Source organism: Cyclopterus lumpus, chromosome 8 (assembly GCF_009769545.1).
Source record: "Cyclopterus lumpus isolate fCycLum1 chromosome 8, fCycLum1.pri, whole genome shotgun sequence".
Lineage (NCBI taxonomy): Eukaryota > Metazoa > Chordata > Actinopteri > Perciformes > Cyclopteridae > Cyclopterus > Cyclopterus lumpus.
This window is the reverse complement of record NC_046973.1, coordinates 9,597,287-9,728,392: the sequence shown is the minus strand read 5'-3', so window position 1 is coordinate 9,728,392 and position 131,106 is coordinate 9,597,287. Positions and strand designations below refer to the sequence as shown.

The 131,106-nt window shown below is 42.4% G+C and overlaps 2 protein-coding genes across 11 annotated transcripts; one reads left to right on the top strand and one right to left on the bottom strand.

The window, feature by feature from the left end:
- The first annotated feature begins 10,204 nt into the window (after positions 1-10,204).
- sept12 (septin 12) lies at positions 10,205-76,757 on the top strand. 9 transcript variants are annotated; one of them, XM_034540432.1, is made up of 13 exons: positions 51,791-51,855; positions 52,627-52,718; positions 54,360-54,420; positions 54,602-54,750; positions 59,375-59,746; positions 60,832-60,960; positions 66,891-66,972; positions 68,316-68,453; positions 69,785-69,902; positions 70,078-70,173; positions 70,470-70,566; positions 72,000-72,051; positions 75,092-76,757. In XM_034540432.1, exons 4-13 carry the CDS (start codon positions 54,741-54,743, stop codon positions 75,243-75,245), a joined length of 1,248 nt encoding a protein of 415 aa, XP_034396323.1. In that variant the 5' UTR covers positions 51,791-51,855; positions 52,627-52,718; positions 54,360-54,420; positions 54,602-54,740; the 3' UTR covers positions 75,246-76,757. The 9 variants fall into 9 exon arrangements, with proteins under 9 accessions (XP_034396318.1, XP_034396321.1, XP_034396322.1 ...); XM_034540433.1 differs by having other exon boundaries at positions 51,808-51,855; positions 52,611-52,718; XM_034540431.1 differs by lacking the exon at positions 52,627-52,718 and having other exon boundaries at positions 51,752-51,855.
- A 12,207-nt stretch (positions 76,758-88,964) lies between these two features.
- Positions 88,965-99,830, bottom strand: fbxl16 (F-box and leucine-rich repeat protein 16). 2 transcript variants are annotated; one of them, XM_034539909.1, is made up of 7 exons: positions 99,546-99,821; positions 99,123-99,473; positions 93,975-94,217; positions 92,442-92,707; positions 91,946-92,030; positions 90,141-90,204; positions 88,965-89,113 (listed from the first exon to the last, which is right to left on the bottom strand). In XM_034539909.1, the coding sequence occupies exons 1-7, from the start codon at positions 99,819-99,821 to the stop codon at positions 88,965-88,967; spliced, it is 1,434 nt and encodes a 477-aa protein (XP_034395800.1). The 2 variants fall into 2 exon arrangements, with proteins under 2 accessions (XP_034395800.1, XP_034395798.1); XM_034539907.1 differs by having other exon boundaries at positions 99,123-99,830.
- Between the last annotated feature and the right edge of the window lie 31,276 nt (positions 99,831-131,106).

Sequence of the window (131,106 nt, the reverse complement as noted above, 5' to 3'; positions counted from 1 at the left end):
AAGGGTAGAATAGAATCCCACTTATACCATTTTGAGCCCCTGATGAATAAGTAGTTAAACCTTTTTGAGAGAAGAGAGGAATGGAGGAATGCAGAGGAGGAGACCATGGAGGAATGGAGCGAATGCAGAGAGAGGAGACCATGGAGAAGATGAGCATGCAGAGAGAGGAGACCATGGAGAAGATGAGAGTGCAGAGAAAGAAGATGCACATAGACATATGCACAGATAGACACATATCTGATCACAACACTCCTAGACTTTAGTTACTTTGCAGAGCAGGGTCAAAAGGAGGGAGTGATATTGTTTTTCTTCCACAGGTATTGATAATAAAGATTGTATTACAGTGATGTTTACAGTGCGGTGAAATAAAATCCAATACAAGTTGTTTATACTATGGAATAGTATAAAAGGAGGGACTGTTAGGTTGTAGTGGATTTTATATATATTTGCACATGTAGATAAAAGAAGTTTATGTTTTAAATTAATACATAAAGAAAGATATGATAATTAATTTGGGATATTATGAGGAATATTCTGGAGGAATGTATTATGAAACATAAGAGAGGATCACTGTTTTATTATTCTGTTTTAATGACAAATGTAATGATTAACTGTATGATGCATGAGAATGAATGAATGTTTTATTGTTTAGACAATAGTTAAAATGGATGCCGATTGAAACCTAATGTGTTGCTTTTATTCGGAAGGCAGGATAATAGGCTTTTATTGTGAAGGGGAACTTCCTGTCCTTGACCGGAAGAGTGAGCTTTGACCTCGCCTGTTTACTAATTGGCGTAGCGAGTAGAACTGCTGCATCCTTTGAACTGACCAATGGAACTAACCTTTAGGTGTGAATTCATTTGCATGACCATACTAACGACCGAGCATTTGTTCTGGGGAGACATGGTTCTACTGGTCTGGAGACTCGAGACAGCCCCGGTCTGTGGCTCCCTGGGAGCTGCACTCCGTCTGTGGAGAGTTCCTCCTTTCTGGCCCCACGATCGTGAACGCTACATGAGTATTATCTTTGCCATTAAATATTGTTAAACTTTAACTCGAATCCTGAATTTCCTGCGGCCACGGGACCCGGAGCTTTGAACACGAATCTTACACAACCCAGCCATTACTTGAAACTGAAAAATGTCCTGTTCATCTTCAAAAGAAGTTGGTTTTCAAAATTGCGAGAATTCAGTCTCACTCTTTTTGGGCTGAAGACTAGTCCTGCGATGCTAAATAGCGTTTCACAGGCCGTTGAGGCAGGTAGAGGTGTGTTCAGCTTCACAGACAGCTTGCGCATTATGACGCGGTTCAAATCGTAATGCAGGGCTCTTACGGCTCCTGTCAATCCTATGGTATGGTGGCTAGCTAACGTTAAGTTAGCTAACGTTAGCCAACTAGCGGTGCAATGATTATAGTTAAGATGACTCAAATCAACAAAATCTCACAACTGTTAACACTTCCTCAGCTCACTAACTCGCTAGCGGCCTGTCTACTGCACTAATTGTCTCATTTGATTTACGGTAGCTAGCGAACGTTAGCCTAACATACACCATGTATAGTAGCTTTGGGAAAGCATAAGAGGCACTTCATCCGGTACAAAGAATCTTTCACTCCAACAGAAGAAAACATTTATCGTAAATATGGTCATGAGTGTTGGTCTTCGTCACCACCATCGTTTGTTGCGGGAGTAGCAGGTGCTTCCATTTCTGCTTCCATCATGAAATCAGTCATCTACTCATATAGTCGCTCGCTAGCTAAGCTAGCATGCTGGGTATCACTGGAAATCAAAAGAACGCGGCTTTGACAGCACTTTTTTGCAATTGCGCATTAATGTTTTTAACCAATGATTTAACTTGCAAGAACTCAGTGTATCCTAAAATGGGCCCAAGCAGCCTACAAGACTATTTTATTATTAAACCTTTATTTAACCAGGTGAATCCCATTGAGATTAAAAATCTCTTTTTCGAGAGTGACCTGGCCAAGAAAAGGCAGCAACATAAGAAACACATAGTTACAAACAAAAAAACACTGAACAAGACAAGTTAAAAGAAACTAAAAGTTAAGAGACAGTGACATAACCAAGTTAATTTAAGAAACATTGACATTTTTGGGAACCTGCCTCCATTTCTTTAGTTTTATTTTACTATAGCAGCATATCTAGATGCTGGACCAGGGCAAACCTGAGCCAGCCCTAACTATAAGCGCTATTAAAGAGGAAAGTCTACTCTTAAATGTGGTGACTATGTCTGCCTCCCGGACTGAAAGTGGAAGCTGGTTTCATAAAAGAGGAGCTTGATAACGGAAGGGCCAGAGTGCAGGGGATAAAGCGCGCCGTATGGTGGTTTACAACCTTTTGGAAAATTGTGACATACTGTGTATACAAGAGACATTCTTAACAAAGCAAGACTTGGAAAAACTAAACTCAATGATGACTTTCATGGGACTGGAGAGTCTACAACTGACCTCGGCATGGGAATAGTCAGAGGTAGGATACCAGGGTGTGTGGCTATCTTATGGAATAAGAGGCTTGACTCATTGATAAATGTGGTCAGGCTTGGTGTTGACTGGTGTATTGCAATAAAGTTTACTGACGCTGATAAGGAATTCATTATCCTAAATGTCTATACACGCTTTGAGTGTCATCGCAATGAGGATGAATATCTAAACAGGCTTGCCTTTATCAATTCCTATATTCAAGATAATACTTCCTCTAGTATATATGTCATTGGGGATATTAATGCAGATATCTCAGACAACTGCTCATTATTTGCCAATCACATGGCTCAATTCTGTAAAGATAATCATTTGATACTCTCAAGCAAAGTGCTTCTGTCTACAGACAGCTATACATACATCAATGAGGCCTGACACACTACGTCATGGCTGGATCATTTTATTAGTACGGCTGATGCACATGCTTCATTAGGGTGTATGGGCATTCTTTATGGGGCAGCAACAACTGATCATACCTTTTACTATGTCGATAAATCTCCCAGCTTTAACTAGCAATGGAATAAGTGTCAACACATAAAAACTCAACTGTTCAACTCTTACAAAGAAGGAATTCTTAGCTTTTTATGCTCCTACAGACAAATCGCTAAGTAATATTCATCTACCTAGAGATGCAACGTTGTGTACTGATTTTAACTGTGGATGTGGAGCATAGGAGAGATCTCTTCTCCATGTATAATTATATAGTGAGTGCTCTGTATGAAGGCAGTAAGACCCATAACATCAGACCTGGTTGGAACGAGTATGTAGCTGAGTGCCGCGCTGAAGCCTTTGAAGCTTTTAAATCATGGGCTATCGCAGGGAGACCCAGACAAGGGCCTGTGCTCGAGTACAAGAAGCTCACTAATGCAAGATATAAGTATGCCATTTGATTCATTTGTAAAAATGAGCAAGCCATGATGAAGTTGAAAAATAACATTGTTGTTGATTTCTGGAAAGAAGTGAGAGTTCTTAACAACTATAGAACATCTTTTCCATGTAGTGTTGATGGAATCTCAGGAACAGACAATATTGCTGAGTTATGGCGACAGCATTATAGTACCTTATTCAATTGTATCAAAAGTGACTTATATAAGGTGGACGATATTGAGAGTAATGTGCTAATGACGATTATGTCACATGAGGTGTACCAAGCTATAAATAAGCTGGCTGATGGTAAAGCAAGTGGTTTAGACCATATTACTGCTGAACAATCTTAAATATGTTAGTCCGAGGATAGCTCCTCTTCTTGCCATTTGTTTTACCGGCTTTGTGACACATGGCTTGTTACCAGACTCAATGCTGTATGTTCTGTTAGTGCCCATCATTAAAAACAGAGCTGGTAAAGTAGGGAGCATAGATAATTACAGGCCCATTGCTTTGGCCAGCATCCTGTCAAAAGTCCTAGAAAGAATCCTGTTTGACAGAATAAATGAGTTTATTCACTCCTCAGATAAGCAGTTTGGCTTCAAAGCCAAACATGCCACACTGACTTGTGTATATATGCCTTAAAAGAAATTGTCAACAAATATAGAGGTCAAAACTCATCTGTTCTCATGTGTTTTATTGATGACTCCAAAGCTTTTGACCGTGTTAATCATGGCAAGCTGTTTGTGAAATTGAGTCAAAGAGGTGTCCCCAAACACATTGTGAGAATTCTGGCTTACTGGTATGCCCACCAGACTATGCAAGTTAAATGGGGCCAGAGTTTTCAGCCCCATTTGGGGTCAGCAATGGGGCCCGACAAGGGGGGATCTTGTCCCCAGTTCTTTTTAATCTATATATTGATGATCTGTCCAAGCAGTTGAAAGCCTGTAATACTGGGTGCATGATTGACAATACTTTAGTTAATCATATTATGTATTCAGATGATCTTGTGATTCTTAGCCCATGTAGTGCTGGTCTACATCAGCTCCTTACTGTATGTACTGTATATGGTGTGGAACATGACATCAAATACAATGCCATAAGAGTGCTATCCTGATCTGTAGAACCAATGAGGACATTAGTGTAAAATTCCATGACTTCAAATTGTCTGACAATTACCTCAGTGTCTGTGATAAGGTAAAATATCTTGGACATTTTATTACAGCACAGATGACTGATGATGCAATCTCGGATGATGTATGCACAAGCAAATATTCTCTCACGCAGGTTTAGTATGTGCAGATGGAGTGAAGATGTCTCCGTTCAGAGCATATTGTAAACCTCTCTACACTGCACACTTGTGGTCTAATTACAAAAAATCAAGCTTACAGAAACTTCAAGTAGCTTATAATGATGCCATGCGAATATTATTGAAGAGACCGAGATGGAGTAGTGCCAGTGAAATGTTTGTGGCTGCAGAAGTTAATACTTTCCAAGCTGTTTTAAGAAATCTAATGTATAAATTTATCTGCCGGGTGAATGAATCCGAAAATGTAATAATCATGGTTTTATAAAACATAAAGTTTAGTTACCAGTTACGCGCTACCAGTCCCAGCTGCTATTTTTAAGGCATTCATAGTTCTATGTATTTTACTTGTGATTTTGTATGTATTTTATTCTATTTAATGTTTTGTAATATCTGGACCTTGAGTCTGAAATAACATTTTGATTGATTGATTGATTGATTCATTCATTCATTGAAGGCTCGGCCTCCCATCCTACTTTTTAAGACTCTATGAACCACGAGTAGCTCGGCATTTAGTGAGCTCAGCTCTCTAGTGGGGTAATAAGGTACTACAAGCTCCTTAAGATTTGATGGTGCATAAACCAATCATGGCTTTGTCGGTGAGGAGAATAATTTTAAATGTGATTCTTGATTTTACAGAGAGCCAGTGCAGAGAAGCTAATATTGGAGTAATGTGATCTCTTTTCTTAGTTTTTGTGAGTACACAAGCTGCAGATTCTGGATCAACTGGATAGATTTAAGAGACTTATTAGAGCAGCCTTATAATAAGGAATTGCAGTAATCTAGTCTAGAAGTAACAAACGCGTGAACCAGTTTTTCTCCATCTTTTTGAGACAAGATGTGCCTGATTTTTGAAATGTTACGTAGATGAAAAAATGCAATCCTTGAGATTTATTTAAGTGGAAGTTAAAGGACAAGTCCCGATCAAAGATAACGCCTAGATTCTTTACAGTGGTGTTGGATGCCAGGGCAATGCCATCTACAGAAACCACATCACCAGATAATTGATCTCTAAAGGTGTTCAGGGCCCAGTAAAATAACTTTAGTTTTGTCTGAGTTTAACATCAGGAAGTTGCAGGTCATTCAAGTTTTCATGTCTTTAAAAGACATGCTTGAAGTTTAGCGAGCTGGTTGGTCCCCTTTGGTTTGATCAATAGATATAATTGAGTATCATCTGCATAACAATGAAAGTGTATGGAGTGTTTCCTGCTAATATTGCCCAAAGGAAGCATATATGAGGTGTAAGAGCGATTTTTTTTTTTTTTTTTTTTTTTTAACCTCCCACCACTAGGGGGCACAGGGCCACTGTCAATTAGGACCCAATATAATCAGGAGGAGCACGATGGCCAGTTGTTGCTAGACTGACAGGAGCACACAGTTGTTGACTGTGTGAGAACAGGTGACAATGTGTGACAACGAATGTTTTGATTTTTAAAATTTTTTGGAACCGACAAATGGGTTTTGACAGGGAACGTATCTTTTGGTTTGTGTTGGAAAATGTACATCAGCAATAAATTACCTTTCATGTTAGAAACTGGATATTGCATCTGTTTATCGCAACGGGGTCACTACATAAGGTAAATAAAATTGGTCCAAGGACAGAACTTTGTGGAACTCTGTGATTAACCTTGGTGGTCATCGAGGCTTCATCGTTTACAAATTGAGATCGATCTGATGAATAGGATTTAAACCAACTTAGTGCGGTACCTGAAATGCCAATGAACTGATCCAGTCTCTGTAATAGGATGTCATGGTCAATGGTGTCGAATGCAGGACTAAGGTCTAACAAAACAAGTACAGAGATGAGTCCTTTATCAGCACTAAGGTCTAACAAGACTAGTACAGAGATGAGTCCTTTATCAGCACTAAGGTCTAACAAAAAAAGTACAGAGATGAGTCCTTTATCTGATGCAATTAGGAGGTAATTTGTCATTTTCATTTTTTTTTTACATATGCACCATCTGGAACTCTCAAGCATATCACAGAAAGCTGGGCAATTAAGCAGCAGAGAGAGAGAGAGAAGGGAGGGAGAGTCAAGACCATGTGACTAAATTCCCCACAGCCACCACAACATTCACACAGTCTCATTCTGACTGGGGGGTTGTGGGGCTTTCATTAGCCCCGTGGGTCTGAACCAGGGAGGATTAATGCCACAGTGGCTTTTCATCATCTGCACAGAGGTTGGTGTGTGTGTGTGTGTGTGTGTGTGTGTGTGTGTGTGTGTGTCTGTCTGTCTGTCTGTCTTTCCTTCAATTGAGGTTTAGTAGGCTAACTGAATGCAAAACCACTAGGACGACCCCCCAGATAAGCTGGGAAGCTGCTTTGAGTCCAGTTGTTGATTCAGGTTGAAATACAGCATGTCACCAACATACTTTAGCTTTGTTAATTTATGTTACCGGGAATCACATCACTTTCACTTTGCATATTTATTTGTAGGTGATTATCATTCAACAGTTGGCTCATTGGCGACAACCTTAACAGTTGAGACACTGAAATACAGACATATAGAAACTAAATCAATAAATAAAACAAATAAGAGCGAACACGTGTCTGTACTGTAACCGTAAAGTATTTTTATGATCTGCAGTGCTCCATCATGTGAACTCGCATGAATCCTATGCTTTAAATGCTCCTGTAATTTCCCCACTGAGGGACTAATAAAGGATTATCTTATCTTATCTTATCTTATCTTAAATCTGTATTGTGGAGTGTAGTCACATATACACAGTGATACTCTCTAGCATTAGTTACTTTGACACGATATGATTGTGCAGGTCAGTGTGGAGAACATACCTACAGGTAGACAGTTAGGAAGTAAGACAGACAGACGCTAGGTAGACAGACAGCAGGATTCTCTTGGGTTAATTCTCACCCATACGCCCATAGGTTTGAATGTGTCTCTATGGTTATATCCACACTAATTCGTCCACACGAGTGTTTCAGCATAATTTTTGAAATGATCTCCATCCACACTGCAACCTTTGAAAACGTGTCTCACATGACCATTCACGTACGCATGTGCATGACGGTGTAAACAGGAAGCAGATTTTCTACACACTGCAGTTGGTTTAGTTGCAGAAAATACTGCGGAGGAAGAACGCCGATGGTGGGACCAGAGAATTCTTTGCTTGGACCGACAACGAGGTTGAACTGTTGCTCAGTCATGTGATAGGAGCACGACGAATCAGGGAAGGACACGTCGGGACTGCTAAGACCCAATCAAGTAGCGAACGTGGGCATCTACGTCATTGTTTCCAAACTTCTCCATTTGCGCCCGTACACACTAGAACGTAACACGGAATTTTCTAACTTTTAACTAACTAAGCGTTTCCAAACACTGTTTTTGGTGCTCTAAAACTCTTTTAAAATGGAGTCGTAGTACTGTGGACATGGCCTACGTGTCAGCCCTGTGATAGCCCGGAGAACTGTCCAGCCCTTCGGCTCCATCCCCTGAAGAGGACAAGCGGTTATGCACAAAGGATGTGAATCTACAGCGGGAGGCTGTCTGAACGCTGCGGAGTGAAGGCCTCTCGCCTGTCGTGTCTGCTTCGTTCTGCTCAAAGATACGTAGCTGATGATGTTGTACATAGAAATATTTGAAGTGTCTCAACAGAAAAATACGACTTCAGTTCAGGTGTGTGTGTATATATATATATATATATATATATATATATATATATATAGGTTTGACACAAATATCGGTCCTTCTTCTTGTGTTAGGGTCGGCACCAACCCGTTTTAGGTTTTAAATGCATAAAAGAACCACATTAATTTCGTTTATTGCATCAAAGCTTTTTGACTTTGTCAGGAACCTCTATTTCAACAAAATAAAACAAAAACTTTTTTTCCACTAAATTAATTCTCTGGTTGAAATTATGACCTTTGTTGTTAGGGTCGGTTTCGACCCAGTTATAAAAATTAGATTAGAAAGCAAATAATTAGAGCCAAAACTGAAATCATAATTGAAGACAACACACTGACAGCCAGCTCCTCTCCCAATCATGTGAGCTTTAGGGGATTCTCATTTTGCCTCGTTATCAAGTAAACCGCCACAAAAACAAAACAAACAAAGACGAGCATATCCCCAGACACGTGAGGTCAATTCAGTATAGAGCTGGTGACTATACTGATTTTCAGTGAGACAAGTTCTGGATCATATTTTTGGTGAAAATAAGGGAGAGGACATAGAGCAGCATAGCGATACAGATGAGCAGGTTTCTGAGGAGGAAGACAATGTGGAGTAACATCCAGAAGACACAGACATATCTGATGAGTCCGATGAGGTGAAGCTGCTCCCGCTGAAAGATTCAAGTCCAGAAATGGTAAGATCTGTTGGAGCTCAGTACCTCATGATGTACATGGCAGGGCAGCTGCTGCAAATGTCATCAAAATGACCCCTGGAATCACAAGGTTTGCTGTGACGAGAGTCAGTGACATCAAGACATTTTTTTTAAGCCATTTATGCCTTTGTCATTAAAAAGAGTCATCATTGCTATGACAAACCTTGAAGGAAAAAAAGTCCATGGCGACATGTGGAAAGACATCAATGAGGAATACCTGGATGCTTATATTGGTGTTCTTTTTATTGCTGGAGTGTACATATCCTGCAATGAGGCCACTGATAGTCTCTGGGACGCAGGCAGAAATATTTCCGGGGCAACAATGTCACTTCAGACCTTTCAAATGACATCAAGAGTCCTCAGATTTGACAACAGAGATACCAGAGCAAGATCTTGCCCCCATCACCATTCTCCCTGAGAAAAACCAAGGAAAACATGTGGTCCTCGATATGACTACTGGACTGCAGGGTCACAGTATCACTTGTGACCATTTTTTTTACCAGCTATTACTGTGGACAAGAACTTCTCAGGAGGAAACTTACCGTAGTGGGCACATGGCAGACACCACCACATATTGTCCACAAAAAAAACGGAATGTGCTACTTATTCTACTCTTCACAAAGATGCAGCTGTGTCATCAGGAAGTGACAAAAAGCCCACAATTATTCGCGACTATAACAAAAACAAAGGAGTGGACAACCTTGACAAGGATTGGAGTTCCATTCATACATTGTCATATTCATGTAATGTGTTTATGTAACTCTGTTTGCTGTTCATTCTGTACACATGACATCTATTGCATCTGTCCATCCGGGGAGAGAGATCTTCCTCTGTTGCTCTCCGATGTGAGGTCCTGGGACAGGGATGTCGTATGTGTACAGATTGTAAAGCCCTTGTAATTTGCGATATTGGGCTATACAAAATAAACTGAATTGAAAATGTATCGGTCCATCTGACACCTATGACAGGGGGAGGAGGACAGACTGAACCTTTATCGGTCCATCTGACGCCTTTGGCAAGAGGAGGGGGACAGACCGCGGGGACAAGGGAGGATTCCATTCCAGGTGTTGCATGCGGCTCCGCCCACTACCCCCACCCCGCTCCCAGACCGGATTCGGACACCCAGCACACACGCAGAGTACAGCAGGGGCGCAGCAACAGCAGCTCGGTCGGTCGCTGCTCATTCACGCACGATTGTCCCTCTTCTCGATCGGGAGCCCGTGTTTCTTCAGAGGTCGGCTTCGTTTCTGACGCGGGCAGGATGTCGGAACTTTCCGTCAATGACCACCTCGAAGGGATTCTGTCCGACTTTGAAGGTACGTGGGATGTGCGGTTGAATCCTGTGGAGGAGCTCTTCAAAGTACAACTCTTTTCTGACAGGTGAACCCAGTGCAACACAGTACAGATCCGGTTCTCTGGGCTGTTGTCCGGTGACACCAGAGCCGTTCACATCGCAGTTGATCAGCACATGTGAATATGTGCGTCTCCCCTGGCCTCCATGGGCGGAAAAGCAGTATCCGGAGGGGTCCGGACTGGGAATGGTCCTTTGTACACGTCACCTCTGGACTTAATATAGCTGGATTGATTGATTGGTAATCAGGATCACGCGACTCAGCTGCGCATCACTCTAATGTTCTGATCAGAGAAGAACTGTGTTGTGTTTGTTTATAGCACGCGGTCACTTGATCATGTTTGAAAGTCCAGTGTGATTACTGCAGGTGAGAGAGCGGCACTGATTGCATAGTGGAAGCCTCTCTCTCTTGCTGTGTGTGAGTGTGTGTGCATGTGTGTGTGTGTGCGTGCGTGTGCATGCATGCGTGTGAGAGAGTGTGAGAGAGAGAGTGATGCGCTGTATTTTTTTTAGCGTTCAACATAAATGTATATTCAACATTCTCGTAATGTATGAATACTTCTATAAAGGGTCCACATTTTAGAAAGTGAACAGACAATAACTTATCCATACAAAAACAACAAAACAGATATTAGGGGGGGGGGGGGGGGAGTTTTACATTTAAATGAATGAGTTTATGAACAAAAGAGGCGTAAGGAAGACTATACACACTTTATAACCCTTTTTTAAATTATAAAATATGTATGCACCTGTAGCAACTGAAGTGGTGTTTTTTTCCCCCAGCTGAGCGAGTCAGCAAGCACACTGTTGCCATCATCATCATCATCATCATCATGTCTGCTTGTTGCATGTTCTCTTGGCATAATCAGTGGAGAATGGAAGAACAGCAGAACCCGAGTTCTACGACAGTAGAGTTTCAGTTTAAATAGTGATGACCGTGTTAACTGGTCAGCATTAGGCTGATAGGTCACTAGTTAACACGGTCCCTCGTTAAACCAAAACACTGGTGGCGGCGATCAAACGGGTCGACGACCGCAGGGTCGATCCAAAATGCTGGTGTTTGAAGCGGCCATTTTAAAAGTCAAAGTGTATTTCCTGCTGTTTGACGTTCTGTACATGAGCTCACTAGTGACTTGTAGCTCGTAACAGCTTTCTGGTGTGAGGTCACAATTAGTACTGGATTGTTGAAGCCAGTACCAAAATGAATATTTTATAGTTAAAACAATCAAAATGTAATCATACACACACGTAACGTGTGCAGAACATTCGCCAGTGTACAAGCAGCATGTGTGGGCCACCAACATATCTTTATCACAGGAGACAATATTCAGTTAAATATAATTTATATGGATGTTATTCTAGTCTCAGCTCTCTGATCATGTTACATTGTAAACGTAATGGAACCGACACTCTTATATCTGCAGTGAGGGAGCATTTTGGATATAAAATGACCAGAGAGTCCTCAGATTATTATTAGGCAGCCCGACCGTAATATTCTCAGACCGCCCAGACACAGCTCTCTGAACATGCTTCTCAAAGTGAGCACCGTGAAGGCCTGGTCGGGATCAACCTTTCACCAGCACAGTCGCCCGCTTGAGTCTGACTCTCGGTCGTCTCCCCATGACCGAGACGACCCTTCCAACCAAACCACAGGGTGCGGCGCCGTCGGCGATGTTCCTGATGTTTTTCTGGGCCTATTTGAGACGCTATAAATCAGGCAATTATTGAGAAAAGATAAAAGAAGAACAGCTTCAATGACTATGGGTATCTTCAGAGTGAGGACGGCGAAGGAGGAATGAACAGACCTGGCTCTTCCTCATGGTGATCCATCAGGTCATGGGACCCTGCAGGGACAGTACAACAAAAGTTGCCCCCCCCCGCCCCCCTGCACCCCTCCTGCCTTCATTCTGTCTTACTTTCCACATTCTTCTGTTTAGACAGGTGCTGATCTGAGCCTCTAAACAAATTAGTGTAGCCTTTGGCCAAAGGCAGCCAATGTTGTTGCATTTCTAACTACATCTGCAACTGTTGTCTGTCTGACACTTAAACCGCTCAAACCTGACTGTCAGTGCCTCAAGAAATGGAAGTAAGGATTTGAACAAAGATTAGTTTTGTAATATTCCTTTTCTGGAAAATTTGGGGAGGTCAGCTTGGAAATCCTTGATCTTCATTCACTCCGTCCTCTACAATGACAGAGAGGGAAACTCTTCTTGTCTGACCTGACGTGTGTTACTTCCCAGAGTTTACCCTCTCTTGTGAACCCGGTTCCTCCGGCAGCTGGGTTTGAGCCCCCCGGGGAAGAAGACCCTCCCTCGCATGTGACAGATCTAAATCCGATGTTAACAGGGGGAGCGATTGTTGAGGCCGGTGTGGCCTGCCAGCTGTGGAATGCTGGGTGAGAGGTGGTCCCTCATCTCCAGCGCCCACTTGTGTTTGAAGCAGATGGATGGGAGCCTAAAGGCTTGACGGAAGGGGAACAAGATCCATTCCATTTAGTAAATGTGAACCGTGACATAATTACTGGCATTCAAAACCTTCGGGGGTTTGGAAGACCCGTCCAACAAATGTTCTGTTCGAGGAACGGAACACACCCACTGAAGTGAATGTCGCGAGTCAGAGCCTTGAGTTTTATTCATGATCAAATATGGTGACTCTTACTGCGTGTGAACTGCCCACTTAAAGGTGCAAGCTCCCAGATTGGGAGCATTTTGATTGCCTCTCAACATTTGATTGCCTCCCCCAGGGAAACACTGTGAGCACTGTTAGAGCGCTAACAGTGTTTACCTGGGGGGGAACTGGGGGTCAGCTGTAGCCGCCGCGTGAGAGCAGTGCAGAGTGGAGGCTGTGTGCTAAACCAGGGGGCACATTCACGTGCACCCACATGCACTAAAAGGCACGCGGTCGGCCAGCTATGTGAACAAAGAGAGCAGAAGCTTGTATGACAACAAACACAGAAGGAAAGACACTTCATTCTCTGGTAAAGGGAGACATTGCTCCTTTTTTCATCAGTCAATATTTAAATAGAAATACAATCATTTATATTATATTTATTTGAGTGAATAACCACTATATACCGACTTTGAGTGTATTCTATTTCACCCAACAATTTGCAATTGATCAGGAATTGAAAAAAAGAATTGGATCAATAAGAGGAACAGGTATTGGAATCGGTATCGATTAAAATTGTATGGTTTGGCCAATGTGACGACCGACATTCCAATATTTGCTGTGTTGAAAACATGGACATGCAATCAGTTCTTAAAACTTTGTGTGAGCACTGACTTGCTAAATGAGGCTATTTTGAGTAGACCAACTTACCCTGCAATTAACACTAAATTGCATTTGTGTGTAAAGGTTCATTCTTCTGTCGTCTGGAGTCGAGTTGGGATTCCATCTTCAGAGGGGAGGACACACCTTGTGTGAATCAGCAGAGTGAGAGAAGGCAGTGGGAGGTGTGTACTAGATTGGAGGGAGAGTCAGGAGAGGGCCTTTGGGTGACATGGGAGATTAGAGGAGGTCAGGGGGCTAAGAGTTGCCCCTCCCAGCCCTGTCACATCCTGGTACTGCAGTCCAGCAGGGCGCAAAGCTCAGAGCGGTCCCATGACTTACTGACCCAGTGACTACACGCACACACGCACACACACACACACACACACACACTTGCACACAGACACAATCATGCACACACACAAACGCACACACACACTCAGTTATATGCAGGTCTGATATGGACAGACCAGTCTTTCCCTGTGAGCATGATGCATGTGCGTGCGTGCGTGCCCAAAAATAAAAAGACACTGTCCAGTCATGGCTGATGAGTGAAAGCTTTCGCTGAATACATACAGGTTGTAATGCACATTAACAGGCATTATACACACTGTGAAAAGTGTTTCCACCTAATTAGCCCAAATCCAACTCTGCCCTGAGCCCATGAACACACACACACACACACACACACACACTCACACTCACACTCACACTCACACTCACACTCACACTCACACTCACACACAGGTAGTACTTGAGTTGTCTTGCTGCCAAGCCATTCTTCCATAATAGATCAGAATATGGCAGGACATCAGTGCAGGCTCTCCTGACGTGCCTGGAGCTGTCAGGCCCTGAAGACACTGGATCCGTTCCAATGAACCGCGGAGCCAAAACCATTACAGAGAAAGTATGAAGGAAAATAAATCTGAAAGGTCTAAATGCAGTCCTGATCTAAGATTGTTATTCCTTGGGCATCTGAGTTTACAGATTTTTATCTTTTAAATATTCCCCAAATATATCTGGTTCTGAAGAAAAAAAGTCTGCCATCTCCGATTTGAAAATGTGAATGAGTTCTACTTTAGTAACGCCAGTTACTCCTCATGCAATGGTCTGTAGGCTGTCCTGCCAAAGAATACATTTTCAAATTTTTCTCAAATTCACCTGCAGCAACACCAGTGAAATAAGTGTGTTTGTTTTGTAAACTAACTGTTCCGTAACTCACATAGCCAAGTACGTAAATTACGTAAATAATGTAAGTACAACTTTTGGTTTCAAATGGAACACGAACATTGGTGTCTTGAGTGACGGTCCTCCCTACGCAGACTTTGTGGCTCTCCTTACGACGTCACCCGACTTCCTTCGAGGCAGCCCTGCACGTCCCGGCCTCACAAGCATGGGGGTTATTTACAGATGTAGGATTCAGCATCAACAGTGAGTGAGACAGCTTCTCAAAATATCGCATTTGTACAAGTTGATGAAGCTGCCTGACTTTTAACTGGTGGATGGTTCTTAGAAGAAGAAAAATATATTTCTCGATTAAATTCATCCTCGACCACATTAACAATTAGACAAAAAGGTGCAACGATACCAGTGGACCAAACCATGAAATCATCTGTTAAATAAGATGTGTGTGTATATAGATGTATATATATATATTAACAGTAAGTGCTCTCTTTTGTCTTCATAGTTTGTCCGAGTGCAGAATTCACAGGCTGCCAACCATCTAAATCTTACTCTATAACATGGGCATTCAATTATAATCCCTCTTGATGCAGAGGTGTGGAACATTATACTAATGTTTAACTTATATAATAGCTATAATATTTAATATACTGTATAGTAGCCTAGCAGTTGAATCACCGTCTGTATACTCAACAACTGACTGAAAATTCAATTGAATAATATCTCAACAATATTTATTGTCAAATTTTAAATTGAACTGGATGAATTATAAATAATGCATAAAAGAAAAAGAAGGGCTGGATTAAAAAATATAATACATAACAGAAAGCTTTTTGAAAGATGTGACTCGTAAAATAAAGTACTTAATTTTACAAAAATGTATTTAACTGAATTGTCTTTGCACTGATGGTTTACATTCAGTTCATCAAAGTGTGAAGTGATGTAATCCATAAAAGCCATGATAATATATTAAATTCATCTTCTAAAAAGATACATTTGTGTGCATGGACTCTGTGGGTATTAAACCACTTGTTTCAGCTCTATTCTCCTCTCTGTTGACATCATTGTTGGACAGTGAATGAATGTGTTGTGATTCTGATCATATTGTGCCCTTAGATTTATTTTCTGTGCCTTCATTTCAGATGTGAGTGGGTACGTTTGTCTCGTAGTGGAGCTACAGGTTACATTATGAACTTATTAGAGTCTCCATTCTGGGTTCAAGGCTCTGGAGCCGCTGTTCAATTGTGAAATCACTTCTTCTATTCGGTCTCTGGTCTTTCTCCCATGTGTGTAAATCTCACTTGAGCCAGAAAGCTTATCTGAATACATTGATATTTGATTGGCAGAGTAGCATCATGTGATGTCATGTACAATGCATGTAATTGGTCAGTGTGTTTGCTGGACCACTGAACGAAAGGCTGTGTCGGTCAAATAGAAGCGCTCCGGTTTTAGGTCTGTGTTCAACAGCGTCTAGGTCCGACCCTGGACCGTGGTCTCCCTATTAGTGACCTCTGCTCTAGATGTTCAATAAAGGAACAATGCTGCATTAATTACATCTAGTTTCTTAGCTGCTTGTCTTGAAGTTGGACCGAGACAGTGAACAGCATTTTAGTGAGTGAGTCCACCTTCTGAGTGATGGAGAACAGGGAGCACCACTGACCAAAGAGCAGACGAATGTTTGGAGATGCCAGCTGGATTCAGTGTGTTGTTTTACTGCAGAGGAGTGCAATGGATCATAAAACCTACGGCTCGGATCGGATAGCTAACTTTTAGAGATCAACGATCACGTCTTTTTGTCGCCAATACTAATATATAATCATTGGTGATCCATATTGTCAGACACATATCTTTATGTTGTTTTGTTGTGGCAGCTAGTCTTCAAGGCTGAAGAGAATCTTTGTTTTTTTCACTGTCCCCAAAATTTGTTTAACCGCTCTGAAGTCGGTAAACCATCAGAAATTCTAAATGTTATACTTTGAATTTTAGTTACAGTAAGCTATAGTGTTTTTAAAAGGATTAGGACATAAATATGGTATTTTTCATGGATTAAAACCAATCTTGTCAACAGAAGTAATTATGTATTTGACCTGCGTAGAGCTAGTGTAAACAGCTCATAATTCATCTATTTATGTTGTTGTGAAAACGTCTTCAAACTACTGGATTTATTCAAGTTTCTCACCAACACTATATTTTATGAGATTACATGATCTTACACATCATTATGAAGTTATAATTTACCTTTGCAAAACTAGCAATAATGAACAGATGGCACCAACTTTGACGATGCACATCCTTGTTTCTCCAGCAATACATCCGCCAAGCGTAAAGTAAGTGTTTCATATGGTATACTGGTTATAATTCCCCTTATGATATTCATTTTCAAATACTGCCATCCTGGATAATGGTTGTGGAGAGCCTTATGGCCAATAATATAAGCGCATTAATTAATTAATAACCCACAACAGCTTTAAAAGTAGGAAACACCATGGCACACATGTGACACGTAAGCAATTTGTCAACCTAATGAGTGTTCAATTATGAAATGACACCGCCAAACGGCATGCCGGGTAGTGTTATAGCTGACATCTATTTGCATAACAGTCAGTTAACAGTTTGGAAAGGCTCTGTCCCCACTGCACATTCCTACGTTCTTTTGGTTATGGTTATGGTTATGGTTCCGGCATAGCCACTGTTGTTGCTAGTTGTGCTGACATCAGCGCCGTCCGTCCCCTCAGCACAAAACATGTTGGAAGACGAAGAGTGTGATTACAGTCGTTGGGTTCGAGGCCGTCAGTGAAACGGCAAAGTCAAAGGTCAAACATTGGCCTGAGGCACTGCATGACAGGAAAAGCAGCGGTGGAGGGACATTAGAGACGCAACTAATCCACCTGTGAAGGACACGGTCGAGAAGATCCGGGATTAAAACACTGGATTCAAGGGAACAATTATCTTGCCGGGGCAATAATACCACTACAATAAAAATACTTCTAACTGCTATCCCGACATACCAACAACGCCGACGTTCAGACGCCCACTTTTCTACTACAACAGACCTGTGGTCAGTTTATAGTGCTCGTCCAACTATATTCAATTCAGTTTATTTTGTATAGCCCAAAATCACAGGCAAAAAAGTGAAGAAACCTTCAGGAGAGCAACAGAGGAGGATCCCTCTCCCTGGATGGACAGAAGCAATAGATGTCATGAGTACAGATGAACAGCATTACAGTATTGAGTATTACATATTCGATGAATATGACAGAAATGTATGAATAATTAGTAGTAGGCATGGACCACGATCCAGATTTCCACAATCCATGAAACAATCTCTTTTTACTTTAATGCCAAAAAAGCAACGTTGAATTGCATTTGTGGCATATCTAACTCGTTTATTTTTAAGTTCTTTTTTTAAATTTCTTTTTTACTCTTTTCCACAATAAACTTTGGTGTGAATGGTTGTCTTTCTATATAAGCCCTGCGATAGACTGGTGACCTGTCCAGGGTCAACCCTGCCTTGTCCCAATGTCAGCTGGGATCGGCTCCAGTGCCCCGCAACCCTAAATAAGATAAGCGGTTCGGATAATACAAATAAATGTACTCCAGACTGTAGAATACCGACCATACATCTATGTAAAAGGCCCAGTCATGCAAAAAACAATATAATATACCATGAAACTACCAGAAAGAAAAAAAACGGAATACTGGTTGTCCCGCTGCACTGTTCTTTCCCCTTAAAAATTTATTAAGTACTGTCAGTAAAATTTGGGATGCACTGTCCCTTTTAATAGACTCCAGCTTCTAATGTTTTTCAGGCAACAGGTGCTTATGGTAGCCAACTCCTGCTGTGTGTGTGTGTGTTTATACGTCCTCAGGCGCTGTGTGATTTTCAGTGTAAGACATTGCAAGTGTCTGCTTGGAATGTGTCTTCCAGATGTGCTTTTAGTAAGTGGAAGTTGTTAATGGGTTTGTTCGTGTGTGTGTGTGTGTGTGGTTGTGTTTGTGTGTGAGAGTGTCTGCACGGTGTTGTGGTTGCGGTTGGTTGGAATATGCATTTTACTTATCATAACTCTTTGTGGGTTTGCATGTGTGTGTTCACACATGTCAATGCACATGGCGTCTCGTCTGTCAGAGAGCTCTGTGGAATGTGCAGGCAAGGGGGGTTTGGACATGCCCAGACTCAGCATCCCCTCACTGTGTGTCCACAGGACAGCCTCCAGTGCTCCTTGCGCTTACAGATCAGCCCATCTCACTGGCCTGTAGGTGGTTAATCATCAGAGGGGTTTGCTTTGTAAAGGAGGAGGGAGTACTGCTACAACATCACCTTACACATGAGTATGCTGTGTGACTTACCCCATATGTCGAGAAAAACCTTTGTTTAAATCATTTAATACTGTTCATTTAATATATGAATTTCTTTAGTGGCCTGCGATGGCATTTCCAACACTTGGTGACGCTGCTCTGCTGCAAGCATATAAAAGTGGACATAGTCATCATGATTTCACCCATTGGTTTATTGATATCTATTTGTTTTTGGATAGCTGTTTGTTGACAGATAGCTGTTTGTTTATGGATATCTATTTGTTTATGGATTGCTGTTTGTTGATAGATAGACGTTTGTTTATGAATAGCCATTGGTATATGGATAGCCATTGGTTTATAGATAGCTATTGGTTTATAGATAGCCATTTGACTGTTGGAGAAAGGAAAGAAAATGGGGGAAAAACTGCCCTCCACATATTTTATAATATTTGGAAAGAGGCAATGAATAACTATCAAAAGGCAGTTAAAGAATCAAAAACCTCTTTCTTCTCCAATTTAATTCTAAACAATCATTCAAACCCCAGAGTCTTATTCAAGGTCATAGACAAGGTCATAAACCCATCCCCTTGTCATTTTATTGATGCCTCACAAGAGATGTGTGAGAAGTTTTTACATTATTTTAATAATAAGGTAAATTAAATAAGACAACAAATTACCCCCCCAACCCAAGTTTTACATGCCAGTAGGGACATTCAAAACTATTTTTCATTTTCAGCCTGTATCATTGCCCTTTTTATCCCAACTTATATCACACATTACATTACATGTCATTGAGCTGACGCTTTTATCCAAAGCGACTTACAATAAGTGCATTAAACCATGAGTCCAGACTCAGAACAACAAGAAAGTACAATTTCTTCAATTTCTTAAACTACAGAGTACTATCCGTAAGTGCCATTTAAGTGCTACTAAAGTGCTAAACTACAAAGTGCTAACGGTAAGGGACATTTAAGTGCTACTAGAGTGCTACTACGGCTCTACCTTCCCTATTCAAGGTATAGTCGAAAAAGATGTGTTTTTAGTTTGCGACGGAAGATGTAGAGACTTTCTGCTGTCCTGATGTCAATGGGAAGCTCGTTCCACCAATGAGGAGCCAGCACAGCAAACAGTCGTGATTTTGTTGAGTGTTTAGCTCGAAGTGAAGGAGCTACAAGCCGATTGACAGAAGCCGAGCGAAGTGAACGAGCTGGGATGTACGGTTTACCAATGTTTTGAAGCGGATGCGGGCGGCCACCGGTAACCAGTGAAGGTCGCGGAGTAGTGTGGGTAAATTTCGGGAGGTTGAAGACCAGTCGAGTAGCTGCATTCTGGATGAGCTGTAGAGGTCGAATGGCATTAGCAGGTAGACCTGCCAGGAGGGAGTTGCAATAGTCTAGCCGTGAGATGACCAGAGCCTGGACCAGAACCTGTGCCGCCTTCTGAGTGAGAAGAGGTTGTATTCTCCTGATGTTGTACAGCATGTACCTACAGGAGCGTGTTATTGCGGTAATGTTGGCAGTCAGGGAGAGTTGACTGTCGAGTGTCACACCGAGGTTCCTGGCAGTCAGAGTCGGAGCCAGCACTGAGTTGTTGAAGTTAATAGTCAGGTCGTGGGTGGGAGAGCCTTTTCCTGGAAGGAGGAGAAGTTCAGTCTTGTCCGGGTTAATTTTCAGGTGGTGTGCGGACATCCACTGAGAGATGTCGGTCAGACAGGCAGAGATTCGTGCTGCTACCTGTGTTTCGGATTGGGGAAACGAGAGGATCAGTTGGGTGTTGTCAGCATAGCTGTGGTAGGTGAAGCCATGCGAGCGAATGACAGAGCCAAGAGAGTTGGTGTACAGAGAGAAGAGAAGAGGACCAAGGACTGAGCCCTGAGGGACCCCAATAGTCAGAGGACAAGGCTCAGACACAGATCCTCTCCAGGTTACCCGGTAAGAGCGGTCGGTGATGAGGATGAGAAGAGTGAGAGTGCGGTGCCTGAGATACCCAGGTCCTGGAGGGAGGACATGAGGATCTGGTGGTTCACTGTGTCAAAGGCAGCGGAAAGGTCTAGAAGGATAAGGACAGAGGAGAGAGAGGCTGCTCTAGCAGTGTGAAGCTGCTCAGAGACAGCAAGGAGGGCAGTCTCTGTTGAGTGGCCTGCCTTGAATCCAGACTGGTGGGGGTCTAGAAGGTTGTTACTGTGGAGAAAGGAGGAGACTTGGTTAAAGATAGCTCGCTCTAGAGTTTTGGAAAGGAAGGGGAGGAGAGAGACAGGTCTGTAGTTATTGACTTCAGATGGGTCGAGAGTGGGTTTCTTCAGGAGAGGGTTGACTCTTGCCTCCTTCAGAGAGTTAGGGAAACAGCCGGTTGAGAGGGAGGTGTTAATAAGATGGGTGAGAAAGGGAAGAAGGTAAGGAGCAATAGACTGGAGAATGTGAGACGGGATGGGGTCAAGGGGGCAGGTGGTTGGGTGGGCAGAGGTTACCAAGGTAAGAACTTGATTAGGACACATGAAATCAGCCACATGCAGCCTTGATTTTATTCCTACTAAATTTCTCAAAGAGGTCATTGGCACTCTAGGGCCCAGTATTTTATTAATTATAAATAGCTCCTTAGCAAATGGTACTTTCCCATTGATTTTTAAACATGCAATCGTACAACCTCTTTTAAAGAAACCTAAGCTTGATCCTTCTGTTGTTTCCAATTTTAGGCCAATTTCAAAACTTCCATTTTTATCAAAAGATTTAGAAAAATTGGTTTCAACACAACTCCTAGCTTTTATGAATCATAATAATATATTTGAGAAATTTCAGTCTTCTTTTAGAGCACCTTGAGGAGCAAAGAAACTGCCCTCCTCAAGGTAACCAGAGTTCAGATCAGGAAGCAGAAGCAGAGTTGTAGTCTTCCACCCTTCTCTGCACTTCCATCCGAGCAGTTACCCACCCTTAACTGTAACTCTATAGAGACTGTGTCTGTCCCACGGCCACTTAAATTAATTAAATCAAAAGTAACCAGAAGAGGAGTCATACAAAATAACCTCATACAGGTTAACAAAACTACTGCAACAGTGCAACAAAACAGGATAATTAAATGTGGACTCCTAAATATTAGATCTCTGTCATCTAAAGCGACTGTGGGTCAGTGGTTAGCAGTTCCGTCTTTCAATCAGGGGGTTTGTGGTTCAATCCCCGCCCTAGTCGATGTGTCCTTGAGCAAGACACTTAACCCTGAATTGTTCCCTGTAGCTGTGTCTACAGTGTATGAATGTAACATGATTGTAAGTCGCTTTGGATAAAAGCGTCAGCTAAATGAAATGTATTATGTATAAAGCTGTATTAGTAAATGATTTAATATCAGACAATCATATTGATCTATTGTGTCTTACTGAAACCTGGCTGAGTCATGAAGAATATGTCAGCCTAAATGAATCAACTCCTCCAAGTCATATTAATACTCACATTCCTCGAGGCACCGGCCGAGGAGGTGGAGTAGCAGCCATCTTTGACACAAGCCTATTAATGAATCCTAAACCTAAATTAAACTACAACTCATTTGAAAGCCTTTTTCTTAGTCTTTCACATCCAACCTGGAAAACATTACAGCCAATTCTATTTGTTATACTGTACCGGCCACCAGGTCCATATTCAGAATTTATATCTGAATTTTCAGAGTTTTTATCAAGTTTAGTCCTTAAAACTGATAAGGTTATTATTGTAGGAGATTTTAATATTCATGTGGATATTGATAATGATTGCCTTAGTACTGCATTTATCTCATTGTTGGACTCGATTGGCTTTTGTCAGAGAGTACAGAAACCCACTCATTGCTTTGGCCACACCCTCGACCTTGTTCTTGCATATGGCATTGACATTGAGCATTTGGAGGTCTTCCCACAGAACCCTCTTCTGTCAGACCATTACCTCATAACTTTTGAGTTCATACTCCCAGAGTGTACACCGTTAGTCAAAAGTTTCTACACCAGATGTCTAACTGACAGTGCTGTAGCTAAATTTAAAGAAGCGATTCCCTCTGCATTTGATTCAATACCACGTCTCAATGTGACAGAGGACTCCTGTGCTAACTTTAGTCCTTCCCAGATTGATCATATTGTCGATAGTGCTACAGGCTCACTGAGAATGACACTAGACTCGATAGCCCCACTGAAGAAAAGGACAGTGAGGCAAAGGAGGTTTGCTCCCTGGTATAACCCTCAGACCTGCGAACTAAAGCAAACTTCACGAAAGCATATGGCGTTCCACCAATCTGGAAGAATCACGCTTAGTTTGGCGAGATAGCCTTAAAACATAAAAAAGGCTCTCCGTAATGCCAGAGCAGCCTATTACTCATCAGTAATAGAGAAAAATAAGAACAACCCCAGGGTTCTCTTTAGCACTGTAGCCAGGCTGACAGAGAGTCACAGCTCTGTGGAGCAGTGTATTCCAATAGACCTCAGTAGTAATGACTTCATGAACTTCTTCAATGAAAAGATTTTAACTATTCGAGGCAAGATTGATGATCTCTTGCCCTCAACCACTGCCGATCTGTCATCAAGAGGAGTGACCTTGGAAACGGCTGTATGCCCTGGTGTATATTTGGATAGCTTTTCTCCCATTAACCTAGACCAATTGTCCTCAACGGTTTCTACTTCTAAACCGTCTACCTGTCTCTTAGACCCCATCCCAACGAGGCTGCTTAAAGATGTGTTGCCTTTAATTGGCACCTCTCTGCTGGATATTGTTAATGTGTCTTTGCTAACAGGCCATGTACCACATTCCTTCAAAGTAGCTATAATTAAACCTCTCCTGAAAAAGCCCACTCTTAATCCAGAGGTGTTGGCTAACTACAGACCGATCTCTAACCTTCCCTTCCTCTCTAAGATCCTTGAGAAAGTAGTCGCAAATCAGTTGTGCGACTTTCTACATCAGAATAGTTTATTTGAGGAGTTTCAGTCAGGATTTAGAAAACACCACAGCACAGAGACAGCACTGGTGAAAATTACAAATGACCTCCTAATTGCATCAGATAAGGGGACTCATCTCTGTACTGGCCTTGTTAGACCTTAGTGCTGCGATCACATTACTCCTGTATCAGCTGCTCGGCACTGCATCCCTGTAAAATCAAGAATCACATTTAAAATTCTTCTCCTCACCTACAAAGCCTTGATTGGTGATGCACCATTATATCTTAAGGAGCTTGTAGTAACATATTGCCCCACTAGAGAGCTGCGCTCACTAAATGCGGGGCTACTTGTGGTTCCTAGAGTCCTAAAAAGTAGGATGGGAGCAAGAGCCTTCAGTTATCATGCGTGTCTTTTATGGAACCAGCTTCCACTTTCAGTCCGGGAGGCAGACACAGTCACCTCATTTAAGAACAGACTTAAGACTTTCCTCTTTAATAGTGCTTATAGTTAGGGCTGAATCAGGTTTGCCCTGGTCGAGCCCCTTGATATGCTGCTATAGGCTTATAGGCTGCTGTGGGATGTTTTAGGATACACTGAGCACCTATCTCCTACGTCTCTCCATTGCACCTTATTAACTCTGCTTCCTCCCCAGAGTCTTTGTGACTTCACGTCTCATAGGGTCCATTGATGCCTGGTGAGCCGGCCTCCTGCCATGGCCCCTGCTGATGCACCGCGCTGCCCCTCCTCTCTACCTCCTTCTGTTTCATGGATTGGAGTTCCATTCATACATTGTCATATTCATGTAATGTGTTTATGTAACTTTGTAATGCTGTTCATTCTGTACACATGACATCTATTGCATCTGTCCATCTGGGGAGAGGGATCCTCCTCTGTTGCTCTCCTGAAGGTTTCTTCCCTTTTTTCCCTTTGAAAGGTTATTTTGGGGGAGTTTTTCCTGATCCGATGTGAGGTCCTGGGACAGGGATGTCTTATGTGTACAGATTGTAAAGCCCTCTGACGCAAATTTGTAATTTGTAATATTGGGCTATACAAAATAAACTGAATTGAATTGAACTAATGACCTCCTTTTAGCAGCCGACAGAAGCGAGAGCGCCGTTTTAATTCTTTTAGACCTTAGTGCAGCTTTTGATACTGTAGATCACGCCATTTTAATCGATCGCCTCAAAACCTGGGTTGGTATCAAGGACACTGCACTTGGCTGGTTTTATTCTTACCTTTTAGAAAGATCGTACTCAATCACCATAGGTAATCACTCGTCTTCCACGACACACATTACCTGTGGTGTACCACAAGGTTCAATCTTAGGTCCACTTTTATTTTCTATCTACATGTGCTTCCACTCGGCCAAATCCTCCAACGACACAACATATCTTTTCATTGCTATGCAGACGACGCACAGATATACCTTCCGCTGAGACCTGGTGACCCAGAGAGCCTGGCTGCTGTCTTAGATTGTCTCTCTGACGTTAACTGCTGGATGGCTCAACATTTTCTTCAGCTCAATAACTCCAAATCAGAAGTCATATTATTCAGTTCCCCAAACAATAACACCAGTCTCATCAAGAGTCAACTTGCTCCCCTGGCTGCTTATTTAAAACCTGTTGCCAGAAATTTGGGTGTGATGTTTGACTCTCAATTAAATTTTGAATCAAAAATATTGTCCAGTCCTGCTTCTTTCAATTAAGAATAATTTCAAAAATCAAACCCATATTGTCATGCTCAGATCTGGAAAAAGTCATTCATGCACTCATTTTCTCTCGACTACTGCAACTCCCTCCTTTCCGGCATAAATCAAAAATCCATTTCCCGCCTCCAACTAGTCCAGAATGCAGCAGCTCGGCTTCTGACTGGTTCCAACAGACGGCATCACATTACTCCAGTCCTGGCCTTTCTCCACTGGCTCCCTGTTAGTTTTAGAATTGATTTTAAGATTTTGCTGATCACTTTTAAAGCGTCTGGCCCCAAGCTACATCATTGAAATGTTAGCCCCATATGAGCCAGCTCGCAACCTTAGATCCTCTGGTGGGGTCCTTCTGGCCGTTCCAAAGTCAAGGCTTAAATCCAAAGGGTGACCGTGCTTTTGCCATCAGAGCCTCTCGACTTTGGAACGACCTACCTGAGGGGATAAGGCAAGCAGAATCAGTAGCTTCTTTTAAATCACTTCTTAAAACCCATTTTTATAGAACTGCTTTTAAGTGAGAACATGCAAACTCCACACAGAAGGACCGCTCCGACCGGGAATTGAACCCGCGGCCCTCTTGCTGTGAGGCGACAGTGCTAGCCACTACACCTCTGGGCTCTCCGGCTTCCTCCCACAGTCCAAAGACATGCTGCAGGTTAATTGATCTCTAAATTGCCCATAGATGTGAATGTGAGAGTGAATGGTTGTATGTCCCTACATGTGCCCTCGATGGACTGGCGGCCTGTCCAGGGTGTCCCCTGCCTTCGCCCTATGTCAGCTGGGATAGGCTCCAGCGCCCCCGCGACCCTAATGAGGATAAGCGGTATTGAAAATGGATGGATGGATGGATGCTTTTAAGTGATGTCGTCCTTTTATGCAGTTTCCCCTTGTTTCCCCTATTTTAGTTTGTCTGTTCTGCTTTATTTTGTATTTGTAACTTTCTATTGTGTATAGATAGCCATTGGTTTTTAGATAGCCATTGGTTTTTAGATAGCAATTGGTTTATAAATAGCCATTGGTTTATGTATAGCCATTGGTTTATAAATATCCATTGGTTTATGGATAGCCATTGGTTTATAAATAGCCATTGGTTTATGGAGAGCTATTGGTTTATGGATAGCCATTGGTTTATAGATAGCTATTGGTTTATAGATAGCCATTGGTTTATAGATAGCCGTTGGTTTATAGATAGCCGTTGGTTTATGGCTGGCCGTTTGTTTATAGATAGACATTTAATTATGGATAGCTATAATTCTGCATCCTGCTCCTGGCCTGGCCTCCTTGCTCATTGACCCTGCCTCCTCCTTTGTGCCTCCTGCCTCAAGGGCCTGGCCTTATGCCTCATTGGCCCCGCCTCCTGCCATGGCCATGGCCATGCTGATGCTCTCTGCCTCCTCCTGTTTACATGGATTGTGGAAATCTGGATCGTGGTCCATGCCTACTACTACTTATTCATACATTTCAGTCATATTCATTGAATGTGTTGTATCTCTGTAACGCTGTTCATCTGTACACATGACATCTATTGCTTCTGTCCATCCGGGGAGAGGGATCCTCCTCTGTTGCTCTCCTGAAGTTTTTTTTTTGTTGGGCTATACAAAATAAACGTTTCTTTATGGATAGCCATTTGTTTATAGAACACAACTGAGGAGGACTGTGGGAGACTGTGGAAAGGTTCAGACTTCAAGCGTTGACATAAACTGCACAGGAATATTTATATTTGACCTCCAATGCTTGTAAGTGGAATCAGTAGAAGAGTATTTTCTAATGTAGTAAGTATATTTGGCCAGGACGTACATTAACACACAAACACACACACACACACACACACACACACACACACACACACACACACACACACACACACACACACACACACACACACACACACACACAGCATTGATTTCCTCCTGGACGCTGTGTGATTCTGACAAGCTGAACTGGAGGCCAGTTCCATGTTTTCTTTCTTCTGGGGTTCTGGCCTTTTGCCAAAAGCTCCTACAACTGCAGCCCTTCACTTGCCAGTGTTTACAGACTTCCGAGCAAGAAGACGCATGAGCCCCTTGCACACGTGTCACATGAAGGCCACAGGAACGTAGAGGCACCATGAGGTGGTCACTTTGCCTGTCTGGTTCAGTTTTTGAAAATAATGTTTCACCTCATCATCTCTTCTGCACAAAGAAAATAACCTGTTTAATCGAAACCCAGGAAACTCTGTGAGTGAGCTGGATTGTAGTTGCTGAGGAAAGAAAATGCAACCAGGCAGAAGAGGTTGAACAAATGGTACTGAATGTGAGCAGCACTTCCTCTCTGTAGTGGGAGCCTTTGAATCAACATACACTGATGATATGACCATGACTGTCTTAGTGCATGTGAAGTAACTAAAACACAACGTTCACAGATCTAGAGAATAGAGCCTTTGTTTCTTTAATACATTGATAATAAACACGGCTAATCACAAAAGAAGCATAATGAAAGTAGAGAAGCACAAAGCATGAGCATGACATGCAAGTCAGCTTCTACAGGAAGCAAGCTCTCATAACACACGCACACACACGCACGCACACGCACGCACACACACCTACCTTTCCCAGTGAACTGATTACACATCAGCAAAACACACTCTCCCAGAAACCCTGACATAGCTGAGAGTTATTCAGCACGGTGTGAGAGAGAGTTTGAGCATCTCTCTTTATCAGATTGTGTAAGAGGAGAGGATTAGTGAGACCAGAGGGAGTGGGGCCAAATGTAGACTGCACACACACACACACACACACACACACACACACACACACACACACACACACACACACACACACAGGTGGAACAGAGCAGAGACTGAGTGCACCACTGCCACCGTAATTATTTCCCCACTGTTTGACAGGTTGCCAGCAATTACCCTGATACCAGGGCTCCTTATCTTTTGTATGGAGGGCAGGTTCACACTTGTAGCCTCAGCAAACCCAGCCGAGTCCACACAACCCTACCCCCAACACACACCCCTCCCCAGCCTGCCTGGAGCCTTCACAGGCTGTAAGCCATTAACTGCTCCGGTAGGACCTGAGACAATTGAGGTATGTGAAATAAGGCTATTTTCAATTAAAGTAGCAAGAAATAAGTTGTTTGTCTTTACCGTATCAAGGCAATGTCCTTTGTTCAGGGTAATGGCCGCAGAATAAGGACACCTTCTGTGTTTGGACTGGTTCCCTGTGAGCCTTGGTATCGCTGTGCAGTTCGGTCTGATCTCCAAAGCCAGGTTAAAAATTCAAAATTAATTTTGTTGACATATTAAAGTCAACGGTGTGTACTGAGGGAATCTTTGATAGTTATTTCTATCACACATGAAATCAGAAAATACTGTCCATAAAAACAAATTGCCATGCTTTTAGGAATACAATGTGTAAATCAGGCTATGAATGAAATATAAACAATCCCCTCTGTAAAACCCTTATGTAGATAGGATATGATCTAGATAGTTATGAAATGTTCGGTTTAAGATAGATATGTTTTGTAAAATTACACGTGAATAGGGTCAAAAACATGTGAACTAGCCAACAATTTTTTTCTTCTGAAAGGTCATTTTTTAATATGCAAATGAGACATTATCTCAAGCTAACTTTTGGTGAATTTTGGATAAATCTCAAAGAAACAAAGTATTAACAAAGTATTAACAAAAGGGACAAATAACGGGTCACAATGCAGCCGAAATATAGAAGAAATGTTAACATGTGAAAAACGTCTTGCCACAGCAAATAGCTCTGTGTCTGTGTGTGTGTGTGTGTGTGTGTGTCTGACTGAGAGGTCATTGGTCTGGTCATACAACAACGAGCGACCGTGTTTAAGTCTTAATGACATGAGAGGAGTCCTGTAATTACAGCGTTGCTCTCCAAGCTGAGCAGCATGAATGCTCACTCTCACTCGCTCCTCATCTTCACAAGAGGGAAGGCCCTGCCTTGTGTGGAGAAGTGCTGCTCACCTTCTCTGTAGTTTCTTTGTCTATTTGTATTTTTTTCGTTTGCATGACTTGGCTTTCACGATATAAATTGCCATATTTTACTGTTGGGAGTACATAGAATAAAACCACATTTTGTCATCATGTATAAACTGAAGGCTTTGATTAGTATGGACCAGGGGTCACCATGCGTTTTGAGAGCGAGCTACCTGAAGGGTAGAGTAATATGTTAGGCTACTTTTTTGATGTAATCTTCCGAATAATTCATTAGAGTTACACCTAAATAATATTTTGCATTTAATAATCTACATGTAGGAGGAGACTGTCTGTCTATGTTCATTGATTACTCTCAAGGATTTTTCACAATGAGTATCAATAATGTTAAAAGTGATTTCTCTTTTCATCTCAACAATGAATCTCTTACACTATAGTTGTCATATTTGTCACGTTTTTTGCACAACGTTGTGTTTGACTCCCAGCTGGAAGCGCTTGAGAGGTGCCGCACTTTTTCAGAGAAGAGCTACGGAATATCCTTAGAAATGAAAATCTAGGCACAAGGTAGAGGACTTGCTGAAAGGGAAGGCTGAAGGAGGACATAATCTCTGGTCCATGTGGGTTCATGAGATTTAGTCGGCGAGGAAACATTTCAGCGAGCAGGCCTGAAGTTGGACTGAGCCCGATTCAAAGTGTGGACTACTTTTATGTGGTACCACCCATTCTCCACTGTGATTTGACGGCCAGAAAAAAACAGCAAACGTGCTGCGCTCAGCGCAGAGTAGACGCTCAGCTCGTCCCGCTGCTGGTGTTTGTAGTATAGTGTCAAAATGAGGAGCTCCCACTGCAAAGACTTTAAAAAACGCTTTGACGGAACAACTCTACCGGTGACTCGTGGTTCTTAGAACGAGCCAGGCGCTAACAGGCACTATGTTGGCCTCCTCCGCTGTGGGGTTGTCTGGGCCCCACACCATTATTTAACATATGAAGGAATCAGAACCAGTTGCGGCTGGTGGAATTTTTTTTTGGTAGGGCCACTCAATAAATTTCAGCAAACATCCCAGTATGATTCAATGCAACACGCTTTTCTACTTTGCAGTTAAATATTTAACATTTATTTATTTTTAACAACACTGACATAATAAAAAAATCTTATTCATACAATTCAGTATTTTAATATATATTATATAATACTATTCAGTATAATATGATATATAAATTCCATATAATATAAATATCATAAATATATTATAATAAAATATAAATATTGTATAATATAAATTACATATATATATATATACATATATATATAAAATCTAATAGAAGATGTTTATATATTAAGATGCCCCTATGAACGTTAGGGTTAAAGTGTGCCCGTTTTTATCCAGCTCCTCATTGTGTTTCTTCACCTCAATCCTGTGTCCGTCATCCAGCTGGTAGTGACGTTCACTTTGCCCAATATGGCTGCTTGAGGAGTTATCCATGTGTGTCCTGGTGTTCTCATGTTTTCTTAATCCTTCCAACAAGTGCTTCATGTCCCTTACTCCAGTAACTGTCCATGCTGGATCTGTCCCCGTTGATTTATAAAGTAAAATACATTAGCACAACAGCATCAAGCTAACCAAACCTTCTGGGTCTACCGGTCCCTACAGAAGCTTCCTGTGCTGCTTCCCTTTCATTCAGTCTGTTGTCTTCTTAAGTCTGATTCATCCGGGCCCAGTTGTTTTACATGTAGATTCTCTCCCAAAGTTCTTCTCTCAAACGGGTCTTGTAGGAGAGATTTTACCGGGTCGGGTCTTCTTGGAAGTGCTCGTGCTCGCGCTGGTCGTTGTCATGTCGTTAAAAAAGTACCTGACGAGAACACGCAACTTTGGGCCAAACGACTTTAGGATGCTGATTGGCTAAATTGTATGTCACTCATTTATATCTTTAATCAGTAATAGGCTAAACTACTTCTTAGACCCGCCTCTTTTGGGCAAAATCGATTTGGCCCCAGCGCAGCTGAGACATGCAGACAGGTGGAGAGGACCTGCAGGAAGTGCAGGAAAAGCATATATTTTGCGCAGATATCCTATTTTACAAATATTACTGGGTATATTCCATATTTCCAAAACACAAATATTGACAATTTGTATAATTAATTATTATCATTATTATAATTTTTGTATACTTTTTAAAAAAAATTTTGGCTCAAGGTGGGGCCAGGCCCCTTGGCCCTCTATTGGCCAGCCGCCACTGATCAGAACGCATGAACGGTTGGCAGAATGTCAAATAATAGGTAAAGAAAGTTTACTTATTTAAAACTTTATTGCTTCTCTTTTAAAAACGAATAGTGTAAGACCGTTGAGTAAACACTAACTGACCACAGATCTGCTGTTGTAGAAAGGACTGTAGCTCCACTTCCAGCTTGCTTCGGTGTTGTTGGTATAATGTTGGGAAAGACTATATCCCTCAAATCCAGAGTTTTGATCATTCATCCACCCCCGACTGTAGCGGGACCTTCATAGGTAGATTGTTATTACCTTTATAATGTCCCACAACATGTTTTGTGCTGAGGGGACAGAGTAAGTTGCTAGTGTTAGCACCACTGGTGGCTACGTTGGATTTTTTTAAACCCCAAAACGTCCAGACAGCAGACAGCTCCTGTCCTGGGCTCTTCAGAGTTCTTCTGCATCTCCGGTTTCTCTTTCTTCTGTTCAGGAATGCGCAGTAGTGACGGAGCCTCTCCCAGCTGTTAACAGACTGTTAAGCTAATAGCTAGCAGATGTAACGTTACCCAGCGTACCATTGGTGGTGTACATTTGTAATGTACAATTTGTAATGTTACAAATGGTGTATGCTGTGTGTTAGTCGTGGGTTATGGTGTAAAGGGTATGCAGTTGACCTACACAGAGAGCTCTTCGCAGCTTGTGAAGAAGTTATCTTATAATTGATGTGCTCATGGTAATGAATGTAAACTATTTATGCAAATCAACACAAATGCTCGTCACTGTGTTTTATTTCTCTGATGTAACTGTTTAAAAGCTGTTAAAACTGCTGTTCTCGTATCCCACTCTGTGAACTTTGTCAGTTCAAGTACTTCATGAACTTCAGCAAAACTGTCCAATCAGTGACAGTTACCGGTAATGTGGACTCCTATTGGTACGTTAAAAGCCAGTGTGAACAGGAACCGGACCAGAACTAAAATGCAACAATGCATCAGGTTTTTCTCTGGTCTATAGGTGAGAAAGCAGCCTAAGTTTTGATAATATTGCACTCATCAAGTAAATTGCTGAGATCTTGTAACACAGTGGTATCACTAAATTTAGATCAAACAGTTTGTTAATACTATTAAGATTCTACAGATGGATAACCAAGTGTGCTCTCAAAAAGTTGTTTTATTGTTTCCTTTCAGAGGTTTTTTAGCCCTGATTTACAACTATAATGAGGCACCAAATGTAAAAACAATATATATTATTCTTCAGTTTTGCCAACTGTGATGAATTGGTATCAAAGAAGTGCAATTTTCACAGTCAGCAGTTGATGACATCTCAGCTTTCTCTTACAAACTATAATTATATCCCCTTCTGTTAACCACTCACCCTCATGGTATGTTACGTTGCAGTGGTTGGTTTTTGTAACAAAACACCCCACTGGATGCCCTGACTCCAGCTCCAACCTCAATCCACCCTTTGTGTGTGTGCGTGTGCGTGTGCGTGTGTGTGTGTGTGTGTGTGTGTGTTAAACAAAGGAAGGGGACACTGTGCCCATACACAGGCAGCTGGCTAGGAACCAAAAGAGAGAGAGAGATTTTATATGATCTTCTAAGGAGAGACACACGTTCACGTACTTTAGAGCATACGTGTGTACACACGCGCGCACACACACACACACACACACACACACACACACACACACACACACACACACACACACACACACACACACACACACACACACACAGCATTCCTGAGCTGCATCAGGAAGTACATCCTCTGCTGAGCCTTTTTCCTGATGGTGTCTCTGTTGCAGACCTGTGTTTGTCCCCTTTGGGCCATTGCATCTTCTTCAGGAGTTTAACAGATGTGTCTCTTGTGGGATGAGTGGTAGAGTGGGTCATTCTGAAGTCTCCTGAAGAAACCCACTCTCGACCCATCTGAAGTCAATAACTACAGACCTGTCTCTCTCCTCCCCTTCTTTTCCAAAACTCTAGAGCGAGCTATCTTTAACCAAGTCTCCTCCTTTCTCCACAGCAACAACCTTCTAGACCCCCACCAGTCTGGATTCAAGGCAGACCACTCAACAAAGACTGCCCTCCTTGCTGTCTCTGAGCAGCTTCACACTGCTAGAGCAGCCTCTCTCTCCTCTGTCCTTATCCTTCTAGACCTTTCCGCTGCCTTTCACACAGTGAACCACCAGATCCTTATTTTTTCCCTCCAGGACCTGGGTATCTCAGGCACCGCACTCTCACTCTTAGTAGTGTTCAAGTGGTTTGAGTGGTCGGAAGGGTACAAGTAATCTGTTGAAGAGCTATGTGATAATGGCGGCCAGCTGATCAGCACAGACTTTCAGACCTCAGGGAGACAGGGAGACAGTCTGGGCCTGGTCCTGTCAACTTAAGCATATGGTCAAAAAAATGTTTTTTATGTCCATCATATCCTTACATGATATGTACTAAGCATGTGCACGGTTATTCAACTAGTGGATTCAACGTTGTCACCCTTGCTAAATGTACACATTTGAATGAAACATTGACTTATGCTGTCTCAGCTGTTACTCTGGGGAGAGCCGCCACTGCAGGAGTAGTTCGCATCATCAGCGGCCTCTGACGAGCTTCCATCCTGTCATGTTCTCCCAGCCCCCACCTCCCACTACTGCCTTTTTCCGAAATAGCGGCTGGTTTCTGGTCAGTCTGGTTCTCTCCTGGATTAGCCAGCAGCACATTCACACTAGCTAGCACGTAAGCTAGAGACCAGAATTGGCGATCTCACATGCTATGAATCAATGAAGCGGACCAGAGCCATGTGGCTCAATGAATCAAACTTACATGCTAAGATATTCATGATATAAGTGATGCCAAACCATGATTTTTCATAGACCACAGTCCCTGCTGGTGTTCAAACTGTACACATGAGATATATTCTGTCCATCCTGGGAGAGGGATCCTCCTCTGTTGCTCTCCTGAAGGTTTCTTCCCTTTTTTCCCCATGAAAGGGTTTTTTCTATTTCTTGGGAGCTTTTCCTGATCCGATGTGAGGTCCTGGGACAGGGATGTCGTATGTGTACAGATTGTAAAGCCCTCTGAGGCAAATTCATAATTTATGATATTGGGCAATATAAAATATACTGAATTGAATTGAATTGAATAAAATATTACAACACACACCAGGTTCCTAAGGCAAATTGTGGTCCGTTTTTACTTCTTTTTCATTTACTGTTTTCTTGCTTTCTTACTTCCATTTAAACGTCAAGGAAATTAGTTGTTATAAACATCCCTAACATATACCCTTCTATTTCAACAAATGGACAGTGTGAGTCCACACTGACTCTAATATGTATGTCAAGACTCACTGATTAGATATTAGTTGGACATTCTATTAACAACTCGTATATTTTTTCTTCCCACCTGCAGCTCTGAAGAGATCCTTCGACATTGAAGAGGATGACGTACCATCTTTCTCCTCAGCTTCACCCATCTCCACCCCTGTTTCTCCCTCTTCTTCCCATTTCTTCCTCCACCACAACAAAGCCAGTGAGGAGCTGGGAGGAGGTTGCCAGTCCCCTTCATTAGCCTTCAACAACAACAACAACAACAGCCTTGGCTCGACAGCCCATCACTCCCGCATCAGCCTCAGTACCATTCCCAGCCCAGTGCTCAAGTCCCGTGGTGTAGTCAGCAGCCGGTCCTTCAATCGAGGAACCATGAACAAGTCATCCATCCACAACAACGGCTCCACCGTGACCAGAGCTGCATCCTTCCAAAGCAGGTTAAACCCCAACGGTTACTCCATTTTGTCTGGGCCAGGCAGTGACAACGACAGCCTTCACAGCTCTACGTCCAGCCTGGAGTACTCTGGGGGAGGTGGGAGTGCGCTGCCTCTTACTAAGCTGGGGTCATATCTCAGCTCTCCAACTCAGGGAGAGTACCACCGAACCCAGCCCCATCTCCCACAACTGCACCGAGAGGGAGGTACCAACTTGGGAAACAACCCTAACATGAAGAAGTTTTCCTCCCATGGGAGTGTGTTCCACTCTGAGATGGACCAGGGGCCAGGGATGAAGCTGGGTGTACCAGAGCATCAGGGGGGGAACCATGGCTCCATGTCCAGCCTAGACCTCCAAAGTTGTGATAGAGGTGGAGGAATGGTCAGTATGCAAAGAGGCGGAGGTGGAGGCAGGATGTCTCCAGGGTTAAGGTATGCCAATGCTAATGCAAACTGGAGTAGTCGTCTTCATAATGCCAGTTCCTTTGGGGTGGAGGGCTACTGTGGCCCCCAAAACTACTACCAACCCTTAGGTACCCAGGTCCTCAAGGCTCCCCAGCACAAGGCCAAAGAGATTTCACGTCTCAACAAGTTTCCCTTGGATCTGGACAGCTTGGTGAGCAGCCCCTCAACCACTTCTCCCACCAAGACTCAAAGAGGATTCATAAACCCCAACCCTCCCAAGCCTCCACCAAGGAGCACAGGAGGCCTCCAACACCCCACCAGTTCAACATCCACCTCGGCCAGCCCTTCAGCCTCTCTAAGTAGCCTGGACGGTGCCTCTGACACCCCTCCCCCCTCCCTCCACCATCCTTTTTTGCCTTTCTCCCCACGTTCTGTAACTCTTTTGCAGGGCTCCATCCCTGTCCCAGAGATAATTTGCTCCACAGTGCCCCTTTCTCCTGCTCGTTGCCCCAAGCAGAAGATTTTCTCAGGGCCCCAAGTTGTTCAAGTGGTCCCCAACCGGCCTAACCCTTCCAACCCCTCCAGCCCCAGAGGCATTTGGTCTGTGGAGGATGGCCCAGGTGATGCTAGAGATAGTGTCGGCTCAATCTTACAGAGGATTGCTTCCTTCTCCCAGCATGCTGTTACTGATACCACCCCGCCAGCTGTGACCCAGTCCCCTACAGTCCAAAGCATTGGTGGGTTGTCATCTGAACTTGGGTGTTCAACTGAGACTATGCCCACATGGAAAGAGGAGAAGAACAAACAAAAAGGTAAGTGCTTAAATTACGCTATCATTTATAACCATGAATATTTGCTTCAGTGGTGGCTAAATATCAACACAGTGAAATAGGATCAGGGGCAATCAACAGTCATCTGTGTAAACAACAAAGACACAACATCTTTGTTGTTTAGTCTGTATTTGGTTGTAAACCTTGCAACATGCAACATCTGTTCCATTTGTACAACCACAGACAAAGACCACAACATGCATTGAAACACTGATTACATTCATACAAGCTGCCATCATATTAACCAGATTAGAGTGAAATCAGTACTGTTCATGGTTCACTTTAGTCTGTTCATTGTGGGCAACTCTTGTCGGCAGCAATCAGTGTGCTGTATCTTTCTTAAGTCGTTAAGTCATTAAACAATCCAGCAGGCATTGCTGAAAATATTACCTACACCAATGTAAATGCATAACCTTGTCTCCTAGGAACCATGGGTATATACAACTAATACTGTAAAAACAGAAAACATAATGGTCACTGGATTATGTCTTCTTAGAACGTAATGAGGAAATATTCTGAATCAATGGATGTGGCCAAATGTTGATACTGGATACAATGTTGACTGACAACATATTTAAATTTGTTTTTGGCTAATATATTTGGTCTTGCAATACACTACATGTTCGTAGTGACTCCAGCATTTGAAAACATAGTTTTATGGTTGAGGCCCTCAGTTAAAGGTTAGGAAAAGACCATGGTCCTGTTTTAATACAGTGTGTATGAACATTTAAGGGATACCACAATCTTGCCAAAACCTAACCACCACCACTAACGGGATGTGAACCATGGTCTCCGGTGTGAGAGTCCTGCAGTTTGTACTGTGCACCGTATAGATATATTATTTAAACGTTGATTGTTGCATCTGAATATAATCCAGGCATTGAGTCAATTTTGCCTTTCTGACGTAATCGTGAAAAAAGTTTGGTAATATATAGATTATTTTGGAGGAGACAGGGTTGAATACGCACTACAGAGGATGCTAGAAGCTCATCTCAGTCCCTGTTCACATGGAATCAACATGCATCTGGGGTGATCTGAAGTGGACAGCTCGAAGTACAGCTGTGAAGGCAGCCAAGACACATTGAGGTCTGACCACTCAGATCACATTCAGAGGTGGTCTGAGCAGCATATGGCCTCATTCCTTTAGCAGTGGAGTTCTAGCACCCGGTGTGAATGGACGGATTAGAGCCGATCATCGGATCACTCAAGACGCATGTTTATGCCAGTGCGAACAGGACCCTTGTGGTAATTATCAAATGTTTACACTATTCATACTGAGATTGTGTGTGTGTGTGTGTGTGTGTGTGGTTGTGTGTGTGTGGTTGTGTGTGTGTGTGTGTGTGTGTGTGTGCACACAAAGGTCTGTTTGACAAATGATGACAGGGAACTTCTGTAGGAAAACAAGTCAAGGTTAGCAGATGAGCCTAGCAGCCATACCTATTGATATGGTTTCCTGTTGTATTGAGCTTCATCACACACACACACACACTATGCGTTGTGTGTGTTTGTGTTAGAAGCCGCTCTGACTTTTTGAACAAGCTATCTATAGTCCGCCTCCACTCAGCCTTTGGCTCTTGCTTCCTCTGATAACAAAGTCCACTTTTCTGTGTCTCAGCGCCACTTTGACAGAAAACATGTCACAATGAATGCCGTTATATTTGGAGGTCAAAATCCTCCCAAATCCTTGGTATTTGTGTTTTATTGGACAGCTTGTAGGTGGCAGTGATGGGGGAAGCTGGGAGGTCAGAGGTCAGAGGATGATCAATGTAATTTGTCAAACCAGCAGTGAACACAGTAGACAATGTTGTCAACTAAACTACAACACTTGTTAGTTTGTGACTAAGGACTTACGTCACGAAGCGTAAAAAAGGCTGATTTGAATGAATACATATTTAACTTGTCCTTTGACTAATCGCGTGTGGCAACTATGGGTCAGTGGTTAGCGGGTTCGTCTTTCAATCAGGGGGTTGGTGGTTCAATCCCCGCCCTAGTCGATGTGTCCTTGAGCAAGACACTTAACCCTGCATTGTTCCCTGTAGCTGTGTCTACAGTGTATGATTGTAAATCGCTTTGGATAAAAGCGTCAGCTAAATGACATGTAATCTGTAATCTAATCATAGGGTTGGTGGTTCCATCCCCAGCTCCTCCTGTCCACATTTCTTTGGACAAGACACTGAACCCCAAATTATTCCCCCAAAGGCCTGTTGTTGTACAGCTCGTGAACTATTTAATGCCTTGACTTCCATTCAAATCATGTGTGCTTTTCCAACATGAATGGATGTGATCTGCCTCGTTCCAATCCCACTGAAGTCTGATGAGGCATCTGGATGTGTACCAGAGAATCTTGTCCCGTTCAGATTCAACCTCTCGGTTTACAAACAGGAGACATCTGTTTCAAGGTGCCTGGTGGGTTTCCCCTCACCTCCTTTACCTCTCATGAGAGAATTAGTGAACGGCAGCAACAGAAAGATCTCTGATCCAGCGGGACACAATGAGAATACGCCTTGTTTTCCTGCTTTCTGCCACTTTGAATTGAATCCAAACTTTTGAATCCTCTTGAACCTTCAGCGTGACGGGGCAGCTCTCGCTCTGTCCTCTCAGGTTGGACTGAGGACAGAATGGAGGCAACAGTGACTCACTATCGCCTCTCCAGGTACAAGTGGTACACAACAGGGCTAGCTGGTTCATATCAGTAGATAACTGTCAAACTGTCAAATCTCCACAATCTGTGGATCATCTTAAGATCATTTGTTGAATGTTATAAACAATTCTGTCCAGCTCGGCACCATTAAGATCATAACGCAATACTAGACTAGATTAGAGATGGGTCTTCACTCCATTCATCTGCTGCTGTCAATACATGGGGAAATACAACCTCCAATTTTTAAAATATATTCCAATGAATATACTGTATGCTGCATATATTTGGGCCAGTTTGAGTGCTCAGTGAGATGCAATGTGCCCTCTGAATCCGTAGCTTGAGGACAAGATGCAACAACTTCCTCCAAGCACACGCGAACCTCCCTGCTGTCGTCAGGGTTTCCGCTGTAAACACCAGGTAACGGCCGTTCACATTGAAATAATTGTTTTGCTCTATCTAACGCTTTACTTAGATTACTTGTTTCCCACAAGCAAATGACCTGGGGGGCCTTTTCCTCGACTCTCTTCCTCTGTTCTCAGAGAAACACACGGGGGGTAAAGTCTATTCAGACTTTACCCAGAACAACAAACAGAAAGGAAGAAGGTCCTGTGTTTGAGCTAAGCAGTCAGCTGTGACAGGCCTCATCACGCATCATGCAGTGGACGCTGTTCATCATGGTGTTCTTCCCCCATGGATTATCTCCATGTTCATATCTCCAGTTCTGCATTCCTCCCCCCATCCCTAAGCAGTCCTCCCTTTCTTTTACAGGTTGTCCATTGGCCGCCATGATAAACAAGCATGATGGTGTCAAACAGCCCGCCTCTTTATCTCATTCTATTCCATTGGACCTGGTTCAGTCCGTCCTCTCGGCTTCCTTCTTCTCTGACCTCCTCTCTGTCTGCAGCCATCATGTCCAGGCGTGTCCCCCCATCCGTCTCGGTCTCTGATTTAAGCCTTAAAGATAGTGATTTAGGGAATGAATTCCTCCCCAGCAGATGTCTTAGCCCCCATCCTGTTTCACGCTCCTTCCATCATCCTCTCTGTCTAAAGGACTTTTAATAATAATAATAATGCATTTTATTCAAAAAGAATCTCAGAGTGCTACAGAGCCAGGGTCTGGGTTCCCCTCACGTGGTCTGGGAGACTGTCCCGTAAGCAAAAGGCCGGTCTTAAAGAGTCCAGGGTTTCTCTGCATCTGACAGGGTTAAAGTGGCCGGAGTTTGGAGATTGTTTTTGAGATGATAAAAGGAGGTATTGCACAGGTATTTTATATGGTCATTAAAGGTCAGGTTTTATTCTTGCAATCCTTTGCAACTATTTATGAAAAACAACAACAAAAATAACATTACATTGTGATTCATTTAGCATTCAAATCCTACACACTCAAATCCTACGCCTCCTCTCTACTCGTCTCCTCTGCAGTCTGTTCTCTCCTTGTCTCCTCTGCAGCCTCCTATCTCCTCGTCTCCTCTGCAGTCTCTTCTCTTCTCGTCTCCTCTGCATACTGCTCTCTCCTCGTCTCCTCTTTAGCCTCCTTGTTCCCTCTTTAGCCTCCTTGTCCCCTCTTTAGCCTCCTGTCTCCTCTGCAGTCTCTTCTCTCCGCGTCTCCTCTGCAGCCTCCTCAGCATCCTCCTCTCTACTCGTCTCCTCTGCAGCCTCCTATCTCCTCGTCTCCTCTGTAGTCTCTTCTCTCCTTGTCTCCTCTGCATACTCCCGTCTCCTCGTCTCCTTGGCATCCTCCTCTCTACTCGTCTCCTCTGCATCCTCCTCTCTACTAGTCTCCTCTGCATTGTCCTCTCTACTCGTCTCCTCTGCAGCCTCCTGTCTCCTCTGTAGTCTCTTCTCTACTCATCTCCTCTGCAGTCTCCTCGTCTCCTATGCAGCCACCTCTCTACTCATCTCCTCTGCAGCCTCCTCTCTCATCATCTCCTCTGCAGCCTCCTCTCTACCCAGGGAAGAAAGTGTGTGTCTTTCCTTTGTAGGGAAACTGATCTCTTAGTCATTTAGCTCTTCAGACGTCGTCCTGAGGCCGCGTGCCGACCTGCAGCCGCCACAGCTGATCTTGTAAAGTATTTTTCTAGTGATACCTATATTTAGTTTTTTATCAGCCTTAGCTTTTGCCTGTTGTCCTATTATCATATTTCCTGGGCAACAGGAAGCATATCCTGTGAATCCTGTGAACAGTTGTCTTTAGGAGATCTGAAGTGTTCAGTGGTTTATGACTTGCAGTGTTTGGTTGGTTTTCACCTACATCAGTGAAAGGGTGAGAGCCAATGAATGAACAAGCCCAGCTGTCTGTCCACATGTCTTCAATAGGCCACCTCCCTTCTACCAGCACTGATGGAAACACCCAACCGGGGCTCCATGCTCCTTTGACTTAGTTCCTTTTGTTGTTGTTCAATCCACTTTATGAATCCATGACATACAAACAGATCAAAGATCCAACCAATGGGATCCTTTCATCAGGGAACCTCCTCTCGGCTGCTGTTTGTTGCTGTTTCAGCCGGCTCGTTCTCCTTCCCTTCAGCCCTTTAGATTGGAGCCCCGCTTCCTGTCCACTTGTTTGGTTCAAGGCCCTGAAATGTGTTTCCTGCGCCGAATAAGATTAGCTCACCACACACACACGCACGCACGCACACACACACACGTCAGCTGTTCTACGGCTCCCTGTAAAGCCGATGTTTGAAGGGGGGGTAGCACTGCAAATGAGAACAGAACCAACAGATTTGACCAAGTCGTTAATAATCAATAACAATTCAGTGGTCCAATTCCAATGGTCGTGGCAAGACTCACTTATTCTGCACAGTTCATAGTTTGTATGAAAGCCCAACATGCACATTCTAAACTTCACATCTTCTGTCTTCTGAAAAACAAACAAAGGATTGTGCAACCTCGAGGGAGCTATTTCCTGTGTGTGTGTGTGTGTGTGTGTGTGTGTGTGTGTGTGTGTGTGTGTGTGTGTGTGTGTGTGTGTGTGTGTGTGTGTGCGCCTGTGTGTGTGTGTGTGTGTGTACTTCACATCAACAGGAAACTGTAAAGCTTCAAGGGGCACTCTGAGCACAGCTTTGGAGCCTGACTCATCTTTAATAGACCCCTCCATCCTTGGAAGTCACTTGTTTGTGAAACAACCTCTTTGGTATAATAATGGCTGTTTTTAAGTTCACTTTGTACAGAGACATCTACAGGACAAACGGGCTCCGCTCACAGCAAACTTAAAGTTGTAATATATGACATTCAGATCATTAATATCTCATCAAACCACCATCAGCTGTGTAAAGATCTAGAGGAACATCTCCACGGTTAGCTCATGGCTGTAGGGTAATAGTGGAGTGCCATCCTGGGAGGACGCAGAAGCAGCACCAGGACTCTGTTAGGGACTAAAGGCAGGATATCGTGGCCTCTGCTGTTCGTTTCTTTTGTTTCTGTATGGAAGCAATACTCAATTGAAAAGTACACTTTTGAGCCCTTTTTCTTATTTTCTCTTTCCAAAACTGTATATGACATAAGATGACATTTTATCCTGAGGGAAATAGCTGTGTGCAGATATTAAAGGTCTAAAATAATACATTGATTAAAAAACATAAAAATGCAGTATACACAATGCCAAATGCTGATGAACAGTGTGGATGAACAAGTTCATGGCATGTATCAATCAGTCTATTGATATAAAGATACAAGTAGTGTAATGCAACTACTGCTTTCGTCTAGAGATTTAAGCTCCTGCATATTTTTAAAAGCAGACAGTATATTGACACACGAGGTAGCTGTCCACATGAAGGTCTCCACGCTGATTGGACGGTTCTGATGATTGTCATCCTGCATCAGCTGGACCCAGAGGCTTATGCAGTAATTTAATACTGCTATTGTCTTTTCATTTACTTTTACACATTGTTTAATGAACAGACATCGTACAAGAAGTGCAGTGTAACAGCTTTTGACCTACTAAGCAAGGAAAACACCCAGTCTGACGTGCATTACCAAAAGATTTGCATAAGTAGGTTATATATATGGCCTTATACAGATCGTTATCAGGTCACTTTCTGAACAGATTTCATGAGCAGCAGATGGATTTATTATTATTGTTTGAAATCATGCTGAAATCTCATGTCTGCGATCATAAAATGGTTGTCTGCCCCTCTCAGTCCTGGTTCTGGTTCTCCCGTGCCCCCCTTCATTCCAGTGGGTCCAGCAATACGTCCTGGGTCTCCAACAGCAGGTCTGAGGCTGCAGGTGAAGCTGGATCTGGGTCTGTCGACTGTGGACTGGTCTCTGCTGGATCTGGGTCTGTCCACGTGGACTGGTCTCTGCTGGGCTGAGCTGAAGGCGGTTCTGGTGAAACTGCATGATGTCATCTGGTTTCACCAGAATCCGACCCGCTAGCTCCGATGACGAGCTTTAAGAATAACTATAAATAAATAGAAATAAGTAGAACCAGACCATCTTCTCTCTGATGGTCTGTTTACTGATGGAGGTCTGTAGAGGACCAGGACTACACGGACTGGTTCAGGACCAGTTTAAAGTTCCTCACAGTAACATTTCCCTCTTGTCTCGTTAAATAGTGTAAAAACACTAGTATTTGTGAATGTGTGTGTGTGTTTGGGTTCAAACTGTGGTAAATTGAGAGCTGGGACAGTTTCATTGAAGAAACTTGGTCATAGAACAATGTGCGCACACACACACACACACACTCTCTCTCTCCTAGTTTGTATAGGTGTGTATGCTTCCACTGGATGAAAAAAGAAAGAAGGATGAGGAGGCAGAAAATAATAGAGAGGTGGAAAGGCAGATGGTTGTGTTTCCTCTCGGCCTCTACAGTCGTAACCCTCCTCCTGTCCATGTGGAAATACCCGAGATAAAAGCTTTGTGTTTTGGTGCTGTGTGCTTGTAGTTCAGCAGTGAGGTGCATGTGTGCACACTGCTCTGTATCTGCAGCATTCTGGGTGTGTCTGTTTGCAGTGTGTGTGTGTGTGCGTTCCTCCACAGCCACATCAACTCCCTGACCTTCACAATCCCGCTGTCAATGCTTCTGCACTTTTTATACATTTGTGAACATGAAACAAGCACCTATTCTTCCTTTCGCTGTGAGGTTGTCCACTGCGTGTCTATCTGGGATACCCTTTTGTTTTGTTCGTGGACTTTGGTTTTGAAGACTCAAGTTCTGCGTTTTGGACGTGGCCATCATGGATTATGGCCATGGCCATCTGGGCGGCGGTGGCTCACAAGTGGAGCAGGTAATCTCGGTGGTGCAATCCTTCGGTCCAGTCATTCCTCCCGAAGTGCCATCAGTGTGTGAATCGGTGTGGATGACATGTTGTGTTAATGCGCGTTCTGTCGTTGGAAGACGAGAAAGGTGCTGCACAAACAGAGCTTAATTTACCATCTACAACCGGTGAACTGAAGTGACCATATATGGACTGTGGAGGAGTAGAGAGACCTGTCAATACATTTGTAGCCCCACCCTAAAGCATACCCTGCTTTATGGTCTTTCACTCAAAATGGACCATCATTTACTAAATCAACATCATGCTGTATTGAAGAAGACTTGAAACTAGAGATTGAGACCACAAACTCATGTTTACAATGTTTACCGAGGGAATAAATCAAGAGAGAAGTAGTCATTTTATATAGACAACCAGGAGTCGCCCCCTGGTGGTCAGTAGAGAGAATGTAGCTTTAACACATGAAGCATAGACTTCTATACAACCAGAGGAGGTGCCCCCTGGTGGTCAGTAGAGAGAATGCAGCTTTAACACATGAAGCATAGACTTCTATATAACCAGAGGAGTCACCCCCTGGTGGTCAGGAGAGAGAATGCAGCTTTAATGTGAGGGTTCGGTTGAGCCGGACCCAAGCGCAGACACGGAGAGGCAAGGTTGGGTAGAGGTAAACAGTTTATTCGTACAGAACCGGGAGAGTGTAGATGGAGTGGTGAGGTGGCGTGAGCGGCGGCGGCTGAGTGGAAATGCAGGTACGGGATTCCTGGGCATAGGGAATAGGGGTTAGTAGAAAATCACCAGGAACAAAACAAAGTACGTCTCTTAGTGAAGCCGAGAGTCTAGGTACCACTGTAGATGGTGCAATAATCTGGCAACTGGAGAGAGGGAAGCCAGGGTGTTTTAACAGGGAGGACTTGATGATGTGAGACAGGTGCCGGAGATGACGTGCAAGTGTGCAGATGATTGCCAGTTGACGGAAGCCACGCCCACGAGACACACACGTAACAGGGGACAAACAAGGAAAAGAGAGAAAGGGACGAGAGTCACGGCCAAGCCGTGACATTTAACACATGAAGCATATACTTATATACAACTAGTAGAGTCTCCATTGCCATAAGCCTACACATACAACCACAAACATACTCTTTGTGATCATATTAATATGCTACAGTGTAGTTCAATGTACATTGGTACTCGGCAGGTGGATATTGCTGTGGTAGTAAGTACGGTACATAACTATACATGGATGTTAGATTTCAGTGTGCATTGTTGAATGAATATATAATACACATTATAACTTATATTATGTAATTTGTTGTATTATATCATTCATATAAGCCTATGTTTATTTACATTATGTTATATATTTTTGATATTAATAGCATTCACTTGAAATTAAGTTGGTTCAATAAAAAAAATAACTACGGTGTAGTCAGTGTAGTGAAGCTTAATGTTTAGCAAGTCGTAGCTTAACTCACTACATTTTCCAAGTAGCTTGCCCAACACAGGGACATCCTGCACAAACCCACCACCTGCAGAACTACACAGCCCAATAGGACAAAGTGCAGACCTTCCTCTGTGACTCCTGAGGAAGAGATTGAGTGATTACCCCCTTGAAGATGGTGTCGGGGCAGTGTAGCGTGATCGCATTGGAAAACCCAAACCTGGAGCAGAGCCGTAACATGCAATACAGGAGTAATGTGATCTCTTTTCTTAGTTTTTGTGAGTAGACGAGCTGCAGCATTCTGGGAGAAGTTTAACGTGACTAATCTTGATTAACGTTGGTGGTCATTGAGGCTCATCGTTTACAATTACAAATTGAGATCGATCTGATAAATAGGATTTAAACCAACTTAGTGCGGTACCAGAAATGCCAATCGACTGATCCAATCTCTGTAATAGGATGTCATGATCAATGGTGTCGAACGCAGCACTAAGGTCTAACAAACAAAGTACCGAGATGAGTCCTTTATCTGATGCAATTAGGAGGTCATTTGTAATTTTCACCAGTGCTGTCTCTGTGCTGTGGTGTTTTCTAAATCCTGACTGAAACTCCTCAAATAAACTATTCTGATGTAGAAAGTCGCACAACTGATTTGCGACTACTTTCTCAAGGATCTTAGAGAGGAAGGGAAGGTTAGAGATCGGTCTGTAGTTAGCCAACACCTCTGGATTAAGAGTGGGCTTTTTCAGGAGAGGTTTAATTACAGCTACTTTGAAGGAATGTGATACATGGCCTGTTAGCAAAGACACATTAACAATATCCAGCAGAGAGGTGCCAATTAAAGGCAACACATCTTTAAGCAGCCTCGTTGGGATGGGGTCTAAGAGACAGGTAGACGGTTTAGAAGTAGAAACCGTTGAGGACAATTGGTCTAGGTTAATGGGAGAAAAGCTATCAAAATATACACCAGGGCATACAGCCGTTTCCAAGGTCACTCCTCTTGATGACAGATCGGCAGTGGTTGAGGGCAAGAGATCATCAATCTTGCCTCGAATAGTTAAAATCTTTTCATTGAAGAAGTTCATGAAGTCATTACTACTGAGGTCTATAGGAATACACGTCTCCACAGAGCTGTGACTCTCTGTCAGCCTGGCTACAGTGCTAAAGAGAACCCTGGGGTTGTTCTTATTGTTCTCTATTACTGATGAGTAATAGGCTGCTCTGGCATTATGGAGAGCCTTTTTATATGTTTTAAGACTATCTCGCCAAACTAAGCGTGATTCTTCCAGATTGGTGGAACGCCATATGCTTTCGAGCTTTCGTGAAGTTTGCTTTAGTTCGCGGGTCTGAGGGTTATACCAGGGAGCAAACCTCCTTTGCCTCACTGTCTTTTTCTTCAGTGGGGCTATCGAGTCTAGTGTCATTCTCAGTGAGCCTGTAGCACTATCGACAATATGATCAATCTGGGACAAACTAAAATTAGCACAGGAGTCCTCTGTCACATTGAGACGTGGTATTGAATCAAATGCAGAGGGAATCGCTTCTTTAAATTTAGCTACAGCACTGTCAGTTAGACATCTGGTGTAGAAACTTTTGACTAACGGTGTACACTCTGGGAGTATGAACTCAAAAGCTATGAGGTAATGGTCTGACAGAAGAGGGTTCTGTGGGAAGACCTCCAAATGCTCAATGTCAATGCCATATGCAAGAACAAGGTTGAGGGTGTGGCCAAAGCAATGAGTGGGTTTCTGTACTCTGACAGAAGCCAATCGAGTCCAACAATGAGATAAATGCAGTACTAAGGCAATCATTATCAATATCCACATGAATATTAAAATCTCCTACAATAATAACCTTATCAGTTTTAAGGACTAAACTTGATAAAAACTCTGAAAATTCAGATATAAATTCTGAATATGGAACTGGAGCAGTATAACAAATAGAATTGGCTGTAATGTTTTCCAGGTTGGATGTGAAAGACTAAGAACAAGGCTTTCAAATGAGTTGTAGTTTAATTTAGGTTTAGGATTTATTAATAGGCTTAAGTCAAAGATGGCTGCTACCTCCTCGGCCAGTGCCTCGAGGAATGTGAGTATTAATATGACTTGGAGGAGTTGATTCATTTAGGCTGACATATTCTTCATGACTCAGCCAGGTTTCAGTAAGACACAATAAATCAATATGATTGTCTGATATTAAATCATTTACTAATACAGCTTTAGATGACAGAGATCTAATATTTAGGAGTCCACATTTAATTATCCTGTTTTGTTGCACGGTTGCAGTAGTGATGTTAACCTGTAAGAGGTTATTTTGTATGACTCCTCTTCTGGTTACTTTTGATTTAATTAATTTAAGTGGCCGTGGGACAGACACAGTCTCTATAGAGTTAAGGTTAAGGGTGGGTAACTACTCGGATGGAAGTGCAGAGACATATTTTTTCTATTGCTTAACCTCAATGTCGCCGTAACATATCTTAAAATGATTTGTTGTTATTTGCAGTTTTTAACATGTTGTTTTTGTGTGTGTTAATCTTAATGAATGTATTAAATTTGACCCTTGACTAAATAAAACACCCTTAAAACACCCAAGATTCTGATATGACCTGCTGCTCTTCTCAATGTTGATGCATGTGATAGTTTTGCTCCGATAGTTGAGATGAATAGCACACACTCTTCCCTGCTCATTCCCCACTTACAGCTCAACTCAGCTCCAATCCTGGACATCTCTGTGTGTATACGCTTTCACCACTTGTGGGAAGCACTGAGTCCTTTTGGGATTCCCCCATTATCTGGTAGACCAGTGACTTTCGCTCTTCATCATTTCCCACAGGATTGCCAGCTACAGTACCAGAAGAAGGACTGTTGTAGTCACTGGTTCTGGTATCATCACCTAAACTATAAGCTTACTGTTCTTACAAAATACACATCTGATGGAATCATGTGAGGTCACAAGATCATGCGACATTTACAGGATCACATATCACAGGAGAATCCATCTTGTCAGCCTTCACGTAATGTGTTTGTGACCTGCAAGCTCGTGATTGGACCGGTGAGGAGCTATTGGCTCTTTTCTCCAGAGTTTCAACATAATGTGTCGTACAAATGCAGATAATGCAAACTTTCAGACACCCCTGCATCAATGCTGTGTGCAGCTTGAATCGGATTGTTTTGGTTTCCCCCCTTTCCTGCAGTCCAGAAATGGATTGCAGTTACCTGTGAGACGTTCTGGCAAATACTTCATCTGTAGCGTGCTGAGGTCTTCTCGGGTGGCCGTGATGAATTTCACTATACAAAAGAGGACAAGGGCCAAGTTAAAAACAATCATTTCTTTTGAAGGCCATCCACTACACTGTGTTTTTAATGGACTCAGAAGTTCATTCAGTGAGCGACTTAGGATGCCTCAGTGTTCTACTGAACGACTCAGAAGGTCCTTTGTTCCAGCAGCAGTTCGATTTTTTAATGAACACCTTTAGGTGTTTTTAGATTTAGATTTAGCATCTTTCTGATGGTCATATTTTATGGGCATCTTCTGGTTTTGTTTGTTTCTTGTAGTGTGTTTCTTGTCTGTTGTGCTCTGTGAACTGTGTCTATTGTTGTCTGTACAAATGTTTGGTGGCAAATGAGTTTCCCCACTGGGGATTAATAAAGTTTTCTAATCTAATTACTAATTGTGGTATCTAACTGTAATACAGGTTTTCCATATGTAATTCAGAGCATATCTATTCTACGGCTCCCAACATGGCAAGGGCAGCTAACGGTGCTAACAGCATGAACAGTGTTACCAGCGGCAACAGTCTCACATGCACTAACTGCATTGGTATTGTCGTGTTCAAAATTCTTCAAGAGTGGCAAGAAGGACGTCTTGGATATATGATTATAATAAAACATATGTAATTAAGTAAGAATAAGTTTTGATACAGTATGGTCCGTGTGCTTTTTGAGTTTATTGGATTAAATCCAAAGTGGCATGGCCGAGGAAACAACTTGCGTTTATGTTTCGTCCTCCCCACCACCAGGGATTGCTTTGCCTGGAGGAGGGAGCCGGCGTGGCGGGGTGACGCACCTTTATATGGCTGTTAACTGTAGCAAACCAACGCTGTGTCCCCCGGTGCTGGCAGAATGCAAATAGCTACAGGTGCAAACTGAGGTCACGGCTATACAAAATAAACTGAATTGAATTGAATTATATTTAATTGAATTGTTCCTTATTAGCCAAACGGATCTTCAGTGTTACTTTAATCTCTGCATTGTCACACATAAAAGTACATTTTTGTCTATTCAATTTGATTGATATAGTCCTGAAGGGGCTTTGCATTCAGCATACGACACATCTGTCCTTGGACCCTGGCTTTGGACTGGAAAAAGTCTCACGTGGAATGTGTGATGGGAATAGGACCATTCTGGGAATCGCATAATGTGTCTGTTCTAGTAATGCTATCACCTCTCAGTGTTCAGTGAGCAACGTCTTTATATCAGTCATGGGAAGACAAAGGAGCAGCAGGCCGAACACTGGCCATGTGCCTACATTCATCACTGAGCTCCCATCCATTTATGGTGTTTCTTTCCATTTCAAACCATACACACAGACATATCTGACAGAAAGCTGAGTAATCTACTGTCTTTGCTCCATTCCATAGAACTAAGGCAGGATGGAAAACAAGCTTCACCTTGAGTAAAAGGATGGGTTCACATGTTTAAGCTATACTCCCACACACATGTGTAGGCCGACAGTCAAACAGTTTTGGTTTGCAATAACCATTCCTACAATGCATAGAGGCCTTTTCTAACAACCTTCCAGTGTAAGAGATGGAAGACAAAACCCACAGTCTTTGTTTTGTGCAAACATGTGAAGCCAGAATGAGGCTTCAGGATAGAATTAGATCAATCAAGTGGGTATCGTCGAAGGTTATGGTGATTTTAGTGTGAAATTCCCTCTTTCCACTTTCTTGATTTGTGCAACTCAGACTTCATTCATTTTAAATGTGTAGCTTTCAGACCTAACTAACAACTGCTTCATTTGAGTCACACAGCCCCTCCGAGACATTAATTCAATTCAGTTTATTTTATACAACCCAATATCACCGGCCTGCAGGCTGCTTTCTGCTGTCTGTTTTGTAGGTGGAGTCTGTCTCAATCAGTGCCAACATTGTCAAAATACAGGAGCTATAGTACCGTGTCTGCCAGAGACAGACGTGGCTCATAAGCACACATTCATACACAGAGTTTCTCTGCTCGAGATGCTCTCTGATTTCAATGCTTTCATATCACCGGATTTATGGCACGAAAAGCCAAGTTTGAATAAGTAACAGACGTAAAGTCATGTTTTCACCGGCCTGCAGGGTGCTTTCTGCTGTTTACCCCCCTGGTTTCCAACGCGTTCGAGGTGTGAACTGTGGCAAAGAAAAAAAGGAAAAGAAACATAAAGGTTACTAGCAGTGGGAAAGGAGCCTATTGCCTATTTACTTCCATTAAAAAAAGCTTTCACACGTGCAAATTTAGGTGAAAAAAGGTTGTTACAGTATGTTGTTGTTGAGATATACAGCCAGCAGAAGATCTAACCAGGAAACGGTTTCCCCCACAGGCCAGGAAATGCATCATCCTCTGACACACACACACACACACACACACACAATACCACGCCCCTCTGCACACACACAGGCAGTGATATGACATCCTGCTCTGTTGTGAATGTGTGTCACTGCTGACTGCTGTGTCTCCACATCAGGTAAAGAACAGCTCTCTCCTTCCTGTTTTCAGGCCTCCGGGCAGCGTTTTGTGAGGAGCGGTCCTCTGATATGCGAGCCGTGCTTTCACACGCCGCTTCACTCCATCCTCTCGTTGGTCTGCGGTCAAAGTGTCTCACGGTTGCCACTTGACATCTGAACATGTCAGCTGTGAGTGTGTTGGCGTCTCAGCAGAGGAAACAGAACACAGTGTGATGATTAGCGGAAATAAGGGTCATGGATTTCATCATTAATATTAACATCGTCATTTTGGTTGAACAGTTTGGTTGGTACTTGTTTTATTACACAGCATGTCTGATGTTGAATGAAAAACCCAATCGCATTCATATGTTACACAGCAAGTAGTATTGTGACATTGCTTTGTCATTGTCAGTATCATAGCTATCAGTGGATCATAATTAGGCTAATTAGGATATTATAATGAAACCAATAAAGTAGATAAAAGTAAAAGTCCAATGAAATCAAGATGAAAAAGGTCAAACCATTCGGTGCTCCGGTGAGTCAGGCAGCAGGGCGGGGCATGTGGGAGTGAGTCATCCATCCAATGGAGCTCTGGCACAGAGGAAGAATACACACACAGTACCCGTTTGGATCCTCCATTGAGGGTTTGGATCTGCACATGGCTCTTTTTAACAATGAGGGAATAAGGACAAATATAGAATAATGACTGGCAATATATTGTAAAGCTACAGTTTGAAACTAAGAAACATAACTTTGTCATGTTTGCTTTAACAAGCATGACATCCTGACAGGAGTCCATGAGGATGATAACCAGTGGAACAATCAGGTTCCTCTGCCTCCTCCCAGTGCTCCTAATGACGACGATAACCAGTGGAACAATCAGGTGAAGCTGTGAACTCTGGTCAAATATTAATCTTTTTATATTTTAGTTACTGTTAAGCTGTAAAATGAGAAGATTAAGTCAATTATTTAATTCAAGCAGTATATACAAAACCACATTGTTCATTCCTAAAGACTGTTTATTTATTGGTGATCATTCTGGAGATATTATGGAGATAATTATCATTCGGGAGATATGAAATAGACAATATCTTGATAGAAGATTTAACACTTATACAGTAGGATACTTATTTATGTTGTAGTATTTCAAAAATTATATTATTATTTCAGAAAGTTTAAAAAAAAATACATTTAGAACTTTCCTCCTCCATTTTTAATGTTAGTGAATAACATGGAATATGTATCCTCAGTAGGAACTATTCTGCAGCGTATGTACTTTATGTTTTTTGAGCAGGAACTGGAGCGCCTGGTAGTATGTCCACACTTCCCTTTTCTCTCCTGTGACATGCCACGCTTCTCCTTCTGTTTGTGACTTTTTAAATCGCCACCATAGACAAACACCTCCAGCAGCTGAGTATAATATATCTTCAATCCCTCAGAGAGAAGACATGTACTTCACGTCACCACGCACACCACAATATAAATGTTTCATAGTTACTGTGGTGAATAAAGCGTCTCCTGTCGCTGCTCACACCTGAAAGCACACATTACCTGACTGTGTCCATCAGAGCACTGAGTGTGTTTCACTTCCAGATGTATTCTTTAAAGTTAAAGACTGACTCTTATTCTGATCATTTGCATATTTAAGTCTATACTTACGAACACAAATGTGTTTAAACTGTGGTGGTGGGGACCGCCGGGGCATAACGCAACCCCATATATATATATATATATATATATATAGATAGATAGATAGATATTTATATATAGATATATATATATTTATCTATATATATGTATAGATATATCTATATATATAGATATATCTATCTATGGGGTTGCGTTCTGCATATAGATATTTCTATCTATATCCATCTATATATATATATATATCTATATATATATATATATATATATATATATATATCTATACCTATATAGATATAGATATTGATATATCACGTACATACTGCTAAAAGAATGTGGCCATGTCTGAATGTGGTCTGAATGATGCATTCACACCTGTACTACCACTTGTGATTAGATAGATAGAGAAATACTTTAAATAAATAAATAAATTTATTAATCCCGCAAGGGGAAATCTTTTTGCTACAGCAGCATTTATACATACTCGTAAGCAATAGAATAAAACAGATTTAAATGAAAAATGCACAATACATACAAAAATAATAATAATATTACATTTAACAAAACAAACATTAGTGCAAAGATGTAGCCAAACAAACAACAGGGTGACTGTGCTATAGTATTCTATAGTTTTATGGCAGTGGGCAGGAATGATCTCCTGTATCTGATACCAGGTGAACAGGGCCTGTGTGTGCTCGAACCAGATAGACGTAACATCATTTTCCTCCACATCTGGATGGCAAGAGGGCCCTGGACCAAAACCCCCAAATGAGGGATGGTCTAGAATGGAACTGTGAAAAAGTGGAGATAAAGTGAACACGTTGGAAGCACTCCAAACATGTCCCTTTAAGCAATCACAGTTTGGTCTTATTTACAGGGCCACTTGGCACTGCCCTGCACCTCCATCCCACACTGACTGACAGCTCAGCCAAGGCCCGGTAAATGATTGTGACGGGGGAGGGGGAGGGGTGGGGAGGCGTAGTCCTTCTCCTCTCAGGGATTAGTGGAAGCTTCTTGGGCCATTTGCATGTGAATGGATCCTGGAGCTGCTTTTAGCCACCAACAGCCTCCCCCTCTCTCTTGTCCGTCTCTCTTTCTCCACACTCCTGCTGCCATCAGGAGAACCAGAGAGAGGGAAGGAGATACTGACACAGTGCAAAGGAGCAGCACGGCGGCGCTGGACACAAGTTTGCAGAAAGAGGAGTTTAGAAAGCATCCCGTCACTGCCAACCAGGGAGTCACCAACTGGCTTTTGTGAATGAGAGAAGGTAGGATGTTTTCCTCGTGTTTTCGTGTCTCGTCCCCCCGCGGATGTCTCCTGAGCTAACAATGAGAGCTGACAGGACTGGTCCACTTTGGCGGTCTAGATGGGGGTGGGAGGGAGGTTAGGCCTTGGCTGTTGAATCAAATGCATCCCATAACATCACATGTACAGACTGAACCCTGCAGTGTCTGCATGATCCACGTAGCACTCTTATCATGCTCCATATGCCTCACACCATAAAGATGAAATATATATACATAATACTTGTTTTCTTTGTGACGTCTCCACATCCAAAGAGCAGTGATTAGATCCTCTTGCTCAGCCCAAACATGGGAAGAGAAAGTATCTCTCTGAACGTCCGTCACAGTTAACAGACTCACTCGAGCTCTTAAACTGCACATAATGAGGAATTATTAGCTGCCATGACTTTCAGTTTGAGCTCCAGATAAAGTGGTGAACTGCTCCCATGTGACACCTTATCACACTTCATTTGTTGACTTTCATGTCATTATTCATTAAGAGAGTATGACCAAACTAAGTTGATATAAACTGTAAAAAGAATATATATACCTTAATTTAGACTACAAACTAATATTAGAAAAGATCAAATGTGACAAAACAGGTTGTTCAATAAATCTGTATCATTTGCATCTCATTTGATAAAAAGAGTTATCTGGTTGGTTGTTTGGGTCAAAGAGATGTCACTATGACTTTATTTCTGTGTCTGTATTAAGTCTGAACATGGCACCAAAACAATGTGAGCTGTCAGGCCACAACGGACCTGAGAGATGACATCACAGCCTGGTGTCTGTCGTCTGCAGCGTTCTCCCTCAACACTGGACCTGGTCCATGGAGTGATGTCCTCATTACTCACTTAGACACAGAAATGTGAAAATCCTTAAAACCAACCTTCTTGGGAAACTATCACTCCAACAAGTGGTTGCAAGTGACACTTTTTTGTAACTTTCTGGATGACAATACAACAATCACACATGCTCCAGGATTAGCTGAGGTGAGACCAACACCTGAAGCTGTGAGCCATTCCTTCATGTACACACCTCATCCCACCTCGCCCATCTCTAGACTGCTGCCTCCTCTGGCCACAATTAGTATGTTTAAAATATACATTTTAAGCTGAACACACCGAGAAAAGGCTTGAAGACTTGAGCAGACTCGACCCCTCAGCTGTCATGGTAGTGTGACCAGCGTAGTCTAACCAGGTTCATATTGGATACTCATGAGAGCATTGACACCTCTAAAGAACACAAAGGGCGAGGCCTGTTGATGAACCACTTGTGATCTTTGTCATGATGATGTTGTGGAAACACTGACAACTACGGGTTCAAACATGTGATATTGTGAGGAGATGACATTTGTCCCCTCTATGAGGATTTTCAGTATACTTCTGTGTGAATCAGTGTGAAAACCTTCTGATTCACAATCCATGTTGACATCTTGAGGGGAAACTGAATTGTTGCAACTGCAAATGTTGAAATGACGAGCAAGGAAAGCGTGGAATGAGAGGACAAATTATTTCTCCCACAAAATGAGCTCTCACGAAATCTTCAAGAGATGTTTGTGTTCCTCTCACGCGTTCACGGTGAACAAAGGATCCACAAACAGTCTTGTTTGAGACCAGCAAACTGTGCAGTGTGTGCCCAGAGAACAGCTCAGTGGTCGGGCCTTCAATCAGAAGATCGTGGTTTTGATTTCCATCTGCGCTCGTTGGTGTGTCCTTGGGCACTTAATAATTAAAACCACCACGAGTGAGTGAGTTCTTAGAGTCCTGATGGGCAAGTGGCACCCTGTCATTAGTGTGTGAATGGATGAATGATGACACGTAGTATTAAAGCGCTTTGAGTGGTCGGAAGACTAGAAAAGAGATATTCAAGAACAGTTTATTTACTAGTTCAGTACCAGCTGTGGCCACTTGTTGCCATTCTTCTATACAGAAGACATAATGGCATGTTACAGATGACAGATGTTTGGTGTTTGATTTTGTGTGTACAAACTCAGTTACAAGTTTAATTAACTTTTTTTAAACTAACATTAACTAAAAAGAAAGAATAACATTCTTGAATATAATTACAAAAATCAAACTCACCATAAATCTGGTGACATGAAAGCGTTGAGATTCTCCATCTGACTTCCTGGCGTCGTTGAATCTCGACCAGAGAAACTCTGTTTTTGCGTATGATCCACGTCTGTCTCTGGCAAACAACGATACCATAGCTCCGGTATTGGGACGATGCATCTACAATGTTGGTACTGATTGAGACTCCATCCACAAAACAGACAGTAGAAAGCAGCCTGCAGGCTGGTGAAAACATGACTTCAAACTGGGCTCAGACTCTTTCAGAACCATGTCGGAGGACACAACTCGTGGCGGAGGTGGCGAGGAACTCAACGCAAAATATGGAAGCGTGTCCACCGTTGTGCCGTGTTTCTGAGTCATTTGTCCCGGGAAGGAATGCCATCCCCACTGAAGACAACAGCTAGACGTCAGTGGGGTCTTGTCCATTTTGTCCTTGACGTTCCTCATCTCAACGATGCAATCGTCTCCGTGTTTGTGATAAAGCCTGCAGTACTGTACTAATACATTCCTGCTATATTTTAAGATGTGGGAAAACTGACCCAGATGTCACCGGCCTGAACAAACGGTTCCTACAGTCTCTCTCTCTCTCTCTCTCTCTCTCTCTCTCTCTCTCTCTCTCTCTCTCTCTCTCTCTTTGCTGTGGTCGCACACTGTTTGCTTTTCACATGCATCTCTGGTCACCTCAAAGCCACGGGTTTCTTTGTCTTCTCCACGCCGCTGTCTGTCTCGTCTTTACAGTTGTATATTGAACATGCTGGTCATTTAGCACTAGAAATGGGTATTTATGATATTTAAAATGGTCTATTTACGTGAGATAAACACACTGCACTTTCATTAGAACACTGCAGCTACTGTGTTTCTTCTCGTGTGCATTTTAGATTTTGTCAGAATGCAGGATAACCATGGACTATATCTTCAATAAGGTGCTGGCAGTACCAACAAGCTAAAACTGGTAGAATACATATTCACAGAATAAACTGCAGTCAATTGTAGCTGCTGACACATGCAGTATGCAAATGCATGGAGGTCTTCTCTGATGAGCAGCTCTGTTCATCTCAAAGTGTGTGAGGCGGGTCCTCTTCATGGATTTACATGTTGGGAAAAGCAGAAGGGCCCAGACCTCCACATCATGAAACACATGGATCCGTCCCAACAGACCAAACCCAACACTGAATAATGCTGCATATACATGTAGTACTGTCAAACTATTTGGACCTTTAATCCCAAGTAGTCGAGCTCCAAAAAAACAGCCTACATTTCCCATATTGCAACACTTTAATGCATGAGGCACTTTTTGTGAGACCTTCCCCACCTGACGTGTTAAACCTCATTATTTATTCAACAGTACAGTCTGTGCTTTAATCCATATTATTTGAATAGTAAAACACTTTATTTTCAATGATGCGTTAAAACTCTCCTGACTCATGGGGATTACTTCTGTCCCAATGCTGGTGCAGATGGATATTTATAGCTGATCAACTTATGTGGACTAACACTAACCAACAGCCTGTGTGTGTGTGTGTGTGTGTGTGTGTGTCTGTGTCTCTGTGTGAGTGTGTGTGTGTGTGTGTGTGTGCGTGTGTCTCTGTGTGCGTGTGTCTCTGTGTGTGTGTGTGTGTCTGTGTCTGTGTCTGTGTGTGTGTGTGTGTGTGTGTGGGCGGGGACACTAAGGCCCAGTGTAAATATTGATGTTGTGTTCCTTGTATACTAACAGCCGTACTTCTCTCTCTGACTCAGGCCTAATGTCCACTGTACTGCGTCTCCATTTCAAAAGGCATATCTGAGCAACAGTTCGACCTAATCGTCAGTCTAAGCAAAGAATTCTCTGGTCCCTCTTTTCACCATCGCCATTCTACTAAACCAGCTGCAGTGTGTGGAACATCTGCTTCCTGTTTACACCGTCACACGCATGCCCCGTGTATGTGAATGGTCATGTGACACGCGTTTTCAAAGGTCGCAGCGTGGACGGAGATCAATGTAGATGTAAAACGCCACTGTGACGGGTCTGATCTCTTGTCTTAACCTTACATATCTACAGATTCAATGAGACGCTCGTTTCTAGGTTGTAGAAAGTGACCTCCATTTCTTCTTCTCCTAAGTGGACTATCGATGTTGGCCCACCAACGGTTGTTCTTTCAGCGACAAGGTCTCTAAGGCAGGAATGTGGACTTTACAGAGCTGTGGCAGTGTTCTCACACTCTCGATCGCCTCGTGCTATGGAACCAGAGCGGATCGTCCTTCAATCAGAGGATTATAGAACGCCGACCTTGCTCGTCCATGTGTGCATGTGTGGGCAAGACACTTAACTCCAACTTGCTCCCGCAGGCTGTGCACAGTATGAATGCTTAGATAGTCCTGATGGGCACCTTGCATTGTAGCCCTTGTTCATTTACCATTACAGTTTGTGTTGGGATTAGAGGCATTGGGATAGTCATAGTAATGACATAGTTTGTCCACCAAAGAGCACTTTCCTAATTGTAGAAATGAAGATGCTGATTATTGTTGTACATTGTTGCTCTTTCTTTCCCCACAGAAACTGCTGCAGAGCTGGAGACAGACCGGCAACGCCCAATGGAGGAGAGAGAGAAGGACAGGGGCATCATGGGACCAGAGCAAGGAGATCCGGGCAAGGGCCGAGAACAACCGGCCAGCATGAGCACCCCGAATTCTGTAATGGCAAAAGAGGAGAAGGGAATGGAGGAGAGAGAAATGAAGAAAGAGATGGAGCTGGAGATGGAGCTGAAGGCCGAGGTGAAGGTGGAGCTGTGCCCGACTGTGCCAGGCCTGCAGATGAGCTTCATCCGAGGCACTGACCTGTTTGGCTACGTGGGCATTGAGGCGGTGCTGGACCAGATGAGGCGCAAGACCATAAAGGCCGGCCTTGAGTTCAATATCATGGTGGTCGGTGAGTCTGACACCCAGCGCCTGCATCGTGATCACACTCCATCATCTTTGTGCTGATGGACAGTGTCTGTAGAGTGTGGTCCGTGCACGACGTTGGTCAATATAAATGCTCTGATATAAGTGACATGTAACCACGTGTCATGTGACTTCAGTCTTGCAGTGATTGAGAAAACAACAAGATTGAGTACAATTGTGAGCAAAGGATTGTGTATATGAACTGGTGGGAAATGAAAACGTGGCTCTTAAAACAATCAAAGGGTTTTGTAGAAAAACATCTATTTTATTTCCTTTTTTAAACGTGGGGTAGAATGCCTTTTAGTTTAAATAGATGGACACACAGAATTCACAGTATACCTGCATGTCATTCACGTTATTATAAAAGGAAGAGTACGTGTGGAGCGCTACCACTGCTTGTAAGGCCCTCGGTCACAAACAACATACATATTGATTTTGTCTGTGTTGAACCATTCAGGTGGATTTGTGGAGCTGTCTCTCAGCTTCTAATCCAGCAGTGACCGTATAGTTGGTCCAGTTTGTCTCGTCGTCTTCGGTCAAGGAGACGTGGCAGAAATAAACACAAGAGCGCCCATTTTTCCTTCCAATACGCATTCAATTAACTGAACCTTTTTTGCAGGCGATAGGGTCAATCCAATACCACGGTGCTCAAAACAAAAATATATTTGTTTGAATTTGGCAATAATAATGTCACCCCTCGAAACAAAAGCCATGCAGAACTATGTCCGCTGCCATTTTACTGGTGTAGAATATTGTCTAACGCTATGAGATGAGAAGGAGACTCCTTTGCTACTTCTAATCGTCGATTGTGGACGCAGTGAGTCTACTCGCTTCGGTCTCAATCTTTGTCGAGAGCTGCACATGCTCAGTACTGATCGAGCAGAATGCACGGACATCATGTGACACGCGTTGGTGTTGCTGTTCCTGCAGAGCACACAAATGATATGACAATGTGATATCAGATCGGTGTACTAGACTGAATTTCCCACACTGAAGCAACTCTAAATACAACACACTCTCACACACTCTTGATTTGAATGGTTTAAAGCATTGTTTTGTATGTGTCTGCAGGTCAGAGTGGCTTGGGTAAGTCCACGCTGGTCAACACGCTGTTCAAGTCCAAAGTCAGCCGGAAGTCCTGCACGCCCAACTACGAAGAGAAGATCTCCAAAACAGTCAAGCTGCATTCAGTCAGTCACGGTGAGTCCACACACACACACACTCACACACACACACCGGCACGCACACACACACACACATTTGTGGAGGCCCGTGTGAAGAGGTTAATGAGAGGAGCAGCTCTCACATCCTACTCTCAAATCACTTTTCCTTTCACTTCCTGTTTCATGACCAGGGACCCCAGCTTGGGCTGGATGAGCTACTTCTCCATAGTCAGTGTATTACTACAGTAGAACCATCATGGGAGCACAGGAATGTACTGCTGTGGATGTATTTTAGACGCCTAACAATGGGTTTCAGTGTCTGCTTAATTTAGAATACTTGATGACTTGCTATCAGACAGGGAGCTGAAGCCATTGTATCCTTCAGCCCTCCAATCTACAGTGTACTATCGTACAATGATGATTACAATGAGCAGTACCTCATAGAACAACACATCAAAACATCAAAACTATTTCTTCAAAATTAGAATTCCCCGTTCTGATCTGAAAAACTTTAATGATATTTCCCACTCGGTTTCACTTGTATACTGTAAGAGGATATACTGTCAGTTTTCTTTTTAAACTGTAAGCGATAATGCCGTACCATTTATGCTGGGGTAATCCTTAGCCTTATTATGGGCAATGTCGTGTAGTGAAGTACTTTGACGAGTCGAAATCAAAGACTATGTGTGGGAGACGTTGGTGGAGACATCAGTCGATGTCCTTGGTGACTACACATCAATGACAGCAGGACAAATGGACTGCACTTAACCTCCAACCCGTGTAACGGCAGCAACAGGATGTCGAGATAGTCCCCCAGGATCAGACACACGTATAGTGGTTTGTCCTGGCTGAATTCAAACTAACTGCTCATTGAAGGTCTGTTTCCCAGAGCCGCTGCCTGCTCGACTCCAGGCGACGTAGTCTTTTGGTGGTGGGGAGGATGCAGTGGTTTTCTCGGCCCTGTACTTTTAATCAAAAAGCACACAGACTATTGACGAGCTCTCCGTCCTGGAAGCTACAATGACTCACGATCACATCCGGTTAGCGTGCTCATGTCAGTGGATAACACAATACGTAGACGTCACTGATGTAACTCTTCACAATCTGTTGATAATCTTGTTGAATGCTTTAAACTAAAATTCTGTCCAGATCTGCACCCTTAAATCAAGTTACAACCAACATGTTGATGATTTCGCTCTTCTTAGAGCCTCACCGAGCTAGAGGAAAAGGCATGATGTAATCAAAATCATATAAAATCATCCTCACTGAAGTTCAAGTTAGATTGTGATATTTCCTTATTACAAGTGTAAATAGTGACTTGATGGTGAGGCTGGTGAGGCGTTGGTCAGACTCCAACTATCCAGAGCTAATTCCATGGAGACCCAGACGTTGGTGTTTTAGATGTGTTCATGGCAGAACCCAAAGACACAACCCACTGCAGGCAGCATGTACAAAGCACATTGAGTGTGAGCTTAATTCCACACAGTCAGAATGAAACTGAATCTTAGCTCTGTGTTTATGAGAGCTGACATTTAGTTTGTTATCAAAAGTCTGCTATCATTTTTACAGGATATGGATATTCTCGTTAATTTGTTAGTTAAGGCAATTATCTGTTGCTGCAGGGACGTTTAAAAAATAGTATTGTTAAGGTAAACCCCTGTGATAATGTAATATTAACACAATAATGTGTACGTATGATGCCTGTCTATTCAAGGATGATTTATTGTTATTATGCAACACAGAGATAATAATAATAATACATTTATTTATATAGCACCTTTAAAAACTGTTTACAAAGTGCTCTACATAGAAGCAAGGTAAAAACATAACATGCCGTCTCTTAACAATGACATATAGGCAATGAACACAATAGAGGAATAGAAAATTACAAATACAAAATAAAGCAGAACAGACAAACTAAAATAGAGGAAACAAGGGGAAACTGCATGAAAGGACAACATCACTTAAACGCAGTTCTATGAAAATGGGTTTTAAGAAGTGATTTAAAAAAAGCTACTGATTCTGCTTGCCTTATCCCCTCAGGTAGGTCGTTCCAAAGTCGAGGGGCTCTGATGGCAAAAGCACGGTCACCCTTTGGATTTAAGCCTTGACTTTGGAACGGCCAGAAGGACCCCACCAGAGGATCTAAGGTTGCGAGCTGGCTCATATGGGGCTAACATTTCAATGATGTAGCTTGGGGCCAGACGCTTTAAAAGTGATCAGCAAAATCTTAAAATCAATTCTAAAACTAACAGGGAGCCAGTGGAGAAAGGCCAGGACTGGAGTAATGTGATGCCGTCTGTTGGAACCAGTCAGAAGCCGAGCTGCTGCATTCTGGACTAGTTGGAGGCGGGAAATGGATTTTTGATTTATGCCGGAAAGGAGGGAGTTGCAGTAGTCGAGTCGAGAGAAAATGAGTGCATGAATGACTTTTTCCAGATCTGAGCGTGACAATATGGGTTTGATTTTTGAGAATATTCTTAATTGAAAGAAGCAGGACTGTGATTCAAAATTTAATTTAACATTACACCCACATTTCTGGCAACAGGTTTTAAATAAGCAGCCAGGGGACCAAGTTGACTCTTGATGAGACTGGTGTTATTGTTTGGGGAACTGAATAATATGACTTTTGATTTGGAGTTATTGAGCTGAAGAAAATGTTGAGCCATCCAGCAGTTAACATCAGAGAGACAGCAGCCAGGCTCTCTGGGTCACCAGGTCTCAGCCGAAGGTATATCTGTGTGTCGTCTGCATAGCAATGAAAAGATATGTTGTGTCGTTGGATTTGGCGAGTGGAAGCATGTAGATAGAAAATAAAAGTGGACCTAAGATTGAACCTTGTGGTACACCACAGGTAATGTGAGTCGTGGAAGACGAGTGATCACCTATGGTGATCGAGTACGATCTTTCTAAAAGGTAAGAATAAAACCAGCCAAGTGCAGTGTCCTTGATGCCAACCCAGGTTTTGAGGCGATCGATTAAAATGGCGTGATCTACAGTATCAAAAGCTGCACTAAGGTCTAAAAGAATTAAAACGGCGCTCTCCCCCCTGTCTGCTGCTAAAAGGAGGTCATTAGTTACCTTGAGGAGGGCAGTTTCTGTGCTATGAAGTGCTCTAAAACCTGACTGAAATTTCTCAAATATATTATTATGATTCATAAAAGCTAGGAGTTGTGTTGAAACCACTTTTTCTAAAATTGCCCTTTTTTTGGGATAAAAAGGGCAATGATACAGGCTGAAAATGACTAAAATAGTTTTGAATGTCCCTACTGGCATGTAAAACTTGGGCTGGGGGGGGGTAATTATTTACCTTATTATTAAAATAATGTAAAAACTTCTCACACATCTCTTGTGAGGCATCAATAAAATGACAGGGGGAGGGGTTTATGACCTTGTCTATGACCTTGAATAAGACTCTGGGGTTTGAATGATTGTTTAGAATTAAATTGGAGAAGAAAGAGGTTTTTGATTCTTTAACTGCCTTTTGATAGTTATTCATTGCCTCTTTCCAAATATTATAAAATATGTGGAGGGCAGTTTTTTTCCATTTTCTTTCCTTTCTCCTACAGTCTCTCTTAAGTTCTTTGGTGGATTAATTTAGCCAGAGCTGTGGTGTTCTGTTTAACTTGTTGACCTTGTAGGGGGCAACAGAGTCCAGGACAGTCTGACAGGTGTGATTAAAAAGAGAGACCAGCTCCTCAGTATCAGAATGTGGATTAAAAGCGGTTAAAGAAGCAGCAGTAAAACGCTCTGAAAATTTGCTAGCAGACATGGAATTAAAAACCCGGCAACGGGCAGGTGTACTGTGAGTTGTGGGAAGTTGGGATAAAACCACACTGAATAAAATTGCTTTGTGATCAGACACACAGATATCCTTAATTTTAAAGTTTTCAGGGCTGAGACCATTATACAGGACGAGGTCGAGGATGTGACCCTTTGAATGTGTCGGCTGTTGTATTGCCTGAGTGAGGTTAAAAGATTCCAAAGTGTCCATAAAATCTTTGACAAGAGTCTGAGACGGGCAGCAGACATGTATGTTAAAATCCCCTAAAATAAGAATGTTGTCATATTGTGACATAAAATAGGCTAAAAGTTCGGCAAACTCTTGGATAAAAACACTGTTAGACTTTGGCGGTCTGTAGATTATAACAATTATGACAGGGTCTTTAGAGTTAACCATAACATCAAGATGTTCAAAAGATGTATAGTTACCATGTGAAATGGGAGAGCATTTGAAACCTTTTCTGTGAATAATAGCAACCCCTCCTCCCCTGCCTGACAGCCAGGGTTGATGAAGGTGGGTACAATCAGGGGGGGTTGCCTCTATAAGATAACTACAATCTCCCTCAGATAACCAAGTTTCTGTGATGACAAAAAAGCCCAGTTTGTTATCAGTAATAAAATTGTGGCATAAAAAATACTTATTATTTAGGGGAACGCTAATCAAATTATTATGGTTAGCAGCAGCGGGATATGCCACTGAGCGTGCTGCAGTGGGTATGCGGTAGGGACTAATGGAGGTAATAAAAGGTGTACCAGTCCGGTTTTGGGGAGTGGAGTCAGCAGGAAGAGTAGAGGGTGGTGGGGGACTGTCGGCTAGCCAGCCAACACCAGTTGACCAGATCGCAGCGGTGGAGAGCAGGAGCCAACGGCAATCACAAAATAAAAAATAATCCAAGATTTGCTGAATAATTAAGTCAGAAGAATGGCCATACTGTTAAATAAAATTAAAAATAATTAAAATCAATGTTAAATTGTAAAAAAACAAAACAAGTAAAAACAGTCCTAGACGGAACGGCGTTAAGTTTCGCCAGCGTCCCCGTTGCCAGGCAAAAGATCAATCAAGATGCACAACAAAATGTAGTTGTGGCAAACACATGACAAACAAAAACAGTAGTGCATTTTCTTCTGAATCTGCATCGTCATTAATGTAAACAGCAGCAAAGAAAATAATTCTCTGTTCAGATAATATGGCAGACATTTCCACATTTCCATTAAACATGAGGAAAACATGGTCCATCAACTCTGACTGTGTTCGAGTACCAAGCATCATCATGTGAGTCCAGCTGCTCTGTCCTGCTGTCCACCCGTCAAGTGCAGCTTGATCCTGGACCACAATGGATCCAGGTCTCTGAAGACGTGGGCTCAACAGTCAGCGACCTCCCGCTGCTTTTATCCACCTTATTACTAAAGAGGGCACTAAATCTTCTCCACTTGAAGGACACCCTAGAGGGCACTAAATGTTGTTTTCTCTACTGGAAGGAAACCCTAGAGGGCACTAAATGTTGTTTTCTCTACTGGAAGGAAACCCTAGAGGGCACTAAATGTTGTTTTCTCCACGGGAAGGACACCTTAGAGGACTCTTTTCCATGTTACATGGACATCGAAGAGAACACTTCATTTTCTCTTCTGGCAGGGGACCCTAGAGGGCAATTTATCTAGTTTTCTCTACTGGATGGTTACCCCGGGCACTGTAAAAGCTCTGTGAATATAGCTTGTGTCCAAGTCATCACCATGCCCTTACACTGTTTATATCTTAAATAATAATCCAAATTAGAAAGAACTATTTTATTAAGTTGTCTTCACATTAATTACTCAAATGTTTAAATATAGGCCAAACGTATATAAGTCGTCTTACACTCTTAAAATCAACGAGGCCTTGTGACCCCTTGTGAATCATTGACCCCCAGGTGGGGAACCTGTGGTTCAGTGAATTCTGGCTGTACCAAAAATGTTTTTTTAAATCTGTGGGGCCACAGTAATGCCTTACCCAACTGATCCAGCATGATAATGCTGATAAGACAATTCTTCTCAACAATAACATGTGATCAGTTTAAGACACGACAGCACATGTTCAAATGAAAGAGACAGTTTGCACCAGCTTTCCTTCGTGTCTCTACTGTTTTCTTTAATGTTCTAAATTACTACCAAACATTTAACCCCTCCCCCTTTTTCCTTCTCTGTCAGTCATTGAGGAGAAGGGCGTTAAGATGAAGCTGACAGTGATTGACACTCCAGGATTCGGAGACCAGATCAACAACGACAACTGGTGAGTTGTAGGAGGGTGGACAAGAGAAAGGAGAATAGTGCTTTCCAGATCTAGCTGCTATAGTATTTATGAATAATCGAGTTCAGTTACTGTACAGTTTTTTTATATGCAGAATAATTTTTTCCACCTTTTTTTTTTTTTTATCAATTGTCGTTTCAGACAATACATAAAGGCAATATGCAGTAAAGAATACGGATATTTTTAAAAACTTCAAATTTTATTCTTCATTTTTTTCCAAAGATTAGGGAGTCAGTGCAGTCAGAAATAATTGCTGTGTCGGTTCTATACTCCAGAAGTCCCAATCTAGTCATCATATTTACATTTGGTGTCATATGAGTAATCCATGGCTTCACTTTCTGTTTGTTTGGGACTTTTTGCATTTAACCTGGAAGCATGATCACGCACATTTTCTTGCTTCTCTCGTCTTCTCTTATGGATTATTGTCCCACTGTGTCCTCAAGAGAGCATGACAATGTCTGATTGTTATTACTTTCACATAGCTGAGAGATATAGATGGAGATATCTGAAACAACCTTAAGCAGATTTACAGAATGACAATTCAGAATATATCAAAAATAATGGAATGGAATGCAGTAAGGCTCTCAGGTATTCTGTATTATATTCAAATATGTATTTCCATGTTAATTTAGCTGATTCAACACACATGCAGTCATGGATATCTCCTCTGTACGCTTTAAATGTGCAAGTGCCTAGCTATTTACATCGATGATACATTCATTCATTTTAATTCATTTAGAAACCTAAATGAATAACAAAAACAAATCTCATATCTGTTTTAACAAGATTTCTGCTCATGTTCATTTCCCACATGTTCTCTGAGAAGCCGAGAATAAATATATATATATATATATATATATATATATATATATATATATATATATATATATATATATATATATATAAAGAGAGAGAGAGGACATAGTAACATTCTGAGAATTTTGAGAGATTTAAGTCCCAATATTTCAAAAGAGAAAATTGAGCTGCCTTATAGTCTGCTGTGCGTGATGTTATTGCTCTGCTCATGTGCTTCAGACCACCTGACAGACAGAGAACCGGGTGTGAAGCAGAGTTTAGGAAGGAAGCGGCTGTGAGCTGCTCCTCATCACACTGAAAGTTCCAGTTTCCAGTTGTTTTTTGGAAATGATGGAGCCTTTGTTAGAATGGAAATACATATTTGGAAAGATTCATGTCGTAATAATAAGCTTTGGGGGACATGAAAAAAAAGGTTAACATAAAGTTTGTTCGTTCTAGTCATTAACAACAAGAAATGTATAGAATAATACCAACCCAGAGTATTGCAGTCACTCAGCGACTCTTTTCAGCTGGGAGCCGATAGTGAAGCACGTCAACGAGCAGTATGAGAAATATCTGAGAGAGGAGCTTCATATCAACCGCAAGAGGAGAATACCAGACAGCAGGGTCCACTGCTGCATCTACTTCCTGCCTGCCACCGGACACAGGTCAGGCCACATCACACTTCTGCACCAACACACAAACCAAGGACCAGTCCAGTGAAATGTGTTACTTGTTACTGTTCTGTCTGTTTGAGTCTAAATGGCATTGAGTGGTCTTTATGAAAAATAGAAAAAAGACATCTTCACATGAGTGAAATAACAACCGAAAGAAAAGGCTGGTCAAGCTGTCAGTCCCAGTAATGGACATGATCAGTGTTTCATGCTTTAATAAAACTCCCCACAACAATTGTGTTTACATACTTTCATTGACATTGTGTTACAGAGTGACAGAGGCACATACTTACAGACCTGCAGTCACACCCAGCCAACGGTCATTCATTCCTACAGCACAATCTCTATTAATGTTAATACTTTTATTAATATCAATAATTACATTTTTATACTTGCTAATAACCAAACCCGCTCCTGCCAGATCACAACGTCATTGTGTCATGTGACTTGTTGCCAGGAGATAAAAGGAGAATGTGAGTGAGAGCTGGAGAGAGAGGAGTGTCAGTGTTGTCACAGTTGGTTGTGTTGAGTACAGAAAGTGTAGCTTATGGTTATATGAAAGATGTTCCTGTCATGGCTGAATATTTAGCTGAATTAAGAATGAGACTTGTTTAGACGGAATGAAAAGTAGTTAAGTAAAGCAAAACATTGTATTTCCATAAACAATGTAAGCTGTCGGGCCACAACGGCCTCTTCTACTGGACGCACATTGACGGTGAGGCGTTTCCCTGAGAGATGACATCACAACCTGTTTGGTGTCTGTCGTCTGCAGCGTTCTCCCTCAACACTGGACCTGGTCCATGAAGTGATGTCCTCATTACTCCCTTAGATACAGAAACGTGAGGAAACAGGGTTGAAAAGTAGCAGAGGTACCCCACATTCACGCATGCAGGCATGCTAAGATGCTAATGTTTACCATGTTCACCATCCTAGCAGGAGCAGTAAACACAAAGCGCAGCTCAGGCACATGAGAATGTCATTAGTTTGTAGGTATTTGGTCATAAACCAAAGTATTGGAAACATTTTAATGTCTCGATGATGCCGATGGATGAAAAGGGATCACCAAGTCTTTGTCCTGAGGGGGGCAGGAACATTTATGACAAACCATCCAATAGTTGTTGAGATCTTTCACACAAAACCTCATGGCGGCATGAGGGGAAACATGATAGGGTCTTTGTCTGGGAACCGTGGATGCCTGTACCACATTTCATGTTGAGAAACAGCTTTTGGCTACAATGGTGTCCACTCAATGCACCTTTTTAAACTTTTGCGCAATAGACCTCCATTACTGTCCAAACTGACAAGAGATCTGTGCTTGTTTCCAGGCTACGCCCCATCGATGTTGAGTTCATGAAGAGGTTGGGGAAGATAGTGAGCATCGTACCGGTCATCGCCAAAGCCGACACACTCACCATAGAGGAAAGACAAGAGTTCAAAGAGCAGGTGAGGGAACACACGCACACACAAACTAAAGCACCTTCAAATGATGTTCTGATTATGGAACAGAATCCAGTTTCTTGCTTGAACACATCTTCCCACATACTTCCTGCCTTCAAGTGTAACCTGCAATGTCAACCAATCAAGCAGACCTCTTTGACATGTGTTTAACCTTTGACAGATAAGGCAAGACTTGGCAGCCAATGGGATCCGTGTTTACCCCCAGAAAGAATACGATGAGGATCCCGAGGAACGCATCCTCAACGACAGAATCAGGGTAACATCTCCTCTCCTGTCATTGAGTCTTCCAATACTCTTCATTCTACTCCATATAGATTGCGTGAAAGTAGAGAAGTAGAGAATAAATGAGCATAGTCATAGTTGGAAAATCTTTTGACGAGACATTTGCAATATAATACGCAAACTGTACAACAGATAATTTTGTAAAAACTGTGATGGGTTTAGAATCTGCAATCTTTTACTGGTGGTGTGCTGATATTGTAGATCTGCCGCGTTAAATAAATGCATCATTCCTCTGAGGAGCCTGACATGATGCTCTCGTTGTGTGTCCAGGAAAGCATTCCCTTCGCTGTGGTGGGAACAGACAAGGAGCACCAGGTGAATGGAAACAAGGTGCTGGGCCGTAAAACAAAGTGGGGAATCATTGAAGGTAATGCATCAGTTCACACCCCCATATTTCCATTGACTTCATACAGCTGCAGCTGTATACAGATTGTGATGTCATTTTGCAAAGCAGATGAACAGGTTCAGCTGCCTCCAACCACGACTATGATATGTGATATTTCCTCCAATCATATGCAAACCCTCTGTTCATGTGTGTGCTTAGTGTTTCTACATCTACAGTAGGCCATATACATTTTTAAAAGCTGTTTTCGTGTGACAGCCGGTTGGTTACTGTGGCAACCGTCAGCTTGTCACACCTCCCATCTGCTCTGTGTTGTCACTGTCACAATGTTTTAATGCAGCCGGATTCACCAAGTAGCTGTTCTCATTTACACATCTTTAAGTATGAGCTGCTGCTGCTGCTCTGCGTTGATAAAATCTGTATTTGTTTAATGTCAGATTATCTGCTGTGTATTCGGCTGTATTGAACGATCACAAAGAAAGTTTAATCAGGAGAAACATGTCAAATGAAGAAAAGATAATTGGGTATTATGAACAGATGATATGTGATGATGAAGTCTTGACAGAGTTTTTGGCTCTTAGGTGGTGCTGATGAGGCTGATAGAATGATGAGTTGATGAAGCTGATAGGTGGAGATGGGAAGGGGGAGGGGCTCTACCTACTCTGAAGGTAGAGACAATAATATTTAAAAGAGACGGCAGCAAGATGATCGGCTAATGATGTCATTGTGTCGTTGTGCTATTGGATAGAAGAGACCTGCTGATCAGAACAGCTGATATCCTGATTGACAGCCCCGGACAATGAATCTATGAGTGACCATGCGTGAGAAGTGAAATGCAGATGTATAAGTAATAAATACAGCTCTAAGCACACAAGAAGTATCGTCTTCCTGACTGAACTTACGCTGGAGCTTCATTTAGAGCAGGTTGTCTTTACTGGCATATCATCTATACTGTGGCGTATGTCATTGTTTTGCACTTGCCTAGCAGGCCCTACAGCCTGGGCCTGTTAAGATTAGTGAGGGAGGAGTCAGCAGGCAGTCAGTTGCAGCAATAAAAGGTGTTCTTCTTCTCAATATAACGGGATCTCACAGAAAGACGTGAAATGAACACGACCTGTTAACGACGGGGCAGCTGTGGCTGCGGGTCGTCCTCTAATGGGTTAAAACGCCAGCTCCTCCAGTCCACATGTCAGGGTGTCCTTAAGCAAGGCACTGAACCCCGAATGCTCCTGAAGGCTGTGCCATCGCTTGTGTGTGAGTGTGTGCGTAAAGGAACATTCAGATCCTGATGAGCAGGTGGCGCCTTGTGTAGCAGCCTCTGCCATCGGGGTTTGAATGTGTGAACCTTGACATTCAGTGTGAAGCGCTTTAAATGACTGGAAGAATAGGGAGGAGCTATGTAAATGCAAGTCCATTTACTATAATTAACGTAAAATAAATCTTTCTCTTTTCTACAGTTGAAAACGTGGCACACTGTGAGTTTGCCAACCTGAGGGATCTACTCATCAGGTGAGTTTGACTGTGCTGCTACACTTGGTTCATCATAAAAGAGATGGATACAAGAGTAACTTGTAAAAACCATAAATGCAATGTTCCGGCTCATTTTTGGCAGCCAAACTAACTACAGTTGTTGAACTGTAGCTTAGGGATGTCACAAGAAGCAATCTTGACGACGTGACGGTGCTCGTTTCTACTGTACCACAGGTGCCATAGGTAGCAGGGACCATGGCTATAGACCACCAGTATCCAGGCAAATGGCCCTGATAATGTTACATGACAACCCATCTAGTAGCTTTAGCTGTGAGCGACCAGCTCACAGCTAAAGCACATTAAGTTACATCAGGACTTGTTCAAACCCTATTCAGGAAGAAGGATGTGTTTGAATGTAATCTGATAAATTTAAAAAACAGCATGCAAACACAACTAAAAGAGTACATTGTTTATTGTTTTTTACCATGGTATCAAATTGGGTATCAAGAATTGCAAAATTACTATTGGTACCAAATTTAGTCTAAAAAGTTGATCATTGGTGAAGCGGCTGTCCTTAAAATAATGTTTAGAATCATACATTAATATCAAACGAATTGAAAGCATAGAGAGCGTTTCATCGTGAACATCTTCGTCAGCCAATGGAGCTGGCTCAGATATCATCATGTGATCGCCCTTTGTATCTAATCATGGGTATCCCCTGTTTTTGTCAAGGCAGTCTGCTATAATACAAAATCAATAATTGTTCTTGAAAAAATTGTACTAAGCTCGCTGTCATTGCCACGACCAGAGAAATCAATCTCTGATTCCCCTGAGACATGTGTGTTTTTATGACTATTGATACCAACAGACAAACAAACTAAATGAATCTCATGTACTTCAAAATACACTCCTTTAATACCCTGATGATTTTACAAGATAACATTATAATAATGTTATCGAGCCAGCCGGCCAATCGCGCTATCGAGCGGCAGTCAGTGGTGAGGGAAGACAACATGACCCTTTTTAACATTGGTATAAAATTAGAACTAATACACACTAATATCTAAAGGGATATCATCCCAGTGTTTGCTTTCATTTTGTTTGGCTATGTTTTGTATTTACAGTCTCCTCATCTTATTCCACCATAAGCTGTTGGGGAGATACACCATGCAGTATATCATAAAGTAAACAAACATTTATCCTAAACAAAAACAAATCAAAGTTTATCACGTTTTTTTTAACATGTTCTACTCTAAAGTTTGCCATTTGAACATGAAGTCTGTGTATACTTATTCGCTTTTGAAGGCAGCCTCTTCAGCAACTCTCTGTCTGTCCATTCCTCAGCACCGGGTTTGGCGCTTGGTTAACTAGTTCTCCTGCCGATTTCAACACATGTTATTTAGCCTTTTCAGGGACATTTTCTCGCATTACTGGGACTATGAAATGCCACGTGTCTAGAGACCTGAACCCCAGTACCCGTGGGACAGTAGCAAAACGTTTGCCATCGACTTGGCACCAAGGCATCGGTTCTCAAGACATCGCTAGAATCCTAATAGGTGGAAATACTACCATACAACTTCTCCTAATTGTTGGAGCATTATATTGACCTTAGTTATAATGTTTATAAAGATTACAATTACAGAGTATCATTAACGTCTTCACAAACTAGCAAGTGGCCATCGTGTTAATGGGCTGATCCCTGATGAACTCATCATGGATTATCCCAGTTATTTCACGAATATGAAAAACTTTAATAATGCACCTCTGATCTGACATTTTTTAACGAGGAGACATAGATCCCAGTCAAGCAGTGTGGCTTGCACTGTGCTGTCTGTTCCCTTGGATTTTCCTTAGTTCTCTTTCCATTCATTCCAATTAAATTATCATTTTGGTGGCGGAAAGGAGACTCAGAACCGTGGTCAAGATTTAGGAGGAGCAAAGTGAGAGTCCATCATGGTCTCCGTGCAGTGGACTAGTATAGTTAGTGGATGGTCAAATAGCTTCGGAAAGCTTCCCAGCAATCCTTTCAGTCGTGGGATCCGAGGGGCCGTCTGGCCATTTCTGTAACTTTCAGAAGCTGACAATCAGAATTTAATGCCGTGATTGGTTAGCAGTGTGGAAGTAAAAAAGGACCCTCTTTTTTAAGTGATCAACCAGAGAATGTCTGAAAATGTGTGCCATTATGCCCCTTTTTAAACAATATCTTGTCTGCCCCTCTCTATGGCAACACTTTCATTAAGGTGGCAGAACATGTGCTACAAGGCACTCCTTTTCTAGTATAACAGAGCTTATAATTTACAGGGCACTAGGAGAAGGCTCATGCCAATGTTCCATCCACAACACATGTGAGAGCTGTGGCAGCATTCTCGACAGGTCCCTTCCTTGTAGCTGCTGGGCTCCACCAGGGTTTTGCCTTGTTACCCACTCTGTTTATGAATTCTTCATTGACAGAATCTCCAGGCGCAGCAGGGTATTGTAAAGTGTCCGGTATGGGAACCTGTTTCTATACGGCCATAGCTGTAACTGAAGATATTATAATTTGGGGTTCTGCCTGCCCAAATTTGGCACAAACATCCACTGATGTCCCGACTCAAGGTTGAACTGATTAGGTTTTGGTGGTCAAAGGTTTAAAGTTACTTGACCTCACATTCATCCCATTCTCGTGAATTTGATATCTAAGGAAACCCCTGAAAACATTTCTTCAAATTTGGAACAAACGTCCACGTAGAGAATGGGGTTCTGCTGGTCTCATATGCCAAACAACAACGCTCCTCTAGAGTGTGTGTAGCTTCAGTTAAGTCAATACCACCATGTCCACACATGAGGCCAGGTACTTAGGATGTCTTCAGGCAATTCTGGGCTTGTTATAGATAGCTGTGTTGATTTAAATAGTATTGAGAAAAACTATATAGAATCCCTGTTTGGATTTTACAAAACTGCAAGCTCTCGCTAATAATGTAGGGCTTGGTTATTTGTTGTGATCAAGCAGTTCCTCGGGACTGAGATATCAGAAATGTAAAATGTATCAGTCATGAACATCAAGTTGTCAAATCTTTCTATTTGTGTTGTTTTTGCTAAGGTCTCACTTGCAGGACCTGAAAGACGTAACGCACGACATCCACTATGAGACCTACCGTGTCCGACGGCTCAATGAGAGCAACATGAACTACAGTGAACTGGGACTGTCCACCTGGCCACTGGAGAACAAATGTGAATCAGACAGCCACCTCTGATCTCTCCATCAGCCTCCTTCTTCCTGCTGCTGATTCTACTCCTCATCCAATCACAATGAGAGATGTGAAAAAGAAAGCTACCATTTTTATTTCTTTTTTTTCCCTCAAGTAAAAACTGAGATGGGTCTTTTTGTAATTGTTTTTCCATATTTTTTTTTCTTCAGTATGGGACAAAATAGTGGATTGTTTGGAAATGAGAAATTAAGTTACATTACATAAGAGATACATCAAATATGGATATGTGTAAAACCAATGTGTGCTCATCTATATTTTCTGGAAGGATGGAGACATATACAGGTGCAGGAGAGCATGCAGCATAATGAGAGGACACATATACAAGTCTCACAATGGGGTCTCAGCATCTTGGTATCATTGGCTATATAAAGTGTACAATCTATGGACAGAAGTATGTGGACAGCCCATTCCATTCACCCAACATCAGTGTTGGACCTCGCTGAGGCTCTGGTGTCTGAATGGGAGCAAATCCCTCCAGCAGCTGGTTCAACATCTGGCGGAAGGACCGAAACCCAAAGAATGGAGGCTGTGAAAGCCCAATTGATGGTGTAAAAATGTCTGGATGTCCCCGTACTTTCTGCAAATATTTGTCCGTGCAGTGTGTCATTCATGCTTAGTTCATGTGTGTTAAAAGTAGAAAATGTAAGACGCCGTTAATGTGTGGAAAGCTTTTGGCAAACACAAGTGTTGAAGATACCTTTTTTCCTAAAGCTTGCAGGTCCACATTTAAGTGCCAAAACAACCGAAAATTCTTAATTTGTCCATCCATCTCTTTTACTAAAATGTTTCGGAGTAGTTGGCTTCTGTTTATTACTTGACATGGATAGAATAAATAAAACTCGTTATGTCATTATGTCATGGGTTGAGTAGATCAGGACTCAACCCAGTGATTAAGTGTGCAGAAGTGCGTTAGTTTGAAGGAATCCTCATAGGCCAGGCGCTAGTAGCTTAAGGCGTTAGTTCTATCTGCTGAAGGTGTGGTCATTGGTCATGATCAGGTCTCATTTTCACATTTCACTAAAGATAATCGAGGCAGAATCTTTTTATTAGTGGTGTTTTTCATGTATTATTTTCCCGTTTTTAGTGGAGTTTATCCTGCTACCATCTCAGAACTGCAGCTCCGCAGCCAGAAGGTTCCCCAAGTGGGCCTTCTTTTGCGTTCAACAATAGGCATTAATAGAAATAATGACTACAATTCCATTAGATTACACGTACGCTCTCGTCGTACATACATATTGTAGTTTAAATATGTATGTACGACGAGAGCGTACGTGTAACCGGAATCAAATTCCATGTATGTGCACACATACATGGCCAATAAAGCTGAAATTCTGATTCTGATTATATTTCAACAACATTGAATGACGGAATTATTATTCGTTATTTCAATCTTGTGAGAGAGAGGCTGCTGCTGGGAGATCACAGTATTTTTTATTTGGTTTTCTTGATGAACCAATTCATGCTTTTAGAAGTCAGCCAATAAAACATTTAACAATGTTTTTGTGCCAGACGCTTGTCATGCACTTCCAACATGAATCCAAACCTTCCTGCCTGAACACATCAACTAGCCCGAATACACAACACGATACAACATATTATAAGAAACCGTCAGAGTGTGCTGCTTGCATTAATGTGAACAAAGGATATTGTGGATGAGATTGCAACAGTTATAATAATGATAATAATAAACCTCAGTGACAAAGGGGGGACTCTGAACTGTGGGAGACGTCTGGTTTTAGCTAATCGTCGGTGCCATAATCCACATTTGTACAGTTCATCGCATCTCTCCTCCGTCTGTGAAGAAATGCTTTTCACTGTTCAGAACAGACAGAAATGCTCTGCCTCTAAATGTGGTCAGATTACAAGACTATTTCCCTTCCCACCTTGCCCCACATCCTACTGGGGCATTGTTGTTAGGGGCAGTCCTGGTACTACCCTTTCAAGAGTGTTTCACCGCCTCTTGTGTGTTGCATCTCTGCACAGCTGCTGGCAGAGGGCCGGGTTTGCTCAGAGGTAACAGAGAGGCCAGAGTGTGCTCACACACCCTGGCGTAAACCTATGATGTGTTTTCAATGCATGGAGCAACTTGAGCAGGGAACTTGGCTTGATACTGTGACGCGTTCTTCAATCAGCCTTGAGATTGTCCTCACGACGCCCTGACGGTGTTGATTCAAAAATCCAGGTGAGGTATTTGTCTGTGGTCACCCAGAGCTCTACGACAAAAAAACTACCACAGACGGTCTGTGGTAGACGGGAGAGTGTACAATGTTAGCATAGCCAACTCTGATTGAAACAAACTCCATTCAGGAGACAAGCATTTTAAAAGTGGTTTGCTTGTCGTCTTGTGCACGGACCTGACAAAGCATGAATTGAGACTTTTTACAAATCGGCATGATAATTGAGTTATTTTGGCATTATGGTGTTCCGTTTATTGCAATTCAATCAGAGTATGTTTATTTTGTGTTCATAAGTGCTGTAGTAAAGCAGATGAATTCAGCCGACATGTGACTTGTTAGGGACAATGAACTCTGTCAAATTCGCTGAGCTGTGAGCACGTTGCACAGCATGCATGGCGTCAAGTTAAACCACTGGAGTTCCTTAGCTGTTGTGAAGTTGTTCTTCAATGACATTTGACAAATGACAAAAATGTGCCTTAGTGCCATCATCTGATGAGGTATGTGTCGTTGGGTAGTTTCACCCTTTCAACTAAAAAGACAAATGATTCTGCTTCTGTATCCTCAGACTCCTTCACTTATTCACTCAATCACACACTCTGGGTTTTATCATTGACATATTTCTGGAGAGAAATATGGTTATGCTGACCTTAATGGGTCTACCGGTTCATATCTGCTGCATTACTGACAACATGACAGCTGGGTGTGGCACTTGTGACCACACCCAGCTGTGTATGTAGCAGTCATGTTCTGGATGCTGAGCATGCAGCAACTGCTAGAAGGCAGCACAAGCCGGGTTTTAAGTCTGGGTCTAGTTCTTTAATAATTAATAGAGGGTCAAAAAAGCTTAGTGTGGCGGAAAGGGCCAAATAGATGAAAAGTGCATTTTCAGAATTATTCACATTAGTGGGAGCACAGCCGTCGAGGTCAGCTCTATTATACTCTGTCAAAACTGGACTTTTGCTGTAGCCTATCACTCATTTAGAATATTATCAGCTGATTCGCTGGGCGTTATCAGTGGTTATCACTACCATTCTAATGCTTCAGACCTGCAAGGTGGTGAAAGTGTAATGGGACAACTTTGGGCAAGGCACATAATTATTTGGTTAGGTTTGGGAAATGATCGTGATTTTGATTTAAATAAGCATGTGTATTGCATAACTGAAGTTACTTGCCATTAGTAAAGTGTGTACATTACGTAACAAGTACGGTCAAATATGTCAAAATTAGGGGTGGGCACGTTAACGCATTATCAATGCGTTAACGCAGCAATCCATTAACACCGATAATGATTTCATCATGCGTTAACGGCATTATTTTTTTTGCGTTGGGAGGGGCTTAACACTGCTGCGCACATTGACCGAGAACATGGAGAAAGATACTTTTAAATGGACATTTTCATTTTAAATCTCTACCAGACGGCATAGTGGATAAAAGCAAAGTTATTTGTAATCACTCAAACTGGAGTTATCTCATCACCGGAGTACTACGAGCATGAAGTACATCTTAAAGGTGTTACACAGCATTGATGCCAGCCAAGAGCTACACCCAAACAACCAGTGGAGCGAACTTCGGCAGACTACTTTGGATGCGGCGTGCGGGAGAACTGTCGATAAACCAACGCAAGACAAATAAACAAATGCCTTGGCTAAGTGGAGAGCAACGGACTGCAGGCCGATTCCTGTCGTGGAAGATGTCGGTCTGAGGAGCGTCCTTAGAAACGCAACGAAAGACAGCGCGTATTAGCCTCAAGACGCACCCCTGTCAGGAGAATAACCGATTTGTATGAAACAGAGCGGACTACAAAAATGGCGACGGGGGTCAGTGTAACTGCTCAACCTGCATCACTGAAAGTGTTTATTTTTTGAGAGGCTTTACAGACTAAAAAAGTCCCCTGCACTTCCAGCTGTGTTTTTTATTTTTTTTGCTAGACCTGTTTTTAAACAGATTCATATACTGTATGTTAACTTGCTGTTGCTCTGAGAGTGCCTGTCATAGTGTTCTGATAACGTTTCTTTAAAATAAAAGCGTGTAATACACTTGATTTTAATTCATTCAATTTTGCGTATAATGCGATTAATCACTTTTAATCACAGAAAAATCATGCGATTAATCGATTAATTGTGTTCATCTTTGCCCAGCACTAGTCAAAATGTAACTTTTGGTTTCAAACGGAACATGAACAGCGATCTCCTGGGTGAAAGTTCTGTTTGTTTTTCCCATCCAACCACCTCATCCTCCTTCTTGTATTTGTATCGGTGATCATCCATGTGAATATAAAATAACGGCCTTCTGAACCTACTCGTAGTTCTGAGCCATGAGGCTGATAACATTCGAAGGAGATGCAATGTGGGGATGTAATGACCTCTAGTATTACCTGATTATCCTTTGTGCTTGAGTGACAGTTTGAATGATATTCATTAAGTAATCTCCCTTAGATACTCCATTTAAAATAACGATTGTGTCCAAGGAAAGCGCTTCGAGCATGTCTTTTCTGTTATGCATCGTCCCTTCATAATGGCTGCCGGAACTCTTCCCGGTGGCCACTGAGCAGCTGGAGCTGTATTGTATGAATGAGGTAAGAAGTTTGACATGAAGAAGTTTAAACATGTTCCTCGCTGGCTTCATCGTAGACAGTTAAGATACAGGGAGGCAGCTTCAACAGCGTGTGTGTGTAATGTTCACTCAGACAGCTTTTAGAGTCCAGTGTGACCCAGTTTAATAAGGCCATTTACAAACTGCATGCAAGCCAGATTGAATTGAGAAAGTCTGGACAGCAAAACACCAAATTACATTATTTTTTTGCATATTGGACAGAAAGCCCATTTGTAGATTTCAATCTTTCCGTGGACAGAAGTCGAAATAATCTGTCTGCTGACACCTTCACTTTCTGCTGCTTCCCCCTCACAATGCAGCCTCCTCCTAAACCGTGAGGTGACAGTGTGATTGTTTCTAAGGCAAATTTTTCTGCGTTGAATAGCTGCATCATCATCGTAGCCCAGCAGCTAACGGGCAGCTAACGGGCAGTGTAGAAGACATAAAGCAAATGAGGTGCTAACATGCAGCTAACGGACAGTGTAGATGACATAAAGCAAATGTGGCTTTTGGTCTTGGGTTTGACTCAGAAATTTTGCAACACGATGAGGTTCAGTCAGGTGCAGGTCCTGACCGGGTCCAGGTCTTACTGTTCAGCTTATGCAGACCTTCATATTTTTACTATTACTTTTGCAACTAGCTAGTAATCATGACTAAAGACAAAACCTTTGAGAAAACTTGAGTTTCTCAGGGCGAAAAAAAGCGTGTATAATGTGTTCTTTAATTTTCTAAATAAACCCACATATACTGCAGTTCGTACATTTTATTATGTACACCTATACTTTTTTTTCTGTCGCATGTCAAAATGTCCCATGTGAAAAAAGGGCTATCGGCTACTCGTAGCAGGATTACTCCTGATTTGATTTCATCGATGGTTGACATTGAGATGGTAAAGCATGCTCAGCTGGATCAATGAAGATGAGAAGATGTCATTTTATAGAAACCGGGTAGACTGTTTTCTGTAACTACTGCACATAATCTTGAGTGAGAGTAGACTCCATGGGAATACGTTTGCAGTTACAGTTTGAAGTAATAGTGGAGATTATTATAAACACTTGAACATAATCTGGTTTAGTGTTGGTCTCACCGGATCTTGTTGCTGCATCTTCCTTTTTTAAAAGTAATGTCTTAACTAACTAAAATGTCCGTTTCCCTGTGAAGCCACCTATCATCCACAGTGACACCAAACCCTCCAGTCACAAGTCACTTTGATTCTGCTCACATGCAGCATGTCAGACATTCACTGTTCCTCTGCTCTGTGTCCTGAGCCGCTGTATAAACCGCCGTCCTTGTATTTTATACTTGGCATGTACTAATAGTTCCTGTATGATTAATGTCTTTGTTTTTTATAGTATTGATGATACACATGTTAACACTGTTGATTTACAAATAAATACTTGTCACCTTCTCAATCCAGTGTGAAGTCATTGTGATGAACCTACCGCTGTTTTCTTTCCCACTGCACCACCTCTGAAGATGTAGTTCCAACTAACGATTAGGCAACTGATCGGGGCCCCAGATCACCAGGGCCCCCCGATTATGTTGGCATGGAGATTCTAAAAATCCCCCACAGGAAAAAAAACGTTCAGACCTGTTGGAAGATCATGGGGGTGCAGCAGTCTGATCTGTACCACGTGTCCCTGACCAGGATGGCGACAGAGGAGACCAGGTCTGCCTGATATATCTTATCCACTTTTGGTGAATTTACAGACAATCTGGATTGTCTGTAAATGATCTGGATCTTCTGGTTGAAGATCCAGATCAGAACCAAGGATTCAGAAGTAATTCATTCATATGACAATAGCCACTTAACAAGCTGTATAGGACGATGTGTCACAACTGAGAAAGTGGAACAGGCCTGAAGGACCCAAATGCAGACTCAGAGGCAGGCTGAAGCAATGAACGCGGAGTCCAGGAGGGTGGCATGTAACAAGCAGTTAAGCCAATCAGGTACCTGTCACAGCCATGGGTTTCTCCATGTCTTTCCCTCTCCCTATTTGTCCCTGTCTCCCTGTGGCTGTGGGTGTGGTGGCTTCCCCCTCCCTCCTGCTTCCGGTTGCAGTCACCTCTCACCAGATGGTTCAGTCTGCTACTGTGGTGGTATGCTCGCTTGGCCAAGCACCGATTCACTTTGTATAAGGAATCCAGTGATATTTCCTTGTGTTGTTGCTCGTAAGTAATTGTTTGTTTCCCTGTGTTCCAGAAACCGGTGGTCTTCATGCTCCCAGCTTCCTATCCTCACTGTTCACCGTGAACCACAGTATCGTTCCATAGGTCATGTGATGATAAGTGAGCTGATATGGTTGAGAGCCCAAGTGGACCGTGAGTTAGGAGTATTTTGTCAGTAGATGCAGTTATCAAGCTCCTCTTTTATGGAACCAGCTTCCACTTTCAGTCCGGGAGGCAGACACAGTCACCTCATTCAAGAGTAGACTTAAGACTTTCCTGTTTAATAGTGCTTATAGTTAGGGCTGAATCAGGTTTGCCCTGGTCGAGCTCCTAGATATGCTGCTATAGGCTTATAAGCTGCTGGGGGATGTTTTAGGATACACTGAGCACCTATCTCCTCTTCTCTCTCTACTTATGGATAAATGTACATCTCACCATTGCACCTTACTAACTCTGCTTCCTCTCCGGAGTCTTTGTGACTTCACATCTCATAGGGTCCATTGGACCTGGCGGTGTCTGATGCCTGGTGAGCTGGTCTCCCGCGTTGGCCCTGCTGATCGCCCCGCCCCCCCTCCTCTCTACCTCCGTTTCATGGATTGGAGGTCCATTCATACATTGTCATATTCATTTAATGTGTTTATGTAATGCTGTTCATTCTGTACACATGACATCTATTGCATCTGTCCATCCGGGGAGAGGGATCCTCCTCTGTTGCTCTCCTGAAGGTTTCTTCCCTTTTTTCCCTGTGAAAGGTTATTTTTGGGGAGTTGATCCGATGTGAGGTCCTGGGACAGGGATGTTGTATGTGTACAGATTGTAAAGCCCTCTGAGGCAAATTTGTAATTTGTGATATTGGGCTATACAAAATAAACTGAATTGAATAAGGAATCTGACTGTTCTCTAGTCCACCCTGGTCTTTACAACGTGCCATTTTAATTGCTTAAAAGCTGCAAGGAAACAAATTATACATGTTGTGACCAGATCTATCCTCTTTTGCAACATTTCATCCTGCCATTGAATATCCTGACATATGCATGTGTGAACAGCACATCTTGACACAGCATCAGTTCAGTTCCATTGTTAGCAGACATCCAAACCACTTATTGGCAACATCTGGCTCTGACACTTCTTGTCAACAGACATTTTGGTGTGATTTGGTGTTTTGTTTTGTTTTTCAAATGCTTTTGGAACATCTGCAGGTACTAAAGCATCCACTAGTCATGAGTACAAAGATTGTCTTCAGTCAAAGTAAGTTCAGGCACAGGTTGGCTAAACACAATGAAACTAAAAGAACACACAAATTCAGCCAATTTCAACATTATCAGTCAACTGTCAGTATTTATTTTACTGCTTAAAGTTGTGCTGTACAAGGGTTGTAACAAAATGGTGACAGATGTAGACCAAAGGCTGTGTAGCGAGTTGTAGAAGTGAACGGAGAGATTTACCTTCGATAATGTACCTCAGAAAGGTTTGCTGTTACTTGTTTGTAGCTGAAAAATTCACGACTGCATGTCAGAGATCATGATATGTAAACTTACATTTAAATCCTTTGGAAGCTCATTAAAAACAAAAATACTGAAGATCAGCGATCAAATTGTGAGTCATGGTTTGAGAGTGCAGGAACAGAGCTGTTTGTGCACAACACGTCATCTTGTATGCTGACAAGGGACCAATTAGTGGCTTATCAATTCATCAATGACAACTGTAATAGTGACAGGGTTGACCTTATCTTAATTTGTTGATAAGCAATTGCCATTTTTCTGTCTCATTACATGTCTAAACCAAAACGTTAGTAGAGTTGTACCCAATGCAGCCAATTAATGATAATGAGGAGTTGGCCAAACTAAACCAGAGGACGTTTCCTCCATGTGAAACCCCTAACTTGGGTGGATCGTTACAGTATTAACTACATCAATATATCAGCATGCTTTCCATCCTCAGGTTGTCTTCACTCCCAACTCACATGCCTCCCTTCTGGACTCTCACTCCCTACAAATACCGACGCTTGGTCAGTGGTGTGTGTCTGATACGAGGCACCCTTAAGTGTCTGTATGAGATGTACTGGGCTTTCTACCAACTCTAATGTAAACCCATCCTCGTCATGATTAGATGTCAGAGCAACTGACATAGTTTAAATAATGAGAAACTCTGCGTTTGGTGGGATGAGTCAAATAAACAGACTTTCAACCAGGAGACCGCTGTTTGTGTCCCATGTCAAAGCAAGTCAACGTTGACTTATTTTACCATTGTTTCATTACGTAACTTACATAATTGGCTAATGTCAATTACATAACAAACGTTGATTTAAAAAAAAAAAAATCAAAATCACAAACTTTTCCTAAACCTAACAAACCTTGTGTTGCGTAAACCAATAACCACCCGGAATTTGCTTTAGAAGAGTAAACCTAAAAAATAAGTAAACCTACTTTGGAGCTGAAATTAAGTTTCCTGTGAACACAAATGTTTATTTTGAAAATACATGGTAAAGAGAAACTTAGCGTCATAGTTCAAAGTGGAGGGCCACGCAATGTTCCAATAAAGGCTCAGGCTCTCCCACACAGAGCTACTGCTAAAGCTAGCTTGTTGGCTCATGCTCAAAACTTGGTTCAAGTATTTTTCTTTATCTTCATTAGTCTTGTCAGAAATTAGCTTCCATAGTTCTTCATCCTCTGAGATCTTTCCCTTTTGTCATGTTATTAGGCAGCTTAAACATTGCTTAGCAATGACAGAGGTTAATCTCAATGCGTTTATGTATATCATACTCTGTATTTCCACATTCAGGCCAATGACAGTAAATATAACTTGTCACCACTGTTTGCCCCCTTATTCTTTATGAATACAGCAACAGCAAACAAAGTTGAAACTTGCTTGCACAGAAGAAAATATACTCTTGTGCATTATGACAATTTGTCAGTGTTAATGTTAAAGGTCACTCGTGTCTAACGAGTGTACAGTATGTTAAATGTGTAATCGGTACTTCATTTCATTTTGGGGTCTGAAATGTCAGAAAATAATAATGATAATACAAAATAAAAAACAGCAATCAATGCATAAGCTAATTCAGGCCAAAATGTGAATCAAATTCCATAAAAGAAAATCCTTTGAAGAATGTCTCTTCAATAAATAAATCACATGAATAAGACACAAATTAATTTAAATAAATAGATAAATAAATAAATATACTTATGTACAATGAAGAGATTCAGACAACCTCTAAAATGAGCCATCTTGAAACACAACACAGACCAACTAAAAACATGCATGGTCTGCCATGTCCATACAGTTCATACACCGCTTCAGTGTCGTCAGCGATCCGCTAGAGGCAAGCAGCCACATTTCATGCGCTGCTGCAGATGCATTTGGCACAACCTAATACTGGCTGCATTGATCCAATCCCTTCAGTTGGCAGTCAGCACATCAAGCAGCACATTGGCTCGCTGTTGGGCTTATTCATTTCTTTCAATATCAGATGATCATAGGAAAGACACATGACTACTGGCTTTATAGTTATTTGTTTTCCCTTTGTAACATCAATAACTTATTTCCATATTAAATACATACTTTGGTTTATGGGAAACTTTACTTTTTGACCTTCGTACCCAGAGTCAGATACCTTGATGATGCCTTTTTGTATCAGTTTAGCATTATAAAGGCATGTTGAATACTACGCTTAGAGTAGCTTCGCTCAGTTAATGGATGTGGAATCAAAGGGCTCAGAAAGAAATAGGATTTATCACAACTTGAGTTTGGTAAATAATTGTCCCCTTCAAATTTGAATTTTAAGCAAATTTTAGAAATCTCGTAAAAACATATGCAAATGAACTGGTTTGGAGCAAATAAAAAAGTTGCCGCTATGGCTTATGCAGTAGAAGGAGGTTGTGAAGAATTTATTCAGCAAAGGAGTTTCCATATCCCATTTAGCACAAAGAAGAATAATTGAATTTAACCATTTCCATACAGCTTTTCTTCGGCGATACTTCATACTGGTAGAATAGATATCCGCACACTTAAACCTATGCGGAAAACACTGCGAAATAAAGATAACAGTGTTCTCTGCATAGATTTTAGTGTGTGGATGTCTATTCTACCATTTTGAGCCTTTTTGATACTTCGGGCACCTTTTTTAAGATAACGTGATACGGTGGTTATCCTGCATTATTCTACTGTGATACTTCAACATGTGCTAAGAAATATGTGAATGGAAACCCAGCTTATGTGATCATCTGATTGCTAATGCCTCGTTGGAGTTTGTTGTAGCTTTTCTGTCATTGAGTGAGCTGAAGACCCCTGACTGACATATTTGATGAAGATTTCATATTATATTAAAGGCATAACCATAACAGTACAGAACAGCTGATAAACTACTATAATGAACTCAAATACTAAGCACAATAATTGTGGGAAGTTTGGGTTTAACAACATTTGGCAGAATTTTTGGTACAATTCTGTCCATATTACGTATTTAAATATTTACCAATGATGCATACTTAATAGGTTTCCTTCTCCCTGACATTTGGCCATTGTTCTATGAGCTCTTTGGTTGTTTTAACCTTGTACTTTTTGAAGGGGTCGTCTCCACCAAAGCATTTCTTTACCAGCTGAAAATATCTGTCTCTTTTCTGAAAACACTTTAGAGGAGCAGCGTTTCTTCAGCTGAGACGCTTTGGTTGCATCTGGTTGCTATGATACGGAATATCCCCGGAAGTCAAAATGTCAGCACGAGGTAGAGTTGTTGCTGTCGCCCTGGTTCTGGATGAAGCCCGCAGGCAGAGACAGACCTGCTAGTCTATGTGGCGAATGGGTTTATCTCCACCTTGTTGGAACCGTGGACATCAAGAGAGTTTTAATCTGTTTGAATAAAATGTGTTTCGATGATGAACGAGATAAATGGCTGGTGTGAAAATGTATTGTATGTTTTCTATGTTAAGAAATCCCAATAATTGCCTTTAACATGTGTCAAATAGCATGGCACCGGAAAAGGGTCAACAATTAGCGCGTCCACTCAGCTGTCATGTTTCCATAAGCCTAAGCCAATGGGAGCTGGAGCTGATAAATACTTGTGACTGCCGAACCTAACCGTTTCCCCTGAAGACCAAAGCCAGATGTTAGTGGGTGGTGGTGTGTTTCTATGCAGAGGGAAAGGGGATTTAGTGACGTTAGACCAGCCATTGATTGTAGGGACTGAAAGCAGCTGTTCAAAGATCCCACTCACAACAACTAATTGAGCTAAGCTAGGCTAAACATGATTGTAAAACATAAACTTAAGAAAGGCCATTCATAAGTTTCTGTGACTCTGGGTTTGTAGGAAAATGTCTGAAATTCCTGCAAACCTTATTATCTTTAGCTATATCTCTTAGCCCCTGTTCCTTTCTGTCCCAGGCCTGTAGTGGACTGCTCTAATATAAAATACTGAAATCACACAGCCTCCTTTTTACCTTTTTAGTAGCCTGACCATAGCCAAGGGGTCGCACAATGCATTAGCAGCTTCAGAACCATCACTCAACATTATGTGTTTCTCTCAATATTTAAAAGATGAAAAGAAGAGGTAGAAGGGGTTAATGCCAAAACCAGTTCTCCCCCCCCCACTAACTGAACTTATTTTGTCCAGAAATGCCAACACTGTCACTTCAAGGACCAAAGCCGCCTGGTCTTCTATTCATTTGTGTGAAAAGCATGTTATCCTCAGCAGAAGCTCTCGAGCCTTCAAGTCAGACACTTTGTGCACTTTGCTTTCCATTCGACTGGATGCTTGTTCATGTTGCGCAACACATTTCCCCTTCTAAAAACACAACATTCACAGTTTACGACAGCTTGTCCTCCAGATCTGTAAATTAAATATGTGTACAAAAAAAATTTGAAGAAGAGAGGGGGGAAAAGTGAAGCGACGAGCCAATCAACTTCAACACACACAAACAATGTAAACCGATGTTTTTCAAATGTTCTCCTTTTTTTCCCGTATTGACACGGAAATGGAAAAAGGTAGTGGTATCCCAAAAAGGTGGGAACCTGTGAATCCGTCACGCACACACAGAGGAAGGGAGAAAAGAGAGAGAAAGAGAGAGAGAGAGATATTCCATCCCTGTCATTCACTTCCTGACCTGCACCTTTACTTCTCTCTGATTCCTGTTTCTCCAGCTGGCATTATGGTGTCTCTCTAAACAAGAGAAAACGAATCCTTTGATACCTTTTGAGAAAGAAATATCAGCAGTTATATTACAGTGATGGAAATAGAAATATCAGTACTCATGGTCGTGAGGACTTACATTTGTTTCACTTACCATATACAGTGTGTGTGTGTGTGTGTGTGTGTTTACGGTGTATGAGCGCATGTGTGAGTTCCACCTATCAGCTCAAACACAAGTCTTTATTTCCCTTTCTCTAATTCCTCGAGAAGCCCTCCTCTGTAAACAAAATCCTTTAGTCAATTCTGAAAAAGAGACTTGCTGTCAGACAAGACGTCACACCAAGCTCTTCACTCCAGCATCTTCTTGAATGAAGCGCAAATGCCACGCCATCATCCTCTGGGTGTGGCATATACCATCGCCTGTCCCCTCCTGCCTCTCTGTCCGCCGATGGGTCAGTCTACTCAATGGGGTGTGGAGGAAGACGGGCGGGGGAAGGGGGCAGAGGTCACGAGGAACGGTGTGGCACAGTAGGAGCAGTTCAGTCTCCGGGATAGCGTTTGAGAAAAGAGTGAGGAAGAGGAAGGAGGAGGAAGGTGAAAGAATGGTGGTCGGTTGGTCGGTCAGTGGGCGGTTCGGTGGTCTTACTCGATGACCATGCAGTGGGGCAGGTGCTGGGAGTAATATTTGAAGAGCTCGGCGGTGGCTCCCGGGCAATTGGTCAGCTCGAGCTCCTCCAGCTCCTGCAGCTGAATGAGGCCTGACAGGCCGGTTGTGGTCAGCAGGGGGCAGCCTGGGGGGCAGGGTTACAAAGTGTACAAAGGTGTACAAAGTGTAGTTCAAGTGCTGTTAGTTTTTGAACTACAAGTTTTCTGAAATGTGCAAATGAGGCATGAGGCTCACATATATGTGTAGTTTGGTTGTTTTCTTTCCGCTAGTCGGAAGCGAAATAGCCCAAATCTCAAAATTTAAATACAATGTCTTTGCTGTGGATATCTCGCTTTATCTTACAACATGACATCATCAGGAGTTGCATTTTATCCAACAAACAATCCAAACCCTAAGCATATTCAGTATACTAACATAGAATACAAAGAAAAGCAGCAAACCCTCACAATTTACAATTAGGAAACGCGTGCCATTTTGCTTGAACATTTTTGTTTTTCATCTATAGTTGCAGCGGATGTTGACGTTAATATGCAAATTAATCAATCAGCTCTAAAGTGAATCCACTTTCTATGAGCATTAGTTACTGGTCAGTTTGTATCTTCAACTGAAGCAACAAGACGGCATTGTGACCTATTGGCCGAGGAAAGGCCATTGGTCCATCACAATCTGATCATGAGACTTCTGCTGTGCAAAGACACATGAGATGTCTTTATTCTATATTGGTGGATCCGCCACTAGATGGCACTATAAGGCTCCGGAACACAGCACAGAGTAGAATCTAATTCACTTCAATACAGTGTAACACAGTTCACTCGGTTTAATTTAATGAAGAGCACATTATTGAACAAGCCACAATGTTGCAAGATTTCTATGAAATACAATGTGCACCAACACTTCATATGTTTAGATTATCTTTAACAAAACTATGCTCTCGCTTCTTATCTCCTTATCTAATGCATGAGGGACCAACAAAGGTTTCAATGTTATAATGTTTGAAAGGTCTGTGTTGGTGTGTATGTATATATATATATATATATATATATATATATATATATATATATATATATATATATATATATATATATATATATATATATCAGGTCAGCTCACATTCGAATAGAAGGAACCATTATTGGAGCTATAACTCATACCTGCAAGAGACAGTAGACGAAGACTCCTCATTCCAAACAAATGTTGGAGACCAAAGTCTTGCACCTGCACAGACACACACACACACACACAAAGAGCACTATATAATAATAATAATAATAATACATTGTATTTGTACATTGTATTTGCCTTAAAAGGTACTCAAGGCACTATAGATGGTAGAAACAAACAATAAAAGCAACAGCAAAACAAGAAAGACGACAATACTGAGAAACAAAATAAAAGCTAGTATCACAGGCTAAATGCAGATTTATATAAATGGGTTTTAAGTGCTGTTTTAAAAGAGTGACGGAGAATGTCTGAGGTGACGGGGGAGAGAGTTCCAGAGTTGAGAGAAGGCCCTGTCCCCCCAGGTCCGATGGCTGGACAGAGTAGGGGGCTAAGGAGGTTGGCGTCTGCAGATCTGAGGTTGTGGGTGCAGGAGGTCAGAAAGGTATGAAGGGGCGAGGTTGAGATATGAGAAACCCTTATCATTGTACCAAGTATAAGAGCAACTGACTCTGGACTAAGCCTCCCCCTCCCCCACATTACCATGGAGCCCATACTGTCACTACACTGCACACCCTGAATAAATATGATATCATGTTTTGAAAAGCGATTTCAGAGAGAAGCAGACCGAAGAGTCTACAATACGCGTTAGAAGAACATACACTTGATGAAAAAAGGTTCAAAAGCGTGCAGAGAGAGTAAAGTAAAGTTATCAAGCTCCTCTTTTATGGAACCAGCTTCCACTTTCAGTCCGGGGGGCAGACACAGTCACCACATTTACTCTTTTTTTGGGGGAATTTTTCCTTATCCGATGTGGGACAGGGATGTCATATGTGTACAGATTGTAAAGCCCTCTGTGGCTAATTTGTGATTTTGGGCTATACAAAATAAACTGAATTGAAATTGAATAAAGGGACCGTGGGATCGAGGCAGAAAACCATGAAATGAAGGAACAACCCTTCTCCTGGAAAGACGGGGAGGTCTTTATTCAATGTGACAATCATTACAATACAATCAGTATACCTTCAGTAGCTAGCATAGCATAGCAGTGCTAACATACTGTGCTAACGTTTGCTCCACAGGTTTGTTATGTAGAAATATAACGTTTTAGAAACATATATGTCCTTCTCTCCTTCAGGTGATTACACACTGATTACATAATATAAATATTGTATTCCAATGCTGCCAATTACTCCCCCAAATGTTACACACCGTTCCTTTAACCGTGACTCGTTCCAAATGGGCCGGTAGTTATTGGGGGAGTCCAGGTAAATACAATATTATTTCAATTCAATTCAGTATTTGAATACGGGAGTGCCTATGGCAAGCTTTAAGGGGAAGGGAATGTAACCAGAAGACAGGGAGGAGTTTACAATCGATGGAGTTGGATGGATTCAGCCACAATACTGAATATGTTACTATTCTTAGAGCTTTACTCTAAGTTGGAATACAATCAGGCCGTCAGGTCAATGTAGAATGAACTTAGTGAGAGTCCTCACTAACAACCCTCCTGTGTTTATCATAGTCCAAAAACTGAAAGTTACAATACTGACTATTTTACCTTTCTTAGAGCCTTACTACAAGTTAGACTACAAATATTAAGTTTGAAATTAAGGAAGTGCTACAGGAAAGCATGCAACTTAAAAAGATTGATCCTGTCACTCGCATGAAAACGCTCAGCACATCCATCGCAATCTGCTCATCAGATATTATTGTATATATTATTCATAGATATAGTATATCCTGCAGATAATTTCTCAAATGTGTGTGTATGTGTGTTAGTGTGTGTGTGTGTTACCTGACAGCACCAGCGCAGATAGAGGCTCCTTAATGATGACATGGTGGACAAGTAGCCCAACCCAGTGTCTGTGATCCGCACACACCTAAAAGTAAACACAATACACAACAAAACACTTGAGTAATCATGACCTTTCCTTTTTATGATGTTTTCAATAACTTTGCATATTTGCAGTCAGTGTGTAGATGCTCTGCAGTCAGTGTGTGGATGCACTGCAGTGAGAGTATGGATGCACCGAATAAACTGAATTGAATTGTGTGGATGCTGTCTGCTCTGAAACCTAAAATGTTTCCACACTTTACTGCACATGTAGTGTTTCCCATACTTTGGATTTAAAATATGACGGTGCAGGTCGTGTCCCTGCGGATCTTGAAGATTTTTTTAACTTCAATTTGAGTAATTGTTGACTTGAGTACTTTAATGACTTCTGCACGTATCAGGCTGTATCACAGGCCTGTTCACAGGGATGAAAGCACAGGACCACAAATGCACTGACCTGTCCAGCACCAGTTCTTCCAGTTTATGAAGGTCACAAGCGATGTACTCCAGGGCCATGTCAGTGATCCGAGGGCACCAGGACAAGTCCAGACTGCGGAGCTTGCGCAGATTCTCAGCAACCAGCTCCACGCCGTCGTCAGTGATCTTGGAGCAGCCAGAGAGGCTCAGGGCAGTCAGGTTAGGAAGGCTGTGCACCATGTTGACCACACCATGATTAGTGATCTCCCAGCAGGAGTGAAGCCGCAGAGTGTGGGTGGTGTAGCCCTGGGGGGAATGTCATTTGAGTTTATTTGATTATGTAAGTGAAAGCCTTTTAGTGTGATCAAATCTACTTCTGTATTGCTCTCTTTGACCCCAAACTTATAATGTATGAATATGATGTTTTTAATTTATAAACCATCTACACTCAAAATCACTCCAAATCAATCTGTTGAAAACTTTTCCACCATATATATTTCACGCATTTACTGTAACTTGGTCCCTGTCAAGTTTAATGAGGGCTGAGCACACAACTGCCATGGGCCCAACTAGCACTGAAAGTACGAGGAACCTATTGCTTTTGTAGCTATTATTATTATTATCACTATCCATTCATCCATCCATTATCTCTAACCACTTATCCTGTTCAGGGTCGGGGTGAGGGGCTGGGGCCAATCCCAGCTGGCATTGGGGGAAGGCAGGGTTCACCCTGGGCAGGTCGCCAGACTATTACAGGGCTGACAGCCATTCACGCTCACATTGCCCATCTACGGGCACTCATTATTATTATTATTATTATTATTATTATCATTATCGTGATTATGAATATTATTCTGCTGCACGGTCACATTTTTGAGGGGGTTGGGACGATCAAAAAAACACAGAAAAGGAACATTGTAAAATTCTGCAATAATTGCTCACAGCTCCCTAAAACACCAGGAAAAAGTTCAAACAAAAATATATGACATTCAGAGCATTAATCTCTCGTCTAACAACTATCATCTACGTAAAGATGGAGAGGGGTAATATCTCCCTGAGCAGAGCATGAAATCTCTCTCCCTCTGCGTGAGTCGTTATCAGCCGGCCTTCAGTGCCTATTAGTGCATGTTAGTGCACGTGAGCATGTTTTCGAGGAGATAATTGTTTATTGAAAAAAATGTACTTAATTATTTAGTAATTTACTTACTTATTCATATTATATTTATATTTAATTGATTTAATTTCAGTTTTATTATTTATTATTTACTAAACTAAAAACTGTAAAGCTGAGGGAAACTGATGATAATGTGCTGTAAGATTGTCACAATGACTGCTCCTACTTTAATATTAAAACATTGTCTATAAGTTAGTTAGTTTTGTTTCCACCAAATCAGCACCTCCACCAATGCCAGCTGGGATCGGCTCCAGGCCACAGCGACCCTCTAGGATAAATGGGTCTCGCTGATGGATGGATGATAGAATATGTTGACTATTAATCGGGATCCACAATGAGAATTAAGGTGTGTGAATGTCAACATAAAGTACCAAGCTGGTTTCTCTTGTGACACTTCACCTGTTTGGCTGTGAAGTAGGCCATGGCCGTGTCTGTGACGTGGTAGGCCTGCAGGCTCAACTCTGATAGGTTGGGCAGGAGCTGTGAGATAGCAGCGATGGCGTCATCCGCCACATTGATGCAGTCACTGACGCTGAGGGAAGTTAGCCGGGCATTGAGACTGGACCATAGGCCGGCCTCTGTGAAGTCGTTGCAGCCTGACAGTTCAAGATGCATCAGGCCTTGCATTTGCTCCAACATGACCTGTAACATCAAGGACACCAGTTTGACTGACTGAGATAACGAGTGCAGAGATTACAAGAGGATTAACAAAACCAAGTCATGAAAAGGTTGCACTTCCGCAGCAGCATTCTTAAAAAAGTCTTTTAAAATGACGTTTGATGAAACACAGCAACTTAAAGCTACAATTGGTAACTTTAATGAAAATTACTTTTCTATATCCTGACCGTGACGGATGAGCTGGGTAAGATATGCCAAATGTCCTTTGGTGCACTAAAAAGAGGCAGATGCACCTGATTGTTTCACAGATTATCTGTATCATGTACAACTAGCAGGATATAGTTTGAGTTTGAGCAAAACAAGTTAGCTTCTACAGTTGTACAATGTTTTTAACACGTACAGCTGTATTCACAAACACATTTTTTCAAGCTCCTATCTGTTAGGGTTGATGAGATAAGGGAAAAAGCACATTAATTTAATTTCTTTTCTTTTTTCGTGTTTTCCCTTTCTCTTTTTCACTTCATGTGTTTTAGGTCAGTCAAGCTGTCGCACATTAACACATTAATGAAAAAAAGAAAGAAAAATAACATGAAAATTGTGGAATAATCAATGAATCATAGGTACTTGTTTGATCCTGTTTCTTGTCGTATGTGTACAAATTGTAAAGCCCTCTGAGGCAAATTTGTGATTTTGAGCTGTACAAAATAAACTGAATTGAATACAGTAACCTGTACTAGTTATACACTATATAAACATTCCTTCATACATTAACCTGTACTAGTACTAGTTATACATTATACACATCATCCTTCATACAGTAACCTGTACTAGTAATAGTTATACATTATACACAGCATCCTTCATACAGTAATCTGTACTAGTACTAGTCATTCATTTAACTCCATACAGTAAGCTGTACTAGTACTAGTTATTCATTTAACATCATCTTTCATACAGTAACCTGTACTAGTACTAGTCATTCATTTAACATAACACTTCATACAGTAACCTGTACTAGTACTAGTTATTCATTTAACTCCATACAGTAACCCGTACTAGTACTAGTTATTCATTTAACATCGTCCTTCATACAGTAATATGTACTAGTTATTCATTTAACATCATCTTTCATACATTAACCTGTACTACTACTAGTTATACATTATACACATCATGCTTCACACATTAACCTGTACTAGACTAGTTATTCATTTAACATCGTCCTTCATACAGTAAGCTGTACTAGTACTAGTTATTCATTTAACATCATCCGTCATACAGTAACCTGTACTAGTACTAGTTATACATTTAACATTGTCCTTCATACAGTAACCCGTACTAGTACTAGTTATTCATTTAACATCATCCGTCATACAGTAACCTGTACTAGTTAATCATTTAACATAGACCTTCACACAGTAACCTGTACTAGTACTAGTTATTCATTTAACATCATCCTTCATACAGTAACCTGTACTAGCACTAGTCAATAATTACAAACATCGTCCCTCATTACATACTAGATTTTATAAACCCCAAAAAACAGAGAGGAACTACAGAAGTGTAGTTTTCTCTCAGACCACTCACATTACTAAAGGCTGAATCATTACTATCGGATTTTTTATGCCAAAAGTTCAGAGCCTACTCCAGTCCACTCCTACTTAGCATCCTGAAGAAGTAGATAAACATTTCAGAAATATTCTCCCTCTGGGCACCACTGGCAGATAAACTGAATGACAACATGGTAAAATAATAGTATAAACACTTACACATTTCATTATATCTTTATAAACTTTAGAAACCATTCATTAGATCTCTGTATACTATATATGATAGCATTATCCATCACATTATTACTTGTTTGTGTTTTGTTAACAGAGCATGTTACATCTGAAGTGATTTTTCCTTCTCATTCTCTTGAAACAGTCCCATTGTCTCAATTGACAGAATTGAATGCCAGAACGAAAATAAAATACAAGAAAGATGAAATAGCATTCATAACACAAAGAGAGCTGAGTGTGAATTCTACAATATTGTGCAGTCAAACTAACCTCTACATTTTCTTTGCATTGGATTTATTACCTTTTAAAAAAAAAAAAATTATTTAGTTTTAGGTGCAACAAAATGGTAATGCATAAATCATAACCCTTCAGCAGCAAAGTCCACATATAGATCATGCATTCAACAATTCCAGCTTTCTCCATGGCAACCATCCACTCACCCAGAATAGCCGCCTAGCAGGTTTGAAGAGCCATCTGAAAAACAACTAATCTGAAAGGCACCTCATACCTCTTCCTACATAATATGTCATCATAAAGGCAATGATCTTAAGAATTGAAGTCATGGAAAATTCATAGTGTATTTATATGTTTTGCCACTGCTGTGTAAAACTATGTATTATCATAACGAAAACAGCAGGTACCAATGTTGGCTAAATATCCAGTTGTACAGTATACAGACTCCACCAAAAACAGACTGAAGGATAACAGGTTTAACACTCCTGTGTTCTCTGGGTAATGAATTCAGCTTTCATCTCACTAGTGATTATACTGGAATAACATAAACATTGAGATAAGCTGTAGGCCTACCTTAACAGCTCACAATTTTTCCACTGCACCTTTTATTCCAATAGTCTCTCTCACTTTCTCTCGATCAACACCAACATCATTTTAATGTTTCCTATCACTTCTCATTGACACTTTTTTTTGCAATCAATTCATGGCTGCAATGCTTTTATTGTAAAGTGTATGTGCAGAAGATGTTGGGTTCCATTAACAGTAGCTTGACACTAAAAGTCAAAAGAAAGTCAAACTGAACACGGTTTCGTAACTAACTCGTAAAATCATGACGCTTGGTCAGTGGCCCTACACTCTACGTACCCCTATGTTAAATGGTAAATGGACTGTACTTGTATATCTCTTTTCTGGTTTTCCAAAGCGCTTTAACACTACATTACATCATTCACCCATTAACACCCAATCATACACTGATGGGAGGGGCTAAGGTTCCACCTGCACATCAGGACTAACTAACAATACACACAATCATACACCGTAGGCACAGCTACGGGAGCAATTTTGGGGTTAAGGACACATCATCATGACATTCTAGGTACCCTTATTCAATTCAATTCAGTTTATTTTGTATAGCCCAATATCACAAATTACAAATTTGCCTCAGAGGGCTTTACAATCTGTACACATACTTATGACATTGTAGGTACCCCTTTGATGCTAGAGATACCCCTATGATGCTGTAGATACCCCTATGATGCTTTAGGGTATACCTATGACGCTCTAGGTAATCAGTTTCATCTGGTTACATACACACAGTCTCTATTCAAAATAGACTTCCAAGGTAAGTTTTAGTTTTAGTTATACTTATGCAACCAAACTACTAGTTTACACTGGAGTTAGTAAAAATCCTGGTGCGTATCATACAGACGCTAAAGGGTGCCTCAGTGTTTTCATGCCAAGGTGTACTTGCCAAGCATAGGTATTTTTTAAGTTGGGAGTGAGAACGGGTTGGAAAAGGAATGGCTCGTGTACTCACAACAACTAAGAAAAGAGATCACATTACTCCTGTATTAGCTGCTCTGCACTGGCTCCCTGTAAAATCAAGAATCACATTTAAAATTCTTCTCCTCACCTACAAAGCCTTGATTGGTGATGCACCATCATATATTAAGGAGCTTGTAGTACCATATTGCCCCACTAGAGAGCTGCGCTCACTAAATGCGGGGCTACTTGTGGTTCCTAGAGTCCTAAAAAGTAGGATGGGAGCAAGAGCCTTCAGTTATCAAGCTCCTCTTTTATAGAACCAGCTTCCACTTTCAGTCCGGGAGGCAGACACAGTCACCTCATTTAAGAACAGACTTAAGACTTTCCTGTTTGATAGTGCTTATAGTTAGGGCTGAATCAGGTTTGCCCTGGTCGAGCCCCTTGATATGCTGCTATAGGCTTATAGGCTGCTGGGGGATGTTTTAGTATACACTGAGCACCTATCTCCTCTTCTCTCTCTCCTTATGGATGAATTTACATCTCTCCATTGCACCTTATTAACTCTGCTTCCTCCCCGGAGTCGTTGTGACTTCACGTCTCATAGGGTCCATTGGACCTGGCGGTGTCTGATGCCTGATGAGCCGGCCTACCGCGTTGGCCGTGCTGATGCGCCCCGCCCCCCCTCTTCTCTACCTCCTTCTGTTTCACGGATTGGAGTTCCATTCATACATTGTCATATTCATGTAATGTGTTTATGTAACTTTGTAAATGCTGTTCATTCTGTACACATGACATCTATTGCATCTGTCCATCCGGGGAGAGGGATCCTCCTCTGTTGCTCTCCTGAAGGTTTCTTCCCTTTTTTCCCTGTGAAAGGTTATTTTTGGGGAGTTTTTCCTGATCCGGTGTGAGGTCCTGGGACAGGGATGTCGTATGTGTACAGATTGTAAAGCCCTCTGAGGCAAATTTGTAATTTGTGATATTGGGCTATACAAAATAAACTGAATTGAATTGAATTGAATATAACAAATGAATGACAACAGTATTTGTGTTAACAAGAGTCAGATCAGGAATGTAAGTATGATATGAATATGATGTTGTACTGACAAAATAAGGGCTGGGGAAATGGAAACTTTACAACCTTTTCAAGGCAACAGGAAAATATGTAGAAAGTGTTAAGTTTAGATCAGAACACAGAAAGGATGTGTCTCTTTCCACAAATAACCATATTGGTGGCTGCTCACATTTGTTCCTGATCTGTGCCACGACTTTGTTGTCTTAATTGATGCTGATACTGTAAGGGAGAGCTGGAATGACTTGATCTCCCAGCTATTTTGAACTAGTCGCTTTGTATAACTTAGAACCAGCTCAGATCAGGGAAAATTCACATCCAATAATCTCTGTCTTTTTCACACACGTCCTGACTCACCTCCAAACCGGCATCTGTGATGGTGGACCTCTTGAGACTGACTGAGCGAACACCTTTCTTGGACAGCGGGTAGTTGTCGATAAATTCACAAATGTCCAGGTCTGAGACGCCCACAAGGCAGAAAGACTGGAAGCCACGCAAGGCGAAGGCCTGCAGACTGACAAACTCCTTCTCCCCATTGGGCAGTAGGGTATATAGCTCCTTGGCATGCAAGATGGGTGTCACGCCCTCCCAGAACTTGGGCTGGTACAGCACCTTGCGCCATGTCTTGCATACCTGCGCCAGCACACATTTTTCAGCTGTAGTGAAGTACCAGAGCAATCGGTTGAGCAGCTTCTCATCAAGGACAAGCTGGCGTTCCAGCAGCATGGGCTTGGACAGACTGAGAGGGGGAAGCTGACGAATGGATGGCTTCAAGCCCACCAGAGGCTTTCCAGGCTCCATGTCAGAGCTCAAAAGAGAGGCAGCTGAGTTGGGCATGCCAGGGCCGTCCAGGTGATGGTGGTGATGGTAGGGTAGAGAGGACGGTGGAGGAGGTAGGATGGAGGGTACCGAGGAAGACTGGCACAGACGGTTCTTTGCAGCAGGTGTCCCCTTGGTGATACTCGCACTGCCTAGACCGTTAGGCTGGCTGGGGGGCAACTTCACCATACCGTTGCGAGTCACGCAGGGAGACTTCAGCTCGCTGGGAGTGGTCATGTTCAACATTGGGAACCTGGGGGAAGAGAAAAGTGTAACAGTGTGCTGTAAAACACTGAAAACAGTCAAAGTCAAATTTCTAAAAGGCCGAGGTGTGGAAAGACTATAGTACTTTGTGATTATATCCAAGCAAACATTTAGCTTCCAATCAATAGCATAGCGAAAACAATCAGTATGCAATCCCTCAATGTTTCATTGAAATCAGCTGAGATGTCACCTGAAGTATCCGCTTCGAGTGGCAAAATAACTCTTTATATAGCCATACTGCTCTGTTATTTTACTGTTTTCTCTTTTTGGGGGCAACAGTATTACAGCAAAGTTAATCCACTTTCTACCACAATGCATCTTAGTTTTAGAATTTTTGGAATTCTCTTTAAACAGTGAGGATAATTTACCCAAACTTCAATGCCATACGTTTTCTTTCGGATCTCTAAATAGTTTTGTGAATTATGACAATGCTCGACCAAACAACATGTTTTTAAGAGCTGGGTTTCCCCAAGAAAATGTATTTGCAGAACTGTAACAGCTCACGCTCACGTGTGTCCCTTGCTCATAACATGAACACAGTACTGTGGTGGAGCTCATATAAATATTGCAACAAAGTCTTTATGGAGCTACTCATATTAAAAACAGTTGAATGTCAGATTTCAGATTAAGCTAACATAATGAACATACAGATAGGACAACGCCGCCATCAACTTAAAGGAGCACTATTGTATGGCAATATTTGATTCATAGTGCTAATAACATTGTGATGAAGGGTGACTGTGAGTCAGCAGCTCGGCGGTTCGATCACGGCCCACCCTAGTCGATGTGTCCTTGAGCAAAGACACTTAACCCCGAATTGCTCCCTGTAGCTGTTTCTACGGTGTATGAATGTAAGTCGCTTTGGATAAAAGCGTCAGCTAAATGTAATGAAGTATATTGTTTTGTCAGGAATTTATTTCACTGGTTTAGCCAAAAGTAGACAATTACATCTCTCAGAACTATTTATCAGTTAAAAAAATGATCTTAACTCAACGTTTACTTACTAGCTTTATCCAGAACTTTCAAACGCATATCACCGAGTTTGCTCAGTATTGACTATAAGAAGTGGACGTTGTCACCATGACGTCACCCATTGGTTTGTGGACGAACCGTCGAGATCGGCATTTAGGTAGGAAACCGGTAGGAAAGCCTGGAAACCATTTATTCAATTTACTGCTGTCCTTTCATCAAAGCAGAACTGGTCAAACTGGTTACCGCTTTTCATTGAACTGTAATGTTTTACTGAGCTTTTAGCTGGAGCAGTAGCAACTTTTTTTGGATTTGCAGGAGACCGGAAGAGACAGAGCAATTTAACGGGCCAGAGCAGCCATTAAATTGGCACAGCAGTAATTTCAGACTGAGTTCCGATCAATACATCATGCGAACGTCCGCTGGATGAATTTTAAATTCAGTTTATTTTGTATAGCCCAAAATCACAAATGGCAAATTTACAATCTGAACACATACGTGTTACCTCAAAAAGCATAGAGTATATTAAGTGTTCCACCATGGAAAATAACACACTTGACCACTGATACACTAGATTTGCTAGAGATCACTCGGTTCCGGCTCTGGCTTCCTCACCATCCTCATCCTCCTTGACCTCAGTGCCTCCGTTGACACTATCAACCACTCCATCCTCCTCTCACGTCTCCAGTACTCCCTTGGCATAACTGGAACTGCCCTTTCCTGGTTCACCTCATATCTCTCAGACCGACATCAATTCATTGTCATAAACAAATGTAAATCCTCCACCTCCCTAGTCACTCCCAGTGTCCTCCAATGTTCTGTCCTTGGTCCCCTCCTCTTCATCATTTACATCCTTCCCCTTGGACAAATCTGTCGTCATGGTCTCAACTTCCACTGCTACGCTGATGACACCCAACTCTACTTCTCCTCCAAGACCATCCCCTCAGTCACCCACTCACTCCACTCTCACCACCTGTCTCACTGATATAAAATCATGGCTGCAACAGAACTTTCTCAAACTCAACTGCCATAAAACTGAAATACTCATCATCAGCCCTAACTCCCTCACCCGCTCAGCCCAGAGCTTCTCTTTCAACATTGATGGCTCCATCGTCACCCCCTCCACCCAGTTCCGCAACCTTCACTGGCTCCCGTTCAAATTCAGGATGGACTTTAAAATATTTCTCACCACCTACAAAGCCCTATACAACCTGGCCCCTCCCTACCTTTTCAGACCTCCTCCCCTTCCAAGCCCCTCTGAACGCCATCAGGACCAAGTGCCTGTCACCTGGGGTGACAGGGCCTTCTCAGCTGCTGCACCCTCCTCCTCCTCCCCCCACCTCCTCTGGAACGCTCTCCCCATCCACATTTGTCAGGCTCCCACTCTATCATCATTCAAGCAAGCCCTCAAAACCCACCTCTTCAAACTCGCCTTTACCTGCTAATCCCTGCACCCTACCCTCCACTACATGACTTACTCCGCATAGCTTCTCCAGTTTTTTTCCTTTTCTACACGAAATGTTCTGTTTGTTTTGTTTGCTCCTTTATTTATTTAGTTTGTCTATGCTCTATGTAAAGCAACTTTGAGTGTCTAGAAAAGCGCTAAATAGATTCGAAGTATTATTATTATTATAATAGTACATACCAGTCCTGTCTATTCTTTACCTTTATTTGTTTTCTTGTACCTAGCTTTTATTTTTGTATTCCTGTGTAAAGTACATGATGAGAGATGCAAAAACAAAAATGCCAACTTCCTTGAATGTGTGCGCAGACTTGGCCAAATACACCTGATTCTGATTCTTCTCCTTTGTTGTTTGCATTCAACAGAGCTGGACGTAGTATCCAAGTGAAAAACACATCACAGTGTAAATGAATGCTGTTGCCCACGGCCTCATCGAGTCTGTTCTCTGTGATCTCACTGTATCAGCAGCAAGGGGACAGCTCACAGACTCAAAGCGCTCAGTTATGTAATGTGCTGACTCCAGGGCTTCACACACACCAGCATCTCTCTGGCCCACTCTACTGATACAAGCAGCTGCCCTATTATCAGCTGCTACATCAACTTACACACACACAGCTACATATACCACATGTACATACTGTCTGTAATCTATGTGGGATGACTGTGGGTCAGTGGTTAGTAGTTCCGTCTTTCAACCAGGGGGTTGGCGGTTCCCCGCCCTAGTTGATGTGTCCTTGAGCAAGACACTTAACCCTGCGTTGTTCCCTGTAGCTGTGTCTACAGTGTATGCATGTAACATGATTGTAAGTCGCTTTGGATAAAAAGCGTCAGCTAAATGACATGTAATCTATCAAGAGCACTTTTCAATAGGACTACATCTGGGAGCATTTCACATTTGATCACTTTCAAGTATTTGTTGTCAGTCCCTGAGCCGACGGAGAGGCTCTGCCTCTGCTGTAGCATCCGCGATGTTCATCCATTACATAATACAACACTGTTGTCGACTAGACTGGCCCCAGCTAGTACTACGAAAGGTTTCTATGGAGCAGACATGTTTCAGAGCAATGTGGGGCTGACCCATCAGGGGAACAGATGAAGAAGATATTCACTCAGATGTCACACAATTATTATTCATTATAAGGTAGCAAATGCACAGCGACAGCAAGATCTATATTTACCGTTCTGCGTCTGTTGTCATGTGTCTGTGGCGTCTGTCAGGCGGGGAGATGGAGGGATGCCGCCTGTGATCCACCCGAAGCAACAATAACAGGGCAAGCGCCTTCTCACAATGATCCCCTATCTCCACTCATCTGAACTGTACAGCTGTACATGTTTGTCTATGCCTTATGTAAAGCCTCTTTGAGTGTCTAGAAAAGCGCTATATAAATTCAAAGTATTATTATTATTATTATTATGATGTTGTTCTGCTCCTACTAACACCACCTGGAAACACTGCAAGTACTTTTACACTTTAGAGTAACTAGACCCCTCGCCCTCCATTACTTTAAGCAATTTGATTGAATGCAAATGTCCATCATGTTTGTTACATCAACTGCAATTTTACAGCTATGAAAAGTAGATTTTGACAGTGCTCCTCTTCAAGGCTTCTCCTCAGAATAAGGACAGACACTTTCAGAACCGTATCCTATGAATAGGACATATCATACTCCTTTTCATGTTCATACTTGTATTTTGAGTTTCTACAGAACATGAATACATGCTTTAGTGTTAAAAAACAAACTCCCATACTGTCTGAATATGCATTTAGACTTTGTATCAGCCTCTGTCAGAAATGCTCTATTTTAGCACCTGTCTATTTAAGCCTCCGCCCTGAGTAAGCCCAGTCTGCTCTGATTGGCCTGAGAGAAAGATATGGCGTACTCTTACAGGTAGTAGTGAAGCTGTGGGTGGTTTATTTTAATGAGCGTGCATGTGACATAGCAACTAGGCATCCCACAAATACCTGATGGGGTCCTCTTATTTCTCAGATTGTTGGTTATAGGTTCTCCAGTTCTTTATATGGTTCCTTCATTTAAAGAATGGATTTCTGTTCTATAAATTTGGCAAATTAGCACGTTCCTCAATTGCATAGTAAAATATTTTTTTGCCAGAAAGAATAAAGAAATAATTGTAATGTAAATAATAAACTGGGACACATGGTATCAATTAGTCCCTCCTTAACAGTCTGCCAAACACCACACTTTCTATACGTGCTGTATACTTCAGTATATCAGTATACAAGACTCAGGTTTATAGTTAGGACTGGCTCAGGTTTTTAGTTAGGGCTAGTTCAGGTTTATAGTTAGGGCTGGTTTAGGTTTATAGTAAGGGCTGGTTCAGGTTTATAGTAAGGGCTGGTTCAGGTTTTTAGTTAGGGCTAGTTCAGGTTTATAGTTAGGGCTGGTTTAGGTTTATAGTAAGGGCTGGTTCAGGTTTATAGTAAGGGCTGGTTCAGGTTTTTAGTTAGGGCTAGTTCAGGTTTATAGTTAGGGCTGGTTCAGGTTTTTAGTTAGGACTGGCTCAGGTTTATAGTAAGGGCTGGTTCAGGTTTTTAGTAAGGGCTGGTTCAGGTTTTTAGTTAGGGCTAGTTCAGGTTTATAGTTAGGGCTGGTTCAGGTTTTTAGTTAGGGCTAGTTCAGGTTTATAGTTAGGGCTGGTTCAGGTTTTTAGTTAGGACTGGCTCAGGTTTATAGTTGGGGCTGGTTCAGGTTTTTAGTTAGGGCTGGTTCATGTTTTTAGTTAGGGCTGGTTCAGGTTTATAGTTAGGGCTGTCCATAATAAGGAATTAATGGACACCATTTGTTTATTTGGTAGGCAGAATGCACTAAATGAATGATTAAATAGGATTTTACCAGCAGCAACTGCTCACGTTGAAGTATGCTCAAGCAACAGCCAAGCGGGTTTCAAGACACCCACCAGCAGCTTGAACACATCTCTGAAGCGTCACAGCTAATTTTCAAACAGGTCTTATTTGGGTCACAATTGATAAATCTAAACGGTTATTGATACTAACACTCAATGACAAATATTAACAGCTTTTGAGCCCGCCTCAAAATCTCACAAGACTGACAGCTCTAATTGATCATCCATGACGGACTGGGACACTGTCAACCCCACTGGGCTGGTCTTTCAGCACAGCAAAAATACATAATGATATTGATGAAATTGTAGCAATAAGGAGTTAGCATTGTGAAACATGAACATTCGCTCTAGTCACTCATCGTATGTTTTATTTTTCCATCTTACTTTTCCTGTTTTTGGGTTGGTTCTATGTCTATTTACACTTAATGTAAAGCACGCCATGCCGCAGTTCTTGTATGAAAAGTGAAATACAAGTAAAGCTTCTTCTTCTTAAAATGATTTTCATGATGATTATTATCATGTTGTTACTTATGGTTATGAGGATAAATAGTATTATTATTATTATTGTCTTGCCAGCCAGTAGCCATATTTCTTCTTGGCCCTGTTTGGATCGGTGTGCGACCTTCTTGTGTGGTAGTAAATCTACAATCGTTTTTCTGAACAGCTCTTCAGACATGGGGACTATGGAGAGATCTGTACTTCCTCTTGGGTGGGGGGGGGGGGGGCTTGAATTATTTTTTTTGAATTGTTTTTCCCTGTGGTAATTTGTCCTTGTCCTGTGTAATAAGGAAGGTGCTTGAGGACCTACTGGTGGCTCAAGAGATTCTGAAGTCCACTACACTTGGCTAACCACCATCTGTCCACCTGTAAACTGTAGCAGTTCTTTCATGGGGCCCATATGAGCTAGTGTCTCAGCAGCTCAATCATTGAGTCACGGGGGGGTGGGAGAGGCCCTTCCTATTCACCCTCAATCAAGGACTGCATATTGTGCTAGGTAGCTACATTTCATGTGAAGCTATGCCGTGCTTGTGGCTCTTAAGCTGGCAGATCACTACTCATTAGCTCCACGACTTCAGGTGTTTGTAATGTAGACTCACTTCATCATTGACACTGGTTGGATGATGTGTGAATGGAATAATCTACACCCTCCTACATATTCTCAGATGGAATTATCTTATCCTTAGTCTGCTATATATATATATATATATATATATATATATATATATATATATATATATATATATATATATATATATAGACAGCAGACTAAGGATAAGATAATTCCATCTGAGAATATGTAGGAGGGTGTAGATTATTCCGTCTGTCTGAGGTAAGCTGTTTTATTGAGTTTCCTTTTAGCTAAATGCTCAGAGTGATGGTAAACAGATATGGAGAGAATATTTCTGTTTTTTGTGAAAGGTAAGAACTAAAGGTAAGGTAAGAACTAAAGGAGTGGATCTGGTCAGTGCTGCCTTTGTTAAGATTGAAAGGAATAATAAAGTTTTTATAAAAGTGCTTTTTTTGTGGACGACAGAAGAAAAATGTCTGACTTTAGTCAAAATGTTGCACTCATCCCTGTCACATTTAGGATTGCCTGCCAAAACCTAAATGTGCCTCAATACAACAAACACAACAACCTGCCATTTCAACAATAAAACACATCTGCTCACAGGGTCAAAATACAGTGAGTTAACAATGAGGAGGTTATGTTTTCTGCTTGGTTAGTCCGTTCATTACTCAATGTTTCACTTTCACTCACACTGTCAGAGACAAAGCTGGATTCTTTCTGCAGCACTTGTTTGGAGAGAGCGACATATTTTCATATATTTTCTGAAAGAAATATATGATTGTTTACTAATAGTACTACTACTGACTGGTTAAAATGACAAACGCCCCCAGCGGTAGATCACATCAATAATATGTCTTGAATTCTGTTTGTTCGTGTGTGTCTGCGGGACGGTGTCTGTACTGTAAAGCTTGAGGGAAAAGAAGTGATGTTTCACTCTCGGTCTCACCCCGGTACACCCGCCAGTGTTTTTGCTGTCCCAAGAACTCCAACCCACTAACACATCTTCAATCTACTGGATTGCGTGATGCCAATTTCCTATTAGTTAAACATCATTCATATCACATTGATTATTTAAAAGATAAGGTGTAAAGGGATTTGTGTAAAAACACGCAACCTTGTCCTAAAATACTGCTGATTCTGGGGTGTTGCATTTCAAATCTGAGGCCTGATGTACGCCATAGAAGCATCACTTGGCGTCACACAACACACAGGGCGTTTGGGCTTTGAGATTCACACTATATCAAATTCTCACACTAAGAAACACACAAAGAGACTGGAAGATAATGTTAAAACAACACACTGAGTCCATTTCTGTCATTTACTCGGGGTGCCATGGATCAAAGCATGTTACATGTGTTACATGTTACATCATGTTAACGGTATAATTAAACTTCACTAAAATAATGGATCCGTACAGGCTGAATACACATGTTGGCTCCTACACATGTTAAAGCCTACTCATCCTGTATTTACAGAGAAGGCCCAAATATGGTAAATGTTAATTAGACTCTAAAGCGCCTGTGTTGTCTTCACACAGATGGAACAACCTTCAGCGGTTTGGGTTCGGTCTCTTGCCCAAGGACACTTTGACATGCGCACCAAAGGAGCCGGGGATCAAACCACTGATCTTCCAATGAAGGACAACCCGCTCTACCTCTGAGCCACAACCGCCTCATATAAATCATTGTTACATAATTGATGCACATCCCACACATATCCATCAAACTCAGTGAAATAGCAGACAAACTAAACCAACTAAGCAACCACATTATTATTATTATTATCACATCACAGCTACGGCTGCAACTAATGACTATTTTAATAATTGATTAAGCTGCTGATTAATACTTTAATTATTTGTGTGTTTTTCCCAGCGTTTAATCCAAAACCCAAACTTATTGCTGTTCCTCTTGTACAATGCTTTTACCTTTTCGTTATTATTTACCTTGGTTATATGTAACAAGCGATGGCCCCCGTGGAGATGTTGCTGCGGCACATGCAACATAACATAGACCCAACTAATCAATGATGACATTTGTTGCCAATTGTTTTCAAAATCAATTTCAATCAATTAGTTGTTGCAGCCCGAAACGCAACCATATTTCAGGTATCTTTGTCTGTGTACATTTGTCTTCTTCATTTCCCCCCTCCTTTTTCCCTGTGTATTAGCTCATCTGAGGACATCTTGGTTTTTTACACCTTGTTACTCGTATTTGTCAGGGTCCAGAAAACCTAGAATCACATCACCAACATAGTGGTCTTAGTGTGCTAATGAGTTTAAACATTGTCATCTGAGTTCAAAAATTGGTTGTGTTCCTATGGACACATCTGACACGTATTAACTAAATATTGATCACCCTAATCAATCAATTGATCGATCGCACAGAGTTAGCACTGACAAATTCAATCAAGATTCAGCAGGAACACAACACGGATGCTTCATATAACCAAGACCAGTTCTAGCATTGGCTTGGATCCTGTCTGCTGCGTTGTTTACTGAGCACCACTCATAAAGCAGACGGATGTCGACCTCTTCTTCCTTGTTTGTTCCACTAACAAGCTTTAAATTCTACTTGGCAAACAGGTGTTTGAAGTTGGTGAGGCCCTGTCCACAGCTATGGAGTTACCACACGGCTGTATTCTGGGACCATTGTTGTTTTTCATTTACTTTATGTCAATGATAGGCTGGCAGCAGTGACATCTAAAAGTATGCTTAAAGCAGATGTCTCTGCTATATTGTATTTGGTAAAGATACCAAAGTAATACAGAGTCCTTGTAGTAGAGAATATTGACAAGAAACATTTGGGACAGTCTATTTATTTTGACACGAAAGACAAACTTAAGAAAATAGATACATTTAATGTAGAGTGTGAAGGAAATATTATTGTATTCAAATACAAATTTGTCATAAAGTAAATATACGTTGCTACCTAAAATAGCTGAATTTATGAAAAGCACATTGATCGGGGAACATACCACTGCAAACATATAGTCAACAGCTCTGTGGGTGAAGTCAGAGGACCTTTTATTAGAGCTTCAAAGTTCCTCTGTCCAATGGACAAGTCACATTCTAGTAACACCTGCTATGAATGTGTAACCCACTGGTTGCAATGTGTCCTTCTCAGCTCTGCTTTGAATGTAACCTCCCTCACATCAACACTGGTCAGGTGTCATGCTTCCCACAGGTTTAAGGGGGCGTGGCCGTGTTCACAAAGGGAAAGAGTATTGTTTGGGGAGAGAATTTCGGTGAGGCTGAGGAGTAAGGGTTAGCTACTTTTAATGGTGCAGCAGGGAAACAAGTGTATACTGACGACCATAAAGATGAGGCTGCAAAACAAGCAATAATCTATTTAAATGTACCATAAATATACTTTATATATCTTGCATTTCATCAACTGTTTATACTGTATACTGTCTATATTGTTATACTACTCAAACTGTTATTTTTCTTTTTCAAATTATGTATGTTCTTTATACTATTATTTATCTGGCACATTGCACTGCACTTTTACTGCTTCTTTTTGCACTTCTGGTTAGATGCTACAACTGCATTTCGTTTATAGTAGCTGTACTATGTGCAATGACAATAAAGTTGAATCTGAATTTAACTGTGGATTTTCTTGAACTTTAAATACAGCTTTTTGTAAATAAAATGCGTCTACTTTTTTAAATGAGCAGAACTAATCATTTTGGAAATGTTTTAAGCGACATTAAAGTGACACATTTGGTGCAATTTATGAGCAAAATCAACAGGCTGGATCAATGAAGAACGTTATGATCTAGTAAACAATGTATCATAAACACATTGCTTGTACAGAATGGCTACACACACGGTAAACGAGCCGGCTCCTGGGTTTCCAGACGGGTCGGCCGGGTTGCTGAACGCCGCAGATCCCTGGAGCCGGTCGCGGCTCACACCGACACCGCTCGAAAAGGAGTCCACACAAGGCACGACAAGAGAATCGCAGCGAAACGGAATGCGGCACGTGATCCTGGGTGACAATAAATGGTATTATTAACCACACACCGGTCGCCATCTTGAATCCCCCACCCCTCCCGGTGGGTCAGTCATAACTAACTTTTGTTTAGCAGCCAAATATTGTTCAAATCCACAGGAAATCAAGAGCGAATCCCAAAGTGTCTCCACGAAGAGGCCGTTCGTTCCAGCCGTAACGCGTGCGAGGTGTCCAGATTATTAACTGGCAACGCCAATGAAAACACCTGTGACGTCTCATTGCTGCACGAAACCAGAGTGACATATGTTGCGTCACTGAGAAAAACGCTGACGTCATCGTGTTTGCTAATAACACACGCAGCTCGATGCGGCTGGTCGGCTCCCGTCTCCCCCCGAAGGCCGCCGCGCCGTGCCCGCACAAAGAGCGCTGGAGCAGCAGCATCCTCAGCCCCGGCCGCGGTGTGGATGCTGCTGCTGCTGCTGCCATAACCCAACACCCCGTCATCCATTACGAGCTCAGACATGCTACACACACAAACACACACACGCACACGCGCGCACACACGCACACACACATCCTCTGCACCCATGGACGCATCCTCCTCGTCCGGCCCTTTCCCCCCCTCCTCACAGCATCCCTTACCTCTCGGATGAAAAAATTCACTCGGGCGTTAATCCATGACCAGCACGATGATATTGCTGCCTCTCGATCGCGTTTCTTCCCAACGTTGCGGCGCGCAGATCAGCGAAATAGACAATTAATAGAAGGCAGCCCAGCCCGCTAGATCATGCAGGGAGGCGAACGATGCGCCGACCGAGCCCATAGACACAAGAAGAGCATCCAGGTCCAGAATCAGAATCAGAGTCCAGCGGGAGAACCGATGCGCAGCCTGCTCTGCTCAACCGGAGCAAAAGAAATCCCCTCTGTTGTGTTTTTGATCGCCTAGTCCTCCTCCACAACAGAGTGGCCCTCTCTTTTCTCGTAATGTCTCCTTCCTCCACACACACACACACACACACACGCGCGCGCGCACGCACGCACGCAGAGCGGAACAGCTCTGTCTCATTTAAAGAGATAGGATGGGGCAGCTGAAGCAGCCGCTCTGTCTGCTCCTTATGTAACCTGTGAGTGTCCTGCAGCCCAGCATACACACTCTGCTTAACCTGTGTGTGTGTGTGTGACTAGGTTGATTTAAATAAATACAAATATAATATAAGGAAATGCGTCAATTAACAAGTTCAATTGAAAATGAATGACAACCAATGACAATAATACATTAGAGACATGATAATTATTGCCTAATCAGTGGAGTCAATAGATAATTTAGGATTAGCTTCTTAAAGATTTATCAGTATTAGTGTGTACATATGTCAGACAATAAATATCAAGAAATGGTAGTTCAAATGTTATAATGACAATCGCAACATTTAACCACTTCATCTTCTTGATGGCAAATTGTAATAAATTACTGGCAACATTTACTGGAGACACCAATGCGAAGGAGCCTGGCAGACATTGTAACATGTGGTTCGCATTGTGAGACAATCATCGCTAACATTGTAACACGTAGTTAATGTTGTGAAAATGTTAAAGCCTACTCAACACATGTATAGCATTGTGAGACAATCACAGTTAACAGTGTAACATATGTTTAGCATTATGAGACGATCACAGTTACCATTGTAACACATAGTTAGCATTGTGAGACAATCACAGTTAACATTGTAACACATAGTTAGCATTGTGAGACAATCACAGTAACATTGTAACACATGTATAGCAGTGTGAGACAATCACAGTTAACATTGTAACACATAGTTAGCATTGTGAGACAACCACAGTTAACATTGTAAAACATCGTTAGCATTATGAGACAATCACAGTTAACATTGTAACACATAGTTAGCATTGATAGACAATCACAGTAACATTGTAACACATCTATAGCATTGTGAGACAATCACAGTTAACATTGTATCACATAGTTAGCATTGTGAGACAATCACAGTTAACATTGTAAAACATTGTTAGCATTATGAGATAATCACAGTTATCATTGTAAAACATTGTTAGCATTATGAGACAATCACAGTTAACATTGTAACACATAGTTAGTATTATGAGACAATCACAGTTAACATTATAACATGTATTTACCATTGTGAGACAATCATCATTAACATTGTAACATGTGTATAGAGTTGTGAAAAATGTTGCTGTTAACATTGTAACAGGTTTAGAGTTGTCTAATGGTCGTCGTTAACATTGTAACACTAAGGTTTGCAGTGGGAAAGGTTTGTGGTTAACAGTGTTGTATCTGTTACGTAAGTAAGGTATGGATGTAACGTCATTTAACTCAGTGACTTGGCATAACATCATCAGTAAGAATAACTTTTAAAAGTCCTGTGTTTGTTTGATCCGTCCATCCTACCCTCCAGTCCTACATATACTTTGTTTGCTCTTTATACACAAAGAGTGCCTTATGTGATGGTATAAAGATGAGATTTGATTTGAACAACCATTAGTTATGAAGTTATATGATACAAGGTTGATGCACATTGCCTGACCCAGACTTATCCGTCTAAGAGACCTTTTCATGTTAACCTTGGACAAACATATTGCTATGACATAATGATAATCCATCTTTCACCTTCATGAATGGTTGTGAAAAAAAAAGTTTCAACAGAAATGTGCATTTTTTTTACAAGGTGACTTGATTTAATATTTGGCAAAAGATTCGACATTCAGTAGAAAAAAGCCACAACTGGTGTAACAGCGGGCACCGCAGTGCAATAAGGTTCTGGGTCTAGTAAAATGAGTTTTTTATATTTCTGTGTGGAGAGAGATATTATACCGTATAGATGTTTGTATTTGGTTTGTATCTGTTTGGGGGATTACATACTCAATTAAGTGTTTTCTTTGTTTGTGAGGTGCTCTTGGGATGGCTCGAGATGAACCTGAGGGAGTTGGGAGGGACAGGAGATATCATGCATCTTTTCCTGAAAGTTCTCACTTTAAGTTAAAAAGTTAAAATAGCAGAGGGGATTAACACATTTATCAGCAGTTAATTAGCTGTGGATCATCAGAATCCAAAGAACACCAGTATGGATTTTTAGAAAGTAAAGCGAAAGCTGCTTAATAAAAAGTGCAATTACTCCAACTAATGATTGATTAAAAGATTAAATTAACTATCAACCATAAACTGAGCTCATGAAGCCATCAGAAAGGAAAGATAAATCACTCTTTATTGAACCTGCTAACAGCGAATACTGTGATGTGAGGTCACAAGTAGATGTTGATTGACTTTTAAAGGCTGGTTTGGGAATCACTTCCATCAACATCCTTCCGGGGGCTTACCTTGTTATGGGCATCACCTCGATGAGGAAGTGACATGCCTCACTGCTTCTCCTCCTGTTGGTTCTGTACCTTCTAGGCGAGTATAGCGCATGCGCTTCTGACTCCTTCTTTCTCCATTTCTTTATTTGTGTGTGTGTGTGTGTGTGTCTCTCTCTCTCTCTCTCTCTGAGTCCACAGAAGTAGGGAGCTGGAGAGTTTTCTATTTATAGAATCCTACCCTCATGTTCAGCCTCCCACCCCCTTCGGCACAAAGAGATACACACACAAAAAATCTGTGGACAGCACGCATGCAAGCACAACACACAGAGCGTTGCACAATACTGTACAATGCACACACACACACACACACACACAGGAAGTGAATTCATGCGTCTACCTTGTAGCTACAGAAACAATGTGCATACATTTGGTGTGTGAACAAATGCAGGCGGGAAAATGTCAAAGCTCATAAAAATCCAGAAATACCCACCACAGTGCACACACTGACTATAGCATTAATAATGCAGGGTTCCTCGTGGAGAGAGGAACACTCCCTCTAACGGATAGTGGGGGAGGGGGCTCCCACTCCTTTGCAGCTTCTACAGTGTAGCATTACAATTATGCATCCATTTCTTTATTTTTCTCTGTCATGTGTGTGCGTGTGCTTAGGTGTGTGTGTGTGTGTGTGATTTGGTATATATATCACATGATGGGGACAACGCTCTGTGTAGTAGTAATAATATCTGTCTCTCCTCCAGACACAACTACCACACATAAACACTAAGGGCCTGTTTATACCTGGCATAAAAGAACACATCTCATCCAACAATTTGTAACACATCTTTCAAAAAGTTACTTTGTTATTTTTCGGGCCAGCGTGCCTGCGCGAGCTCCTGCGGTTAAACACTGCCAAACCTTCAGGGAGACTCTGGTCGTCTCTCCTTGCCCCCCACCCTGCAGCCCCCGAGACCAGAGACAGCGAGGCTAAATACACTTCATGTCAATTTATTTGTAGAACCCAAAATTACAAATTTGCCTCAGAGAGCTTTACAATCTGTACAACATACGATATCCTCTGTCCTTAGACCCTCGCATTGGACAAGGACCCCCCCACCCCTTAAAAACCAAAGAAATACAACATAGTCAACCCATATTATATTATTGATCCATATGACTATACAAAATTAACTGAATTGAATTGAATATGAACGAAATAGCAGAAGTAGCACCAATAATAGCAAAACAATAATATAAAAATGATGACTACTTATACTAACTCCAGCACAGTACACTAGAACAATAATGATTACAAAAAGCTATAATAGTAAAAATAATATATGACCAATAATAATTATAATTGTAGGAGTGAGTGTGTTGTCTGCAGACATTTTATCACATAGCTGCAATTAAATATGTTTTACAGGGTGAGAAGGCATCTCCTTCATTCATAAAATGCACTGTTAACTAGCCGCTTTAAGCATGGTACATGTTTGCTTCCCATAAAGGAGGGGTTTGAGTTCATTTATACCTTATATGTTTCTATGATATTACGATTATATACAACTCTACTTTATTTAGAGGAGGAGCAATGAGTCCCACCACAGTATATCCTTTACAACACGTGGACACTTTGCTGCTTGCTTTCACCACTGCTTGCATTTTTCTGCACATATTCTTACATACGGAGTAATGAATCCTCAAGCGGTTGTCATCCTCCTGGTACAAAACCGAAGAGTAATTCATTTCCCTGGGAATTGGGAGGACGAGTAATGAGGTCCTGGGACAGGGATGTCGTATGGGTACAGATTGTAAAACCCTCTGAGGCAAATTTGTAATTTGTGATATTGGGCTATACAAAATAAACTGAATTGAATTGGGAAGAGTCTGCATTATCATTATCATAGCTAGTGACACAGCCATGGACAGCTGTGAAAGGGGGCACTAGCAACAAACCTCCCCAACTGGGCAACTGGAGAACGAATTTGCAGGACCCCGGATCTCCATTTGATGCCCTGGATAACTCGTCAGCTTCACACAGCAGGATCAAGACTAAAAGTAAACCAGAACGTTAAGGGCCGCAGCGAAAGCTACTGACTGTGCCTCAAACTCTGATTGTGGGTGACTTTGATGTGAAAGATGTAGTTAGAACCCTACCAAAATGTTGACCCGAGGATTTGGTCTGACTGGCACCCAGCTGTGAAAAACTCCATACTGCACATAAGGTCAAGTGATGTTGTAACACAACAGTCTAAAGTGCTGAAACGGGAATGCCACCGCCTGTCTTAAAGAAATTGGGTAGTTTAATGCAGTTAATACACTAAAACTAGCTTTATTAAACATCAGGTCTTTGGCAAGGTAATATGTATAATATGATAGGATCGATGAGACAGGAGGTGGAGTTGCCGTTTTGTTAAGGTTAAATCCCGCTAAGTGGGAAAACTATGCTGCCCGCTGTTGTAAATGTGTACCAGCGCTGAGTAGTAGAAGCAAAGGATTATGGGTAATCCTCAAAGCACCGGAGCTTTCGCTAATAGGTAACGTGTCTGTGAAAATAATGTTCACTAACTTAAAAAATGATATACAAGTTAAAGAAGAAATGTACACTTTTATTGATCCCTGTGGGGAAATTCTTCTCTGCATTGTACCCATCCATCCATTTTCAATACCGCTTATCCTCATTAGGGTCGCGGGGCGCTGGAGCCTATCCCAGCTGACATAGGGCGAAGGCAGGGGACACCCTGGACAGGCCGCCAGTCCATCGAGGGCACATGTAAGGACATACAACCATTCACTCTCACATTCACACCTATTGCATTGTACCCATCTTTATTTATTAAGGATGCAGTGGGCTGCTGTGAAGTGCACAGGGAGCAACTGGGGGTTCAGTGTCTTGCTCAAGGACACTTCAACATGAACTACGTGTCACGGATCGAAGACCAGGGACCCAAGCACAATGGACGAAACGGAGGTAGCAAGAAATAGTCCTTTACTGAACAGAATATTTTCAGGACAAGACATGACCAATACACACTGGAGAACTTGGTCTCAACACACAAGACAATCTGGCAGAGGACAAGTGCAAGTGAGGGAACCTAAGTAGTGAGTGACTAACGAGGGAATGGGTTGCAGGTGAGATGGGCGTGAGAACCAGGTGAAGGGAATGAAGGATGATCAGGTGTGAATGACCGGGTCTGAAATGACAAGAGAGTTAATAGACAAACCGATAAAGAAAACAACTATTAACAGAAAGAAGGTGTGGAGCTGGACTGTTACAGAATCCCCCCTCTAAGGGACGGCTCCCGACGTCCCAAAACAATTGCCACACCGGGTGGGCAGAGGGGATCTGGGGGGGAACTAATACTCCTCAGACATCTCCGCCCTCTCCTCATCGGCAGGTGAGTTCTCCAGATCAGAAGATGGCTCCTCATCCTCCCCGATGTCTGCTGCTGCCAATGGGAGAGAGGAAACAGCGTCTGGCTCGGTAGCCCCCTTGGGCCCAGAGCCCTTAGCGGGCTGATCAGGGTGGCTGCGGTGAAACTCTCTTATGAGAGGGGCATCCAGGATGTGTCGGGCCGGGACCCAGCATCTCTCCTCTGGACCGTAGCCCTCCCAGTCAACCAGGTATTGTAACCCTCTTCCACGACGGCGGGAACGAAGCAGGCGGCGCACCATGTAGGTAAGACCTCCCTCGATGAACCGCGGTGGCGGCTGTACAGCAGGGGCCAGTGGACTCTCCCGAACTGGCTTTATTCTGGAGACGTGGAACGAGGGATGGACCCGCATGGTCCGGGCCAGTTTGAGCCTCACCGCTGCAGGATTGATGACCTTCAGGATCTCGAATGGTCCGATGAACCTGGGTGCCAACTTCTTCGCCTCCACTCGCAAGGGTAGGTCCCTGGTCGATAGCCACACCTTCTGGCCAACCTGGTAGATGGAGCGGCGCCGGTTGGCTGCTGCGGAGTAACGATTGGCCGAGCTGAGGAGTGCAACCCTGGCCTTGGCCCAGGTACGGTGGCAGCGGCGGACGAAGGCCTGGACCGAGGGGCAGGAAACCTCCTTCTCCAGGGCAGAAAACAATGGGGGTTGAAACCCGTAGGCACACTGAAACGGGGACATTCCAGTGGCAGAGCTGGTCAGGGTGTTGTGGGCATACTCCACCCACAGGAGCTGCTGGGACCAGGATGCTGGAGTCTCGGAGACCAAACACCGTAGAGCGGTCTCCATCTCCTGGTTCTTGCGCTCAGTCTGGCCGTTAGATTGGGGGTGGAATCCAGATGACAGGCTGGCTGTGGCCCCGATTAGTGTACAGAACTCCCTCCAGAATACGGACGTGAACTGAGGACCCCGGTCAGAGACTATGTCCGTGGGTAGGCCGTGAAGCCGGAAGACATGATGCAGAACCAACTCCGCAGTCTCCTTGGCCGAGGGGAGCTTGGGCAAGGGCACAAAGTGGGCCATCTTGCTGAACCGATCGACCACTGTTAGGATGGTGGTGTGCTTGTTGGACAGTGGGAGGCCGGTAACAAAGTCCAGGGAGATGTGCGACCAGGGCCTATGGGGCACCGACAGTGGTTGCAGGAAACCAGCGGGAGCCTGATGGGATGGTTTGTGCTGGTTGCAGACAGGACAGGCGTTGACGAATTCCCGGGTGTCCTTCTCCAGAGTCGCCCACCAGAACCTCTGCTGTAAAGCATCCCTAGTACGCTGGCTCCCAGGATGGCAAGTGAGTCTGGAGCTATGGGCCCACTGGAGGACCTCGGACCTCAGGGTCTGGGGAACGAACAGGCGGTCAGGGGGACAGGAACTCGGGCCGGGCTGGGACTCCAGGGCAGCCTTGACTCTTTCCTCTATCTCCCAGGTGATAGCAGCAACCAAGACGGGGGCAGGAAGGATATTGTCATTGCAAGGGGTGGAATCCCCCTTGTCCACAAACTGGCGGGACAGGGCGTCCGGCTTGACGTTATGAGTACCGGGCCTGTAACAGAGGGAAAAGTTAAACCGGGTAAAAAACAAAGACCATCTGGCTTGCCGAGAGTTCAGTCTCTTGGCGGACTGCATATATTCAAGGTTCTTGTGATCAGTCCAACACAAAAATGGCAGACTGGTCCCCTCCAGCCAGTGGCGCCACTCCTCAAGGGCCAGCTTAACGGCAAGCAGCTCTCGGTTACCAACATCGTAGTTCCTCTCAGCAGGTGAGAGCCGCCTAGAAAAGAAGGCACATGGGTGGAGCTTCTGGTCACTGGCAGCCCGCTGAGAAAGGAAGGCCCCCACCCCTACCTCGGAGGCGTCCACCTCAACAACAAACTGTCTCTCTGGGTCGGGGACCTGAAGGATAGGGGCAGAGGTAAACCGGGCTTTAAGGGTCTGGAAGGCCTCCTCAGCCGAGGGTGACCACTGGAACTGCACCTTGGATGAGGTGAGTGCTGTGAGTGGGGCAGCCACGGTGCTGTAGCCACGGATAAATCTCCGATAGAAATTGGCGAACCCCAGGAATCGTTGTAGCTGCTTCCGTGAGTCTGGAATGGGCCAGGACGTCACCGCTGACACCTTGGCAGGATCCATCTGCACGATCCCCTGTCCAACGATGTAACCCAGGAAGGGGACAGAAGAGGCGTGGAATTCACACTTCTCGGCCTTAACGAACAGAGAATTCCTCAGGAGACGTTGAAGGACGGCCTGGACATGGTGAATGTGCTCCTCTCGGGACTTCGAGAAAATAAGAATGTCGTCTAGGTAGACGAACACCTGCTTGTTTAACATGTCTCTCAGCACATCATTCACCAGGGCCTGGAAGACGGCTGGGGCATTGGTCAGACCGAAGGGCATAACAAGGTATTCATAATGCCCAGTGGGGGTGTTAAAAGCTGTCTTCCACTCATCCCCCTCTCGGATACGGACCAAGTGGTAGGCGTTACGCAGGTCTAGCTTTGTGAAGATGGTTGCCCCCCGGAGCAACTCAAAGGCAGAAGAGATGAGTGGGAGTGGGTAGCGGTTCTTGATCGTGAAGTCATTGAGGCCCCTGTAGTCAATGCAAGGCCTAAGTGACTTGTCCTTCTTCCCAACAAAGAAGAACCCCGCACCGGCAGGTGAAGAAGAGGGACGGATGATCCCAGCAGCTAGAGAGGAACCGATGTACGTCTCCATGGCCTCTCTCTCTCAGGTGCAGATAAGGAATACAGGCGGCCCCTGGGTGGGGTAGTGCCTGGTTGCAGGTTAATGGCACAGTCGTAGGACCGATGTGGAGGCAGAGATGAGGCCCTGACCTTACTGAACACCTCCCGATAGTCATGGTATTCCGTAGGCACTCCTGACAAGTCCAACGCAGAGCTGGGGCAAGCGGGCCGCTGAAGTGCAGAAGCCCGTTTCAGGCAGATCAGGTGACAGGATGCACTCCACCCCAGGATGGCCCCTGTGGCCCAGTCAATGTGAGGGTTATGGCGGCGGAGCCAGGGGTGCCCCAGGATTAGTGGATGCTGGGGTGACCGCAGGATAAGAAACTTAATGGTCTCATAGTGGTTACCGGACAGAAGCATGCACACTGGCGTGGTCTGGTGAGTCACTGTCCCTAGGAGGTGGCCGTCCAGAGCGTTGGCTGGAACAGGACAAGGCAGCTGTACCTGCTCGATACAGAGCTGACGGACTAGGTCCTCATCAATGAAGTTGTCGTCAGCGCCAGAGTCAATGAATGTAGCGAGGGTCTGTGATCCATTCGCGAGCAGCAGCTGAGCATGGAAAAGGGGTCTCTGGTGGGGAGAGAGTCTTGTGGTTCGGCTCACCAGTATCTCCCCTGCTACGGGTGAGCCACGCCCTTTTACTGGACACCGGGATATGAAGTGGCCAGCCCGGCCGCAGTACAGGCAAAGACCTCCCTGCCGACGACGCTCCCGCTCCTCCCGGGTGAGACTGGTGCGCCCTACTTCCATGGGTTCAACCTCCCCTGGTTGGGACCCCAAGGTGAAGCTGGTGGCTGCTGGAGAAGTTCGACGCTGGGTGAAAACACGACGATCTGTCTCCCCCTTGCGTCGCTCCTGTCGCCTTGCCTGGATGCGTCTGTCCACTCGGGAAGTCAATTCTACCAAGCCATCCAAGTTGGCAGACAAATCAAAAGAGATCAGTTCATCCTTAACATAATCCGCTAGTCCCGTCAAAAACACCTCACACTGGGCTGCCTCGTTCCAGTCGCTAAGGCGTGCCCTTGTGCGAAACTCTAGGGCATAATCCACAACTGTCCGGTCCCCCTGGCGCAGTTCCGCTAGTCCCCCGCTTGGATCTGGACCCTTGGAGACCGCCCCGAACACCTTGCGAAGCTCCGCAGAAAACAGCAGGAAAGAAGAACAAGCTGGCGTACGTCTCTCCCATTCAGCAGTACCCCAAAGTCGCGCTCTGCCAGTCAGGTGGTTGACGGTGAAGGCCACCTTAGCCTCCTCTGTGGCGAAGGTGTGGGACTGCAGAGAGAACAGAATGGAGCAGTTCGTAATGAATGGGTTGCAGCCCTCGGGTTCTCCCGCGTAGCGCTCCGGGGTTCCCACACGAGGCTCGTGCGTTGGAGCAGGCGGCAGAGAGGCAGGAGGCGGAGAGACAGGAGACGGCGCAGAGGCTACGAGCTGGGTCAGAGCAGTTGTCAGTTGAAGCATCTGGGTGGTCCTCGCCTCCATAGCCCGCTCCTGGGCTGCTGTGGACTGCCGCGTCTCCGCGGCAAAGCGGACCATCTGCGCCTCGTGCTGCTGGAGGGCATCCTCGATCCTCTCAAACCTGCTTGCTGCAGAAGGGGGTGCTGGGTCCATGACTGGCCAGATTGTAATGTCACGGATCGAAGACCAGGGACCCAAGCACAATGGACGAAACGGAGGTAGCAAGAAATAGTCCTTTACTGAACAGAATATTTTCAGGACAAGACATGACCAATACACACTGGAGAACTTGGTCTCAACACACAAGACAATCTGGCAGAGGACAAGTGCAAGTGAGGGAACCTAAGTAGTGAGTGACTAACGAGGGAATGGGTTGCAGGTGAGATGGGCGTGAGAACCAGGTGAAGGGAATGAAGGATGATCAGGTGTGAATGACCGGGTCTGAAATGACAAGAGAGTTAATAGACAAACCGATAAAGAAAACAACTATTAACAGAAAGAAGGTGTGGAGCTGAACTGTTACACTACGGGGAGAGCGGGGATGGAACCGGATACCTTGTGGTTACGGGACGACCACTCTACCCATGAGCTACAGCTCATTCTTATTACTATTTTTTGTCTTAGATTATATTCACCACGTTTTCATTAAGATAACCATTCATTGTTTGTGTGTTTTATTGCCAGTAAAAAGGTCTCCAGTATAGTTAGCTAACATTAACGTGATGCTGTCTTTCTATTTAGAGCATGTGCTGTTGTCCACAAGAGATGACCATTCTACGATGTTGTCTTTTGTCATAAATGCAGATGTGAAATAAACATGAAGCTTAAGCGGTAATTCAGTCAGGAAGACTATCTCTACATAATCTCAGTCTCTATTTCTCCCTGTGATTACTCCATCAGCTGATTGGGGGGTGTTCAATTTAAATGAAAAACCAGATGCTGCACAGTTTCCTTAAGCCAATCACAGCCTTGCTGTCAAGCTTTTAAACAGGCTCTCCTCTTTGCTGTTGTTAGTTGTCATTTTAGCTCAAACTGATGTGACCCTCCTCCACCCGAGGCTCCTCCAATCAGCATCAGTCCTGCTCATCATTGGATTGCAGCAACTTCCTTCTTCAGCACCACCAGCAGGGAGGATTCTGCCTCATCAGAACTCAGCGTCACTACTGCTTGATTATCCTAATCCAGGATGGAGTGCAATCGCCAAAGACTTTGCACTATTCAAATGTTATACATATGTAATAATTTGTTGTTGAATGGAAGTGTTAACTCACAGAATAAGAGCTCAAGAGGAGCAATGTCGTGAGAAGTTGGCGAAATGGACAGTGTTTACACGTCAACGATAACACAAGATGAGAATGCTTGAATGGTTATCAGGATTTACCAAGTTTTTGAGAGGAAAGAGCAAACCAGACGCCCTTCTTTATTTGTTATTGTTATTTTTATTTGTTTTTCATTTTTGTATATATGTCTTCTATCTGTGGTGAAAAGACAAAAATAAAGTGTATTTCAGGCAGCAATGTTTAAAAACCACAAACCAAGCCAGACATCAAGTTGTAGTCATGGACTGCGCCTGAATTTCAATAGCTACAAGACAATTACAAAGTCAGCCTATGACCAGCATTAAGAGCATATCAAGGATTAAAGGATTTATGTCTCAGCAAGACTTGGAAAAACATGTCCATGCATTTATCTTTAGTAGACTCGACTGTAACGCCGTCTTCGCAGGTCTCCTTCAAAAATCAAATAGACACCTGGAGCTGATTCAGAACGAATCTCCTCGAGTCCTCACTAAGACTAAGAAAGTGGATCACATAAGTCCAGTTCTGAGGTTGACAACATATAGAGCTACACACTGTAAAATGTAATAAGTTGACTTTACTTGGAAAACGTCAGGAAACCGATTGCCACAACATTTCTAAGTAAAGTAGCTCAATAATTTGAAGTTCTTAAGGTAGTTAAGTCACTTAAGGCACTCATGTAATTGCAGTAAACATTAGTATAGTTAACTCAAAATTATTAATTAGGTTAACTATAACATGTAAATTCAGACAACTTAAAGATATGAGTGAAGTTAACTTAAAATCTTTAATTATGTTGACAATAAATAGTCAATTCAGATAACTTAAAGATCCAAGTTATATTAAGTAAGCAGTACTAATAAGAAAGAGTTATCTTTACTAGTCCAAGCCTCCACATTACTAGGAAATAATCAGGAAACCGATTGCCTTAAAATTCTCAAGTAAGCTGAACTACAACTACTATTATTCTCAAGTAAGCTGAACTACAACTACTATAAGCTATTGAAACAAAGAAAGAGAACAGTTATAATGGAAGACAACGTTTATTTATAAGAAAAACAAATGTATTTTTGAATTTTTGTCCTTACACATTTTCTTAAGATCAAACAATGTGCTTAAAATGCTTGACGTGTTGCCAGATTAAGTTTTGTAACACAGACTATGATAAACACTTTTTTGGCATTTGCAGAATTCCACTACAGAAAACCTGGCATGTCACATACCATGCACATCGTGAAGAGAGTCCCTTACTGCATCAGTAGATGTTTGAGTGCCTCAGAGGGCTTTACAATCTGTACACTACGACATCCCTGACCTTTGACCTCACATCGGATCAAGAAAAACTTCCAAGAAATAGAAAAAAACATTTCACAGGGAAAAAAGGGAAGAAACCTTCAGGAGAGCAACAGAGGAGGATCTCTCTCCCCGGATGGACAGAAGCAATAGATGTCATGTGTACGGATGAACAGCGTTAGAGTTACAAAACATTCAATGAATATGACAGAATGTATCAACAGACCTTTCACAATCCATATTGTAATAAGTCCGAAGAGTAGGCACATGACATGTGGAAGATTGTCATGGTCACCCATCACTACTGTTCCGTCCAAAACGATGGCAGTAGCTGTACTCCAGGTGCAGCAAGTGAGGAGAGGCCACAGTGTATTCAGCATTCATTGTCAGGATCCCCATGGAGGTGTGGGACACATGTCCAGAAGGTCACCGGAGTCCTAACAACAATATCAGCATATAAAAAACACAATTACATATCAAATGTCACTTTGCATTTCTATGGTAGAACACACAATGGTTATATTTGTGCCTCACAGCAAAACAGGGCTCCACAAAATCAACCAATCGAAGCATTGAAGAGACACAGACACTAAGACGAAGCTAGATTCTGATATTATTAGATAATCAAGTAAAAGAAGATGCTCCTCCAGAGTGAGTGCTTTGATTCATTCATTCATTCATCATGTGATTCACTGAAAGGTTGCAAAAGCTAATAAAAAATATGGATTCTCACAAGGACTGGGGTATTTACATATAGGGATGATATTTGAATGGAACAACGATAATAGCACAAATGTAAATACAACATAATGTAGAAGGGCCTGAGAACAACAGGTTGATGCAGTGGCATCAAACACTAAGTGAAATAGAAATGACAGGTCGTTAGCCCTGATCAGGACCCTTTGGTGGCATCTGCTGTGTTTCTGTAAGGTCAAGTCGCAGCTTCACGCCATCCAAAACTCAAATACAGGAGGCTGATCAGGTTTGCGGCCTACTGTTTTCAGCTGTCACACCTGCATCATATTGGCACTCTACTCCTGAACCTCCTGTTGCAGTAGAGCGAGCATATTGCCCAAAAGCATAGGCAACAAAGAAATGGTGATGATGTTACAAGGGAAAATCCTGTTTTTGTTGTTGTTTTGTAACAGGAGATATTAGTAGAACCCCTCTACTATCATGCAGACATGTGAACGTGTACAGATACCCGTTTGAGTGTGATATGAGTTTGTTTTATTATTCTTGAAGGCATTTGGGTTTTGAATGGAGCAACTGGACACGACTGGAAAGACATTAGATACCACCAAAAAGGGCCCCAATCAGGGATACGTGATCAGTGAATCAAGAGAGATAGATTGGGCAGTTAAATAATGTTGAGTAAAGTCTACTTACAAAGCCTGTCTTGAAGAAGTGTGCATTCTCATCTCCAAGGATGACAGGAAGGCCACGGATGACTGCTGTTTGCTTCCCAGTCACATCTGTACTCAAACAAATATCTCAAACACACACACACTAAGTGTTAAAGGACAATCTATTGACAGCTCTGCATGCAATGGTACTACTTTAGTAACCACATAAAGAAAAAATACTTGAGAAACTTACCCCTGGTGTGACTTGTGCAGATATTCATTCAGAATTTAAAGGAAAGAGTATGATAATTTAAGATTTAGTCATATTACCTACACAATACAAAACGTAGAGTACCGCTTGCTGTTGGGACACGGTGCAACTCGCTGTGGCCGAGAGGTCAGCCGTCATACGGTTGTTGTTGAATTACTCCTCGTTCAACTTAACCTAACATTACATTACATTTCATCTTCATTCAATGACAGTAACGTTGTGCGACTCCCGTAATGCGTTCAGTGCACACGTGTGACACAGCCACGGTTATTAATAACCGCTAACATCCTGTCTGCCATTAAAAAAATGCTTAATGTGACGTTATATGTTAAGTATGTTACTTTTAAATTGGTAAACGGATAAACTGGTTTAGAATTTTGACTTGTTTCCCGACGAGGTCCCTTCCACCGATAACCCATGTACACGACAATAAAAAAAAGACATGCTTACCGAATTCAAGAGTGGCCCTGAAAGATTGACAATTATCATTGCACCCGCTAATAAGCACGCTAAGTTTGCTGAAACACAAGTTGTGGTTATATTTACACTAAAGCTCTTCTAGAGGGGTTACACACGGTGGAATTGACGGGCTAGCTAGCTTAAACGCTAGCTAATGTTAGCTTTCAAAATAGAAGACGCAAAGTTAACATCCAACCAATAATTAACATATGAAGAATATGGCGAAGAGACGACGACGTTTGCTAAATAGATGAACGGTAGCGTTTTATTATCAAGCTGAAACTTACCTAAAGATAACTTGACACAATGGCGCTTTCTTCCCGCTTCGTCATTCCGCCTAACAAAGAACGTCTTCAGTGGTCAACTGTGCATGCGTATTCGAGTCGAGCGCTGCCGAGTTTCTCAGAGCTTTGCAAAAACTTTGTTTAAATCAAGGCTTAGGGCTTTTCTCTTTGCCTTCTGCCTTTTATTAAATAATGTATTATACTGCACTGTTTTATTATCATAGCTTTTTTATTCTCTATTCTCTTGGCTCTTGACTGATTTTCATTGCATTTCCATGACGTTGTGTGTTCTTTTGCACTTTGTCTTTTGATGTTTTATGTCAAGCACTTGGAATTGCCTTGTTGCTGAAATTTGCTATATTAATAAACTGGCCCTGCCTAACAGTAAATGTAGGGTTTTGTGATATTACCAGACATTTTGAAGACATGCTTGGGTTTAAGAATTCTAATCATAAAAACCAAGTGTAGATGAATGAATGGATATCAATACACAAACAGCGGATACACACACGCACTGCAGTGAAGATGACTCAGCCACTAGTTACCATGGAAACACTGCCTCTTTGCAATCAGTCTCTTAGGAACTGTGCAGTTGCCGAGGCAGGAATCGGAGTGTAGGGTGTTTGTGTGCGTGTGTGTGCGTGTGTGTGTGTAATATGAGACACAGCATTTTAAGTAACAAGCTATTTCATTGAGTGGATGATACAATTAGTGCAATTATGAACAGAGAACATTTCAAATACACGGATTTAAGGATTCAAGATTAAAAAAATGTATCATCTGTGGATGAAAATACTTATTTTTTTGGAAAATACTCGTAGGACAAATGGATTCTGGAGAGAGGGAATTCACCGAAAACACTTTGAGAGCAAAGACACAAGCTAGTGCTAAACTGTCATCCAACACATCATGGTCAGTGCCAGGGACGTATTTATTGACAACTGTATCATCATGTCATCTGTATCAAGTTACAGCAGGGCTCAGCCACACTATAGGAATTCACCAAAATGAATCAGTTTTATTGTTACTGTGTAAACTCAAAGGGGTTCAGAGGACCTTAGAACAATGTTGGGCTGCAATAAAAATTACAGTTGATTTTTTTTACATTCTGTCGACAGCTAGTTAAAATGGTCGAAAATATCTTGAAAGGATCAACACCGATGATGACTCCTTTATTTTGAGGAGAGATGTTGGCTGGAAGATAAGTCTAAAATGACTACAGGCCTGATTGTCTCACACATTTTTGATGAAGTTCAGTGCTTATTTTTCTTTCCTCTGTAGCACAATCTAAATTTCATGGTGCAACCCTGTCGTACAATGATGAATACAAACCTTGTAACCTTGTTTCAGTGCCTGAGCCCTCCCTGTCAGCAGCGGCTACCCTGGCCTCCTCACCTATGAAACCTTGCTCCACTCACTAGTCCACTTGACTGTGTCAGCTGCTTGCCGACAAGAGAGAGCTGCAACAGAGAATCTCCACACTCTACCAGATCCAGGAAACAGAGAAGTTAACATATGCAATCATTTTCGGTCCAGCACAATAAAGTCGTCTGGCCCAAATGCTGCGCGTTCTTGTCAGGCGCTTTTTTAACGACATGACAACGGCCAGCGTGAGCACGAGCACTTCCAAGAAGACCCGACCCGGTAAAATCTCTCCTCCAAGACCCGCTTGAGAGAAGAACTTTGGGGGAGAAACTACATGTAAAACAACTGGGCCCGGATGAATCAGACTTAAGAAGATAACAGACTGGCTGAAAGAGAAGCAGCACAGGAAGCTTCTGTAGAGACCGGTACACCCAGAACACCAGGACACACATGGATAACTCGGTCAAGCAGCCATATTGGGCAAAGTGAACATAACTACCAGCTAGACGACGGACACAGGATTGAAGTGAAGAAACACAATGAGGAGCTAGATAAAAACAGGCACACTTTAACCCTAACAAGGTTCATAGGGGCATCTTAATATATAAACATCTTCTATTAGATTTTATATATATATGTGATTTATATTATACGATATTTATATTTTATTATAATACATTTTATATTTTAAATATATTATATTTATATTGTATATTTATATTTTATAATACGGGTAGATGAAATCAAGCATTCTGATTGGTTGAGAGTGTATTTGTTTTGGCCAGTAGGTGGTACTTTGAGAACGTGAACATATACATGCATCATGTGTCTCTACGTGAAGTCTAGACCACGTCATGTAAATTAAAAGTAAAAGTGATGCAAAAATCAACCCTGGCTTTGATTTGAACACAGGTCTCCCGGCCACAAGGCAAATGACTATACCATTACACCACCGATCAGATGAAAAAACTTGGTTGACATATTCTAATTCATCTGGCTTCAAATTCAAAATGGCGGAAAATCTAAGTAGGCGGAGCTTAGGGGTCTTAGAGGCTTTTTTGTAGAGCAGGTGGATATGGACATGTGTCAAGTCAATCGGACATTCTGGGTAAGGGGCTTCGCTGGTCAAACTTTGAGGGGACGTCTATATCATACGTCTATTTTGACCAAGCTTGCCAAATTTGGTTACTTTTCCAGCCTGATAAGTACCCCCAATATGCGCCCAATGTTCTAAAATAAAAAGCAGAATAATAATAAGAATCCTAGCAATTTCAATAGGGTCCTCTCGGACTGACTTCGTCAGTCGCACGGACCATAATAATATCATTCTGGAGAAGGCTCTTCACCACCGAGCCACCGGCAAAGAGAGCAAGAGTCGTCGGAAGCGATATCATCAGAGACGAAGGGGACATGAGAAACGTTTTCCACAGATGCACAAGTAATGGAGATATCCAAATCAACATGAACAAAGTGTAGTAGCAAGTGTATTGTCATTTTTGTTATTTTAATGGAAACTTTTATAAAATGAGCAATGTGAATAAATGAGATGGTGCGAGATCTAGCTAGGCTAACAAACGTGATGTTCCCAATGCTGTTTATCTGTTGCATAGCAACAGCCCCACACACAGGGACTATTTTCTCTAGGTTACTGAAATGCGATACACGTTTGGTGGCTACAACTATTTTATGCTGAAAGGCAGCTTACTATTTACACGTCGGGCCTAACAACACCCTTGAACCGGTGCCTCTCGAACCTTATTGCTTAAATATGGTATTTATATATCATATTATACTGAATATTATATGATATATGCATATATTAATATACTGAATTGTATGAATAAGATATCCTTATTATGTCAGTGTTGGAATAAATGCTACAAAGTAGAAATGCGTGTTTGATACTTTTTTTCGCATTGAATCATACTGGGATGTTTGCTGAAATTGATTGGATGGCCCTACCAAAAGAAATTTCCACCAGCCGCCACGAGTCACCAGATTTAAGAGTAGACTTAAGGCTTTCCTCTTTGATAACCCTTCCTCCTGGACCCTGCCCCTGTTTACATGGATCGTGGTCCATGCCTACTACTCATTATTCATTCATTTCTGTCATATTCATTGAATGTGCTGTAACTCTGTAATGCTGTTCATTCTGTACACATGACATCTATTGCTTCTGTCCATCCGGGGAGAGGGATCCTCCTCTGTTGCTCTCCTGAATGTTTCTTCCCTTTTTTCCCTGTGAAAGGTTATTTTTGGGGAGTTTTTCCTATTTCTTGGAATTTTTTCCAGATCCGAGGTGGGGTCCTGGGACAGGGATGTCGTATGTGTACAGATTGTATAGCCCAACATCACAAATTACAAATTTGCTTCAGAGGGTTTTACAATCTGTACACATACGACATCCCAGGACCTCACATCGGATCAGCAAAAACTCCCCCAAAAAATTAACTAACTGACACTCACTCTCACTAAAACTCATTGAAATTACACACGTGATGTGTACAGGAAAATGTCCTCATCTAGACCATCAGATAGAATATTGTCTATCTCTGTATAGTGTTTCATAATGCCTGTCCTCTTGTTCTTCTTCGAGTTTCTGTGCAAAATTATTCAGGTTCACCAGAAACTTCTTGAGCTCAGACTCCAGCAGTTACCAAAAGTGGAATAAATCAACAAAACATGACCAAATATCCTGGTTGTCCTGTGGGTGACCATACTACGTTTCCTAGAGGCATCTATATAGAAATATATATAGCGTTGTTGATAAATAATAACCAATAACAGCAGTTGTATATCAGAAGAACAGAACAATTTGATTTGTGCAGTGTGAAAATGGAATACAATTCAAAACCACCCTTCCTCTCCCTCATACGCCTTCCTCTTTGTCCCGCATTTGCACCCCACCCGCCCCTCACCTTCCCAGCATTCAATGCTTTGTTTTCTTCTTTCTTTTTCAAAATCATTCACTGTGCTATGCTACCAAGCAAAGCTACAAGCATGGAGGCCGCAGCGTACAGGCCCCGCTAACCCACCCACAGCAGGCTTCTCCTCCACACAGAGCCCTGTGTGTTTGGATGCATTGACGTCACGGCTGACGCATGGCAGCCTGGAGTGGCCGGCGCCATCAAAGGCCTGTATGCTCAGGCTTGTTGAACGGAGGTATTATTAGCCAGCAGAGGGAGAGCTACACAGAGAGAATGGGAGGAGAGGGGAGCGGAATGGAGGTTTTCTGGGGAAGATTTTGAGTGAACATGCTGTCACTGTTTTCCTCCAGTGCAGAGGATGTAGGTATTTTTTTTATTTGTTAGTTTGGCTATTGGGTAAAGACATTATTTTGTTAAAAATGCAACAGATGACAAGTACACAGGATGTCAAGTGGAAGCTTCCAGCTCACGTTCCACCTCGTGGAGAGTTTTTAGAGCCCAAACTGAATATATATAAATGCATAGCTATTCAATTCAATTCAATTCAGTTTATTTTATACGGCCCAATATCACAAATTTGCCTCAGAGGGCTTTACATCTGTACACATACAACATCCTTGTCCCAGGACCTCACATTGGATCATGAAAAACTCCCAAGAAATAGAAAAAACCCTTTCAGGGGAAAAAAAGGGAAGAAACCTTCAGGAGAGCAACAGAGGAGGATCCCTCT

Excerpts from the sequence above, each read along its gene's own strand:
- sept12 (XM_034540427.1), top strand. The coding sequence starts at position 10,265 with ATGTCGGAACTTTCCGTCAATGACCACCTCGAAGGGATTCTGTCCGAC. Across the intron at positions 68,454-69,784 it reads CTGCCTGCCACCGGACACAG|GCTACGCCCCATCGATGTTG; the intron begins GTCAGGCCACAT and ends GCTTGTTTCCAG. Across the intron at positions 72,052-75,091 it reads CTGAGGGATCTACTCATCAG|GTCTCACTTGCAGGACCTGA; the intron begins GTGAGTTTGACT and ends GTTTTTGCTAAG.
- fbxl16 (XM_034539907.1), bottom strand. The coding sequence starts at position 99,830 with ATGTTGAACATGACCACTCCCAGCGAGCTGAAGTCTCCCTGCGTGACT. Across the intron at positions 94,218-99,122 it reads TCACAGATGCCGGTTTGGAG|GTCATGTTGGAGCAAATGCA; the intron begins GTGAGTCAGGAC and ends TTGATGTTACAG. Across the intron at positions 92,708-93,974 it reads CCTACTTCACAGCCAAACAG|GGCTACACCACCCACACTCT; the intron begins GTGAAGTGTCAC and ends CATTCCCCCCAG.